At 49.0% G+C, this 143,001-nt stretch overlaps 1 protein-coding gene across 7 annotated transcripts; it reads left to right on the forward strand.

Annotated features, from left to right (window-relative positions):
- Window positions 1–56,828: 56,828 nt before the first annotated feature.
- On the forward strand, window positions 56,829–110,006 carry RXRG (retinoid X receptor gamma). 7 transcript variants are annotated; one of them, XM_072759593.1, is made up of 11 exons: window positions 56,829–57,253; window positions 74,755–75,002; window positions 83,991–84,135; window positions 86,543–86,722; window positions 92,810–92,970; window positions 93,114–93,243; window positions 94,281–94,413; window positions 95,636–95,727; window positions 97,199–97,304; window positions 101,378–101,570; window positions 109,390–110,006. In XM_072759593.1, the coding sequence occupies exons 1-10, from the start codon at window positions 57,205–57,207 to the stop codon at window positions 101,523–101,525; spliced, it is 1,392 nt and encodes a 463-aa protein (XP_072615694.1). In that variant the 5' UTR covers window positions 56,829–57,204; the 3' UTR covers window positions 101,526–101,570; window positions 109,390–110,006. The 7 variants fall into 7 exon arrangements, with proteins under 7 accessions (XP_072615694.1, XP_072615693.1, XP_072615697.1 ...); XM_072759592.1 differs by lacking the exon at window positions 109,390–110,006 and adding an exon at window positions 102,102–102,888; XM_072759598.1 differs by lacking the exons at window positions 56,829–57,253; window positions 74,755–75,002; window positions 109,390–110,006 and adding exons at window positions 78,067–78,183; window positions 102,102–102,888.
- Window positions 110,007–143,001: the final 32,995 nt, after the last annotated feature.

Here is a 143,001-nt window from a genome sequence, read left to right on the forward strand (position 1 = left end):
TTTGGATTATAAAGTTCTATGGACTTTAATACATGCACAGAGTCTTGCTACCACCACAAACAGAACATAGAATAATTCCAACACCTCAGTGAATTTCCTTATGCCACCTGGTAGAGTTTTTTTATGAGTAACTTTATTGAGTTATAATCACATGCCATACAATCCACTTATTTATTGTGCAATTTAATGGTTTTTACTATATTCACTGAAAATGTGCAACTACCGACAGTCAATTTTAGAACATTTTCATCAACACAAAGAGAAGCCCCTTACCCTTTAACCATCCATCTATCGTCTCATCTTTGCCCAGTCCTAAGTAACCACTAGTCTACTTTATTTGCTTTTTCAAATATTTTATTTATTTATTTTGGGAGGGGGTGAGGAGCAGAGGGAGAGGGACAAGTTGACTCTGTGTTGAACATGGAACCCTATACAGGGCTCAATTTCAGGAACCCAAAATCATGACCTAACCAAAATCGTGAATCAGATGCTGAATTGACTGAGCCACCCAGGCACCCCTCCACTAATCTACTTCCTTTTGCTATAGATTTGCCTGTTCTAGACATTTCATATAAATCAAATTATGTGATATGTGATCTTTTGTTACTGGCTTCTGTCTCTTAGCAAACCATTTTCAAGGCTTCTCCACGCTATGGAATATATCACAACTTCATTCCTTTTTATGGCCAAATAACATTCTATTGCATTGAAATACCACATGTTATCAATTCATTCATTAGCTAATGGATATTTTGGTTATTCCCACCTTTTGGCTATTGTGAACAGTGCTACTATGAAAACTTGTGTACAAGGTTTTGTTTGAACAACATGTTTTTGGTGTTTTTGGGTATGTAAGTAGGAGTGGATTTGTTGGGTCATGTACTTTTGTGTTTAATTTTTTGAGGAATCACCAAATTGATTTCCCACACTGGCTGAGCCATTTTATATGTGCACTGGGTTCTAATTTCTCTGCATCTTTACTAACCTTTGTTATTTTCTGTTTTTGCTTATAGCCATCATAGGGGATGTAAAGTTGCATGGTAGTTTTTTTTTTTTTTAATTATAATAGTCTTACAGTCCAGGTGAACATGTGGAGATTTTTGTCCTGTTTTTTGCCTTGATAGAAACCTAGCAAAATGTAGGCTTTCAGAATGAGAGCTATAAAGGAAGGTTGGCAGAGAAAAAAATGACTAAAAAGAAATTGTCTTATAAACACAATATGAGGAAGAGTAAAATGTTATATGAAAATCATGGGTCCATGGGGTGCCTGGGTGGCTCAGTTGGTTGAGCATTCAACTCTTGGCTCAGCTTGGGTCATGATCTCATGGGTTGTGGGGTGAAGCCCCTCAGGGAGGTCTGTGCTCAGCACAGAGTCTACTTGAAGATCCTCTCCCTCAGCTCCTCCCCCCACTCACATGCACACACACTTGTGCTCTCCTTTTAAAATAAATAAAATATTTTAAAAAATCATGGGTTCAATATGCATTTTAGTCAATACATATTATTTGCTCCTACTATGTGTCAGGCTCTGCTAGGCACTAGGGGCTTAAAACTAGTTAAACAGGAACAGAGCCTTTAAAATGTTTGTTGTATGGAGGGAGCGCTTAGAGGAGGGGAACTTCACAGTCTAGGTATCAGGATGGCTTTCTGGAGGTAGAAGAATGAAAAGTAAAGAAATTCTTATCAGAAAATAAAGCGCACTAGAAGTATTTGAGGGGGAAAAACCCATGCTGGGAGGTTTGGGAAATATCCTCTGGATGGCCTTCTTTTTTTTGTTTTGTTTTGTTTTTGGCCTTGAGGCTACAATCTTGATTAGAGTCTGATTTCTTTCATTTCCCAATCTGCAATGGGTGGGTATAATTCTTGAGGAAAATAAATCATAACTAAGACTTTTGTAAATATTGCTAGCTTTTGATTATTTGCACTAATTAAAGGGGAACATATAATTCAGGATGGCAACAATGTAAACAGGGCTTATATTGACTTTGGAATATGTTTTTTCGTTGATTCCCAGATGTTGCTGTGTCAGATGTTCTCAGAACACACATGACGCCCTAGGAAATGGAGTCTGAGGTCCTTTAGGATGATGCATTGGACTAAGCAGAAAAATTTTCTCTTGACAATGCTTGTGGTTCACACCTTTCCTGTGGTGAGAATTAATTGGGTTTTAGGTTTTCTGTCTCTTGATTTTTGCTAGAGAAGAATTGTGAAATCTTTTGCTCTATATTAGAGTGGGAAAAATCCTCAGAGGTCACCCATGCTCCCATTCTTTCTTGGTATCATAAAACCTTATTGCCAAATTCAGGGGTGACAAAGAAATTATTTTGATATGATAAAATTCTTTTTTTGAATGTTTAAAAAGATTTTATTTATTCATGAGAGACACACAGAGAGAGGCAGAGATACAGGCAGAGGGAGAAGCAGGCTCCATGCAGGAAGCCCGATGTGGGACTCGATCCTGAATCCTGGGACCATGCCCTGAGCCGAAGGCAGATGCTCAACCACTGAGCCACCCAGGTGCCATGACAAAATTCTTTTGATGAGACTTTGTGGCTTTTTAAATAAGCACAAATAACTTATTAAGTCATGTCCCAACTAGCACACTGGACATTGTCATAAAATATACACAAACCTACAACAGGCCAGATTTTAGATGACTTCTGAGGGGTCACCAATGGAGAATAGACTCTAATCCCAAATAAATAATATTACCAACTGGTCAAAGTAAGAAACAGATTCACATATGTACAATAAAACCTGAAAATCATTTGCACTGCATATGTATAGAGAATTAGCAACATCTTTATTAAATTTTATAAGAAAGTTTTGGAAAATAAAAATCCTTGAGTGTCTGGTTTGAATGAATGATAAAAAGTAATTTGTTATTAGCACATCAGTCATGTATTTGTTTTCTATTGCTACATAGCAAATTATCCCAAAACTTAATGGCTTAAAGTAATAACAATAAAAATTTATTATTTTATATAGTTTCTGGAAATGGATTAGCCAAGTGGTTCTGGCTCAGGGACTGTCACAAGACTGTAGTCAAGCTGTCAGCTGAGTCTACAGTCCTCTGAAGGCTTGCCTGGGGCTGGTGACCTGCTTCCAAGATCGCGCACCCACATGGCTGGAAAACTGGTGCCTTGGTCCCCTTTCTAGTGAAACTTACTATGAGACTGAGTATCCTCACCACATGACAACTAGCTTCTCCCAGAGGGCGAGGCAGAAACAGCAATGTCTTTCATGACCTGGCATAGTCCTACATCATCACTTATGCCATATTTTATTGACCACACCAAGAAATTCTGATGCAGTGTGGGAAAGACTGCACAAGGGTGTGCATAGCAGGAGATGGGGATCACTCGGTGCCATCTTGGAGACTGACCATCACAAGTTATTAGTACGTAAATTGGAAATGAGTCATTCAAAAAGAGAATTGGATTAAATACTTTTATATTCTGGCAATCAGCATCTGACTACTACTGTTATAAAAAAAAACTCCAGGGATCCCTGGGTGGCGCAGCGGTTTGGCGCCTGCCTTTGGCCCAGGGCGCGATCCTGGAGACCCAGGATCGAATCCCACATCGGGCTCCCGGTGCATGGAGCCTGCTTCTCCCTCTGCCTGTGTCTCTGCCTCTCTCTCTCTGTCTGTGACTATCATAAATAAAAATAAATAAATAAAATAAAATAAATAAATAAAACATATTTAAAAAAAAAAAAAACTCCAAATGAGTGAACCCAAATTATGAATTTGAGCTCTTTCAGGATGAGAGATTTATGATCAGCATCAAGATGGATCGGGGTTATGGAAGATCATGTATAATTAGCCAGATTCTGCTCTTTGCCATTCTAAGCATAGAGCCCTTGGGTACTGGTACTCTACCCAGAGTCTCTGAAATATATAATAGGTCTTCCACAGTGATTCCATGCCAGCTCTTGGTGTCATCTCCACGAGGCTACCCAGCTGGCTTGGTTCTAGTGGTGGTTCAACCATTTCTCCCTATACTGAAGGTGCTCTAATGTCGCATGGCACACTCTCATGGGCAACCCTCAGATTGCATGCATTTCCCAGACCACCAAGTGTTACCCCATTTTTTTCTTTTTAATTCAAGAAACACCATTAGTATACCAGTGAACAAGAGAGAGGGGTTATCCTAGGGGTAAACTCTCCACCCTGTTCTAATTTATACAAATAAGAGAAGCACATGTATAAATAAGGCATTTGCAAACATTAGTGCATTAACTATTCATAGTAACAAATCTCTTTCAATCTCTTCTTCACCCTGAGATTTGAGGGCCTGGGTAGGGACACTGTTCAAATCTGAAATGTGGGCCAGCCTGTTAGTACTTCCATATTTCTTGGTAGACTTGCAAGCATACATCACTGATTGTAAGGTAAGCTGAGTAAGAGTATTTGTGTGACTGGCTCCTGTCCATTTAAACGGACTTGGCTGCCCTCAGTATTGAAAGCAGAGTTGTGGACATGCGCTTGCCACTGCTTGAGTGTCTTCAGACTATCTCCTGTCTTCCCACGTCAACTCAATGGTTTTGTCTTTATGCTTCTAATTCTCCAACCCTGTTTTCTTTGTACCCTGGCTATGGTATCCACCGGGTCTCGGGGGGGTGGGGTGGGCAATGACTGGTGTAGACATGTTCGTTGAATTCACTCTCTGTATCTGAGCAACCTTGGCTGAGCTGTGCTGAAGCACTCTTCCCTTCTCACTAGCCCTTGGTATGAGACTGTCCCTGTTCCCATATGGCCCCAGTGGCCACAGGTGGGGAGCACACACAGAAATGTTATTCCACAGAAATGCATCAGTACTTCTGAGGGAGTATGAGTCAATGACTATTAGTTAGGATCATGATCATAATTATAATCAATCAAATGAATTTATTGTAATTCACTTCAAATTCCAACAAGTGTTCCTTAAGGCTTTTTTATTCCTTCCTTAATACATGAGAGTATTTAGATGGTGAGTTTTCTTTTCTCCCATTTAACACATGAGAAAACCAAAGTTGAGAGGAGGTGAGCCACACAGCTACTAAGTTACGGGGACAGGATTAGAATTTCAGCCTTCTGACATTTGGTCTAAGTGATTTTCATAATGTTATAAATGGTATTGAAAAATGTCAGAATAGAAAGTGTCATAGATTAAGATTAGTGGATTATTTGATGGGAGTGATTAATGAATCTTTTAAGAATGATATTTTAAGAAAAACTGGACTTCATTTTTTTAAAGAAAATGTGCAACAACTTTCACCATTATGATGTGAAAATTGTCTTCAAGCATTAGAAAATTAAATGTGACTTAATTAAGTTGGAGAGAAGGGCAGTGGCAAGGGGTGCCTGGCTGGCTCAGTCGGTACAGCATGAGACTCTCAACCTGAGGGTCATGAGTTCAAGCCCTATGTTGGGTTTGGAACCTACTTAAAACATATAAAACTAAAAGTTAGAAGGGCAGTGGCAAAAGTATCAGAATTATTGGGTATTTGGAAAGAAGTGCAGTTTAGTTCTTCATGTATATACTTCAGTATAGAAAGTGAAGAGCCAAACTGCTAAAAGTGTTCTTAATTTTCAAGTATTTATTGCAAACCTACTGGGGATGAGGCATTTACCTCAACACGGGAGAGTGTGAGGTCCATAGTTTGTGGAATATTATAACCCGAAATATCTTTTGAGGGTATTTCTAATACATTCTCTGTGAAACATTGTTCTATTTTGGGTGGGGCTGTTGTGGAGAACATGGTGTGCATGGTGGGCCACATGATGCTGTATTCCTTCCTAATGATGGAATGACCTTCTCAAAAACCATAAGACTCAGAACCTACTGGGTTTCTACAGGAGGAAGTTTTAACAAACAGGTGAGATTCATTTCAGTTTGGTAATACTCATGGCTTAGGAATAATGTGTCATCAACAAAGGAGTGTGTAGAGATAGAAGAGAGAAGCGGGTTCAGGCTCTCCGGTCATCTTCTGCACGTCCAGTCAGTGGCCCAGAGAAGCTCCACAGAGAAGGCTGTGGTTTTGCTTCTGGAAGCCCCCCAGGTATGACTTAGCATGATACAGTCTGAGAAATCATCAAGGCCACCCAAAACACTGGCTGGTCAATTGATCTCATGAAATTACTCAGTATAACTAATGCTTTCATTGAACTTTTCAACTTTTTTTTTTGTTGTTTTCTGGATTGGAGCAGTACGTGGGGAAGAAAACAGTTCTACCAAGAGTTTTCTCTAGGGGCTAAAAGCATAACCAGCGATTCTCAATGTGTGGTCCAGCATCATGACCATTCCTGGGGAATGTGCTGGAAATGAAGATTTCAGGCCTCACCCAGAGCCACTGAATCAGAAACTCTGGGTGTGTGGCCTAGAAATCTGTATTTTAGTAAGCCCTCCAGTTGATTCTTAGGTTTGAGAGCTGTTGGGAGATAGAAGTTAAGAGCATGAACTCTGGACTCTTGATTTCCTTTGCTGGAATCCTGGTACAACCACTTATTAGCTGTGTGACTCTGGGAAAATTGCTTGATCTCTTTGTGCTTTTCTAACTGTAAGTATCTGGAGAGAATTATAGTACCACCTTCAGAAAGTTGTTTTAAGGATTAAATTTGTGAATATACTTAGAGTAGTGCCTGGTACATAATAACTGCTCAATAATGTTAGCCAGGATTATCTGAAGACATTCTGTCCTAGAAGAATGGGAGAATTTCTCTCTCTAACCCCTCTTTCCATGAGAACCTGTGAAGTCCTCTCATGCAGCTTTCTCTGAGGAGTAGTTGGAGGCTGGAGTTCCTGGGATAGAGCAGAACACAGGACAGGTTCAAAGCCCTGTCTTCACAGTTTATGTACGTTGCCCTAGAGATAGCCCCGAATTATGAAAAAAAACCAAAAAAACCAAACAAACCCTTTCCCTTTCAGCATTGGTAAGATCAGTTTTTGACCTGTGGGACCGAGAATGGATTCCTTGATTGTTTTTTTGGGAGAAACCCTAAGTATCTGAGGGAACACACATGTATTGCAAAATTCACCCAAAAAATCAGAAAGTAAAATCACCTAAAATTAACTTTAAATAAATATTTTAAAAGAAATTCTAGCTTCACCAGATTTTCTAAAACCATGCACTGGGTGGTGGTGGAGAGGAGGGCATCCAGAAAGAGCCAAATGGCTATTTGATGTTATAAACTCTCTCTAAAGACTGAGGATCACTGTGTTGCCACATTTAAGTGGGTTATTTTCGAAAGTTGCTACAGACACACTCATCATCGTGGCCTCGAGACCCACTTTTCACGTTGCGATAGGTGGCATCGTGATTCCCCTTCTCCTGAGGTTTGAAACTTTGCCAAGATGAAGTGCAGCTTGACTGAATTAAGTTCTTGTCAATAAGATGAAAAACACCAGATCAATTGGGGTTTTTCTTTTGGCAGCCCCCACCGCCAAGCTGGCTCATCTGTATGGCAGATCCATTCAATCATGCAAAAGTAGTTGCTGACATGACCAGAAAAAGTGATTTGTTTGGGAAAAATGGTTGGGATTGGAAAGAGCTGAGATTAAACCCAGGAGCTCAGAGGTTTCGTGCTCTGCCATAGCAGCCTAAGGGCTCTGGTGGCCTCTTTGTCTAACGGCGGTGGGGTCACTAAATAGGACCCCACAGGTCAAGCTGGGTCAAGGTCTTTGGACGAATGCACACAGGTGGTCCACGATGTGCAAACGAGTGTCCTCGAGATCCTAGCATCTCTCTCTCTCATGGTCCAGACCCGATGGCCTGTTGAAGCCAAAGGGAGTGAATTCTAAACTTCTAGGTCTGAGAGCCAGAGTGAAGGAATAGCCCGGTATTCTGGTGATGTGTGCTACAAGGGCCGAGCGCTTTTCTTATCTCAGTCCATTTTTCTCCTAGCTTATCCCTCCTCTTCGAACTTCCCAGTGAATTAGGCTGTTGCTTTGACAACAGCTGGGAAGGGCGGTGGGGGATGGTGGAGTGGAAGTCTGGAAAGCACCACTCTGGCAGAAACGCTGATGAGACCCAGGAAAGAGCCAGAATGAGATGTTAGCTTGAGGATTGCAAACAGCAACTGGGATGATTTACCCTGGGCTGGGGAGAGGCTTCTCTTACTCCCTCACCTGCCCCCGGGAAGCCTCTAGGCCCCTGAAAAGAATGGTTTTCTCTCGTGGGACAGGGCTGGTGTCTTGCCAAGAGAAAAGCGTACTGATAGCAACAGGTCGAAGCCCTGAGTCGCAGCAGAATTTATGATGGGAGTTTATCAGCCCGGGGGGGTGGGGGGGAGACAGCGTGGGTAGGCCTGGGCCCCGCCTCTCCCCTCTGGAATGCTTTGCTTGATCCCTTTGCTACGTGAAAAATGAAGTGCGGTGGGCTGGTGGGGAGACCTCGTAAAGCTTGGATGATCACACAGGCTTAGGTACCGCGCCGGGCTCCAGAGCATAAGGAATGCCCAGGCAACACCAGTTAGAGGGTGCGGACATAAATAATGGGCAACTCCCATAAAAAGGTCAAACATCTGATTCCACATACATGTTTTTTCTTCCTGAGCCGAATCGCCTAGAGTTGAATGAGTGTCAGATTTGCATCCACATCTCCCTTCAGCTCAGCTCTTCACTTCCAGATTTTTATCCCCAGGGTGGATTAAAAACAGAGCTCCTTCACGGGAAGGCGATGGTTTCCATCCGGAACCCTGTCCTGGCTTGCCTTGTCTTTTCTCTGTCGTCCTGAAGGGAGAAACATCTTGCATAGCCTCAAGGTCAGTGGTGAGCGCCTTGGGTTTGGCAACGAAACGAGACCCTTGGAAAGCTTGTGTCCTCACGCATACTTTGCTGATATTAATAAGGCTCCGGCATTCTCAGCCGGGGGTCAGGGGTCAGGGGTCAGGCGGCCGTAAACCTGGCCCAGGGAATGTTGTGTTGGGCTGAATTACTTTCTCACTGACCTAATAAAAAGACTGAAGAAGTAAAAAAAAAAAAAAAAAAGGAGAACTATTTTCTCTTTTTCTCTTCTTCTTTTGCTATGGAAGGAAAGGATTTTAGAAAAAAAAAACTATTTGCTTTTGCGTTGGGTCTTGTTTTTGTGGCTTTTTAGGGCTAATCTTCTGCAAAAGCACCTGAGAATAAATAAATATGTCAACTGCAATAGCCTATTGGCCTAGTTTCCCCTCCACCCCTTTAGATTTCAGACTCAGCAGCTGGAAGCTACCCCCTTGCCCCCCAACTCCCCAGGGACACACCTAGAGCTTAACCCTGAGCTTTGAGTTTGATTTTATTACTGGTTGAGGCATGCTAAGGAGACCAAGGTTAGGAGCGGGCTGAGCTGGAATCAGTTTCCCTTGCTGCTCTCTGATCACGTTCTGGCCCAGTCTTCAGTCCCAAGCTGGGCCCTGGTCTTAATGATCTGTTCTAGCCTTCCTCCTGTGTGTCCTCTGTAACACTGGCCCTTCTAGCCATCACCTTCCCCATGGGGTCCACTGGTCCTTCCCTTGGTTTCCAGGCAACCATTTGTGAACTGGTTCTCTCCCCGACCTCTCTTGAGTCTTCACGACCTCCTTGGCAGGCTTTCCTCTGTTCCTCCCCATCCCTGAAATGTAGGCATTTCTTAGGGCTCTGTCATTTGTCATGTTCTCTTCTCCGGGTAATCTTATTTACACCTGTGGTGTTGATTACCAGGTCTAGGCCAGTAGCTCCCAACCCTCGAGACTAAGCTCCAGACATGGTTCCAGGACTTTCTGGCCACATCTACTTGCCATGCCCTCTAGTAGCTGAAACTTAACACATTCCAATCTGAACTCATTGTCTTCCTCCTCAAGCAGAACTTGTTCTGGTCTTGCTTTTGGTGGATGGGTTACTATCCATCTAGTCCCTCGAGTAAAAAAATCTCAGAGCCATCCTTGACTTTTCTCTCCACATTCCCCATGTTCAAACAATCCCATGTTCTGATGTTTTCTTCAGAAATGTTTCTTGAGTCTTGCCTCTCATTTCCATTGTCCCTGTTCACTGCTATTATTTTGGTCCTTCACCTGTAAAAATATAATATTACAGTTCTTGAACAAGCATCAGCTCAGCAGATATTAGTTGTAAGAGTGGACAACCCCTCTAGACCCAGACAGACTATTGTGAGTGTTATAGGAGATGTTTTATGGAGAGCATATTTAGAACAACGATTGGCTTATAGTAGGAGCTCAGTAAACATGAGTTGTTAAATATTATACATAGGAGCTGTTTGGAAGCAGGGACTTTGGGCCCAGGCTGCCTTGTTTACACTCTAGTTCCATCATATACATTTCTTGTGTACGTGATGTCTCTGTCTCCATTTTTTTCATCTACAAAATGCAGATGATTATAATACAGCTGTTGAGGATTAAATGATTTAATTTATGTAAAGCTTTCCAAACAGAGCCTAGCATATGATGAGTGCCCAGTATGTTCACTCTCACTGTTATGAGTTTCCTGTTTCCTCGGTTTCTTAGTCAACATGTTGGGCTTTGTTTGAGGAAATGTGCATTATCTGAGTTCTTTTGAATGGCACTCTAAAATTACATTGAGGAAAAATCATCACCTCATTTTCACCAAGTATCATCTCTGCTATGAACTTGATAAATACTGCATCACAGTCTTTTTGTAGCATTTTACAATAATTCTTTAGGGTGACCAGCTGTTCTGGCTTGCCTGGGGCTGAGGGGCTTTCCAACATGGGGGACTTTTTGTGCTAAAACTAAGATAGTCCTGGGCAAATCAGGGCAGTTAGTCATCCTGTCCTTTATATTGAGTATCTTGAGCTCTTCTTCTAAAGCTTGGCTTCTACACATAATTCCCCAGGCACGTTTCAGAGGCTGAAACAGAAAGCATAAGTCAAGGTGATAGGCTTTCATAGCACATTGGGAGCATGATCTGTGAGGCCTCACATGCCATCTTCTGTTCTTATCCCTCAAAATGCCCATGTTCTGGGAATTTCTGGCACAGATGAAGGCCTGTTTCTTACTAGGGAGAAGAATGGCTTCTGTTTTCTGGCTTTGTGCTTACGCACTGTAGCTCTCTTCAGCTGAGTTTCTGCACTGAAGAGCAAACTGAGGTCCCCTTCCTCATCCCCCAGGACTTCTCTCCAGATGGATGCAGGTGGCCACAGGGTCCTGGTGGCACCTGACAAGCTCTGCGCATAGCCATTGCATAGAAGGCTGTTTGCAGTGAAGTGGGTGGGGGTACTCCCCCCCATCAAATAACAAGCAGCCTTTCCCTGGTCCACTCCCGGGGCCTCTCCTCCCATGTTTCTAAGTTGTGGTCTCTATCTTCCCCTATTGGCACCAGGCTTATTTTCATAGAAATCAATTCACATCATTTCCTGGCCCAAATCTGTTGGTTCTGGAGGCCCACAGCACCAGTGTCAAACCCCTCTCCAGACCCTTCTCCTGATACTCCTTGGGTGACTTCTGCTTTCATAATCCAGAGGTCACCACCATTCCTCAAAGACCACCAGACCTTTTGGATTAGTCTGCTCAGGCTGCTGGAGCAAAATACCATAGACTGGGTGGTTTAAGCAACACTTATTTCTCATACTTCTGGAGGCCGGAAGTCTGAAATCAAGGTGCCAGCCTGCGTGGTTTCTGGCGAGGGTTCTCTTTCTGGCCCGTGACGGCTGCCTTCTCTAGCTGCATCTTCACGTGGTAGAGAGATGAACCCTGGTGTCTCTTCCTGTCTTAACAGGGCACTAAGCCCATCATGAGGGCTCCACCTGCATCCAGACCTCATCTGACCCTAATTGTCTCCCGAAGGTTCTGCCTCCAAATACTATCAAATGGAAGATAGGGCTTCACTTTTTAAAAAAATATTTATTTGGGAGAGAGAGAGAGAGAGAGAGACAGAGACAGACAGAGAGAGAGAGATAGAGAGAGAATGTGTGCACACACAAGGTGGGGGATACAGAGGGAGAGGGAATAGCAGACTCCCTGCTGAGCAAGGAGCCTACATGGGGCTCGATCCCAGGACCCCAGGATCATGACCTAAGCTGAAGACAGACAATGGAGCCACCCAGGTGTCCGGAAGATAGGACTTCAACATATGAATTTGGCGGGGGGAACACAATTCAGTCCATAACACCTGTTGATTAACTCAGGCTTCCATGCATGCCATTTGCTCTGTCTTGCGTACCCTTTCCCTTTGCCAGACCAATCCCTATTCATTTCTTAAAACCCAGCTTATGTCCTCTGTGAAGCCTTGCTTGGCTCTCCTCTGGGCTCCTTGTAGCATTTCGTCCAGCTCTCTGTTAGAGAAGTTGCCACTTTGTATGAGAACGCATTTACATGTCCATCTTTCCCTGGAGTCTTTGAGTATTTTGAGGGACTGGACTTGTGCAGTATTCTCCTCAAGGCCCTGTTTGGCACAGGCATTGAATGACAGGATGAAAGGGGCGACAAAGCTGCAGCCTGGACAGCAACAGTTAACCTTGACTGGGAGCACTTCCTGTGTGCCCAGGTGCCCTGCTGAGTGCATTACAGGCCCCATTTCAGTCCTTGAAGGAAGGCGGAGGTACTATCCCCATTTTTTTTTTTTTTTTTTTAGATTTTATTTTTTAAGATTTTATTTGAGAGAAAGAGTAAGAACGGCAGGGAAGGAGCAAAGGGAGAGGGAGAGAGAGAGAGGGAGAATTAGGCTCCCCACTGAGTGGGGAGCCCAAGCAGAGCCCTATCCTAGGCTCCCTGTGATCATGACCTGAGCCAAAGTCAGTCCTTAACCGACCGAGCCACCCAGGTGCCCCAGCCCTCATGTATTAAGAATTGATGTTCTCTCTCTCTCTCTCTCTCAAATAATAAATAAAATATTTAAAAAAAAAAGAAAAGAGAGGGGTTGCCTGAGTGGCTCAGTCTGTTAAGTGTTTGCCTTTGGCTCAGGTCATGATCTCAGGGTCCTGGGAGCCAACCTGGCAATGGGCTCTCTGCTCAGCGGGGAGTCTGCTTCTCCCTTTCCCTTTGCCCCCCTCCTTGTTTCTGCTCTCTCTCTCTCAAATGAATAAATAAAATCTTTAAAAATAATTTAAAAAAAGAATGGATGTGCTAACCAGAAGTTCAGTGTAACTCCTAAGGCAACCTCTGAAAAACAGTTATATGGCATTTCCTTAACCTGATGTCATCTTTAATTTGTATCTGGAAGTTATAAGACTGGTTTTCTTTTAAACGATCCTTACAGAGGATGCTTCGTAGAGCCACATTGGCCTTGCCCTTGCTGGTATGAATCAGGCTTATGTGCCATTTGAGGCTGTGCCTCTCATTTGTTTTCCAGGCAATTTCCATGTTAGCTTGAGCTGGTGCCCCTGGTCTGTGCCACACTCCCGTTTTGGTGTATAATTTGAAGAGCAAAAATCACTCAGTGAAAAAAAATTAAGTCAACACACAAGCTAAGGCTCCGAGAACATTTCAGTTAGGGGAACAGGCTTGGTTACTGTTTGATTGTTCTGGCCACCTATACAAGATAATAAAAATGACTGTAATTTCTTGACCACCTTTTGTGTTTCAACATCCACACTGCCTTAATCCCCATGATCATCCTATAAAGTAAGTGGACTTTCTTCATTTTACAGAGGAAGAAGTCGAATATCAGAAAGTCGCAGGACTTGCACAAGGTCTCCCTGGAGAGAACAGAGGGCTTGGGAACTGGACCAAGGTTAGTCTTACATCAAACCCCTACCGTCTTCACCAGTGCGTTACAGAGTTGGATGGTGCCGATAGCATAGTGTCTGCAGGCACACAACATCCCAATCTAGTGTGTGACATCTCCAGCCTGTGTTCCCGAGTGTGACCTCGTGCCCATTGCTGGCCTCAGAATCTCCAGCTGGCATTCTGCATCGCCAGTTACCTGGGCAGCCTATGCTGGAAGCAATGCTTGCTCATTGTTCTGTAGGGTTGGAGGTTCCTCTGGACATTTCCCCGGGCAGAGGGCAGGTGGGGCCAGGGTAAGGATATAGCGGGTGACAGCTGGCGTAGTAGCTTGATAGCAGGGACTTGGGCTGACTTGCTTAGTGAGATGTGTTTAAATCTGTCCCTGACCTTTTCCCAGGCATTCTGTCTCCATCTTGTCTCTGCTTCTGGTGTGAAGGTTCTGGACAAATTTAATGATGAATAATGACGAAAACTCAAGAAATGTCCCCATGAGGTAGGATTTTTTATCTCGAAAATAGGGAGTCCGTGGGCAAGTGGAAACTCCAGGCAGCTCCCAAATAAAGACCTGGGTGGCCGTCCTCATTCTTTCCCACACGGAGAAAATTTTGATGGAAACTGTAATTCTGCAGAGCTGGAACAACATGAAAATAGTTCTCCAGGCTATAGAGTCTACACCACGAAAACCAATCTGATCTCTTGAGCCAAAGATCAAACGTTTTGCCAAGATGTGGTTTTCCAATTGTCATTTCAGCTTCCAGGTGGGGAAGCAATTGTTTATAAGTTTTAATAAACAGAAGCTAAGTCTCTGTCACCACAAGGAGGGAGTTGGTCAAAGCAACTAACTGAACAATTTGGCCTACACACCTGGAGATTTACTGACCGGTGTCTAGACATCACTGCGTTTATCCCGGTTTCAATTTTGTGGTTTACCAGTGTCCAGAAGTTTGGTTTGATTCAGAACTTCTGCTTTTGGAATCTGGCCTTGAATGAGTGCTTCCTTGTATTTTATTGTATTTTTTTGGTTCTCCACAGCTGGAATCAGACACTAGATAGTGTGAAGTGAAGTGCTGAAGCCATCCACTGTGTGCTTCCAGGATGGCTCCCTGGCTGTGGGAGGACATGGGCCCCGTGAGGCTCACATGGACTCAGTTCTTTTGACATAACATGGGCTGGAGAGACTCCAGCTCTGGTATTTTATATTTTTCCATGCTAGTGGTTCAGCCAGCACATGGGAAATGGGATTTGGGTGGGGCCTCCAGGCAACAAATCCAAACTGAAGTGAGAATGAGTCCTCTAAGGCCAACTGTGAAAATGTACGTGGGCACGCAGCCCAAATGTCTGAAGGACAGTGGGAAGGGTTGAAGTGGGATCAAGAACACTTTTAGTGACACATTGAAAACACCACTTATCCAACCTGGCAGTTCTTTATGTGCACTGAGGTTGGGTTATGGGAAGGGCCGCTGAACATTGTCTCAGATCAGTAAAAAATGGTGGGGGCACAGCATGAGGAACCTATTTTGAAGATGTTTTAGATTTTTTTGCTTGATTGATAGATACATTCCTTAAAAGAGAAAAGAAAAAGAAAGAAAGAAAGAAAGAAAAGAAAGAAGAATAACCTTCTTATGAGGCAAAGTAGTTAGCTTTGAGTGGGCTCCTGGGATGTATCAATCATTGATTACTTTCCTCCTCTAATTGCTCCTGCACTCCCAGAAGGTAGGCCTCTCAAGCCCAAGGGGATACCAGGGACAGCGGCTGCTGGGCTTCTCAACTTGGTCCTAACACTGTACTCCCTTGGGGATATTATAGAAATACTGATGCCTGGGCAGCATTCCAGGCAAATTAAATCAGAATGCCTGCCCCCCTCACCACCCATCCACATGTTTTAACACCCTTCCTAGGCATTCTGCTGTGCAGTCAAGGTTGAGAAGCACCAAACTAGTTGAATCTGACATGAAGAAATTAGCTGTCCAGACCAGACTCTCATTTAGCCCCCTTGTGCCACATTAGATTTCTTCTTCTTTTTTTTTTTTTGTACTTTTGCCATAAATTAAAAGCACACTTCAAAATGTAGGTTTACCAAGTACCTTTAAGAAATGGATTTCCTTTTAAGGCAAACAGTGATTTAATCACCACTGCACCAACGCTTTTCTTCAGGAGCCTCTGACCGGTGTGAGTTTATTGTCTGGGGTCAGCTGAGCTGAACGTGGGCTCCTTTGTGGCTTCTCTGTTGCTGGCCTGACAGGCTGGCCGTCTTTTTCTCCTCCAGGAACCTTGCACACTCCTTTGATTCACCTTGTTTTGGGAAACACTTTCTGTGAACCTCTAGCTGGTGATACATATATCTCCCAGAGAAATATGTTTCACAGAACTCGCTTCATCTGGGGACCATGTGTCCAGGAGAGCTATGGTGTTTTGGCAGAAGGCGCATCCACACACCTGTGCCAGCATTAGCCTACAGACATCTGGTTACCAACTGAATGACAGCCAGCCATGTAAACTTACTGTTTTATGTTCAGCCCACTGTATTGGCCCCATTGCAACTAAAACTCTTAGCTAGACTTACCACTTAAGCACTTATAAACAAGATTTCAAGATGTTCTATGAAAAAAATTGGTATTTCTTCTTGTGTTAAAAGAATGGACAAATCGGGGCATCTCTGTGGCTCAGTCTGTTGAGTGTTTGACTCTTGATTTAGGCTCCGGTCATGATCTTAGGGTTGTGAGATGGAGCCCCATGTTGGACTCCACGCTCAGTGTCTCAGTGTGGAGTCTGCTCGAGATTCACTCTCTCCCTCCTCCTCTGCCCTTCCCCCTGCTTGCACCTTCTCTCTCTCTAAAGAAATAAAATCTTTTTTAAAAAAGGAAAAATCTATGATGTAATTTTTAAGATATTTAAAGAAATCACCTCATCTAGACTAATGGTCTTTAGGTTGGGCCACATTAGACTCTTCTGGGAGATTAAAAAAAAACAAACTCTCACCTGGGCCCCACCTAAGAGATTCTGCTACAGTTGGTCTGGGGTGGGACAAGAGTGCAAACACTTCTGAATCTCCTCACTCAAGTGTGAAGCCTGGGTTGACCCTAAAACAAGGCTTTGAGCTCTGGGTTTTTCACCGTGACCTCAGTGCTATAGCCATTTCATTCATTTTATTTATTCAATAAATTTATGTTTAAGAGGAAAAATATTTTTGAAATACTTCCCTTAGTATCTTTTCCTCCAATTGTCTGTAGTTTTTTCTTCACCTTTGCAACCTCATTATGGCTAGAGCAGAGATTTATCACCCGTGGGAAGGAGAAGGTGGGTCCTGCCAAGAAAGGTGATTTGCAACCCTAGATGCCCTTTAGAACCACTTGGGAAGCTTTAAAAAATTGCCAGTGTCTGGGATCCACTCCAGACTAATTAAATCAGGACTGGGGGGATGGGCCCAGGGCTTAGTATAAAAGTGTTCAAGCATGAGGCTTTTCTGTTATGTAGCCAAGGTGCGGAACGATGGTTCTAGTAAGAAATAGATAACTTAGCAACTTACAATGAGAGTCTCATTTATTAAAATCTTGCATAGCGTAACCCTAACGTTTGAGGTTAGGGGAAATCATCTAGGTACTTGTAACTGGAAAAGATGGAGGTTAGTTATATTATTGACATGATTTTATGATTTAATCTATATTTATTGAACAACTACTATATATAAGGAAAGACCTCCTGGGAACTTTCTGTTTGATTATTCTGGGTCAGAAAGGAGACCAGGGTGGATATATGGGTCTGGGTCCCATCAGGAAAGAGATGGCACCCCACACTGGATATCTGAGTAGGATTTAATAACTGGGGACTGTAGGGACACCTGAGTGGCTCAGAGGTTTAGCACCTACCTTCGGCCCAGGGCATGATCCTGGAGTCCTGGGATTGAGTCCTGCATCAGGCTCCCTGCATGGAGCCTGCTTCTCCCTCTGCCTGTGTCTCTGCCTCTCTCTCTCTGTGTCTCTCATGAATAAATAAATAAAATCTTAAAAAAAAATAACCAGGGACTATTTATCATGATACAGGTAGGATTTAGGGAACCTGACAAGAAAAGGTCCAGCTCGTAGGACTGGCTAGTAACAGGGGGAGCCATGGGCATCCCCAGGCTGGAGGGGCCAGGCAGGCTAGCGGTGTTGGGAGGGCATGTGACAGAAGCTGTGAACAACTTGAGAAGGACATGGCTTCACACGGGGACCCTTCCTGTGTAAGGAAATTCCAGCTGAGTTCTTGTCTCATGCAGCCAAGAGTACTAAGTCATTCACACCTGAGCCCGGGGTTGAGGAGGTACAGTGACAGGGTCTACGTTTTGAAACTGGGTACACAAAAGGGAGGTGGCGGTAGGCCCTATGTCCAGCGTGGAAAGCTGGTATTCCAGTAGTTCCAGAACCACTGGCTCGTCTCATGGGACACTAAGTCCCCAGCTCACCAGGGCTGGAGCTTCTAGCAGCAGCACAGAAAATGTCAGCACATCGTTCATTCATCTACACATTTACTCATTCCTTGGAAATGGAGAAATAGTTAATGGCTACCAACTGCTAGGTCCTGTTCTAGGATATTGGAGCGTGGCTTCTTGCAACAGGAGCTAGAGCAGCAATGGAGAAGCCCCAAAGGAGCTCATGTTTGACTCAGGTGGCCCCAAACAGTAGACCTTCACACCCGTCAGAGGGTCATGGATGTGATGGTGATTAGATCGCCACTTCCTCTAAAATAAAATCCATTTCTTAAAGATGCTTTGTAAACTTAGAGTTTGCTTTATGCTTTTAATTCATGGTAACATCACAACAAGGGAAAGCAACTTGGTGTGGAGTGGCAGTGCTGAAGAGGAAGTCGGCTTTGACATGGACTAGCCACGTAGCACTCCACTGTAGTTCTGGAAATTTCTGCTGTCGTTTTCCTAGGTGTCAGGATGTGACTTGGGCACTGGAGGTGGGGTGGACCGGTGAGAGATGCTGCTAGAGAAATTCAGGAAAGGAGGCCCTTTCTTGTGGCTAGAGATGGTTTCCAGAAGAAGGGAGTGATTTGAATTCATTCACAAACACATTTGTTGGAGGACTACAGGGCTAGGTGGCAGGGACCCCCGGATCACGACAGAACCCCTGCCCTCAAGGGGCCCGTGGCTTCATGGCGATTCAAGTGAGCACGACATTGTTTATCTGGAGTTTTGTGGGGTTGTCTGAGGAATCTCTTGAAAATGGCTCAGTCATCTTCAAAAGAAGGATTTGACCACTTGCCCCACACTAGCCTGCATATTTGTGACTTGCGTGCTGTGTGCACACATGTGCTCGCCTGCACACACAACCCTCATCTAAAAAGACTTCTCTACTGGGATGAGGTTAGGGGGGAAGGAGAGAGCACCAGTAGTTTTTTTTCTTAATGTCTTTCTGGTGCAAATGTAAGCAGGAACCCAACCCAGCACAGGCTGCAAAGGTAGGAAAATTCAGATCTACACGATCTGCTCTCTTTGGACTCAAAACAAGGTGACATTGGCAGGATATTGGGATTTCAGGACGAGTCCTAGAGTCCAGTCAAATGGCTTCACTTCATGATTCCTCAGAACAGGGACTTGTTTCCTGTGAGCCCCTCAACATCTTTGGTGGTGGTGGTGGTGGTGGTGTGTGTGTGTGTGATGGGAGTGTTGCACCTTCCAACAAATAGAGATAGCATCTAGGCTTTCTTGTTAGATTGGCCTTGCTTTGGGACTTTGGCTGAAATCTTTGAAAAGCAAAGCCAAAGCCAGAAGGAGGCACGTGTCTGAGAACACGTGGAAGCCTATGAGGTTATTGTACTTCCCGGGGGCCCTTGTCATAACGTACGTGCCTTCCATCCCGACTTTGAGCAAGTGACCGTTTGCTGAAATGTGAGGGTCTATCGCTCGTAAGGTTGATGGTTATGGAGATTCATCCAGAATAGACCAACGGTTATCATTTCAAGGAGCAGGCTGGTTGGCCAGTGCTAGTGTTTGCCAATGGGGAGCAGCACCGAGGGAGACAGGTGTACCAGTGGGGGGATCTCAGTGAGAACCCGAGACTGAACTGGGTCCCAGAAGGAGGAACATGGGAGAGGATGGATGTGTTGATGAGATCTATTTAGGGACATCACAGAGGTACCTTTTGAAGAGAGAGGAAAGAAAAAAGGAAGGACCCCCTTTATAACCTGGAAGTTTGGGGTCTTCTCAGTTCCCGAAGACACAAGGGTATCTCATCATTGTGGGTGGATGCCCCTTGAATGCCACAAATTTTCTTTCTGCATGTACCCAGGGTCCTTTGGGGTGTTGATGCGGTCCCACAGGAGTGGGAATCCCAGGGAGCGGGACTCCCAAGGAGCCAGGAACGGTGGCTGCCCATTTGCAAGGTCATCCTAGCATCTCCTACCCTGCTGTTGTCAAGCCTCTGACCTCATTTGCTTCTGATGTGTCTCCTGAACTTCAGGTGACCTATATTTAGATTATGTAAAAAAAGGATAGAAAGCAAATGGCCTTTTTGCGCTAAGGTCAGAGTTCAGCTGTGCTTGATAATGCCGCTTTGATCTTCGGGACCCTGCCTGTCAAGATCTATGGTGTCTGTCAACCAACTTCGCCGTGCACTTGACCTTTTGCTTGCCTGGACCTGTAGTTATTGCCAAGACTCTAATCCCTCAGCATGTCACTTCTGGCAAAAAAAAAAAAAAAAAAAAAAAAGAAAGAAAGAAAGAAATCCCAAAGCTTGAGATTCAGGCATTCCAGATTCTGCTCTGGCCCCTCACAAAGACGTTTAATATGAAGGCTTTTTGAAATTAAAAAAAAACAAAAACAACCCAAGAGGGCGAAGAAGTGGTCTTCAGAGGAAATTTCAAACAAATGATGGGATCAGTGATGCAGAACTCAGCAACAGCAGCTTGGCCAGAGGCTTCCAGAAGGCACTTGGAAACCTAAGTGGATTCTAACAGAGCTGGCTGGGATGGAGAGATTCTTTGCTGCAGCTCCCCATCTGGGGGCAGGTGACCCTTCAGTGATCAAAGACAGATGCTTCTCTCCTGTCCTTTCGAGAAGTTCTCAGCATGTTTTCCTTTGATTTGCTCATTTTGATATTTTATCACCCTGGCAGCTAAAAAGTGCTTCCTTATGTCCAGCTGGAATCTTTGCTACTTAATTTAAACATCGATTTTCCATCCCTCGTCAATTTGAGTTATTTATTTAACTTTTTTTTTTTTTATGGATCCTTTCCAGATGTGTGTGTGGTTTTCCCAGTGTGGTGCATCAGCTTGGACAGGATACTCTCGGAGGTTCTGATGGCTACCCAGGACGTCGGGGCCATTGGCCTCAGACTCGGAAACAGCCCGGTCCTCTGCCTGCCGAGGACCCATTGCTTGACCTTGGACAAGTCGCTTTCCCTGTCCGGGCATCACGTCCCTCCTCCCTGAGGTGAGGGAATCTATCGCACCACCTCTGAGATATCTCCCAATTTGGATAATTGTGTGATTTTGCTAAGAACACTGGATCTGAACAGGACATCTGTGCTTAGCATGCAACAGAGACCCGAGGAGGATTTGGCAAGCAGGATTCAGCCCCAGGGATGGCCACCGACGGTTTCTATCGGCACTGACTGAGCCTTTCAGCCGAAGCCCTCCGTCCCTCCCAGGAGCCATCTGTCTCTTGTAGGCCCCGGCACCAGTGGTGAAGCACCTTTCTTCACTAAGTGCAGCAGGTGTCTTGGAGCACTCGGGACCTGTTTCTATTCCCTTCTTTGCTGTCAAAGCCAATCTGTGAAAATGCCTCTGTGATTCCAGAAGGAAAACAAGTGCCCATGAGGAAGAGGTTATAAATACATCCAATTATAAATATATCCCATTAAAAATAGATATTGACGAGCAGCTCCAGACAGAGTTGCGCTTGGCAGGCTCGGCCGAGGAGAAAAAAGTAGCCTAGTGTCCAGAAAGTCATACAGCTGACTGTTGAACAACATGGGTTTGAACTGTGTACATCCACTAAATATGTGGATTTGTTTTGGGAAATATAGCCCAGTACTGTATTTTCCCTTAGGGTTTTCTTAATTATATTTTCTCTTTTCTGGCTTTATTGTCAGAATATGGTGTTGAATACATGTAACATCCAAAATATGTATTAATTGACTGTTGATGTGATTGGTAAGGCTTCCAGTCAATAGTGGGCTCTTAGTGGTTATGTTTCTGGGGAATCAGAACTTATATGTAGATTTTCAACTGTGTGGGCAGATCGGGGGTGGGGAGTCAGCTCCCCTAACCCCTATACTGCATAAGGGTCAGCTGGAATATTTTCTTGAACTGTTCCTTAGTAATATCTTTGGGGTTGTAGCTGGCTCTTAATTAGCTACTAAGTCGGGCAGGGTGGTCAGAGAAGGGTTTGGCTTAGAAAGTCCAGTATAAATAGAATTTATAGGACTCAATAAATACTTCCCTTCCCTATGTCACAGAACTTTGACCTTTCTTCAGTGAAGGGTTAGGGGTGACTGTGTTCTGGGACTTTGGAAAGAGAGCGTGGCACACAGTCCCTAACATCCCTGGTCTTTATAAACTTCAGGGGACCCCTTAGAAGGATGGTGGAAGGAACGATGACTCCAGAATCAGAGGGCCCGGGCTTCCACCTTGGGTCTAGCAGGTTCCAGTTGGGTGACCTCAGAAACCCATTCACTCCTTAAAGCCTTGGGTATATATTAATGATCATGTGAGGTGATAGATGAGAAGGCAACCTAGCAAAATATCTGGCGTGTGGGAAAGACTCAAACTTTAATTTCTTGCAGTGACTGGTCAGTCTGGGGTCAGGGCTGCTGGAGGGACCACAGCGCAGTGGCCCAGGGACGTGTGCTGCAGCTGAGATGCTCCTGGGACCTCCCTCAGGCCGGGTGATGAGCACTTATCCCCACTGTATGGGTTTGCTAGGGCTGCCGTGACATATCCTGGGTGGCTCCAACAACAGGAATCTATTTTCTCTCAGCTCTGGAGTCTGGAGTCTGAGAGTGAGGTGCTGACAGGGTTGGTTTCCTGGAGGACTCTCTGCTGGGCTTGCAGATGGCTGACCTCTTGCTCCCTCTTCACCTGGCCAACTCTCTCCTGTGGCCACCCCTCTCCTGTGGAGCCCTCTCCTGTGGCCACCCCTCTCCTGTGGCCATCCCTCTGTGCACATGCACCCAGGAGTCTCTCTGCATGTACTGCTCTCCTCTTCTTAATAAGGTTGAGGGTCAGATTGGATCATGGTCACTCTAACATTGTCATGTCAACGTCATCATCTCTTTATTTTTATTTTGTTCTAATGATTTGACTTATTTATTAGAGAGAGAGCACAAGTGAGGCGTGGTGGGGCAGAGGCAGAAGCAGACCTTGCTAGGCATGGAACTTGATGACTTGGGACTCGATCCCAGGACCCTAAGATCATGACCTGAGCCAAAGGCAGACGCTTCACCCACTGAGCCACCCAGGTGCCCCATCATCATCTCTTTAGAGGCTGAATTTCCACAGTCCCATCCTGAGATACTAGGGTTAGGATTTCAACACGGGTATTTGCAGGGAGGCAGAGCTCAGGCCACAAGGCCAAGCACTCACTGAGCCTGCCTGTGGAGCTGAGATCGCAGGGCCATGGAGGGCTTTGGAATCCTGCTCCTCATGAGAGTCTACACTCAAGGCCCATCCTCCCTGCTCCCTCGCTCTTCCTTCCTCTTCTGGGAGGAAGACTCCAGCTAACACTTCCATTTTGACAAGTGATCACCACTCCTTTTTAAGAGGAGATTCTTGATGTGTGGTTCTTCAGGTTTATAAGCAAGGACTCTGAAGTCCTTGGGTTCTGGGGTAAACCCCTGGGAATCAGGGGGGCCTCTTAGAACCACCTCATACAATGGCTTCTGAGCATTGAAGGCTGTGCTCTTGGCTGGCCTGTGTGAAGCCAGGAGACTGGATGCCAGAGCCACACCCCAAGGGGACTGTAGGGGGTTCCCATCTTCTGTGCCTCCCCCTTTGCTTCCCTCAGCCCCTTCCTACATGGTGCCTCATTCAAAACTCCGGACACTCGGCCAGCTGTTTGGAAGGTAAGAAATAACCACAGCCAGAGGCACCTTAGGCCCAAACTCACTATCCTTCCTCCCTCCCCCCATTCCCCTTCCCCTTCCTTCCTCTCTGTCCCCCTCCCTTTCCCCTTTCCCTTCCTTTTCTCTCCCTCTCCCTCCCCCTCCCTCCAGCCCCCCCAATCTACCTCCATTTTATTGCTCATTTTCCAAGTGCCTCTGTGTCCCCCCTTCCCATTCTTATCTCTCTCAAGGCTTAATTTGGTTTCCTGGAGACATTGGGTCTTTGCCAGTCAAGGTCTGATCCATGAAAACATAAGTATTTACCAACCTAACAATTATAGCCAAACCCTATGTTTCTTCCATAAGCATGATCCCTTCTCTTGTAATGCTCACCTAGAGTACTAGCTTCTCGTGAACAGGACGGGCCCTCAGTGCAATGCCTCCCACATACAAATACCCAAACACTGAGAAAGCAGTGCTGCTTTCAAGAATAAGGCTACCCTCTGAGAAGCTCAGGCCTGCAGTTAGATCTAAGGGAACACCCTCGGTGACCCAGACCTGGGGTTGCAGTGTGCTACTGACATGGGGCTTCCTTACTCCCGGTGATGCACTGAACTTAGCCATAGATAGAGCTACGGCACTTATTTAAAGAACAAGCCACAAATATGACTCCTGACAATAAAATATAAGACAGGGTCCCCTGGGAGGCTCAGTCGGTTGAGCATCTGCCTTCAGCTCAGGTCATGATCCTGGGGTCCTGGGATCGAGCCCCATGTTAGGCTCCCTGCTTCACGGGGAGCCTGCTTCTCCCTCTCCCTCTGCTGCTCCCCCTGCTTGTGCTCTCTTTCTGGCTCTCAAATAAAGAAAATCTTTAATATATATATATATAATCTTTATTATATATTAGTATGTATTAATATATATAAGATATATTTATCTATCTATCAAGCAGAAAATCATTTCGTTTACATAGACATAAATGTCTGGGTAAAATGCAACTTTGTCATGATCATCCATTTAAAAAAATATTTCCCCCTCTTTTGGCTTCCGAGTTAGAAATTCTGTCCTAGGGCAGCCCCGGTGGCTCAGCGGTTTAGCGCCGCCTTCAGCCCAGGGTGTGATCCTGGGGACCCAGGATCGAGTCCCACATCAGGCTCTCTGCATGGGGCCTGCTTCTCTCTCTGCCTGTGTCTCTGCCTCTCTCTCTCTGTGTGACTATCATAAAAAAAAAAAAAAATTCTGTCCTAGGTACTTATTCTAATAAGATGGGGGCGGTGGGCTCTGAACTTGGTCCTAATCTCATTTCTGCCCCTCACTGCCCCATCGGAGGAAGTAGAGGGCACTGAGAAAGCTGAACAGCTTTTGGTCTCCCATCCCTGACCTTCCCTACATTCCTCTCCATTTAGTAGAAATAAGAAACAAGGATTGGGCACAAGCGTGAGACGTGCCCTTGTCCTTGTTCATCCATCTACTCATCCAACAGTGACTTGTTCAGCACCTACTGAGCCAGATGTTTTGCCAGGACCAGGCGCTACAGAGACGAGAACATCACAATGCCTGCCTGCAAGAAGCTCACGGCCTGCCGGAGGAGCAGGAATGCAACCAAGTCATTCCTGTATGCTGAGATACGAGAAATAGGTACGAAACGCTGTGGGAGGACGGAAGAGGGGTCTCCCTCTTTGCATGAACGGAAGGAAGGTTAGAGACCTTGGAATGAGGCCTTGAAGGATGAGAACAGTTCTGCTAGATGGATTGGAGTGGTAAGGGCCACCTAGCGCTGTGGTGTCCCATATAGTAGCCATTAGCCACAGGAGCTGTTTGGATTTAAATTACTTAAAATTGGGGCGGCCCAGGTGGCTCAGCGGTTTAGCTCCGCCCTCAGCCCAGGGTCTGATCCTGGAGATCCGGGATGGAGTCCCACGTCAGGCTTCCTGCATGGAGCCTGCTTCTCCCTCTGCCTGTGTCTCTGCCTCTCTCTGTGTCTCTCATGAATAAATAAATAAAATCTTTTAAAAAATTACTTAAAATTGAACAAAATGACAAACTTAGTTTCTCAGTCGTTCTGGTCACGTTTCAGGTGCTCAAAAGCCACACCTGGCAAGTGGTTACCATGCTGGACCGGGAAGCTACAGAACGTGTCCTTCACTGCAGAAGGTTCTATTGGACAGAGCTGTTCTGGACAGAAGGACAGCATGCTGACTTCCCGTACACCATTAGCTTTGGTCTGAAGATGCTTTTTTTGTGCTGTGAGCCTTGGAGCCTTCAGAGCTGCCTCGTGGATAGAGAGTGGTCCACGGGGCAAGGCCTGGAAAGCTGGGTGCCCAGTGAGGACAGCGTGGGCCTGGTGGGTAAGCCCTCCTCAGGGGGCTGGGCTGTGGATGTCGACGCTGCTCCTGGGTCCAAGCAGTCATCAGCGAGGACACAGCAGCTGCCTCGAATCTCATGCTACCTTGACATCTCCATTGGACGTCCAGTGGGCATCCAACCCAGAACCCCTCTCCTCCCACACCCACCTGCTCCCCTGCAGTCCTGCCCCTCTTGGTTGATGGCACCACTCAGGCCCAGACCCCGTGAGTTGCCTCACCTCCTCTTCTTCTCACTGCCCTATCCCTCCACCCAACCTCTCAGCAAGTAGTGTTGGCTCTACCTTTCCCATATGGCAGGCGTTGACCACTTCTTACCATCTGCACTGCTGCCCCCCAGTTTTGAAACTCCATTATCTCTCACCTGGATTTCTGCAGCGGCCTCCTAGGTGGTGTCCCAGCTGTCCCTCTTGCGCCCTCCCATACCTTCCATCCCCAATGGAGCAGCTGGAGTGATACTGCTAAGAGTTAGGTCATTTCAGGCCTCTGCTTCAAAGCCTCCTAGTGCCCCCATTTTACTCAGAGTAAAAGTTAGATTCCTTACAATGTCCTGTCAAACCCTCTGTGACCATAGGACCTGGCCCCCTTCCCTCTCTGACTTCACCTCCTCCTCTTCTCCCCGTCATGTCCTCTGCTCCAGCTACGCTGGCCTCCTCCCTGTTCCCAAGGGCCTTTGCTCTGGCCGCCCCTCTGCTTGGAAAGCCTTTTCTCCAGATAGCCATATGCGGATGCCCCTATTCCTTCGACTCTTTGCTTGAATGTCATCTTCTCAACAAAGCTTATGCCAATCTTATTTAAAATAGTAACCTGCGTGCCTCCCTGTCTTTCCCCCAGCGTGCTCCATCCGCTTTACCCTGTGACACTTTTCCCTCACCTACCACACAGCACCTCCCCTGCTTCTTCATTTATTGATTGATTCTGCTCATTTTTGCTTCTCCGTCTCCCCTCACTAGAATATAGGTCAAAGGAAGGCAGGGGGCTTTGTCGGTTGTGTTTCTGGAGGTATCCTATGTGCCTAGAACACACCGTAGTTGGCGGGAAGTATTTGTGCTGTTGCTCTCATCCTTAGCAGCTCTCTGCTGCTGGGGGTGGGGTGGGGGGAAGGTCTCCTGTACCCAGGAGCCAATCTGCAGCCTGGGGTGGCAGTCCTAGCTTCTCCTTAGGATTGCCAGGTCAGGCTTCAGGAGTGGACTGGCCTACGGAAATTCTCGAGCTAAAGTTGAAGGCTCAAGCCTCAGGTGAGCTGACTCCAAATGAGTCTTCTGCTTTTCTGGGTGGAAGTGTAAGGAAGGGCCCCTGGGCAGGGTGGTGGGTTTGGGACACCCCCCACCCCCACTCCTCATTGCAGGATACAGTTTAGCGCCCTTACAGGATGTGTCCAAGGCAGCTGTCTCTTTTCAAAACTGCTCCATCATGCCCCCCGGTTGTAAGAGCCTCACGTGAGCATCTCTGATGATTCAGGAGCTGAATGGGAGGAGGAGGATTTCAGGCGTCAGAGCGGAGCTCGTCAATGGGTGGATGTGGACTCTTGAGTGCACGCACAAAGGGAGGGGAGGGCAGGCAGGGAGTAGAGAGCTCTGGCCCCCCCCCACCCCTAAGCGGTGGATTTTTCCTCTGTTCAGAGGGAACAGTAAAGCCTGCCTGTCTCCCTTTCAGCGTTGTGAGGATCAAGTGAAATAATGTATATGAAAATGTTCCAAAAAGAATAAAGAGCTTTGCCAGGATGAAAAATTGCTTTTATTCCAAATGATAAGTCAAGGGTGAGATTTCTAAGAAGTCATTTGTGTGGGCTGTTATCTCAAATCCTGTTTGTTTTTTTTTTTTTTTTAAAATCCAGGCCTGCCCTAGTCAAGAAAGAGGGGAAGTGTGCTATATGGCTTCTCAAATCTGTGGTCCAGCCACCCCCTCCGCCTGCCGCCAAGATGCACATGTACTGCCCATCTGAGGGGCCCCCCTGCTTGGCTGGGGCTGGGGCCTCAGCCTTGTGGAAAGCTGGGCCCATGTGGCTTGGTCCTGAGGGTGGACCCACCTGCCTGCAGAGCTTCACTGTTCCCCCCGAAGGGTAGAGGGCAGTTGGGTTACTAACTTTGTATGTTCAGGACCTGGGTGGGGAGCTCGTATCTGTGGGACATCCGTGCTGTGCCAGGGGCCATGGTTACTGTCCACCTCACGGCACATCTGTGTCTCTACACTGTGATGATTCTTATTGTAAAAAATGAGAAAACTGAGGCTCAGGGAGGTTGATCATCTGTCCCAGGCCGCACAGCTTACTGGTAATTGGCGGAACTGGCATCGAACTCAGGTCTGTCTGGTTTCACAAGCCAAGCCCTTCCCTTGGTACTGTGCCCCCCACCCCCGCCTACCCCGGGTCAGGGGATGGGGCTCCAGTTTCGGCTCTTTCCCTTAGATGTGTGACGGGTGGCAAGTCGTTTAAATGTCTCTCGTGCATTTCCTCAGCCGCAGAAAGCAGTGATCACTTTGTCCCTCACTGGGTGGTTGGGAGCATCGAATGAAATAATGTACACGGAACCATCTGAATATTGCAAAATGTCGCACGCAAGAGACGAATGACTATTACAATTTCAGATGCATTGCTGCTGTCCTATGAGGGCTTTGCTCAAGAACCTTCCATGAGTCACTCTTCCCTGGCCTGAGGGCTCCCGGCCTCCCGGGTTCTGGGCCTGCGCTCTCACTGTCCGTCCTCCACATGGCCTTCCTCTGGGCAACTGGCACGTCCATGACCATCTCCCTGCCAGCACGGCTCTCTCCCCCCTCCCTTTCAAACCAAAATGCCAGTAATGACCTTGTTGATAACAAAATTAGCAAATAGAACTGCTGATTCTAGTCAATTGGGATCAATGAAAAAATGTTTTTCTTTTTAAACGTATCATTTATTTTTAAGGTCAGGAATATGTGGCTATAAATAATAATAAACATGAATATTAAAAAGTAAAAATATATAATACACTAGATTTCAGAAAAAAACATACATTTCAAAAAAGCGGGGAAATACAAGGAATGGAACTTTACTTATTTTAGAGAATCTACAGAATCATAAGATCACAACAGATGGAAGGTTAAAAGTATTTGTTAGTGAAAACATAAGTAATTCATCAATTATGTATGTAATCCTCAAAAGGAAGACTTTACTTGTATTTTCTTTTCATTGTTGTGTCTATTCATATGCTATCCATGTCAGGGGAAAGTTCACTTTGTTTTGCCATCCTTTTCCTTATCTCTCTAGTTCCAACTTAAATGCAACTTTTCCCATTAAAAATTACCTTTGATCTTTCATTTTTTTACCTTTGATCTTTCAAGTAAATTTAGCTCATGTGTCCTAAAATATCTTATAATTTTCATCTATTCTTCATTCTACTAAATAAATGTTTATTCATGTAAAATAAACCAAGACAAACCTGACATCCGTCCGGTCGGCCTCCTCCCGGGAGCCCCCCCTCGCAGCCTTACCTGCCTGCGCCACGTGCCTTTCCATGTGCTGCCCGGTGGCTGGGTGCAAGTGCTCTCCAGGGGTTTCATGGACTTGAGTGCTTCCCTGCAGGGAGGTTTTTGGGTCCTGCGGGGTTGTGGTCATGGGTTTGTGCTCCGTGAATGTCCTCACGGTGCCTCATCCAGTACTCAGGACCCATGAGTTAAACACTCAGGAAATGTCAACTTAGGGACCGAGGCAGTCTTGGATCCGTGCTTCCACTTTCTCCTGTCGTGGCAGGTCATGGAGATCCTGGCATTTTGCCAGGCAGCCTCCTGCAACCGCTAGGTCTCCTCCGGGAGAGGCGACTTTGTGCCCGATCCCTCTCCTGTGTGCCTGGCCGGGCCTCTCCATCCTGGGCCCTGAGCTGAGCCCTGGCTTGTCTTCTAAGAACCTCAAGAGCAGAGAGCAGTCCCGACCTCCCTTGGGCAGGTAACAGGTGCTCAGCCCTTACACGTCACCAGGACCGGACCTCGATCCCGAAGAAGGATCACGGAGAAACTGCCTCGGATTCCAAGGCTTCCCAAGTGCCTTTTATGATTTGGAATGGAGGCACAAGTACCCCCCAGAGAGGGAACGAAACAGGGAAAGTGCGGCTCTGGGGTCAGTCAGTCACAGCGGTTTGCACCCTGCCACTGGGCATGTTACTCCATCTCTCGGGGCCTCAGTGTCCCCACGTGGAAACTGCGGATGATAGCAGCACAGCCAGTGCAGCGCCGTGGTGAGCATGGCTTCGAACTCCATCTCCAGGCCTGTCTGCCAGCCCCGGGTTCAGGTCTCGGCCTAGATGTCACCTTCCAAGAGACACATTCCCCCCACCCTAAGGGAGTCCCTGGCGTTGTCGTGACTGTAGCACCTTGTCCATCCTTCCCGGCCCTTCCTACAATCTGGAATTATTATATTGGTGTACATGAGTGTTGATTCCCAACGAGAATGTGAGCCTCACGAGGGCAGGGAACACGTTAGTCTTACTCACTGTTGTATGGCCAACTCCTAGAACAACACCTGGCCCTTAGGAGGGCGTCAGGATGTCTCAGTTCCCTTTTTCTTTTTCTTCCCCAGTAAAGGGCATGTGGTCAGTCTCAGTGTTGGGAAGCTCCTGCACACGTCAAAGAGGCTCCCAGTCACCACAAAAGCCTTTCCTTCAGGAAGAGATGGACCATTGGGGGCAGGGAAGGACAAGTACTGGTGGCCTTTTAATTTTTTAAATTTTATCTTACTTTATTTCATTTTAAATTTAATTTCAATTTGCCAACATATGGTATAGCACCCAGTGCTCATCACATCACATGCCCTCTTTATTGTCCATCCCCCAGTGACTCCATCCCCATCCCCGTCCCCTCCAATGACCTCCAGTTTGTTCCCAGAGGTAAGAGTCTCTCATGGTTTGTCTTCCTCTCCGATTTTTCCCCCATGAAACTAAATGGGACTGGTGACCTGCTGAGCTGCTTTGGGAGTGTCCTCTGCCTCTGCAGACGCCGCGCAGAATCCTCCAGGCCACAGGACAGGTCTAGCCTGATCCCCTCCCGACCACCCAGAGAGCTGCTGGGCCTCAGCATTTCTGGGGACAGCAGCCCGGCTTTGCCATTCTCCCAGTGCCCGCCCCTCCCTCCCAGGGACCGCCAGGCATTTCCCAGGTGGCTGGTGCACGGCCAGGGCCCGCCGAAGACGCTGTGGAGGCTGTGACTTTGTCACCTCACACGTGCACCAGGAAGATCGACATGAGTGTGTGCTTGGGGAGAGGGAGTGTTCACTCAAACTTTTTTTTTTTTTTTTTGAGAGAAGAGAAATGAAGAACAGAGAGAGGGAAAAGCAGAGGGGGAGCGGAGGGGGAGTATGAGGAGGGTGGAGAGAGAAATGTTGGAACAAAGCACTTCTTTTTTTCCCCTTAATCTCAGAAAGGTTTGAATGGGTGGGAAGGGACCATTGATAGGGACAGTTTGAGAAGGCAGGGATGCAGAGCAAGGAAGGGCTTATCACGGGGCAGAGTGTGGGGGGCCCACTTCCCCGGCTTGCTCAGGACTGGGGGGCTTCCCAGGAGGTGGGAAGAGGCACACAAGGGACTTCTGCACGGACACCCAGTGGGGCGCCCTGGCCCGACCCAGCCGGCCAGGTGTTGGCACAGGTGTGACATCCGTGGAGAGAGGGAGAACAGGTGACTGAGGGGACAGGGTTAGATGCCTTCCAAGGTCTTCCAGGGAGTGAAACTCACCTCAACTCCACAAAAATACATTCCCCGGGCAGCCAAGTGATGCTGCGAAGCCACCTAAGCTTACCAGGCCTCATATTCCTCAACAAAGGGGGTTGGATGATGTCTGAGGTGCTTCCAGCCCCTGTTGAGCTGTCGCGAGTCAATAGTTGAGGTTGCTTGTGATGGGTCTAAGGGCCCTGGCTGTTCTCAGGAGATAGGATCAGGGGTCTCCAGGGGGACATCTTCACACAGCAATGCTTCTGGCTTCCCTGGAAGCCTCTTGCCAATCCTGCTTTGGAGGACGTGGCTTTGGGACAGTGGGTGCCTACAGGTTTGTCCGCCCTCGGGAGGCTCTGCTGCCCGAGTAGGGTCTGGGTGAGCCAGGCACCTCTCAGTGACATCAGTCTGCAAGGGGAGACGTGACTTCAGCAGCAACAGCATCATGTGGAGTGGGTACAAGTGACAACAGCAGGGCATTGGGGGTGGGGAGGGGGGTGTTGGTGAGCTGATAGGATCTCTCAATTATTTCTTTACACTAACACTTTGGGCTGAGCCAGCACCTGAGGCTCGAGTTTTGCGGGGAGGAGGTCCCAGGAGAGAGGCCGCTGGTCATCCTTCAATCTGGGTGGTGAGTGCGGGGCAGCGGGGGCGGGGGGGGGGTTGTCGCTGAGTGATTAATGCGCATGTAAAATACAGGTATGGCTTTATTTTCCAAGCTGGTGGTGCAGGTCATGCCAATTACATTAGTGTTTGAAAAGCAGCAAAGCAAACCAAAAATCCTACATACGGGTCTGTAATAGTGTTCATGCGTGTAGTATGTTGGGGGAGGTGACTGCAATCCCAAATCAATAGGGTCGCTGAGTTATCTCTGTCGAGCGTTCAAGGCTATTACTTTAAGTGAACACAGGGCGGTTGGCTGTGTTGGGTGTAATCAGTTTTGGACTCAGTGGGCAGATTGATCTCTCCCCTGCTATTTGGTGTTCTGGAAACATCAGCACAGTCTCCCCCGCCCTCCCCTGCCCATCCTCCTCCTTCCTCCTCTTCTTCCCGAGGCTTCCGAGAAGCAAAAACACAATTCTCTCTGCTGGCTGGGCTGCAAGTTTTCCACTTCACATCATCATCATTTGTTCTAAAAGCAAAATGCAATTTTCTGCGACTCTTTACACTTCTGTGTGTGTGTGCGTGTGTGCCCGCGCGCACACATGCACACACACACACAGCCTCTGTGCTCAACAATGTGCTTTTTAATATAGAGAAGGAGCAAAGACAACAGGTCCACTATAGTCTTGCAATATCCCAGGGCAGGGAAGCCAGTCCCAGTCCAGCGAGAAACATTGTGCCCATTGAGGCCGCTCTCTAGCTCCAGGCAGCTCACAATCCCAACCTTTGTGACCACCAAAGAATCATGGCCTGTCCCCATCCCCTCGGACTCCACCCTGCTGGTCCCCAAAGGTCACGGACAGTGATGTCACGGAAAAACATGCGGTCACAGAGCCTGTCCTCAGAAGAAGTGCTGGAGACTGTCGGTGGAGTTACCCATTCCCTGCCCTCTGACCCCCAGCCCATCCTCAGAGACTCTCTCCAGCTCAGAGGTAGCGCATCAGTCAGTGGGAGAACTGCCCCCTGGCCTGAGTGGCCTGAGTGGGATTGTGCGCCAAGCAGGTACAGCAGTCTGCGGTACCCACCCTCCACCCAGGCACCCACCGCTACTGTCAGCGAGGACTGAGCAAGGGGACCCTGATCCCTCCCATTGGACCTCTGCTGCTCATCTGCTTTAACCCCATTCTTGCTGGGCTTGGCTCCACCTCTTGCATTCATTCATTTGTCTTGTTTTTGTTTTGTTTTTTGATTCCTCTCTCCCCCCTTTACCCTCTGCAGAACTGACACACACAGAAGTCCAGGTCTACACACACACACACACACACACACACACACACACACATACACACACGACGGTCCCCATTCATCCGCTCTGAGAGTGTCGGCCTCGTCTGACTCTGGCCAGAGAACCCAGGAAAGCCCTCACCGACAGGTAGATGTGCCATTAGCTAGAGCCTATACACACCTGCCTAATGTCTGGGGACACAGAACTCCCGGATGCTCTGAGGGGGAACATAGAGAGGATCACAGAGAAAACAGCAAAATGTATAGTAAAACTGCATTGCCTGAGCACTGTCCATGTGTCCTAAGTATTCCACATACATTATTTCCCATCCACTCCTGGGAGAAGGTGTGTCTGTTGCATTTTAGTGCAAAGGGTGAGTCTGTGTGGTGAGGGCCAACACTGGGTGATAGACTTGAAACCAGGCTTTGACTCCAAATCAGAGACCCTCTGTACAACAGGTCACTAGGATTATTTGCACTCCAGAAGGGAAGATGTGTGCTGATACATGTGTGTGTGGTGGGGGCTGGGATGGATGGTTTAAGGAATTTGGAGCCCTGGTGAGGGGTGAGATGGTGCTGTGGTGTGCTTTCCTTAACTCCATCTTCCCTGATACTTGTCTCCTCCTCTCTTCTTGGGATCGGGGCCTTTCAACCCAACTCTGCCCAAGGCCTCTGCCGTAATGCCCACCACGCAGCAACCCACTGCCGTCTAGAAAAAGTCCTGGCTCTCAATCTGGTAGCTTGTCTCTGCTTCCTTCCCCACTCAGGCCACTCTGCATCACCTGCTGTGCCTCAAATATCCATGCACCTGCTGATTCTCAGCCTCTGCGTTGGCGTTGTCCTTTGCCTGACTCTTCTCTTTCCCCTCACTCTTTTTGGTGACCTCCTACAATCTTCTGAGGCCCAGCTTGTGACACTGCACCTAATCCTGTCTTCCCATAACACTGCACATCTGATCTCGCGCTCCAAAGACAATCAGAGCTGTATTTTAGAAAGATCACTGTATCGGGTTGTGTAGACATTGGCTGGACAAGACAGCAGGGGCTGGGGAGGACATTTGGAGTCTATTTCAACTATTCTAGAAAGAAGGGCTCTTGGCTAGGGGTGGGGGTGGGTTCTGAGGTTGAGACTCCGAGATGCAGAACTGAGTTTGACATCCTGTGTCAGAGTAAAGGAGGCTAGCGCCTGTCCAAGGTGAGTTTTGGAAGGTTTGCCTCTTGGCAGGGGACTTTCCGTGAAGACCTTTGGAAGACCCTTTCAACCCTTTCACTGAGTCGGTTATAACTATGGCATTCTCCGGGTTGCTCAGAAGGCAGGAGCTCTAAAAATAGAAAGCCTTATTATTACCGATTAAATTTCTTTCCACCTACAGAATTTTCTGAAAGTAATAAGAAGAGGAAGCCTGAGTCTGTGCTGAAGTGTTCAGGGAGCAGAGATGTACCGGGAGGCGATGAGAGAGGTGGGGGGCATAGAGAACGTGAGGCCAGGGAGGTAAGAAGGAGTTAGGGGAAAAACCACTGATCAAACCCACTGATGGGTGAAGGGATCTTCCAGAGGGTGTGCACCCTAAGAGAGAGGTGCATGTGGAAACTATAGAATTCCCACTGAGACCGTTGCCTGAGCCACGAAGGGACAGCGGTCTTGGGGTACAATGACTTTGCCCCTGTCTCTGCCTCAGGGTAATGCACGAATGCCCCTGATCACTGTGACAGGTGTGGAGCTCACTACCCCCCACCCCACTCTCCTACTCTCCTGCCTCCCAATGCATTTCATGCTCATGAAGATCCACCTGCAAGACCTGCTACTGTCTTGCAGTTTCTGAGGATGGCATTCCCGGAGACTAAGGATCTATAAAGTCATATAGACAGATGAATCTAAAGAAAAGAAGAGAAGAAATGGAAAATACTCTGGTTGTACATTTTACATATTTTTAAAAAAATGATCACCTGAATTGAATCAGTGTCAAGGACTACAAACCTGGATTCACCCTATAGCTCCGCCTTAGAATAATTTAGAATGATTTTAGTGCCTCTTTCTTAGGACCTGAGAAAGTCCAAGTCACTTTCCATGTGTCTCCCATAGGTTCTCTTCTCCCACAGGACTTCACTCCTTGGTCCTGGGTGCCGACCTCAGGCATTCCTGCAGGAGTGGTCTCATCTCTGCGGGCTCCATCGGGACTTGGCGGTCAGCCTTGACACGTGGCTCTTCTATCTGGCTCGGGCTGTTTGATGGAACTATTCCAAATTGCCATTTGTTCATAGGTTAAAAATAATTGGATAACAGCCCTTTCACATGGTTTGACATGGTAACTCCTCTGAGCTTCCTTTTCTGCAAAATGGAGGTCATAAAGGGTTGTTTAATGGGTGTAGGGTTTCAGTTTCGCAAGATGATAGGAGTTCTGGAGACTGGTTGCTCAACAATGTGAACGTACAAGTGAAAATTTAACTGAGTAGATTTTAAAGATGTTCTTGGTATTTTAGGGACTGACAAATCCCTGTTGGGAAGGGGGGCTCGGAGGACCTGTACCAAATGAAAGACTTCTATAGTTGGAAGGAAGCAGGAACAAGGAAGTTATATTGGGTGACTAGAAGGTTACTTTCTCTTTAGGGGATGGCAGGGGTTTTATAAGGCAGATCACCTACCCAATGCTGGTCAGGAGATCCCTGATTGGTTGGTTTATAATTCCACCTCTGGTGGAGCAGAAACTGTAACTAGTTAACTGGGTTTGGGGACGTGGGGTTTAGCATTAGCAACTCCATTTTGAGCCTGCCATCTTGTTTTTAACAGTACTCAACACTACTGGACTCCGCACTTAAAAATGGTTAGGGTGCTAAGTTTTGTTGTGTTTTACCACTATGAAAAAACCAGAGATAATAAAGTCTGCCTCTCCTCACCGTGAAGATGGGCTAAGATGGTGTGTGTAACTGCACAGTTCTTGGTGCAGGGCAAACACTCAGCTCGATAAATGCTAACTTTTTTTTTTTTTTAAGTAGGCTCCTAGCACAGAGTCCCATGTGGCACTTGAACTCACAACCCTAAGATCAAGATCTGAGCTGAGACCAAGAGTTGGACATTTAACCGAACTGAGCACCCCAGATAAATGTTAACTTTTATTAGTAGCATTAGTTTTGATAGTTTCTCATTCCTCAAATTGGTATTCTCTTTCCCCAGGCTAAAATCAGGTTGTCTCTCTAGGGGAGAGAAAAACTATAGGAGATCGTCACCTGGCGAAATCTCCAAAACATTCATCATTGACATTAGGTTCTCCCTGAGGCTGGAATCTGCATGTTTTTATAATAATAACAGCTAATGCACATCTTAACACAAATGAGCTCACTTAAGCCCCACAAAACCCTAGGGAATGGTCTAATTATTTTCATCACTTGTCTGAAGTCACATAGCGAGTAAGTGACAGTCCAGAGAAGGCCGTTTCTTCCAAAGCCTACAGTGTCGACCACTACATCATGGTCTACACCCAGCCCACCACTGCTTTTGGAACTCTAGCTTACAGCCACTTTAAGCAGCGGGTGTCTCTTTAGCTGTGGCCTTATTCTCCTGTAATGTCAGCCATCAGCTCGGATTGGCAGGACAGCTGTATTTCAGATGTAAGAAAGGCACACCTGGGCAGTGTTCAGGTGGGGAGAGCTCTAGGATGGCTCCAGAGGTCACTGGTTACTCGTAAGACTGCTTGGTTTTAACATGCCTCCACCTCACAGCTCTGTGGTGACTCCATTTACCCAGAAGTTCTGTTTTAGCCTTGCATGTTCTTCAATCACTAATGAATTAAAGGAACCTAAGCACAGATAAGAACTACTTGAGCAATAAAGGACAACAGAAAATGAAAAGTAGAGATGTCCCTTCCCCTTGCCACACCTGGGCCTAGTCTCTAGTTCTTCTGATGGTTATTTGTAGACTCGAACTATCTAAATGCTTTGATGCCTTCCTCTTGGTTTTTCAATTTTAAATAGCGTTTATCAGTTTGTCACCAGGAGAGAGAAAGGATATAACACATTTTCAGTAACTGTAACCCTGCTTCTAATTTTGCTGTTTTGTTGCTCTTCACCTGTATCATTTAAAATAATATATTTAAGTTTATGCTTTCAAAAGATTATATTTCTTGATATTTCAACCTCAGATGGTACTTTCTGGTTTTGCACTGCAAAATAAAGAGTTCGCCTCCCTCTGTGTTTGGACGTCTGTATCAGCTCTTCTCCTACTTTTCCATTGCTTGTTTGAAATACTTATGCTCTGTCCCATCACTATCCTTAGGTCCTCTGTGTTTGGTGTATATGCTGATTTTATAGATTAAAAATCAATGAGTATTTATCTTATGATTATTTAATTATTATTCTCCCCAGAACCGAGCACTGTCATTAGACCCATAGAATGATGCAATTCTCTTATTGAAGGCATTAAACATGGGGGGCCTTTCAACTGAGGCTCTAATGTTTTGGTAGCCTACCTAAGCAAACCAAAATCTAAGCCAGAGTCAATTCCTATCAGCGCACTTGTATCCAAGAAAGCAAAATTTATTTATTTATTTATTTATTTGTTTATTTATTTATTTATTTATTTATTTATTTATTTATTTATTTATTTTATTTTTTTAGAAAGCAAAATTTAAGAGCAACCAATCACAACAGCCAACTGGGCTTTTCTAAATAAGACAACTGCTTCGCTTTGGACAATGAAATAACTTCCTCTCTTTGTTCATATTTCTGCTCTATAAAAGTCTCTCCTCTACTTCCTGCCCACCAGGTGCCCCTAACCACTTTTGGCTTGGCACTAGTAGATTCTAACTGGTATTTGCTCAAATAAACTCTTCAAAAATGTAGTGGGGCACCTGGCTGGCTCAGTTGGTTGGGCATCCAACTCTTGATTTTGGCTCAGGTCATGATCTTAGGGTCATGAGATAGAGCCCCGCGTTGGGCTTCACACTGGGTGTAGAATCTGATTGGGATTCTCTCCTTCTCCCCCTCTCCACCCCCACACTGTGCTCATGAATGATCTCTCTCTCTCTCTACTCCCTTCAAATTAATGTGCCTCATTTTATCTTTTTAACACTAGACTTTTCCATTCAAAGTTGTGAATGCTCCCGGAATCAATGTCAGGTGGATTCAGTTTTCATACATTCTGTCCATGCTCAGAATAGTGATACATTTTTTTTTTGTATATTGAGACTACAACTTTTTAAAAATAAAACTCTGCTAATTTTATTTTTCCTGGTACTCCTAACTACCTCTCCTCATTCACAAACAATGCTATTTTTTTTTTTTTTAGATCATCCAGCTTCTTATTCTAATTTCTTGTTATATGAAATGTCCTTGATTTAAAAAAAATTTTTTTTTCCAGCACTGGACCTGAGTTGAAACATCACTGAACACAAAAGTTAAGAACACCCCTAGCACAGGTGAGGACATCCAGGAAGCCAGCCAAGGTTGTTCCAGGTTTCCCAAATCATAGAATCATGAAATCCCACATGGCCTGCTGGAGAAGGAACTGGATCTGGTTTGCACATACCACCTAGTCTCTCTGCATCTCAGGACTGGCTTCCATAAGACAATGATGGTTATCATTTTATTGAGCATATATGAAGTGCTAAGCATAGCATTCTAAGTGCTGTATATACATTATCTTGGTCCATCTCCAAAATAACCCCATGTGCTAGGGCCAGTAATCGTTGCAATTCCAGACACAAGGGGCTGAGATTTAGTAAGACTAAGCAATTTCTCAAGGTGGTGAGTCGCCGAGGCAAGGCTTGAAGCCAGGTGGCCTGACTCCAAAATCCACACTCTCCTAGCTGTGTTCCGCTGTTTCTCTGAAAGAATTTCTTAGCTCCCTTTCCACAATCAATATGTGCCAATGATCCTGTGAGCATTTATTCTTTTAAGTATTGATAGCATCTACCCTCAGGGCCATAAATTTTAAGGGAGGGCCCTCGACTCTGGAAGATATTTTTCTCAAGGGGCTCTGTCCTCCTTTCCTAATGTACTTGCTTATTTTCTAGGTCCCCTAGAGAACTGTCACAATAGGATTTCAATTCATTTCACTTCTGGGTTACTTTTACTTTTTCTGAGCCCCATGCTTTCTTCTCTCTCAGATTTCTGTTTGTTTGGCTGAAGTATGCTTTCAAATGATCATTATGAAAAGGTTGCAGTAGACGTCAAATGTCTGACCTTTAGCATACAGTTTTAGTGATGACAGTCTGATACACATTGCTTTATAGATTACCAGCTTTATTTTTTCTATTATTTAGGTTTTTATGTATCTTTGGCATTTCTAAGCTCTTACTGGGATATATTTGGGTGATGAGCCTAGCCGGTATTTTTTGTAAGCTCCAGGCATTTGTCCTTCATTCTTTGTTTTATGATTTTCTCTGTTCTCATTTTCTGGAATGCTCTTTACATGGATGGTCTGCTTACCAGGTTGATCATCTAAGTCTCTTAACTTTTTGTCTGAAATTTTCCATCTCTGTCTTTATGATCTATACAATCCGGAGGTGTTTTTGGATTTGTCTTCCAGTTCCTTTATCGATGTTTTCTCTTTAGTCACTGTGTTTGTAATTTCTAATCTCCCTTTCTTGTTCTCTGAATGTTTTATTTTTATAGCAACTCTTTTTGTTTTATGTGTGTACTGTCTCCCTGAATCTTTCTGAGCATGGGAATTAGAATCATTTAAAAGGTCTCTTCTAGGAGTGCCAGGCTGGCTCAGTTGGTTTATTGTCTGCTTTTGGCTCAGGTCATGATCCTGGGGTCCTAGTACAGAGCCCCATGTCAGGCTTCATGCTCAGAGGAGAGTCTGCTACTCCCTCTCCCTCTGCCCCTCTCCGTGCTTGTGCTCTCTCTCTTAAATAAATAAAATCTTAAAAAAATAAAAACAAAAGGTTTCTTTTGTTTTCTCTGGGGTGTTTTATTTGTTCATCTAGATTCTTCTGTGATGCTGAATTTTCTCAAATACCTAGTAGTCTTTGGAATTCCACTCCTATTTTTTTGAATGAAGGAGAAAGTTTATTAATCTCTGAAGCCAGCATGAATTTCCTTTGCAGATGTAGAGTTCTGTTTGTTTACTGGGTCTCTTTCCTCAACGGAAGACAATTAAGGTCATAAAATGCCTGCGCTCATGCTAAAGTCTTAGAGATACAAACATATATAATGGGGTAAGTAAATGGAAAATTTTGATAAGATTTGGTGAGAAATAGCAGGGCCTTATGAAGGAGTATAGTGGGGAGATCTAATTTAGATTGAAATTTTAGGAAGGGCTTTTCTGAGGAGGGGACATTTTATACTGGGTGTTTGAATATGGGTTGGAGTTGCCTCATAGAGTAGGCATAAGAGCCTTGTAAGCATCAAGGATAGCATATTTAAAGTCCCTGGAGCAGGAAAGGGTGTGGCATGTCATAGGCACTGTTGTAGGACAGCTATGCATCTATGACACAGTGATGGAGGGCAAGAGCATATGAGTTTAGGTAAAGAAGTAGTCAGGGGCCAGGTCATGGGGACCTTAAAGATCAAGTTATGGTAAAGGAAGTTACTTTTCAGTTCAACTATAAATCATTAAAAGATTTTAAGCATAGGAGTAATATAATTAAATCCACATTTAAAAAATCTGACTATTGTGTGGCTAATGGAAGGGAGAAGGTAACAGTGGAAATAGGGGAAAAAGGAGGTTTTTGTAGTAGTCTAGACAGAAGAAGATGGGAAACCAAGCTGGGTATGTTAAAGATGAAGAGAAGAACTAACAGAATTGGGTGGTGGACAAGGTTAAAGGAACAAGGGGCAAGGTAATTTCACGGATGACTTATATCCATGAGCAACATGAGCAATATTGAGCAACATTGTGGATAGAGAGTCCATCTTGGGATGGAAGACCCTGGAAGAAAAGCAGATTTCCTTTTTCTGGAGGCAAGATCCTGAGTTGAGTTAGGTTATGGCAGGTGTGAGTTGGTTGTGAGGCATCCAAGTGTAGGTATCCAGAGGGCCTGTGAATACTTGGGTCTGGAGAAGATTGTGCCAAGGAAGCCAAAAAGGATCATGCTTCAAGAAGAGAAGAGAACAGTCAGTAGGGCTGAATGCTGTCCCATTGTCCAATAAACAGTAGCTAAGACATATTAATTCAAATCTGAAGTGAAGAGGTTTTTGACGACCTTGGAAAGAGTGGTTTTATTAGAGTTGTGGCCATGGAGGCCCGGCTATGTGGACTGAGAAGCAAGTGGAAGGTGAGCAAACTGATAGGTATGGGGTGGAGGTGGGGAAGGGTGCTGAGACAGCACCTTTGGGAAGGGGAAGAGACAGCAGTGGCTACAGTGATCTAGCATAATACAGATTTCCACATCAAAATTATTCACTAGATTATTCACTGCCCTCGAGAAGGGCCAGAGCCATTTCTTATACTTTCTGTCCCCTAGGCCAGCACAGTGGCTAGAATATGAGAGATGAGCAAACCACAGTTATTGAACCTCCTGGAATATATGAAGCCTTGGAAAGAGAACCATTCTAATGTTTCATGGTAGGTAGAGATTGCTCAACACCTGGCCTGCAGTACTGTTGCTGAGTTCAATCACAGGTCCAGATAATCGCAGGCTGTCTGTCAACAGTCGTGACTTGTGTAAATTATCATTGTCAGCCTGACCTCTTGGGGTTAAGCTGCTGAAGGTTCTACTTCAGAAAGAGCAAAAGGCTCTGGTGGGCCTGCTGGTAAACCTCAGACACTGGTTGTAGAATCCAACAGTCCTCTCAACATAAGAACAGAAATTTTTCTTATGTTTAGTGAGTACCTACTATGCGCTGTATTTTCATATGTTTTCTCATCTTTTCACAAATATCTCATATTCCCAACCATTGCTCACATTTCACAGATGAGAGCATGAAAGCACAGAGAAGGTAAGTGTATTTCCCAAGGTCAGTCATACATGCTAGAAATAGCAGAGTCAGGATCTGAACCCAGGTCTTCTGATTTCACATGACACACACATTACTCTATAAAGGCATATGGAAAATCAGCAGGATAGAAGAGGAGCAAGATGGGCTTTCATGGTCCAAGAATCTTGATAGCTCGTCTTTTCAGTGACTTTCGAGGGACATGAAAAGCAGATGGTAATTAAATGATCCTGGGTGGGAGGAAGGGGAGGGAAAGGGAGGGGAAGGGTAGCTGAAAAGATTGATTCATTAATGGGATAAGATTCAGGTGGATGGGCCCCTGAGCTGCTGCACCAAGGGGATGCTCATAAAACCTTCATTTTTTGGCTCTAATCTTATGGCTCTTTCAGGGAGGTGAGGATCCCAGGCTTTTTTGTTTGTTTTGTTGTTCCTCAACTATGTGCCTTATGAAATAAAATGTATAGAGGGAAGGGAACTGTGATCTCTGATGTACCAATGGTAAAAAAATGAACCAGTTCAGAAAACTACAGAATATTTTGTTTAAAATTTTAAAAATATTTAAATTATTTTTCTCATTGTAAATATAATTGGCAATAGGAAAAGGTAATAGGGAACTTATAAAATATTGAGGGTTTTGCAGGAGAAAATAAAAAAATCATCTCAAAATTCTATGACCTACAGTCAATCGTTGTTCAAATTTTGCCGCATTCCAGTCTAAAGAATATTTTTGAAAAAGTCCAAAGCCCCTTTGGATTCACATAAAATATTAAAAAGAATCATAGACAGTCCCTCCTTTCCCCTGCAGGCAATCATGTTGATCTTGCATGAACAGAGAAAGGAAAGAATCTAGTTGTCCTTAAAAATCCACAGAAAAGGAATATTCTTAGCCACTCGTGCTATGACATTCCTGTGGACCCCACATCCTGGTAGCAGGGAACTCTTTTGTTCTAAATATAAATAATCCTCTTTTTAAGACCTACCTTGTCTAGTCCTGGCAATGGTAGAAACATCTCTAGTCAATAAACACAAAGACAGCCACTCAATCTGCCCTTGAGGCAACTGCTATTTTACCAAAGGACCCAAGCCAAAAAGATGAGAGAAAACCCAGAAGAAAACAGTCTCCATCACGATGATTGTCTCAGGATCCCACTTGTAACTGATGACCTAGCAGGAGGTAAGAAAAAGGAAACAAAGGTTAAGGAGGAGACACTTGGGGAAGCTCTTTTAATAACAGCATCATAAAGACGTCTGTGAACAGATGTTCTTGTCTTAAAAAAAAAACAAAACCTAAAGATCTCACAGCTGGCCAGGGGAAGCTGGGCCCAGAACCCAAGATAGTAAGACCCCTCTGCAGAAGCTAATGTGGATAAAGTCCCCAATCTGGAGCACACAAGACTCATTAGGTGTGAATCCCCCACCTTATTCCATCTAATCTCCTTTCCCAGCGTCCTGGGCTGTGCGGCGTGTCCTCAGGTGGACAGACAATATTTTAATAGAGTGATGAAGTTTGATGGCATGGAAATCAGTATTGGCATTGTCCTGCTAGGCACGGTGTGCAGACTCTGGTTCTCCACGTTGGTAGGACTCATGGAGAATGTCATCAACCAAGAGGCCATGCTGAACCGAGTTACAAGCGTACTCCCCAAAGTCATTCGTCGGTGAGTACGAATAAAACCCATGTTTATAGTTTTTTTTGGGAAATTCACCACCTGCTTTTACCCACATTTTTGTGTAAGTTTATGTCTTTAAAAAACATTGGGGGCTACCAGGTTAAGTACCCGGGGAGCTCCTCAATTGCAGTAGCAGCAGAAAATCTGGAGATAGTCAAGATCCACGCCAGCTAGTAGGGTGCAGACAGGAGAGGCAGGCATCACTTACTGTCTGCTCATTCCTGTTGGTGCTTACTCTGTGTCTATTCATGTTTGCATTTCCTCCACCCCCATCCCGTGTGCATCCCCACCCCCCCTTCCCATCTGCAGGCTCCCTATTCTTATCAAAAGCTGCTCCTCTTCTCCAGATCATGTAATGCCCGTTACCATGGCACCCGGTACTTCACGTTATTAAGACAATCTCTTTATTAGTAAGCCCGCTCCTCCCAGGAAGCCAAGCGCCTCGGAGCCCATTTGACAAGATGATGAACCTGTGTCTTGGGAGGCTTAGGGACTGTCAGGGGGTCAGGACAGACGGCTCAGGGAGCTTGGCCCTCACACTCCACTCGTGGATTGTGCCTCATTGCTTAGAGGGTGACTGGGACTCACAGCCCTGTCTCCTTTCATTGCCTTTCTTTTCTTCACACACTTGTAATAATTATACACGTTATCACACTTCACATTTTTTACAAAAGGCTTTCAAATACATCCCTGCTTTCACTCCTCACAGTGTCCCTGTGAACTAAGAATTTTGTGCTCATTTTAAAGGCTGAAGAAACTGGAAGCTGACAGCCAGGGAATCTGACTGTTCAAGGTCATACACTCAGTACCAATGGCAAAGCTAGGATGCAAACCAGACCCTCTGCTGTCCCTACAGCCACCCCTCTTATCATAGACAGACAGGCACACAGATAGCCAGCCAAAAAATTCTATGCCTCTTTGGTGCTCAATAATTATTTGTTGATTTATTAGACTAAATGTATCTGCATTTGAATCAAATGTGATGTTACTGACTCACCATCATTGGCTTTGGACTACTTTCCCAGTAGAGGATGAGATTCAACAACTTCCTTTCTCTTTTTCTTTTTCTTTCTTTCTTTCTTTCTTTCTTTCTTTCTTTCTTTCTTTCTTTCTTTCTTTCTTTCTTCTTTTCTTCCTTCTTCTTTTTTGCACCTGCTGTGAATAACCCAGTTTTGGGGAGTACAAAGAGTGCCCTATATCACCTGTATTCTTAGACAGTGAAGGATGGGTAAAACACACACTATGTACACAAAGCTATAATCCAGCACAGAGTGTGATAAAAGCCAGTCATCCATTCACCAACTATTCATTGTCTACCCAGGATCCAATGATGAATGAAAGAGATGTGGCCTTGCATCTGTGGAGCTTTCTGTCTGTGGAGGGAGACAGGTGTTAAGCAAAGAGTTCTACAATTGTTTAATGATATGTGCTGATGAAGGTGAATGGATGTTTAACCAGAGAGTAGAGGCAAAGGTCCCCACTTTGCTGAGGTGCAGGGATGGGAGGTGTAGCATGGAAAGCTTCATGAGGAAAAGACTTTGATCCACGGAGGGGGGATGATGCGCTCCCCCCCCCCCCATGGAAACTGAGGTCCCTGCCTCATCACAATTAGGCCAAGCCCTCAGTGGACATTGAGAAAAGAGCATGAATTTCAAAGGGCAAGAAGGAGGGGTTTTTAGTAGCAGCCAAGTTCAATGATATTAGTCTGTAGAGATGCTTCACGTTGGGAAACCCAAAGGTCACATGGCTAAGCTAGTTGTGGCTCACAACAGGGAGGTACTCAAAGCCGGGAGGTGGGGGTGGGAGTTTCAAGAGCAGGGAGAGAGGAGGAGATACAGACAGCCACACAGAGAAGAGGGAGAGGGGTAGACGAGAGAGACAGAGACAGAGAAACTTACCTGGGCAGATCAGGAAGAAGTGACGTGTAGATGCCCAGCGAAGGACCAGCTAGGATTCAGCCAATGGGGATGAATAGTGGGGAGGATGGTGTTCCAGGAGGATTAAAGCAGCTCGAAGGAAAGCAGAGAACAGACAAGGAGCATGCCAGGTGTGTTTGGGGAAGAGTATGCTGTGCACTTTTCTGGAGACTGGAGTGCGCTTAGTCAAGAAAAGGGCTGAAGATTTGGAGACATGGAAGGGGACCCAGTGTAGACACCTCTGTGGGCAGAGGGGGAGCCATGAAGGGTATCTGGTCCTAGGAGGCACATCAGAGCTATGCATTAGGAGATTAATCTGTCGGGAGTGCGTGGTGGCTGGGGCGGGGGCTGCTGGCAGCGGCCCTTCCACCTCACTCCCGCTGTCCTCCTGGCCTACCATGGGTGAACCGATCAATAAGTAGAAGTCTTAACACAGTCCTCTGCCTACTTTCCAAAGGAAAAATGGTGATTAATTTTAGCCCTAATCGTGATTGCTTTTTAAAATTACCTGGCATGACTGATCCTTCCCTCAAGTCTAGAAGGGGTATATCCCTGCCCCTCAAATAGTTGGGGGAATAATGGATATTCAAGAACTATTTATAGGATGAATAGAATTTCCTACCCTCTTGCATTAGCTCTGGGTGGCCTGAAGTCCTTGGGAGCTGTTTTCATCTGCCAGCATGTCAAGGGGAAGTCCTTTCTGCTGCCCCATGCCTTCTCCACCTCTGATTTCAGAGTCCTTCCAGGTGTGGCTGGCTCGAAGCCTGTGAAGGATCTGGAAAGGGCATCTGTGCAGGGCCGTGGTGGGAGGGGCGGCATCGGCCTCAGATGTAGGCTTTGGTTGGCGGCACAATGGCTCCAGTCCTTAAATATCTGTACCCAGCCTGTTGATGTGTCTGAAATTACCCCTTAAAAGTCACTGATGTTTGGGCAATTCTAGAAATAACGCTTCACCCTAACAGCTGCCCATGGGTGACGTCACAGGCAGCCAGAAAAGCCTTCCTCTCCTTGGGGGTCATTTGGGGGGGGGGATCTGCTTCTAGATCTGCCCCTCCCCCGCCATCCTTTGGCTCCTGCAGCCTTGGCTCTAACTGGGCATCTCCTGGGGCTGCTTCTGCCAAACCGTTCCTCTTCAGCCAACCCTCTGTACCCTGAATGCTTTGAACTATTTCTTGTCTCTTGGGTCTACTTTCCCCCAACTAAGACTTTCTCAGACCTGTAGCTGCAGGCAAACACCCCCTCAGCCCCATCGGACCTCACCCATTTTCCAGAACCTTCATCTGACCAGGGCATTGGCCTCTTGTCTGCTGGGGACAGAAGTATGGACAGTTCAAGGGTTATATCTACAAGGTGAAGGGTGGGAGAGAGAACAAATATTTAGAGTCAAAAGAATTCCCTAAGCTTGACTCCACACTACTTAGAACAACCGTGACTTTAGGAACTCAGGCTGTGAAAAGACATTAATGTTGGCTCTGCAGGGTAACCAGGAGGCACCGATGAGTCATTTCGAACACTGCAACGTAGCGTGCACACCAAGTTATGACTGGACCTTCTCTATGTACCATTGCATAAAGCTGTGATTCTTAAATTTCAATGCTTATTGGAATCACCTGTGGAGCTTATTAAAGACCTTCCTGCCCAGGCCTTCTCTGGCCTGAAGATTCTGATTCTGAGGGTCCAGGCAGGGCTCAGAAATCCCTAGATTTAGCAAGCTTCCCAGATGAACTTCATGCAGATGGAGCCCGGACCCTTTGAGCAACCCTGCTTCAGTGGTAAATGTCTCAGATCGCCACTTTCTCCACTAATTCTCTTTGGTGTCCCATGGTTGATCCCAGGTAGATTGGGCCTTCTGTGTCTTCTGAGGCTACTCTAATACCCTAAGTACAGAGATTCCTCAAGGTCAGCCTGATATTGCTGAACATTGACCTAAAGGCCTTCCTCGTGCCACACCTCTGCCCCTAATCAACTATCTCTCTGCCTTTAGCTATTCCTCTTCATTTTTGCTGTTAGGCAGTTACCTGAATGCTGCTGGTTAATGCAGCTCCCACTCAGTGCCTTCTGGAACTAAATGCTTTCTGGCCTTTTGGGATTAGCTGCCTGGAAATAGAGTTAGTTATACAGTGTTTGGCTTTTGGCAGTAAGAGAACTATGTCTTGGCTGAACATTGACTCAAAAGGCCTTCCCTGTTACAGAGAAAATCATTACAGCAAGATAAATTCTTATGTCCTAATATCCAACATCCTTTCTGAGTGCAGCCCCCTTGGGTTTGCTTTTAATAATATTTCATACTTGCTTATAAATAAACTATAAAAGCATGTTGTAGACAATCAGGTGTTATGCACAGGGGAGATTTCAATACCATTGCTTATATAATTGCAAGCCCTTCCTACGATAGAATACCTGAGAACAGAACAAGGTCAGTTTCACCAAAGTCCTCCTTCGTGGCATCAACATGCTCAGTGGCTCTTCAGAGGGAACAGAAGAGTGGTTTTGTTGCCATACAGAGCCCACGGCCAGGCGCTTATACATGAAAACCCCGTCAAATATAACAGACACTTGCCCTTATGTAAATATAGCTCTACAAGTGGTGGGGCCTTGGCGCTGTGCTGAGGGTAATGGTGAAGTTCTTGACGTCCCTGTGTGCCCCACCCTGCTCAGCTGCCAGCAATGATAATCTGCCTCCTGCAGTCACTGGAGGGTATATTTAGAGCCTCTTCCCCAAGAGTGAGCAGGATCTGAAAATAGATCACTTGGTCTATGTGAGATTGGGTTGCAGCCTCTAAATCTACACCTGAATATATGTAGCCAGTAGCCAGCGCAATGCATGTCTGTTCAACAGAATGCAAGTGCCAGTGGCCTGGTCTTGGGGGCTGGGCTCTACTCCAGTATTTCTTCCTCCCTCACGGGACTTGAGCAGGCTTTCCTGAGGTCAGGTGCTGACATCCACCTCTTTGGCTGTGACTCCTTGGATCTGGACCCAGTCTGGATTAGAGTGTCCCATATTTGAACTGCTGGCCTCTGTCTAGAAGGGACCAGATGTTTCCCTCTGGTCTCAGCTCTGTGTGATCACAGTTGTTCTGTATCCTGAGAGCCCCCATGTGCTTTGCAGCTGTGGTCGAGTTGTTTATGAGAGAGAGGGTTTTATGACCATGATTTGACTGGGAACCAAGAGATGGAGGCATCTATGTTACTATTCTTTCTACCTTGAAAATGTTATGACAATGTTACTTAGTTTGGAGTGAAGGGCAGTTAAAAGTTACCCTTAAACTTGTAGCTTAGAACAGCGCAGAGCAGAGCCGACGGGACGGGCTTGAACTATTTCCTTCAATCTATCTATTGATAGATATTGAATTCTATCAAGGTTGATAGTTGTCATCTTAGCATCCATTCTATAAGCATTTATAAAGCAAAATGCTAGATTCTCTGATGTTAATAATGATGAATAAGAAGTTGTCCCTATATTCAAGAAGAAGGCTCTAGGTTAACAAGTAAATATGATGCAAAGGGAAATTAAACTGGTGCTGTAATAAGTATTTAAGCCAACTTTTTTTGGAGAACAACGGAGTACTAACTGCATGTAAGGAAGATTGACAGTGGAGATGGCCTTGAGGTAGTGCCTTTAATGAGTAAGATTCCGATGGCACAGGGGCTGGGGTTTGAGGAGGTCACACATAGTACCAGCAAACCTCAGGTTAGTAAGTGCTTGGTCTACACAGCCGATGGCCTCAGCCACCACATCTCCTGCTAAGCGAGAGCTTCATGAGTTCACAGGTTCCAATTGTGTGTACTAGCAAATGGGCAAGGTGGATCTTCCCGGTTCCTTGGAATTATCCTGGGAAGTGGCTTCTCATTCTTTGCTGATGGCTCCGTCGTAGCTTCCTGTTAAAAGAAGGTTCTCCTTAAGCCAGTTGTTCCTGAACTCGACTAGCTGCATGTTAGAATCACCTGGGGTTCTTTTAGCAGTTCCCAAGCCCAGACCACAACCCCAAGCCAATTAAATAATCTCTGGAGGTGGATAAAGCCTTCTCTAATTTTTTTTTAAGCTTCCTGGGTAATGGTAATGCCAAGTTTGGGAACGACTCCCTTAGGGCAAATTTTACTCTGCTTGTTTCACTAGTGACTGGAGCCGTCGGCTACGATACAAACATGACTGGTTGCTAAGTCATGGATGACACCTTGTAGATAAAGCATATGCCTTTGAATACATTTTAGGCCTTCTGGAAATGGCCCAGTTTTTGGTGACAGCTGAGACAGTCTTCATTTCAAGCTAATCAGTGCTCTTCCTGAATCGGACACCTCATTTCTGCCCTTGAAGCCTCTCAGTGACCAAGACAGATGTACTGTACTAAAGCCAGTATCAAGCCTGTCCATACATGAGTATATGATTCCAGGAGAAGGAGCCCATGGAAGTGAAATGTGGGTTGTAAAAACTGTTGGACCTAGGAACTCTCACCTCCTTGTGTCTGGTACCCTGGGGTTGACCTCAGGAGAGGTCCGTATAATCAACAGGTGTTCATTCATCAATCGTGCAGTTATTGAATTTCTATCAAGTGTTAGACTCTGTCATAAAGGCTGTTGGGGCTACAAAAATGACTCAGACCCAGTTATTTAGGGTTTCCTGTCTGGTCAAGAGGTCTTTTCAGGAGCATTCAAGATAATCATACAAGAAGGAATGTGATGAATGACATAAGAATGGTCCCACCTCCAGGCTGTGAGAATCCAGGAGAGAGCAGTTCAAACAGAGGGCCATATAAAAGTGCCCGTGAGAATGGCCTTGGGGAATGACGGTATTTGGACAGAGAACAGAACGAGGGAAGGCTATTCTGAGCGGAGGAGCAAAAGGAACACATACGCAATGATGGATTACTGGGGAGGCATGACTGGAAAGGCAGTTATCTGAATCTGACCAGCATGTGAAGGGGAGACAAAGCCAGGAAGGGAGGTTTCCAGCAGTACACAGTTGACATGGCATGTCATACGCAGAATCAGGGGCAAGACAATGCACCCCTTGAACTCTGGGAAGCCAGATCATATAAAGGGGAAACCTGAACATTATACTCCCCACTTCTGGAAGACACTGAGCTCATTCCCTCCTTGGGGCTATTAGATCTACTGTTCTCTCTGTCTTGTCCACTCTCCACCCCCTCTTCTTCTTTTTCCCTCCAACTGAATCTTATTCTTTCTTTAGATTTGAGTATAACAGTCATTTCCTCAAAGAAGTCTCCCTGACCTTTCAATTTAAACTAGATGTCCCTGCTATAGTCTCTCATCTCATCCAATTATTTTCCATCATAGCACTTATCATGGCTCATAATGATATATTTATGTCTGTGACTATTTGTTTGCTAACCAGCTCCTCCATCAGACTGCATAAGCTCCATGAGGTCAGGAACTTCATATATCTTGTCTTTTTGTGTATCCCCAGTGATTGACAGGCAAAAGGCTCTCAATAAGTGTTGGCTGAATGATAATTGAATGAATGAATGATAGCAAAGAGGAAAAAAACAATATGTAAGAACCTCCCACCCCTCAACACATATAATAGAAACCCATCATTCATAAGGGAAGGATCGAGGTCTGGTGAGTGACACATTGGCTGGGAGTCAGAATTGGGGGCCTGGTTTTTATGCCCATTTCCTTCGTTTCATAGTTGTGAGACCCCCCTCTCTGAGATCCGACTTATTAGAATGGCTATCTTTCCTTCTCTGACTTCACAGTCTTGGACTCATATTCCTTATTGATAAAATAGGATAATACTATATGCCCTGTTTAACTCTAATATTTGGGAAAACACATTCAAACTTGATATACTATTAGGCTGGTGAAGTACTATACAATTATAAAAATATTAATTGGTGTCATCAGTGTGGAGATATTTGCATCTAAATTTTATATCTAATAAATGACTTTGGTTTTTCATTCATGTTTACTGCAAAATATTGTTTTCTATTGCCATTGTTCGAAAGTGCACACGTGTGCGCACGCACACACATGCACACACACACAAAGGATACCAGTGGTATCCTTCTATTACCAGGGTGCACATAAGATAACAGTCTGTGTCAAACATACTACTGAAAACAGATGCCCTTTTCATTTACTCAAAGGCACTAATGGTTTTAATAAAAGCAGAACATATCACTTAAGAGGAATAGATAATTAGCCTTGACAAGAAGTGAGCTCAGAATTCTTATGAATGAATTAGCTAATTCCCACTATGGACATCAAGCATTTGGTTTTTCATTTGACATCCTAATGAGAATCCAGTAACAGCTAGAGGCAGCCGAGTGCCTGAAATCAGTGGGGTCATCTGGGAGGGGCTCAGGTCAGGCTACTGTTGTTATATCAATAATGGTTTTATTTTTTTTAATAAATTTATTTTTTATTGTTCAATTTACCAACATACAGAATAACACCCAGTGCTCATCTCGTCAAGTGCCCCCCTCAGTGCCCGTCACCCATTCACCCCCACCCCCGCCCTCCTCCCCTTCCACTACCCCTAGTTCGTCTCCCAGAGTTAGGAGTCTTTATGTTCTGTCTCCCTTCCTGATATTTCCCACACATTTCTTCTCCCTTCCCTTATATTCTCTTTCACTATTATTTATATTCCCCAAATGAATGAGAATATATAATGTTTGTCCTTCTCTGATTGACTTACTTCACTCAGCATAATACCCTCCAGTTCCATCCACTCAGCCATTAGAAACGACAAATACCCACCATTTGCCTCAATAATGGTCTTAGACAAGACACAGTGGTGCCAGCCAAAAGTGTGGATTAGAAGGAAAAGCCACATTCATATTTCTTGTACTTTAGTCAAAGTTTCTGGCTTGTGATGGGATGTTAAACCATACAGAAGGTATCCCAAGGAAAGCATGCTGGGATAGTTTGGTATAAGCACATCAAGCATTTTTTAATGCAAAAATATTTGTTGAACACCTACTGTGTTCTAGCAGTTATGTGAGAAAACAATTTATGTGGGGAAGCAGGTCAGGAGAAGGTAAATGGGCATGAACGGGCATGAACGATGAGCCACAAGTTAGGATGAGCATACTTTGCTCCCACAGTGAGCAAAAGAGCCAGATCGGAAGGGACCACTGGAGAAAGGAAAGAAAAAAACAGACAAACAAAAGATATTACTTCCTTGTATTTGCAGAGAACTTTGGAGTGTAAAAGAACTTTGTAGTGTAAAACAAACAAACAAACAAAACCCCCAACCTAAACCAAAACATGCACTCCTCTCATTGCTTTTGATCATGAAACAAAAACAAACCCAAGAAACCTTAGTGGGGTGGGTGGTGTGGGTGTCCTCTTCCACCCCTTCAGAGTAAATGAGCTCGCCCAAGGTCACACAGCAGGAGAGCAGTGGGACTGGAGGGCCTGGGCCTGTGATTTCCATCCCAGAGCACTTTCCTCCCCACAGAGCTTAAAAGGTAGGTTGAGACAATATGGTGGGGCCTTTCCATGCCACACTAAGGCTTTTGGTCTTTATTCTGTGAGGAAAAGTGGTCAGGTACACCTAACTTAGTGAAAAAGGGGAAGAAAGTAGAATCTATCGCAAACTGCTCACAGATCATCTTGACATCGACCTTGAATAAGGCTCTAGGGAGAGCTTCTTAAAGATGGTTTTCAAGTACTTGGAAGAACCCTTGCCAGCACCCGGTTCACTAAAAAGCCAGTTGTGCTGGAACAACTCATTTATTTCTGGGACGGGTGTACAAAATTGCAGTTCGTGCTTTCGTGAGACACTTGCTTCAGACACTTCTGTAGAGAAAATGGACAGGTATGGAATTGGGGGCTGAACTCATGCATTTCATTTTAAAGTCGAAGGGGGATTTTGGGACTCATCTAGCCCTGTTCCATCATTTTATGAATGAGTAAAAAGAAACAAGAAGAGGTAAAGTGACTTGCTTAAGTCACATCACCATCATCAAAATAGCTTGTACATATTGAGCATTATTTATGCATCTGGCATCTTCTAAGTGATTACTAACACATGTGGACTCAAGTGTCATCACAAACCGAGGTCCAGGGAGAGTGTAACTTGCCAGTATTGTGAGGCTGTAAACAATGGGCCTGGGATTTGTACTCAGCATGGTTGACTTCTGACTTGCTTTCTCTGTAGACACAGTCACTTCGGGCCACAGAACTAGTGCTGTCCTAATAAATGGACTTTCTGGTGGTATGCTGTAAGACGTCCTTGCTTTGTCCTTATCAACGTTTTTGTCCATAAGTTAGATAAAATATGGAGAGCAGCGCATCAGATCTTCAGAAGTCATGAAACGGGAGAAGGAATAATGAATACACTGGATGAAAGAAGCAGGACCCCAGAAGATCCGGGGTGATGAGTGAACCCAAATGTTTTCATTTCGGAGGAGTATAGGATTGCATGTGGCATGTTGGTCCCAAAGCCAATCGCCTGAGAATAGGCTGAAGAATGCGTATAAGAGAGAATACAGCTGGACGGGTGGGTCATTTGTCAAGTTAGTTCTATGGGAATTAACTTGTGGGGCTGCCCAGAAGCCCATGCAGGTAGGCAAACAGTCTTCCCGTATGCACTGCCCGCGTCTACGCCAGTTCTCAACCGAGGCTCTGAGGCCAGCACCTGGCCAAGGAAGCCCGGGGCACACCACGCCTTCCCAGTGACAGCGCATCTTTCTTCATCCTTCCTGACCAACTTTGGCTCTGATCCCCAGCTTGGCCCCCTCCTCCCTCGTCATCAGGACTCTATTCCTGTCTCTGGGCCTTTATTCTTAATTTTTGTTCTAGATTCTCTTAGCATTTGAATCTTGATTTGTTTTTTTTTTTTTTCTCCCTGTGAGCCTTGAGTTGAGTTGCCTCTCTGTGCACCACACTGCATCAAGGGCAAAGCTCTCATCCTGCCTCAGCCTCTCAGAGCTCAGCCCACGACCTGGTGGGTATGTTGACAGCACCCCCGTTGCCCTGCCAACACATACACTATGAGGAGACAAGCCAGGTTGTATCTGAAGTATTGTATTCAAGTCTGGCCAACCCCATTCCCCTCCATGAGGGTCTCTAGAAATTGAAATATATTCCTAGGAAAAGAATAGGTTGTGAATAGAGTCAAATACTTGCTGATGCATGGAACCATTGAAAGAGACAGGATTGCCTAGGGGAGTCGATGACGGGCATGGGAGATTTATCTGTGAATTTGCAAAAGGTTCCCATAGGCTCCTCTTGTGTGGCCGCAAGGAATACCCTAGAGCCTGTCGGCAGAAGCTACAGAGGCGAGGCAGACGTCAGCTCAATAAAAAAAAAAAAAAACTTTCTTTTTCTTTTTTTTTTAAAGATTTTATTTACTCATGAGAGACACAGAGAGAGACAGGTAGAGACACAGGCAGAGGGAGAAGCAAGCTCCATGCAGGGAGCCTGACATGTGACTCGATCCCGGGTCTCCAGGATCATGCCCTGGGCCGAAGGCAGGCGCTCAACTGCTGAGCTACCCAGGGATCCCCTAAAAAAAAACTTTCTTATGGTAAGAGCTACCCAGAAATGGAATGGGATAGTAGTGAGCTTCCCATTATTGGAGGTGTCCGACTATAGGTCCCGCAGTGGCTTGTCAGGAAAGCTGTATAACGATCCAAATATCAAAGGGCTACTTAGATCAATGGAAGAAAGACAATTATCATATGGTCTCACTCATATGTGAAATATAAGAAATAGTGCAAGGGACCATAAGTGAAAGGAGAGGAACTGAGTGGGGAAAAATCAGAGAGAAGGACAAACCATGAGAGACTCCTAACTCTGGGAAACACACAAAGGGTTGTGGAAGGGGAGGAGGGCAGGGGGTTGGGGGTTACTGGGTGACAGGCACTGATGAGGGTACACGATGGGATGAGCACTGGGTGTTGCACTGCATGTTGGCAAGTTGAATTTATTTATTTATTTATTTATTTATTTATTTTTGTTTTTTTTAAAGATTTATTTATTTACTTATGATAGACACAGAGAGAGAGAGAGAGAAGCAGAGACACAGGCAGAGGGAGAAGCAGGCTCCATGCCGGGAGCCTAACGTGGGACTCCATCCTGGGACTCCAGGATCGTGCCCTGGGCCAAAGGCAGGCGCCAAACCGCTGAGCCACCCAGGGATCCCGCCAAGTTGAATTTAAATAAGATATTTTTTTTAAAGAAAGGAGAAAAAAGGGGATCCTTAGACTCTCTTGATTTGTGGCTGGGTTTCACCCACGAGAGTCTCTGGTTCAGTGAGGACTGAGTGGTGCTTTCTGAGCAAGTGGCCAGATGGGGTGGCCCTGGTGTATAAGGTGTATAAGGTGGATGCATCCCTCCATCCAATGACCAGCACCACGGGGAGCCAACGCGGCCTCCCTCCTGGTCCAACGTCCCTGTGAATGGGCCATGGCTCCCAAGCGCACTTGTCAGGCTGCCACTGCTGGGAGGGCAGACATATGCGTATGTAGGCCCCCCCTCCCCGCCAGAGCAGGAGAGGCCCACCCCAAATCCAAGGGGGGCTCTGGCTTCTGCAGCTGGGGATGGAGGCTCTCACTTCTCTCTGGCCCTCCAAGATCAAATGCCAAGTGCGGTGCACCCTCCGGAGGAGGAGCCGGGAGGGGAAAAAAGAATGCATTCTCCGAACCACCACCCCCCCCACGACTGTGGGTGCACGTCGAGGAGGAGAAGGAGGAGGAGGAGGAGGAGGAGGAGGAGGAGGAGGAGGAGGCGGCCCCCGCCCCCAGCTCTGCCTCCCCGCCGCCATCGGGGGCCCGGGAGAGCAGCCCCGGGGCGGGGAGGGGGGCGGAGGCGCGGAGCCCGGGAGCGCACGCGGCGGCCCAGCCCCGAGTGCCGCCGAGCAGCAACAGGAGCCCGAGTGCCGCCGAGCAGCAACAGGAGCCCGTGCGCCGTGGGGCGCGGCGGCGGCGGCGCGGTGCGCGGTTACTGACAGGCACCAGCTGCCGCGCCGCCCGGACGCGCTATGTGGCCGCTCCGAGCGAGGGGCAGATTCCAGACTAATCCCGGAGGGCTGGCCCAGCCCGAGCTGCCCGGGCGGCGGGGGAGCGATGACCGCTCGCGTTAGCCCAAGTTGAAGGCCGCCCCGGCTGCGCGCTCGGGAGCCCGGGAGGCCGCGCTCCTCGGAACACTGGGGAGGGAGGAACATGAACTGAGAAGGAACCATGTACGGGAATTATTCGCACTTCATGAAGTTTCCCACGGGCTTTGGCGGTGAGTCCGGCGCGCGGGCTGCCCCGGGGGCGCAGGGTGGAGGTGGACCTGCCTGGAGGGGCCGCAGCAGGAGGGCACCGCGCCACGGGGCCGGGACGCTGCTGAACGCGGAGGAGGGCACGCACGTTTAGATGCATCCTAGTGTGTCTGCGCGTGCAGGGGAGAGGGAGGGCGAGGGGCCGGGTCGGGGGCGAGGACCGTGCGCACCGGGCCGGAGGGAGCGCAGAGACAGGGCGTGCAGACACTCGGGGGCGCCTTCAAACCCACCTGCCCCAGGAGAAGATACCCAGATATCCATTGTTAGAACCCGGCGTGTTTGTGTGGGTGTGCAAAGTGGAAGAGTCAAAGGGAATTACTCTGATGAACCTATTATCCAACTTGTAATGAGAAAAAAGAAAATGTGATGGAAAAGGGTTTTGCCTCTCTATGAAGACTCCCCGGGACACTCGGTAACAAGGGCATGCTTGTTTTATTTCAAAGCAGATCCCCTTCCTGTAATTGGATTTTTTTTTTTTTTTTAAGAGAAAACAGAGCGCTTGAATTTGCCACCGCATTTTCCTTCCTCTGTTGTCTTCCCTTTTGATTTGCTCCTGGCCTGGCACCCCCTCCCTCCTGCGGCCCCCAAGTCCACTGCCAGGGTCTCTGCCTGCATTTCCACTCTGAGGGGTGGCTCTGGGGCAGGGGTCTGCACTCAGCTGAAGGTCCAAGCCCCCCCCCCCCCCCCTTACACCCGCAAGCCAGGCAGGGCAGCTGGTCACACTTCGCAGGGGCTGCCTGACGGGCACCCTAAGGCTCCCACGATTCAGTGGCAGAAGCAGTTCAGTCGTCCAGCTTTGAATAAATGGAACCAACAGCTGACCAACTGGCCTCTCACTTGTCAGCTGGTGGCATGTAGCTTGTGTTCCTGGGAGCCAAAGAGGAGCTTTTGCGCTGTGGATGCTGGCAGACAGGACAAAGCAGAAATTCTTGTTGGGTCTTGAGAACGGAAAAGTCCCTGTTCTCCTGACCCCCTGTGTGGACAGATCGGCGATTCATCCGAGGGCTCGGGAGTAAAGCTCGCCTACTTTGCTGGGCAGAACCCTCTGTGAGGCGTGCAGGGACATTGCAAGGTGGACATTGCAGGTGGCCCTGGCCCGGAGGCATTGGGCCCGGGGGCTTGCTCATTCATTCAGGGTAGTTTCTGTGAGCCAAGCGTAGTATTAGGTTCTGGGAAGACAGATGTGAATGAGACACAGTCTCTGCCCCTTGGACAGTGCAGACTTATTGCGGTAACACATCGTCCTGGTTGGGGCTGTGTGCTCCCCAGGGGTGCGGGAGGAAGCTGTTGCTGGGACACAAGAAGGAGGGGGTCACGGATGGGTTCCTGGAAGAGGTAATGTTTAAGTTATTGGGGCCAGTCTCATGACATGACCCAGTGAGAGTGGTGGCCAAGGCTGTGACCGGGACATCTGATCTCCAGTTTATAGCTGGGTCCTGGGTGTGAAAGGCCTTCTCAGCTCCCGTCTTGGTCCCATTCACAACCCAGGCAGTTTTTCCTTTTCCCTCTGAATTCAGTTGTGTGAGGTCTGAGAAATGTGTTTTTCTTCAAGAGCCTCGGGACCACTCCGAGGTCTGTGAGGTCATTGCTTCATGAATGCCGTGGAGACCCTCTGAGACGGTGGGAGTGAAGAGCAGGGTTGAAAGAGCTAGAGAAAGACTGGATGAAGAAAGGTCTAGCCCCAAATTCAGGGAGGACTGCCTGTTGGAATCCCGGAATGTTAGCCTCCTAAGGGGCCTCGAGGAGCATCTTGGGCCTCTCGTTTTATGAGTAGAAATGGAGTCCTCAAGGGAGGCAGGGAGCACTCCAAGGCTATGTGGGGCTGAATGGGAGACCCCTCCCAGAAAAGCCCCTGACCCAAACTTCTAATAGTACTCCTTCAATCTGATCTAGTGAAAGAGCATGAGAGAGAGAGAGAGAGAGAGAGAGAGAGAGAGAACTGAGTGGTTCACATCCTAGCTGTGTGCCCTTAGGCAAGATACTGAACCTCTCTGAGCCCCAGCGCCTTCACCTCTAAAATGGAGTTGATAATCTCATCCTCAGAGTCTTGTCTTGAGAATTAAATGTGCTAACATTGAAGAAGCAGCTACTTTAGTGACCACATGTTTGGTACTTAATCAGTTAGTATTTCCATCCCCTCCATTTTGCTCAACCGTTAACACACAAATTGATTTAAAAATCAGACATTACTGGAGGGTAATTAATTAGGAATCGGGGGAAATCAAATGGAAGCCACAAAGACCCACACACTTTGCTGGCTTAGAGCCTCACAATTGGGGGAGCCCTGGTATTTGGTGTAATTAGGGTTCGGATAAGCGGAAACACAAGAGCGCGGCTGTGGGGAGACAGTAGGTTGATGTAACGTGGGGGAGCCGGAGGCAGAGGGGCCACCAGGTTGTTTGAGTGTCTCCCTCTGACGCGACTCTTCCTTGTTCCCGGGGGAGGAGAGTAATTATCTTGTTTAGGCCTGTGGATGTTTTCCATTTTGTTTGCGTGCACCAGTGAAGAGGCTGCTGAAACACTGAGCCAGAGGACACGGCTGGGTGAGAGGGAGGTCTGTCTGTGAACTGGGTGGTGAGGGAGGACCGTCCCCCCCGCCTCCTACAGGAACAGGCCAGACCCCAGGACCGGAGTGGCTGTGGGCGGCAGCCTCGGCACGGGGTGGGGGTGCCTGCCACCCCCAACTCTTGATATATCAGCAAATGGAACCCCAGGGGGCTCCTGAGAATCCCCCCAGGGATGTGCAAAGTCACCCTTGGGAACTAACCCCTGGGGGCTGCGTCTGGGGCCGTGCTTAGCACAGGTGAGATCACCGTCCCATCCGTGACCGAGGGACGGGTGAGATGGGCCAGGGGGTGGTGGCTGCCTGGGTGGCAGTGGTCTCACGGAGGTGCCCCGTCTCCCAGCTCCCGGCCCTGCCATATGATGAACGGAGAACCCTTCTCTCCTTCTCTGCCAAGTCCTGGCTTTGCCAGCTGCTCAGTAAGAGATTTGTTTGCCAGGATGAGACAGTTGCTGCCTCTAAGAAGATGGCAAAACAAAGCCTGTAATTCCCCCCATCCAATTGTGCGGTAATCCTCAGGGTGAGAACAGAGATCAGGAGGGGGGGGGTCTCGCATGTCGGTTAATGAGCCCGCTGCCACGCTTTCTCGGGGGCCAGCTACCCCTGGGAGCACTTTGCACCCTCGGCTAGTGACGCCCCTCTGAGAACTGAGCACTGGTGCCACGATTACCCTACTCCTTTTAGAGACGAAGCTGAGGCACTGCGCAGTGAAGTAACGGGTGACGTTCTGGTGACTAGAGTGGCCCCGGCCAGGATTTGAACCCAGGCAGTCCTGTCCCAGAATCCCGCTCCACTGGGCTGCCTCTTGGGACTCCTGTGGGCCATGCACTTGCTCCAGGGCAGCAAGCCGTGGGGAGCAGCGCACCCCTTGCTGGGGTGCAGGAGCCCTAATCCCCAGTGGCTGCAGACACGTGGCCTGGCCATTGAGGAATTAAAACACTGAGAGAGCTCAGCAGCCACTCGCTGGGGAGCAAGGGACTCTGGAGCATTAATTGGTGCTTCTCCTGGAGGCCTACTGCTCTGCAAGAGTCCTGTGCAGCTGACCCTGACATTTGTGTAGAAAGCTCTGCTTTTTTACCCAGGAATAGCTGGTGGGATGGGGGGGTTAGGGGGAGGGCTGAGCTCGAGGTACGAGTGCACACAAGCATGTGTGTACGGATGGGGGGCAAGAGGAGGCTGTGTGTGGATGTGGGAGCAGATCTGTGTGTGTGTGTGTGTGTGTGTGTGTGTGTACACGGATGCGTGCGCCAGAACATATTTTTCCCCTCCGCCAATGTGTGGGTGGCTAATTGGGACCTACCATGGACGTAAGTGGTTAGGGTTTATGTGGGAAGGAGTAACTGTTTATGAGATTTAGGAAGGAACATATTTAGTGTAAACTATTTTTCTGAAACATTTACAATCTTACCAGGAGACAGAGAGCTGGGTAGGAACTGGGGGAAGAAATTGTGCAAAGACTAAATCTAAATTCTCCACCTCTTCCTTCCCCTCATTATGTTGCTTCTGTATCTGCAGAGAACTTCGCCACCAGAGTTGGGTGGCCGGGATGCCAGCGGCTCCCAGAGGAAGTTGCGATTTTCTCTTATTTGAAAGGAGAAGACTCAGAGGCCCAGGGAATGTAAAAGTTTATTTTCTGGAATGCCTGGGTTTGGGCGGTTCTTGTGGGATCGATCTAGGTCCTGGCTCAGCGATCGTCACAAAGAGTGCAACTAGTAGCTAATGTGCCTGAGGCACCTACTGGGTGCCAAACCCTTTTCCACAGGCATTGCAAGAACCGTCCCATTAAATATTCTCAAGGGTCCCTGGAGGGAAGGTGCTACTCTTATTCCCATTTTACAGATGAGAATGTAGAGCCACGAGGAGGTTTAGTAACCTGCTTACCCAGCTGGTAAGGAGCAGACCCAGGATCCTAACCCAGGCAGGGGCCAGGGCTGCTGTGTGAAGCCCTGTGCTGTGCCAGCTGCTTGCAGGGGGGTAGGGGGGAGAGGGAGTGGGGTGCAGGGGGAACAGAGTCCCAGATCTGCCACAAATTGGTGAATTCTGTGTAAGAACTGCAACTAACATATTCAGTTCTTGCTCTGTGCTCCTCCACAACTTTCTTAGGGATCATAATGCATTTTTTGAATGTACGTAATTGCAAATGAATAAAATGACCCAGGGGGTGGGGGCAGGGCACCGGGGACTCAAAGGTCCTCAGGAAACAAAACCCAAAAACTTTGCCAGATGGGTCCCACTTTATTCTAATCCGTGGAACCCAGTTTTACATTCCAGGGTGGGAATTGGCAAGCTCTTTCTCTGCAGAACCAGATAGTAAACATCTGAGTCTTTGCTGGCTATAGGGTCTCCATTGCAACTGCTCGATAATCCTGTCATGGGGGGAGAGGAACCGTAACTAAAGCAGCAGAAAAGGAGGCACAGGGATGCCCTGCATCTGGGTGTTTGTGGACCGCTCGGGGGTCATTCTGGAGAAGGTTTATTACCATTTCTGAGTGGTTTCCAGTTGACAGTGGTTCCTGTCGTTGGCTCTGAACAGCCGGCTTCCCTGCCACAGAGCTGAGTCTTCAGAGCTAGACAGAGGGGCCTGCGGGCCATGGGGGTGACCCCTTAGTTACAGTTGAGGACACTTGGGGAAACAGGTGTGGCTTGCCCAGGATCTGCAGCTGCTTGTGATCTTCAGACTGGACTCTCCAGAACCCCCTGAGGGGCCAGCTGGAGTGGCAGGAGGAGGAGATGGTGGGGGGAGCCTCAGAGAGCCCTCAAATAACTCAATACTCTCCGCCACGCAGGGTCAGTGTTAGCCTTCTACGGTTAGGGATTTATTTATTTTTATTTCATTTTATTTTAAGATTTTATTTATTTATTCATGAGAAACACACACACACACACACACACACACACACACACACACAGGCAGAGACACAGGCAGAGGGAGAAGCAGGCTCCATGCAGGGAGCCCGACATGGGACTAGATCCCAGAATTCCAGGATCACGCCCTGGGCCCAAGGCAGATGCTCAACCACTGAGCCACCCAGGAGCACCCTGGTGTAGGGATTTAATAAAATAAAGCCTGGGCTGCTGTAAACACACGGTAAAAGATCCCCTTCCCCATTTCAGGAAATTTGGAGACTACAGTTCTAAATTCAGCTAGAATTTTGTATGTAGATGGTTCTTAGGGGAGGTGTGCCTGTTGTTAAAGCCTCAGATGGCGCACCCGCACCCGGAGATGCTGACAAAGCAAAGTGAGACGTGGATTCTGTGCCTGTTATAGGAAGTTCTGTTTCAACAAATCACTCTAGGGCAGGCACTCAGGAGATCTGGCAAAAAGAGAGCTGGGACCTGGGACCTGCAACCCCTCCAGGCTTCAGGAGACCCTGGCCCTGGGCCAGTGACTTTGATGAGTCACTGAACAACCTGGAGCCCCCTGCTGCCTTTATCAGATCCTGTGATTAAGAGAGAAAGAGGAAAGACCGGAAGTCTCTGGGTTCAAAATCAAGCTCAAATTCCTGATGGGATTTCAGAACTCAACATCTGAACTTAAAAGGTGGAAAAGCTTGTGATCTTTAATTCAGAAAGCATTTACAAGAAGTCAGAGGAGTGGCGGAGAAAGTGCCTAACGCCTATGTTGGGATGTCTCTTCTCGGCTGGCTTGCCTGGCTTTCCATTCTGTGACTCAGGGTCTCCTTCATCCCTCATTTGCTGGTCACTCGTGTCATGGGGAAGCAGTCTCTTGGAGAGTTTGGGGCTCCTGGTGTCTGTGCTTTCTCATCCCAGCGACGAGGGGAGCAGAGCAAAGATTAGAGGTCATGAGCTGGGAGAGAATATTCTAGACTGTCTGGGAGTGCCAATCAGTTGTTCGGCACACATTGACTAAGTATCTGGCTTGTGCAAGGGTTGTGCAGGACCCCGAGAATGAGGACCCATCCCTTGTCCTGAAGGGATGATAAACTAGTTACAAGCTCTGACGTCTGCATAACATTTGGAGATGAATTATTTCTAGAAATGTTTCTTGGGCCTGAGGATAGGTGAATGGAGCCCAGGAATTTAGGTGTTTAGAACCTGAGAACAAATGATCCTATGTGCATCACCTAATGATAACACCGCACTAGGGATGTTGTTCACTGCATTTTAAGATGATCTGCAGTCTTCAGAAGACTGTCCATATTTAGGGGCACCTGGGAGGCTCAGCGGATGAGCATCTGCCTTCTGGCTCAGGGCGTGACCCCGGGGTCCTGGGATCTAGGCATCGGGTTCCCTGCAGGGAGCCTGCTTCTCCCTCTGCCTGTGTCTCTGCCTCTTTCATGAATAAATAAAATAAAATCTTAAAAAAAAAAAAAGAAGAAGGCTGTCCATATTTAGAGGTCAGAGAGAGCATATCTGAACAAGAAGTCCAGAGAGACGGAAAAAGGGATTGAGGTCACGTGTTCAAGAGCTGGATGTGGACGAGATTGATGTTCAAGGACTTTAGGGACAAGAGGTGAGGTGGGGGCACCCTCAACTAATGCCTGAAACACTCGTTGGCATTGCCTTGGTGGATCCACGGGTACATGGTGTGCCCAGTATATGAACGTGGCTTGAAGGGGCAGACGGTGTTCCTTGTGAGTGTCACCCCTGCCTCAGGATCGTGGAGTACCTCTTAGGCCATAGACACAGCACAATATCCGCCCATACGGTCAAGGCAGATAATGTGGTCCTGGGTAGGAAAGGTGGGACGCAAGCAAAATGCCATTAATTACATGCAGGAAGGTTAAGAGAAAATAGTGCTAGGCTCGACTCAGATTCTAGGTCTGTAACAATTCACAAGGGGCGCTTAGAAAGGTCACTTTATCATTCTGAACCTGTTTTTTCTAAATCTCCCTAATGGGGATCATTTCTGCCCTGGAGATTACTGTGAGTCAGTTTGACGCTTACGTGAAACAGGCACCGGCCCCCCCCCAGGAGGGACCCCCCTCTCTCCAGAGCCCCTAGTCTGGGGTCTGGGACATAGTAGGCACTCAACGGATATATATATATTTATTTTTTTTTTTTGACTGGCTGAACCAATAGCTGATATGGGAATAAATAGCATTATAGTTGGGAAGCGTTTTGTGTGAGTGAGACGGTTCGTGGAATGTGGAATGTCCTGGAGCCTGGGAGCCAGAAGACCCAGTGTCTCTGTCCTGACCGTGTGTGGCCTTGAGCAAGTCGTGCAACCTCTGTGGGATTGTTTTCTCTTCTCTAAAATAAGGTAGTTCTTCAAATCCTAGAAGTCTGGTTTCTAACACCAAGCAATGTGGCCTTAATAATTTATGGCCTATCTCATTTGGAAAGGTTTGATTAAATTGGTCCTGCTATGATATGAACTAGTTTGTATTTGCTCATTCACAAAAAAAAAAAAAAAAAAAAAGGGTTTGTGGAGCAAATAGCATCTTAGAAGTGTTGCCCTATTTAAGTTACATCTGTTTTGAAGCAATTTAAAAAGCCTGGTAGGAGCATCATTAGCATATTAACGGGGTGTTAATTACAAAAGAGTCTTTTAAAGCAGATTTTATAAAATCTCCACTTAATAACCATTAGCTTGTGGTACTCGAAACACAAACTCTTCACGTGTGTTACTTAGGAGTAATAAAATTGTAATTTAAAAGTAATCTGCCAACTTGTCACGGATTTAGACTGATTTTTTTCCTCTCAATTGATCGAAATGAGTAAGGTTTTGCTATAATTATATATAATGCTGGTAATAATGAGGCTGATTATCAATCTTTGCCTGCTTTTCACTACCTCCATCACTGCAGATTTTAGGGGAGGGGGGTGTGGAAGGGGCTGGGGGTGGGGAGGGGGGAGGGGGGGAGGAGAGAGGGATGCCCCTGTGCTCTCCCCCTCGGCCTAGCAGGCCTAGCACCCCAAGAGGCAGCCCCATCCCTCCTGCGGAGCAGCCCCTGAGCCCTCCCCTCCTTCAGGGCAGGAAGCAGGAGAGCTGCCCTGGGCACCCCTGAAAGGCTGGCCAGCTGCAGGCAACCTGTGGGCTGCTCATCTATGGGTCCCCACATGTTGCTGAGGGGCCCCGGGTGCTGAGCCCCTTCTCCCACACACTCCCCATGCGTGTCACGTTCCTTTGGTTTTCCCCATCGGGAAAGCCAGAAAGTGCTTTGGTAGCAGAGTAGTCTTCTTATAAAAAAAAATGTGGCTTCCACCTCTGCTCCTCACTCCACCACCCCCCACCCCCGCCCCGCCACTGAGTTCAGCGTCTCCCCACTTGAGATTGGCACCTGTTAACATGCAGAACGCTGTACCCGTCCTTCCTGTCCCATGTCAGGGTGGCCGTGAAGCCCCGAGGTTTAAGTGTAGGTGCTTTTTTGTTAGTTTGTTTAAGATTTTATTTATTTATTCATGAGACACATAGGCAGAGGGAGAAGCAGGTGCCCCATGGGGAGCCCGATGCGGGACTCGATCCCAGGACCCCGGGATCATGCCTGGAGCCAAAGGCAGGTGCTCAATCGCTGAGCCACCCAGGTGCCCCGAGTGTAGGTGCTTTTGAACATGCAGGTCGTGACCCACGTGTAAGAAACGTGGACTAGCACCGGGCGTCCGAGTGCCCCTTCTACTGAAGGAGGTAGAGGAAGAGGTCGGGCTGAGCTGGGACCCCGACGAACTGTGGAACTGTGAAGGGCCAGAGTCAGGATGGGGTGTGTCCTCAGCAGACAGCGCTGGGGGTGGGAGAATCTGGCTGGCTCAGAGCCTAGAGCCTGCGACTCCTGATCTCGGGGTTGTGAGTTTGAGCACCACGCTGGGCATAGAGATTCTTAAAAAAAAAAAAAAAATTTAAAGAACAAAAGGAAGTGTGAGGGTCAAGGTCCAGAGGGAGGTCTCATGTTGAGTCTTTGGGTTGGGGGAGGCAGGGAGAGCTGTCCTGTGCTGCTGGGAGGAGTCGCAGAGCAGAGTCCTCCCCATGGTGGGGCTGGGGCGAAACCCACATCGGCTGCCTTGATCGCTCCGTTCAGAGGCCTCTGGTCCCATTCACGAGTGGTGTTCCCTTGGGCAGTGTCTCCAACATCCCTGGCCCCCAGCCCCTGCATCTGCACAGTGGAGAGCAGCGTGCCGGCCTTAACGGGGCTTGTGGATACGGGACGTGTCAATATATGTCAAGTGCTGAGAACCGGAGCTGGTCTTCACTCGGCAATCGCTCAGCCAATGTTGATCTGTTGTTGTTAGTCATGGGAGGAGGCGACGATTGAAGCATCAGTTAAAGTGCCTTCCTGCGGCGGGTCTCAGCCTGCCTGTGTGTTGGGAGCCAAGCTGGGAAAGGATGTGGGAGTAGGGGTCCCTTAGACTGGGAATGACCAGCCAGGGGTGCTCATCGGTTCAGCATCCGACTCTTGATTTTGGCTCAGTTCATGATCTCAGGGTCCTGGGATCCAGCTCCGAGCTCAGTAGGGAATCTGCTGGAGAGTCTCTTCCTCGGCCTCTACACCTCCCCCCATGCGCTCTCTCTGTAAATAATAAAAATATTTTTTTTTTTTTTAAGGAAGAACAAGCCAGGTGTCAGACTACTCTCTGATGCTGGGGCTCATGCACCAGGTGCCTCCAGTGGAGACAAGCAGACAGGCTTGGATGTGCGATGGTGTCTCCGGGGGGAGAGAGTTGAATGGGATAGAGCCCTGTGGTGCTCTCTAGACCTCACAAGAGTCCTGCCTTTCCGGAATAGCATGTCTCTTCTTCTGTCCCCTTCCCTGTGGGTGGGTATGACCCAGTATCAAGATTCATGACAAGTTTCCCCTCCGTGTAGGAGAGGCTTGTTAGCAGGCCAGCGAACTACCCTGGCACAGCAGCAAAGGGGTGGAAACACCGAGCCATTTGCTCCCTTGTCTGGCCAGTCAGAAAGACTCATGCTTGACATTTTCCTTTCATTGGCTGAGGATGAGGTTGCTAGGCAACCTCCTCACTTTGGTAAGAATTCTGTAGTTCTGAGTACCCGGGCTTCTCTTTCTCAACAAGTACCCCCTCAAGATGCACATGCAATTCGTTACTCAGAGATTTTCACTTTGGTAAACAGCGGGGCCGTAGACTTCTTATGCAAGTAATTTCTATTGATCAACTCCCTATCGTCATACACGTTAATCAACAAAAAATCATCCCATCGCTGATCCCGTCCTGTCGTCAGGTACTTTTTGAGCATCTGCCACGTTCCAGGCTCAGTGCTGGGTACCATGATGGTGACCGTTCACAGCAAGTGGAAATTAAAAGTATGTGACAACCAGGAGGACAGCAGATAGACGGGGGGGGGGGGGGGGGGGGGTGTCACGTGGAGGGACCTCTTTGTGCCAGGCTGGGCTATGGGGAGACCTGGGCGATCCTAGGAGGGTGGAGTAGCTGGGATGATGGAGGGGCACTCCGGGCTCAGAGCAGTGGCTGTACTAGCCAATTCAGACAACTCAATATTATAAACAACTGGTATGTCCGTACCAGTGTGTGGCGATGACTTTCCTCGATAGAGCATTTGCCATGGGCCTAGCTTGGTCTAAGCCCTCGACGTACATGATTTTCTCCAATGGCATTCAGGCCACACACAGTGCCTCGCACACAACAATTACAGGACAGTAAATTATTGCACCTGCCACCACGGGGCCTGTGCTCTCAGGTGCTCTCAGCAGGCCACTGAGGTAGGCACGTGTGTCCCCACTTTGGGTGGGGAACTGCGGTTCGAGGGGTCACATTCCTTGCTCAAGTCTCGTGACTGGAAGGAGGTGGAGCCTCAAATCCAACCTAGGACTTTGTGGCTTCAGTCTTATGTTCGGCTGGACCGCCGCAGCGCCACGATGCACACATAGATCATGCTGGTGTGGGCACCTGCAGATTCCCAGAAAGCGTTGACTGCTGGTGACACTCAGCGTCCCAAACAGAACGAAGGTCTAACATGGTCCAGCTGCCAAGGACCAGGGTCCCCTCGGAAGGGGGTCCAGACTCACACCCATGCCAGATTGCTGTGACCGGTGCTGCTTCTTTGAGACCTCAGTGGGCCGCGTCCTCATCCATGTTCATGGAGTGGCAGTGGGAGGGGTCTTGGAGACCCCTGAGCAGAATGAGGCCAGGAAATATGAAAGACTTTTCTTAAGTATGTTGCCAGGAGAGAAGAAAAGAGAGCCCACTAGCCATTTCCCATTAGATAAGTTACTTTTTGTTTAAACAAATCACTGCCTGAATAAAGAGAATCGACTCTGCGGAGTGGAGGGTTTGTGCATTTCCCAGGCATCTGGCAGCGGGTACAGCCTGGCTGTGGCTAAAGAGGATTAAGAGGATGTAGGGTCAGGGATAGAGCAAGGCTGCTGAGGTGCAGAGACCAGGGAGGATGGGGCTGTAGGAACAAGAGGGAAGCACTGGAGGATACCTTGACCTTGGATCTAGACTAGAAACCGGGTTTCTGGAAAAAAAACGTGTGGTACCTTTTGGTCCTAGCTATGGCTCCAACATGGCTTTGAGAAAAAGAGGAAAGAGGGGGGAATCCCTGGGTGGCTCAGTGGTTTAACACCTGCCTTCAGCCCAGGGCGTGATCCTGGAGACCTGGGTTTGAGTCCCATATCGGGCTCCCTGCATGGAGCCTGCTTCTCCCTCTGCCTATGTCTCTGCCTCTCTCTCTGTGTCTCATGAATAAATAAATAAAATCTTTTAAAAAATAATTAATTAATTAATTAAAAAAAAGAGAGAGGGAAGGTGATGAAAGGGCCGTCTGTGGGTCTGACGCTCTGGGGTCTCTTTGGAGGACAGGTTCACTTCCCATTGGGAAACACTTCCATCATTAGAGGCACTGATTCCCACCTTTTCTAAAAGTAAAGCTTTCATGTCTGAGAACCAGTGGGTCATGGGAGAGACACAGAACCAACATGTAATCGTGTCAGCTGTATCAGTCTTTCTGAATTTTATTTTATTCTTTGAAGTGTGGCTATAAAGTAGCCCACCTCTTCTGCATCACTGACTCAGCAGAAGCAAACCGCATGGTAGGGCCATTGCAAAGCAAGCTTTAAGTCTGTTTCATCCTGTCTCAGCCATGCTATGCTCCTCACTGAGCAGCCGAGGCATATTTTGACTGTCCTCATTATTATTATCAATAAAAACAGTGCACTTTTAATTTCAGTCACCCTCACATCATCTTCTTTTATTCTTGGGACAACTTGTGAGTTCCCCGAAGTCCGTGTTTCTATGTTTTTGTGCAGGTCAGTGTTCCTCTTATACATCATCCCTTTATACGTCCCTATTCCCAAGTGTCCTACGTATTGAGGTCCTTGTACTTACTTTGTCCTAGGTCAATTTACTTTTTTTTTTCAAACATTTGTTTATTTATTTATTTTTTGGGATTTTATTTATGTATTTGAGAGAGAGCACAAGCAGGGTGAGCAGCAGAGGGAGAGGGAGAAGCAGGCTCCCCACTGAGCAGGGAGTCCAATGCGAGGCTTGATTCTAGGATCCCGGGATCATGACCTGAGCCGAAGGCAGATGCTTAACTGACTGAACCACCCAAGTGCCCGTTTATTTATTTTGGAGAGAGAGAGAGAGAGAGAGAGAGAGCGAGCAGGAGGAGAGACAGAGGGAGAGAGAGAGAGAATCTCAAGCAGACTCCCCTGAGTGGGGAGCCCGATGCAGGGCTGGATCTTACGATCCTGAGATCATGACCTGAGCCGAAATCAAGAGTCAGATGCTCAACTGACTGAGCCACCTAGGTGCCCTTACTCTCATTTTGAAAACTTAAATAGCTATTTTTAGAAAGGTAATCTCAATGCAAAAATAGAAGCCCAGTCACTTGCTATAAATAGAAGGAAACAGTAAAAATAATTATAGAACTATTAAAAAAAAGAACTATTAATATGTTTTTCAAGAGTTTGTCACTTCACATATGGCCTAAAATGTCCCTTACCACCGTGTCGCAGGTTCCACACCCCAGGAACTCTTGGGTTCATGAATGTGTGACGCGGAGTCTGGTCCCTGTGTGTCCCCCCAGCTCCGGGCCTGCTGTCGGGGTACAGAAGGGCAGGGCGCAGGCTCTCTGCGATCCACGTGAAGCAGAGTGAGACGGAGAATAGCAGGGTCCTTTGATCTGTGTCTGGAAAGCTGGAGCAGAAGGGAACATCGATTCCCTTCGGGTGGCCGGGCTGTGGGGGCTGGGTGGCCGGTGTCCCAGCGGAGAGCGCAGCTCCCTGCTCACCTGTCACACGTTATCTTAGGAACAGGCTCAAGATATACATTGGCCTCTTTAAATGTCACAGCCTTCCAGGGCCTCAGAAGAGTCTAAAATTGTCCTTTCCCATCAGTGGCCATCTGGGAGGATTTTTGGTGTTTCTGGCTCCGGTTCTTGGAAGCTGCCCTTTCTCCTTCAGATAAACTTTCAGCTTGAGATCCCTCCATAATTGAGTCATCGTATACGCTGTGATGTGATGGCTCTCCAAATCATCCTTGCTGTCCTTGACAGCACACGCAGGGGAGAGCGTGGGCTTCAGATTGACAGTTGGAATCTAAGCTCTGTCACTTAAACAGCCAGGCAAGCGCCAGGTACCACGCTGGGGACGGGGAAGCAAGAATGGACACCTTCCTCCCTTCTCCCAGGTCAATGGAAAAGATGGGAAATCAATCAATATGGTGACACAGTATAATAAGTGCGAAGATATGAGCAGGCCCAGACTGTTGTTAGAAAACGGAAAGGGCATCAACACCAGGGAAGGCTTCCTGGAGGAGGTGACACTTGTGTTAGACCTGGGAGGGAGGATGAATTAGAACTTGCTAGAGATGGAAGGGAGGGCAAATCATTTTGAACAGGGAGCAGCATGGGGGTGAGGCTGAGCATGAGTTTTCTCATCTTTTTAAAAAGCTAAAATGATCCTCACAGGCTTAACTGTCAGGATGAAGTGAGTTAGTGCATGGAATTTGCCTAATGCTACTCAGGACACGTGGTAAGTGGCTGACCCGTTCATGTGAACCCCTTTGGCACTGCTCTGCGGACCCACAGAACGTGGTTCATCTTCAGTCATGCTACTTAGAACAGGTGATTAGGGATTTATCTGTTTATAAGACAATTGTCCCTGATAGATGGAAACTCCTGGGTAGGATGATGGAGGGTCAGAGCTTCCTTGACCGTGGCGGTGACAGTTCTCTTCACGGGGAATCCTTAACCACGTTAGCAGCAGCTCAAGAGAAACTCTAGGTTGACATTCTCCCAGTGGAATATTTATGTCTAAAAGTAGCAGCACAGAGAGGAGCACCTGGGTGGCTCAGTGCATTAAGTGTCTGACTCTTGATTTTGGTTCAGGCCATGATCTCAGGTTCGTGAGATTGAGCCCAGCACAGGGCTCTACACTCAGGGGACTCAGCTTGAGATTCTCTCTCTCCCTTTGCCCCTCCCCTCACTGAGAGAGAGAGAGAGAGAGAGAGAGAGAGAGAGAAACAGTAAGCAATAGAGAGATAATGAGAGAGGGAGGATGAGCAGGGGGAGAAGCAGAGGCAGAGGGAGAAGCAGACTCCCCACTGAGCAGAGCAGGGAGCCAGACGCAGGGCTCAATCCCAGGACCTCCGGATCATGACCTGAGTTGAAGGCAGAAGCTTAACGGACTGAGCCACACGGAAGCCCCATAAATAAATCTTAAAAAAAAAAAAAAAAAGAGTAGTTGCATAGAGAAAACACACATCCCCTCCCCCCCCACACACAAAAAAGCCAAAAATGCACCTCCACGTTCATTGCAGCATTATTTGCAATAGCCGAGCTGTGCAAGCAACCTAACTGTCCATTGTTGAATGGATAATGGATATATATGAGATGGGACACTATTTTGCCATAAGAAAGAATGAAGTCTTTTCATTTGTGACCACACGGATGGACCTTAGGGGGCTGTGCTAAGTGAACTAAGTCAGACAGGGAAAGACAAATACTGTGTGATCTCACTTCTGTGAAGTCTGATAATAATATTAATAATAATCATACCTCGAGCTCATAGATCCAGAGAACAGATTGGTGGTTGCCAGAGGCAGGGATGGGGGTGGGAGAAATGGGGAAAGGGAATCAAAAGGTACAAACTTTGGGTCATAAATACGTCCCGGGGACGTAATGACAGCATGGTGACTGTAGTCGATAACACGGTCTTGTACGTTTGAAAGTTGCTGAGAGTAGATCTTAAAAGTTGTCATCACAAGGAAAGAAATCTCTCACTGTGTGTGCTGATGGGTGTTAACGAGTCTTATCTGTGGTGATCATTTTTGCGACATATACAAATATCGAATCATTATGTGGCACACCTAAAATACAGTGTTGTGTGTCTACTATTATCTATGATCTCAATAATTAAGCAAGAATACCTCCCATTTGCTTCAACGTGGATGGAACTGGAGGGTATGATGCTGAGTGAAATAAGTCAATCGGAGAAGGACAAACATTATATGGTCTCATTCATTTGGGGAATATAAATAATAGTGAAAGGGAATAGAAGGGAAGGGAGAAGAAATGGGTAGGAAATATCAGAAAGGGAGACAGAACATGAAGACTCCTAACTCTGGGAAACGAACTAAGGGTGGTGGAAGGGGAGGAGGGCGGGGGGTGGGGGTGACTGGGTGACGGGCACTGAGGGGGGCACTTGACGGGATGAACACTGGGTGTTATTCTGTATGTTGGCAAATTGAACACCAATAAAAAATAAATTTATTATTAAAAAAAACCCAACAAGAATAGCTCCACAGTTCTACTTCCGAGGCGCTGTGCTCCTCCCCAGCACGTCCTCCCCCGATTCTGCTCCCAACACCACCCTTAATGACCCCTGTTGTCTCCTGAGGGTTAGGACAGCATCGTGCATGTAGCAGGTACTCCCCGAATGAACAGGGAACCACGCAGGGGAGCAGCCCTGCCCTGTCGAGCTTCCAGTCTCTGCTTTGCTGCTACACATGCTGAGGTTCATAGCTTCTCTCTTCTGGAGAGAATGCTTATGCCGGGCCCCTGCGAGGATGGTGGGGCACCTTCCTTCTCTGTCATCTTGAGCTGCAGCTGACCATAAGGGACCTTGGAGTTAACTTACGTGGGAGAAATGGTACCAGACAACCATGTGCCCTGGGTCTGTTCCTTGGACACCTGCGACCACGGCTCCCTGTGTCTGGAGGCGGGAACAGTCTGGACAGGCCTTTCTGAACCGGCTTTCCTGGGCCTCTGCGGCCCTTAAGCTGTGGCCAGGCCTCCTGAGTCTTCTTCCCTGAGTGCTGATAAAGCCCCATGATGTGAAGACAGGCAGGGAAAGAACGTGAATGGGCCCAGAGCTACAAAAGATCCGGGCAGTCAAGGGTATGACAACAGCCTCTCCCCGCACCTGCACCCCACCCCACCTGCCTGCCTTACCATGTTGGAAGGTGACACCTGATGGCAAGAACTGTGTCCTCTTGGGCTCCAGGATCCCCGGCACCTGGAATCGTACCTGCATCTTAGTAAATGTTCATTGCATGTGAGTGAACGAATTTCTCCCGACTTGCAGGCTCAGCCCTGCCCCAACTCTCCAAGCGGTATAGGTGCGAAACCTGGAATTCTGGAGCAGCCCTGCACCTGCTCCCTCCACCGGCACATGCGAGTTTGGACTTGAGTCCCCTTCACTGTCTGGCTGGGCCAGGCCACGTCGCCGATGCCCCGGGGCTCATGGGCTGTGCCCCCTGCGGCCCTGGCTGTCCATGTGACCCAGGCCAAGGTAGATTCCAAGGCAGGCAGCCAAGAACCTAAACACCATGGATGCCTGTGGCCCTAAGAGGCTCTCTCCCCATCTGTCCCTCACTTGCCGTTATCCTGCCAGCTCAGCGTGGGGTGTGAGCACCTTGGGTTCACAGGTACGGGGTGTGGCAGAAGGAGGGGAGGCCTCTGTCCTCACAGGGGCCATCCCGGGGCCCAGGCTCCCCTCACCTATGCTCTTCTCCTTACAGGCTCCCCCGGCCACTCTGGCTCCACGTCCATGAGCCCGTCGGCAGCCTTGTCCACTGGGAAGCCCATGGACAGCCACCCCAGCTACACGGACACGCCAGTGAGTGCCCCGCGGACTCTGAGTGCAGTGGGGCCCCCCCTCAATGCCCTGGGCTCTCCATATCGAGTCATCACGTCTGCCATGGGCCCGCCCTCGGGAGCGCTGGCAGCACCTCCAGGAATCAACCTGGTCGCCCCACCCAGCTCCCAGGTAGGTGTCCTTGCTCTAGCTGGACTTCCCTCTGCCCCGCCCACCTCCCAGGTAGGTGCCCTTGCTCTCAGGGACTTCCCTCTGCCCCACCCAGCTCCCAGGTAGGAGCCCTTGCTCTCAGGGACTTCCCTCTGTCCCACCCAGCTCCCCAGGTAGGTGCCCTTGCTCTCAGGAACTTCCCTCTGCCCCACCCAGCTCCCCAGGTAGGTGCCCTTGCTCTCGAGGGACTTCCCAGCATCCCTACACAGTGTCTCCCAGGCTGCTCCTGGAGCCAAGGCCGCGCTTGGCAGGTGTTTAACATGTACTCGCCAAATTCACTGAGTGTGTCCCCAGGCCGAGCAGCCCAGAGCACCGACAACGCCCCAGGGCCAGGAGCCTGCGGCCCAGAGGCCTCCCCTGTGGTTTAATGGTTCAGCCCTGGCAGTGAGCTCGCTGATTCTGAGGGCTGTTTGTCATCCTGGGGACAGGCCCCCTCTGTTCTTTGCAATTCAACAATGAGTGTTTATGGAGTCCATGAAGTGCCTGGTGCTCTACTCCAGGCTCAGAGGATCTGGAAATGATGGGAATGGTGGGCTTTGCCCTCCAGGAGCTTATAGCTGAGAGAGGGGAAATAGGCAGGTGTGGCACATGGATGAATCTAGAACCCAGTGGCAGTCTGTGTTACCTGTAGGTGGTCTCCAAGAAAAGACTGGGAACTCTGGAAGGAAACCTCACCTAACCCCTAGTGCTTCTGTTCCAACAGAGGGCAGGTGGTGTGTGCATGGGGGACCTTGCACTGCTGCTCCGAGGACCCTGTAGGGTCCAGTTGCCTTTTACTTCCTCCCGGCAATGTTGCAGTGAGATCATCAACTTTCCTTTCTTGTGCTGGTCAGCTGTTGCTGTAATGATGCTGTGGAACCGTCCTCAAATTGTCATGGTCTGCACAAAAACACATTTTTCCCCCCTCGCTCACAAATTTACGTCAGCTAGGATGGCTCTACTTCAGCAGGTGGTGGGGGAGCTGGATGAGGCTGCAGGCTGGGGGGCCGGTCTGCTCCTCGTGTCCCAGACTGAAGAAGCAACAGCTAGTCGGGTCACGCTTTTCTCGTGGTGTGTCACAGGAGTGCAAAATCAAAGCCACATCAGTAGGCTACAGTGAATTCTGTTCACATCGTGCCCACTAAGAAAACGGTATGGCTGACCCCAGCATTGGCAGGGCAGGGAACTAGGCCAGGCCTGTTTTAGCTGGAGATTCCACAGAGTTAGGAACAATAATCCCATCTACTGTGTTCTCCTCCCTCACGTATGGGAATCTCAGTTTTGGGCCGGCACCATCCCGCCCCAACCACCAGCACACCCAAAGGCAGAATTAATAGGTCCTGTAGCTTCCTTGGAACTTATAGTTTGGGAGAAGAGGCAAGAATCCCTTTGTGCCAGGGTTTCTTTCTACGACAGGGAGAACTTCAGAGACCATCCCTAGACTGTCCCTTTCAAGAGGCTTCATGCACACAGGGTTTGAAAGCAAAGTCACCTGCAGTTGCAGAACTTTAGAGCGAGCAAGGGCTTCAGAGATCTACCGATCCAGGGATTTGAAAATCTGGAAAAGACCTTGGGGGTCATCGAGTGTGGGACTGCAGGAACTGGAGCAGGCAGGCAGCAGAGGTGGGCAAGTGAGGCCCACATAAATCGGCAGGGCTGGTGGGGCCCTGCAGGGAGCTGTCTGTCCCCTTCCCTTGAAGCCATTCAGATGGGAAGCTTTGAAAGCATTGCATAGGCCCAGCAAATGGGTCACCTTTGGCTGGCCCTTTTAACCCCAATTTGTAATCTGATGGTTTCACCTGTAGGACCTTCTTTAGGGTGCACATTTCTCCCCCACCCCATATTTTGGTCCTTGTGGAGCCAGTAAAAGCCTAGCTGAGAACCACTAAATCTGTCTATGTCATCCTATTCCCACAAATGAAGTAGCAGGGGCTCAGTGAGCTCAAGTGACATGTCCAGCCGCACACAGCCAGTGGACAGCAGAGCTGGGGTTCACGCCCAAGTGTCCTGCCCGCCCCCCCATGCTGTGTTCATGACGCTGCATTCACCTGCTGCTGTGGCGTGTGCTGACTCAATTGGTGGCCCCAGGATCCTCCACTGGCTGCCAAGGATTAGAAGTTGACTCATCAGTGCTCCTGAAGAGTCTCAAGGGGGGGGGACGGCGTGGCACTTCCTGCAGGTAAATTTTGTGGCAGTGGCACATGGGCTATGGTAGGTATGAAGGCCGAGCCAAAGGGAACAGGAAAAAGGGACCTCTCAACTTCCCAGACGTGTGTTTCTTGAGAGTGTGTGACCACCCAGAGGAGTGGGGACCAGGTGGCCCTGGGGATGGACATGTATTTGTGCCACTGTCACCTACTGTCATTGGCAGAGCCAGTGACACATACACTTCAGAATGTGAGGCCCCGAAGAGGTTTGTTGATCCATGTTCTTTCATGGGAATGGACCCCCAGAAAGGCAGGTCGGAGCCAACAGGCCAGAGACAGAAGGAAACATGGACTTTCTGGGCTGAAAGTAGACTCCTGCGCGGGTGCTCACGTTCACTCATCTAATTATTTAGGAAGGCCCTACTATGCATCTGGCAGTACTTGCCACCATCCTAGGTTCTGGAGATAAGTGCGGAGTAAGGTGGCTAAAGTCTTCACTGTCGTGGCAGTGACACCGTAGCAGGCAAGACAGACAGACACCAAACGAACGAACAAGGTGGTTTCTAACAGCAGTCATTCTATCCATGAAGCAATAAGACAGGGTGAGGTGATAGACAGTGACAGGGCTTGTGGGTGGGGAGTGGGCAAGGCACCATTTTTCAAGGCTGCTTTTAGCAACCATGCTCGGGTCTGATTGAGCCAAACCTAGCCAATAAACTCAGCTTCCTAGCCGTGCGAGTGGCAGGGCCGCTATTCCTGGACCATATGTCTGTACAGAGGGATTGGGGTTGAAAGGTCAGCTGAAAGCTTTGGTCCTGGCCAACTGGGCTGTGTGCAGAGGCCGAGGCCAAGTTTCACTCTGGGAGCTATATTAAGCTTGCCAAGCTCTGGGGAAGCTCAGCAGCCCTGGACACCGCACAGTGTCGTGGGCTCGGGCTCTGGAGCCACACGGCAGAAACATTTTGCCCGATTAACCAGATGACACAGGACGTCTAGTACCCTAGGTGTTAGCTGAGGTGAGTTGGACTCTGAACCATCTGGACAGACGGTCTCTCTGCATCCTGTCTTCCTCACCCAGGATGGGTCCGAGGGGGTCTCAGGAGGGAAACATGCTCCTCCTGTGACCTGGGTCCAGGGTAAGTACAGTTTCGGGGCGAGGGGAGGGGGCTGTGGTGGTGAGGCAGCTGCAGGCAGTGAGTGTCTCCCGTTCCCTGCTCTGCCCTTCTGGTGTTTGAGCTTCTCTCTTTTGCTCTTGTTGGATTTTCATTCTTGAGGAGTAAAGAGAGCTGAACCGATACCGTGGAGGCGGGGACTGTGTAACCTTTCTGCAAACCACTTGGGCATCCAGGTATCTCAGTTCCCCTTTCTGTATTTCGGGGGAACGTACTTTTCCCGGGTTACCCTGCAGGGATAGGTAGGAATATTAAAGGAACTAGGGATTTGAAAAATTACTTCTCAAGGGCTCTATGGCACTAAGGTGGTGATAGGATTGTTATTATCCCCAGGTGATATGAGGCACCTCAGTGATTGAGACTCTACCCCCGTGTGACCGTTGATTCTGGTGCACTCTTGCTGAGAGGTTCGAGAGAAGTTCATTTCAATAAGCGTTCATTGAACCAAGCCCTGGATATTTAAAAAAAAAAAATTGTAAGAATCAGGCTCTGCTCGGGGAGTATCTGAGTGGAGGGAGTAATTTCCAGAAACACCAAATATATAATTGGGAAGATATTTATGTGACTTTCAGACAAAATGATCTAGGCCACATTTTCCTAACTTTGTGTGTGTGTGTGCGTGTGTGTGTGTGTGTGTGTGATGTCAGTTGCCTGGACTCAGAAGCAAGCCCTGCAAGGCCCTAGAATGCCCCCCACCTCCTGAACCCAGCTGCCTGACCTGGGTTCTGTCCCTGAAAGTTCCTGCCCAGGTAGTGATTGATAACCGACTTACTATTCTTGCAGATTATTGTAGAGAATACATAAGTAATAAAAAATTACAAATGTCAGAGCTGGAACAGACCTTAAAGATAATCTTGTTTAATGATTTAAAAAGTTAAGCCATTAAAGTCTTTTCTCCAAGAGAGAAAGCACGTTTGGAAGGCTGATACGTGTGTCAGCGACAAACAGGTTTGGTTGAACTCAGGGCAGATCTATTTTTTTTTTTTTTTAAGATTTTTATTTATTTATCCATGAGAGAGGCAGAGGGAGAAGCAGGCTCCATGCAGGGAGCCCGATGTGACTCGATCCCAGGACCCCAGGATCACGCCCTGAGCCGAAGGTAGACGCTCAACCGCTGAGCTACCCGGGGATCCCGAACTCAGGGCAGATCTGAAGCCTTCCTGTTGGCCCTCCCCTGCCACCCGCACACTCCCAGTTGGAAGAGCCACTGATCTAGTCTGTCGACCAGTAAACGTTGTCTCTAATGCAGCAACCTGGCCAAGCTCATGGGGGGAGGAAGCAGCAGGTGTCCACCAGAACCCAGGGCTCCTCTCTGCCCAGTGGGGTGGGGGTGGGGGGGTCCTGGCTCCTTACTCCTCATGGCCCAGACCCTGAAAGGACTAAAGGAACGCCGCTCTCCAGAGTCCACTCCCTGGAAAAGGAGCGCCTGCCTGCGCCCTGGCAGGCCGGCCACGTATCTGCATCCAGTGGAATAATTTTGGCTAAAAGCAGCTCAGAAATGTGGGACCTGATATTCCGTGATGGCTCCAGGGCATTCAGGGAGCATTTGGCCCCTGGCTGGGAGTCTGCAGATGGAAGCCAGGCCAGTCAAGTGTGTCTCCCCCTGTTCTCAGGGAGCGGCCAGCTGCCTGGTGCATCCCCCGTTCTGAAAGTGCTCGCTTCTGCTGAGCTGCTTCTAATGGAACAAGACAGCCGGGCTCGGGGGCTCGGGGCCAGGCAGCTAATGGGTTCGCACTTGGGTGGCTGCCTCTTGTCGCCTCTACCTGTGTTGGGAGCCCGTGGCCCCCCACCTGCAGAGAGGCCGGTGGAGAGGGGAGCAGCAGCCCCTCCATCCTGCTGCCTGTCCCATGGGGAGAAGGGGTGGAGAGGGGCTGCTGGCTCCCCCCTGGGAGAGCGAGGGCCCCTCACTGCGGGGGGTGGCCAGGAAGCTGCTAAGCCAGGGTGGCTAAGCGTCCCCTGCACGCCAGACAGACCTTCCCATGAAGGAGGAATGACCTGGGAGCCCAGTGTCCTCGCTCCAGCCTGTGAGCCAGGGAAGATCCCCAGCCAGCCTCCGGGTCTCCTCTGGGCTCCCCTCCTGCCGCCCGCCTCACTTACCTCCCTGGGGCAGAGTTCCAAGAGCTGTATTCCTCAGCCTGAAACTTCCAGTGGCTGCTCTGACTTGCTCCTCAAGATTAAATCCACTCTCTGTAGCCAGACAGTCAGGCCTTGGGCTGTAACATGGCCCCCCTGCCCCGCCCCCAGCCTCGTCTCCTACCCATCGACACTCTCCATGAACCCCTGGGCTTCCCAGGGATTGGGCGGGGGTGTCCTTAGCTCTCAGAGCCTTTAGCCCATCAGCAGCCCATCCAAGTCTTACCCACTTTGGAAGGCTGTCCAGTCCAAGCTCAAATGCCACCTCCTTCAGGAAGTCTTCCCTAATTTCAGTTGTTTGGGGTCTTTCCTTCCTAAACAATCCCAGCTGACTTAGTCTCATCAGTGACCAGTCCCTCGAGGCAGTACCTGCCATCCTCCTTTCTGTATCCCCTTAGTATTTCTGAATGAACACACATGAATAAACCACTCTAAGGCCTGGTAAGCTCATCTGAAGAGTAGATGACTTCATAGGGTTGTTGTGAGCGCCAAGCAAGCCTTCTATAGGGGGCAGTGCTGTCCTGTGACCTCTGCAGGCTGCAGGTGGCAAGGCTGGTCCCATGGGACACGGCAGTGGGAGGGGAAGGTGAGTGAGGGGCTCTTGAGGCTCAGGGGGTGGTGGCCTCCTCCTCATTCCCATACCCTTTCTTGTCCATCTGAGGATTTGGGGACAGAGCCTCAGGCAGCCAGAGCGTTCTTTCTCTGGGGTCACCAGAACTACAATGCTTCCATCTCAAGGGTGGATTTAAGTGGTGACATCTCTTCCACTGAAGCACTTGAAAAGAGTTGTCACCTAGAAGTTACACCAACAGAAACCCCCTCAACCTATTTCTTAAGAACCAGTACATATCTACATATGTCCCACATCTGAAGTAATGATAACCTAGTAGTATGACAGCATTAGTTTTCCGACCCCGACCCCGCCAAGAAATGGAGTCATTTAACGCCTTTGGTGAATGTGGGCTCATTTCCTGCAGAATTCCTAGCATAGGGATGCCTGGGTGGCTCAGCGGCCGAGCATCTGCCTTCGGCTCAGGCCATGATCCTGGGATCCCGGGATCGAGTCCGCATCGGGCTCCCCACAGGGAGCCTGCTTCTCCCTCTGCCTGTGTCTCTGCCTCTCTCTGTCTCTCATGAATAAAAAAAATAAAAATCTTAAAAAAAAAAAAAAGATTTCCTAACACAGAGTAGAATGTGGGCTTATAAGAAAGACTCAAAAAATTCTTGTCTTGATTAACCAGATTTTATTGCAATGATAAGAGCCAGCAGCTATAGAGTCCCTACTATGTATCGGGCACTGCGATAGGGATTTTTCGGCATTACGTGATCTAATCCCGCCAGTGACTCTGTAACCTAGGCCTTACTAGGCGCATTTTACAGATAAGGAAACAGGGTGGAGGAAACTAAGTAACTTCTCTGAAGCCATGTAGCCCGTCAGGGCAGACTGGGAGTCAATCCCAGCTCTGTGGGACTCCAAAGTGCAGTTTTTCCTGCCAAACTGGCGAATCTTAGCCCTTCGCTGCACATTAGCATTGCCTGGTAACCCTAGAGAAATAGCAGTACTGATGGCCCTCAGACCCTCAAAATTCCTAGGTGTGGAGCGGTGGCATCGGTGTTTTCCCGAAGTTCCCAGGTAGACATCTGGAGCTGAGAACCATGGTATGACACTAAAATGAAGCAAAACACTGGGGGCAAGTTCTAGATGTCTTGTCTTAGCCTTGTATAAGAAGAGGGAGGGGAGAGAGAGAGAGAGAATTCTCCCCATCTCATATGTGTTTTCATGCTACAAATCAATTTTTTAAAATTCTTGGTGGCCCTGACTTCAAAGCCCGGAGCTGCAGGCAGTCTTGTCTTTCTGCATCCCTTCCTGCACTTGACCTGAGCCTCTTGCCCACCTCCTGTGCTCAATACATATTTGCTTAGTGGATTGGAAAGCTGGTAAATTTAGAAGGAACCTAACTCAGGCTGTGTTGTGGGTTATGTTTTATTGATCATCCCCTCTGTCCCAAAGGCCTTGAATAGAGAAATCCTACCTTTCTTTGGCTTAGTTTGAGACTTGCGGTCGCCCGGGGGAGACGGTATGATGCAAAATCCACATAGACCACACAGAAGTCAGTGGGACCCCTCTTAAGCTCCCAGATATTTGCTGGGGGCTCCTGCTGGACGCTTAAACACGGGCTCAGGTGCTCCGCACCACCTTTGCGATTACTCGTAAGTGTTCTTAATTCCGGTGCCTGTCCCAGCTCTTCAGCGAGCGTGTGCGTTCTGGAGGAAGGAGAGAGCTTCTGGGTTTTCCATCTTCCTCACAGTGCCTGCCTAGCATGCTGGTCTGTGCCCGTGGGCGCTCACCGTGCCTGCTAACGGGACGACTCCGTCTTAGGCGTTGACAGTGTCTTCGATGAATATAGGCCATTCAGCAGTGGCTTCTGGGTAATGTCCCCGAGTACTGGGAGACTGGAGGCGGTGGTGCTGAGGAGCCGATGTGACCTTGTGGCAGGGCGGAGGATGGGGACACACATCCATTTCTCCAGCCACACGTGCTGGGACCATGTGGGACGCGGGGAAGAAGGGCAGACAGTCCCTGGCTGTGGGGATCTCCCAGTTTCACAGGAGGATGGTCTGTTCCTTACAGTCGAGTTCAAAACCATGACCTGGGACTTTCTACCCAACACTTTGGTGCTTCTGCAATGATTTGGGCATTTGGTTTAGCACTTTTATTTTTTTTTAGGATTTTATTTACTCATTAGAGAGACACAGAGAGGCAGAGACACAAACAGAGGGAGAAGCAGGCTCCCTGCAGGGACCCCAATGCGGGACACGATCCTGGGACCCCAGGATCATGACCTGAGCTGAACGCAGGTGCTCAACCACTGAGCCACCCAGGCGTCCCTGGTTTAGCACCTTGTGTAGGCTCGTTGAGATGACCCCTACATATGCCTTCTCTTCCACTTTACTGTGAACTCATAAAAGTGTGCATTTTTACACCTCACCTCTGACCCCCAGAGCCTGGCACAGCACCTTCAGGGTGAGCACTCAGTGAGTGTCTGTTGATGGACTAAACGGGTGGATTTGCATTCTTTTTTGCTCAGCTCTCTTGAAATCAGTCTTTTGCCTGAGAGCCCTAGCTCCTCTTGGAGCACGGCGGAATAGACGGTACTTACTACAAAATCTAAAAACACACAACTGACCCGTCCTAGGTGTGTCTTGAGCATGCCAAGGGTGGATTTCTAGCACCAATGACACACATGAGTACAAGCAGAGCACTCTGATGATGGCTGGTGATATTCAATTTAGGGTTTGGTGTCCAGAAATGATTTAGTCCCCTTGCGCCACTTGTTTTTTCCTCCCTTACGTTCCTGTTCCCCCACAGGCGGTTTTGCGTACTCTGTACTTAGAAACTACTTCTTGAAATAGAACTTTATTTTTTTTTTCTTGTGAGGATACCCTTGTCGTCTTCTATCTTGGGCGTCGGGTCTCCCCTGGCTCCATGTTTTATTGGATTTTTTTTTCTCCTGCAGCTAAATGTGGTCAACAGTGTCAGCATTTCAGAGGACATCAAGCCCTTGCCAGGGCTTCCTGGGATTGGAAACATGAACTACCCATCAGCCAGCCCTGGCTCTCTGGTTAAACACATCTGTGCCATCTGTGGGGATAGGTCCTCAGGTACGTGTGGAAGCAGATGCCATTAGGTGTCCCGTGCAGCAGGGTGAGCCCAGAGATGGTGCCTGTTTGCCCACCCGACTACCTTGTACCCCATGGAAGGAAAAGGGCCTTTTAGGATGGTCCAGCGTGGCACCCAGGCAGTAAATTGCTGTCACTGGGTTCATAGGCTGCAATCTAGATGAATTTAAAGTATGATTTCATTTTTAAGGATTGGGTTTATCAGAAATACTTCAGAAACACCTCTTTGGAGTTACTGCACTGCATACTGTGTGTGTGTGTGTGTGTGGAATGAGGACGCTCTTGTAATTAGACAGGATCTCTTTAAAATCTTTTAAAAAATTATTTATTTTTGTAATTCTAAAAATGATGTTCCTGTGTAGGATATGTCCCAGTGTAGAAAGAACTAGAAAAGCATGAAAGAAAACTTAAAACATTGTATATAATGCCCCAAACAAAGATAAACCCTTTAGTATTTTAGCATATTTTTTTTCTACAGCATTCTAGGTTTTTTTTACATGTTTTTATGGGTAGAAATAAATGTGTTTTCACAGATTTCATGTTCTCTGATCCTCTTCCATTTTTGCCCAAATTATTTTTTTTCTTGATTTCTTCTCCTTCCTCTCCCTCACTCTCAAACCCACCACTTAAAAAAAAAAAGAGATTATGTTTATTTATCCAGAGAGACAGAGAGAGAGAGAGAGAGAGAGAGAGGCAGAGACACAGGCAGAGGGAGAAGCAGGCTCCATGCAGGGAGCCCGACGTGAGACTCGATCCCGGGACCCCAGGATCATGCCCTGAGCCAAAGGCAGATGCTCAACCACTGAGCCACCCAGGCACCCCCCAATTCCACCACTTTTGAGGGCATGTGAATCTCTGTTTTGATGAATGAGAAGATGAGGAAGGTTCTTTTCTGTGACTGTCCATGGTGACAGACCGAAGATTCCTCATCTTCCTGTTGTCACCAAAGGCCCTGCAAAATTCACTCCGTCGAGAGTTCCTGGAGCCCGGAACTTACTTCGCTATGTGGCTGATGATGCTTGCTTGCTCTCAAAAAGTGGTTGCCAAATCACGCAGACTTGGCCATTGCCATAGCAACAGAAGACCAGTCACACCCCGGCAGAGTTTCCTCTGCTGTGACTTATTTGAAAGTCTGAGAGATTCACTCAAATATGGGAGAGTCATGGGAATGTCATGGAGGCACCACGTTTCTCAAAGACAGGTACTTCAGAGCTGAGAGTGTTGGGATTTTCTCATATAGGATAAGATCCCGTATTTATTCTTGCTGGGCATTCAGTGGATTAGTGTGGTCGACTCAGTAGGCACAGACTGGCTTCATGAGGCTGGCTATCTCGAGCGCTCATTCTATCTTAGGGCAGTTTCCTCTGACATGTCAGCTCCAGGGATGCAAATTTGTACATTGGCTAGTTCTCGAGGACTTCTTCAAATTCACTTTTCTATCAGCCTGAGTATAACTGAAGTAGAAAGTAATGTCGGGTCTACAGCTAAACGACATCACGTGTTACACCGAAGAATCAGAGGTAAATACATTTCAAATGATCCGCGTCCTTCTATTTTTCAAGTCCTACGTTCAGATCAATTAGGCACAGTTGCCTGGGGTGTAGACTTGAGAGGTCCTGCCTAGGAGGAGTGTCGGGTGAGTGTGGTGGCTCTCCTGACTCAAATGAGCCATCCTTGGCTGGGGTCATTGACAACTGTGTGGAATACATAATAGAGGCAATGAAACATCTAACAGATTATTCTGGATAAGGCAAAACCACCCCTCATCAGATCTGTATGTCGTAAGACTGCAAATCCTATTAGGCTATAAAGACTGTATACCAACTTATTTTTCCAGCAGGCAAGAGCATCTAGAAAATCCATAACTTAGGCTCCTGTTCATAGTCTATGGTGAAAGAGAATGCTTTTCCGTGGGGCTCCCATGTCCTTGGGCCTCAGTTATGGGGAAATATTAGGGAAGCTGAGGTTTTTTTTTCCCTGCTAGATCATACATAACAAGCATAAATATTTTTATTTATTATGTACACTAATGTCTTGAATGGAGACAGACCCTTTTGCTTAACTAAACACAGGAGTTGCCTTAATAAAATAAATGTAAACAAAATCTTGGGTCAAGACTTTTCTAATAATGCGCTCTGGAACTGGTGATTCCAGAGAATGCCTTCTGGAGGGAAGACACGAGGAAGGGCATATTTCCTCTGCCTTAGTTTGGTTCCCGTGACCAAGCCTGCCTCCTCCGCTGGTTTCTCTTAGCTGCCTGTCCTGGTGCCTGGGTGCTGTGCCAGTGTCCTTGGGGGGAGGGGAGCCAAGGGGCTCTTGTGAATGAAAGATCCGAATAAACTTGAAGACACTCTCTGCAGTGTTCATTTTTTTTTCTTCTTGTGAGCAGGAAAGCACTACGGTGTGTACAGTTGTGAAGGCTGCAAAGGGTTCTTCAAGAGAACCATAAGGAAAGACCTCATGTACACGTGTCGCGATAATAAAGACTGCCTCATTGACAAGCGCCAGAGGAACCGCTGCCAGTACTGCCGCTACCAGAAGTGCCTGGTGATGGGCATGAAGAGGGAAGGTGAGGCCTCGGCCCCTTGGGGGAGACTGGTTTGCCTGTAAATCACGGTAGAAATCCTCGTGACCTCTCGAGGAGTGCGGTTGAGTGCCCCTGCCCTAAGCGGTGGGTACCCCGGAGCGGAGAACAGGTGCACTTCCCTCCTCTGTGCTCACCTGTCCTCTCCTGGAGCTCAGGTGATGGTCAGCATGCTGGACCCTCTCCCTGGCTCTCCCAAGAGCCAGGCAACAAGTGTCAGAGCCGGTTTCAGGGTCCTGGTGGGCCACCCCATAAATGGATCATTCGATTGGCTTTCTGGGCAGAGCTGACGTCTCGCCTCTCATCCTTACTGGGGGAGCCTGCTGGTTTGAGTCATCTCTCTGGACTTTTATAACCTGGGGCTGCTATGGATCTCCTGATATTGGTGTATCTGTGGTCTTTGGGGGGGATTATCGGCTTTCCCAGTAATCAGACTTAGCCTTCTCATTTGGAGAGACCATCATCGTATGTTTTAAAGATATGTCTTTCCATCTACAGTGTGGCTTAGCTGGGTTGTAGAGCAGGAAAAAAAAAAAAACTCTGAAAGTGCATTCTGTTCATTTAGAGAATCGAAAAGCGTTTCCATTAAATAACACAAATAAGTCGAACTGGGCAGTTAATTAGCTCGTGAACTCACGCAAGGGCATAGTGTAAATGGTGCATTGTACTAGACTTCGGAGTGAGCAAGTGACACTTCTCTCCAGAAAATAGGAGCAGGGCATTTAGTTGATCCCAGGTGACTCTTTCTTCTCCAAGAACTTTTCTCTGAGGAGAGGGGAGGCTGACTGAAAGGATCAATGCAGAAAAGGTTCTTGGAGCCCCTCCTAGGAGAGAATGCTCCCAGGAAGGAAAAAAAAAAAAGAACATTCTTAGCATGGCTGAGATAGATGGAGGTGGCCCTTCAGAATAATGTAATAGTGCTCACTGTTGTACAGTGGAGGAAACTGGAGGAACCGGTGAGGTTCTCCGAGGTCCCACAGGGAGCTGATGAGCCCAGAGTAGGTCTTCTTCCCAGATCAGAGCCTATTTGGAGCCTCCCCTCTTGCCGGGGTGCAGGGGTGCTCTGGGATGAGGATGGCCCCCCCTCTGTTACCTGACAGGAATCTCAGGTGGCAGACCCAAACCTGGGCTCCCGATCATCTGCCCTCCCAGCCTGTTTATCACACAGCATTCCCCATTTTAGGAAAGAGCCATTTTTTTTTTCAGTTGCCCTTGGGCTCCTCTTTCTTTCCTCTGCTATATTCAGTGTGTGAGGAAATCCTGTCTCTCCCTCAAATTATGTCCAGAATCTTTCCATGTCTCCTGACTTTCATGCTCCCAGCATAAGCCACTGCTACCTTCTGTATTGATTCACGTAGGCTCCTAAAACCCTCCCTACACTCTCCAGAGCAACCAGAGAGGCTTTGAACAAGTGGGTCAGGTCAAGCCCTACCTGCATCAGAATGCTCCAGTGCTTTCCTTTCTTACCCAGAAAAAAGGCAAAACCCTGGTTATGACTTCATGGTTGTGCACAGCCTGACTGTCCCATGTCACTCTGGTCCAGCCTTGCTGGTCTCTGCTGGGCCACCAGGGGTGCTCCCTCCCCAGGAGCTTTGCACTTACTGTCTCTCTGCCTGGAATGCCCTCTTGCCAGGTGCCTGCATAGCTCCCTTCTTCTCTTCCTTCAGACATTTATTCAATAGTCAACCTCTAGGTAAAGGCTTGTCTACACCATCTAGAATTCATCTGCCACCCTGGACACTGCCTGGTGTCTTTCTCAGAGCGTGTATCACTCTCTAACATACTTAGTTTACTACCTGTCTCCACTAAGGCAAGGATTTTTTCTGCTTTTTCCCCCTACTGCTGTATTGCCCGTGACTAGCATACAGTAGGCATGATATGTAATTCCTGAGTGAATGGGTGAGTGCTTTAAACCGATTATTAGAATCAAAAGTTTTACTCATGCGGGAGCTCCTAAAAGGACTAATTCACTCAGTCACCAAGTATTAACCAAGTGCGTGCTTCATGCTCATGTCATTCTTGGTGTCAAGGAGTCAATGATCTTATTGATCCGAACATGTGATGTGAAAAATCAGCTGGTGGAGACTATCTTCTATTCACCAAGATAGAACTGGTATTCCTTATAGCTTCTGCCACCATGATGGTCAAACATAAAATTAATGACCCCAAAGAATGTCTCCCATCAGCAAGAGCATGATTGCTATAGGGGGTCACTTTCTAAAAAGATTTTATTTATTTATTGAGGGAGAGGCACACAGAGACAAAGCATGAGCTGGGGGGAGAAGGCAGAGGGGGAGGGAGAAGCAGACTCCCCGCTGAGCAAGGAGCCCAATGTGGGGCTCCATCCCAGGACCCCGGGATCATGACCTGAGCCGAAGGGAGATGCTTAACCGACTGAACCAGCCAGGTGCCCCAAAATCTGAGTGTGGGTGTCATCTTTGCCTCTCAGGACAGATGAGATAAGTTTCAAGATGACTTGGAACAGTAATTGTCTTCCTTATACAGATTAGATTGAATTGAAGGCAAGGAGAGGCTTCCATCAGGGAAGTGACCTCGTCTACTGCTCACGCTCTGTCTCTCCACCCAACAGCCCTCAGCTCCATTACAGTCAGAGTGGTTGGTGCACAGCCAAAGGGTGGGAAGTGTGGCTCTTCCACACTTGAAAGAAAAAGTCCATGAAAGACTTTTTTTCTTTCTTTCCATGAAAGAAAAAGTCAGACAGGGACATGTGAATTCTAAGGACCAGGGCAGACCCTCCTTTAAACCCAGCATTGTTCTGATTGTCTGATGCAGGGCCTAGTTTGGGCTTCTGCCTCTCTGAAAAGGATGTGGAGAAATGGGGGTGATGAAAGGCTGTGTAGTAAAAATTAAGAGGGGAAAGAGGCCCTTTTAAAATTTTTCCTTAATTTTTGGAAAAATTTCCAAAGGAATTGGTGCTATTTACCCTGATGAAGAGAAGGCAAAGGAGCGAATCCGTTCCTGGTCTCAATATAGGAAAGACCCCTTTCAGAAAGCTGCTCAGCAGCCTTTCCTTCACCGCGATCATTACTGCCCACGATTTACAGAATCAGGGGCTCAGAGCGGACACCGCCTTGAGGACAAGAATAACAAAATTCTGGCACAGTTAACTGAGAGAAACTATTGAATTGACACTTCTGTCTGGAGAGTTGAACAGAGAGGAAAGGATGTCGTGGGGATGGGCTCAGAAATGTATCTACCAAGAAAGAGCCAGGGGCCAGGACCCCTTGCCTTTTCAGGACACATAACGGTGAAACTGGAACGGACATTTGCTCCTCTCTGATTCAACACAATCATTTCCTAAAAGAAGAAACAAAAGTTCTGAGAGCCTCAGGACCTGCCTAAGCTTACCTAGTGAGCTAATGGCAGAGCTGATACAGGACCATGACCCTCTGACTTCCAGGCTACCAAATAACCCTCAGGGGTCTTGGGGAAATACATTGCCATGATTTCTTGTCATATACTAGAGTTTGGAGGGTTAGATAATGGACTATATTTAAGGCAGTTCCTGGATAACATATAATATCCTTCTTGAGCCCCATGTGGCCTTGATCGGTACAACCAGCTCAGAGCCTGGGAGACAGTACAGAGGGCTGAGGGGTGGGCTTAGAAGGCTGTCAGCCCAGGTCTACATGTTGGCTCCATGTTTTCTTAGCTCTGTGACCTCTGGTAGGTTACATACCTACTCTGTGGTTCATAGTACTTGAGAGATAAGGTTATTGTGGGGATTTGATGAAACATAATCTATGTAAAGTGTTGAGCATAATTCCTGACCCAGAGGGAAAAAAACTCCAAAAAAATTGTGGCTATTATAGTGCACATACGATAAATGTATGTTGGACTAATGGATAAAATTCTGTTGGAAGGCGGGAGTTTGGTGTTATTTTAGATCACCCGGCATCCCCTGGATATATCCCGAATGTATGTAGTAGTGGTAGCTCAGAATGTCTGCCACATGGAAGATTTCCCCCAGCAACAGATATATATATATATATATATATATATATATATATATATATATATATATGACTCCTGTTCTATGACACTAAGATTTATGACACGGAGAGGGGATAGCAAAGGATCACTCGATTAACGGCAAGATTGGAATTAGAATCTAATTCTCAGAAGCCAAGGTTATTTTCTTTGAAGCTTGAAGGTTATCTCCCTTCAATGGCACAAATCGGCAGAAGAATTCAACTGAGGACCATAGAGAAGACTTAAGTTCGTTTGCTTTTCCCCATCTTTTAAAATCAAGACAAAACAGAAGCCTCTTCACCTACCTTAAAACAGTTAATACAAGGAGCACTCGACTTTAACCAGTCACGCCGGCTGCTGATGAAAATACCCATGGCGGTATCTGTAATGCTGTCAGTCAATGAAGGCCAACAGAGTGGACAGAGGAAGGACGAGGGAGGAAAAGGCCCCAGGGGAGCTGGGGAGAGGACCTGAGAGAAGACCAAGAGCACAAAGAGAAGAGAAGAGGGCCAAAGAGAAGGGGAACTTCCTATATTTGGGGGAGCTTTTTTATAATTATTTCATTTAATGTTCCCAAAACAACCTCACTCGAGTATGATGCTCCCTAGTATACAGTAGGGAGATGGAGGCTGGGTGGGCTGAGTCCTACGTCCCATGTTCTTTGGCTGGGACCTGGTACAGCCCATTCTGAAAAAGACTTCTTGGAGTCCCAAGTACATGACTTTTGCTGTCCTCTTTCCTAATTTCATGCTCTCTCCCTTCTGTCTTCCTTCTGTCACTGCCCTGCTTTATTCTCTTTTCCATGTCTCCCTCCTTCCTTCCTACCCTTGCTGCTCCCTCCCTCCCTTCATCCTGATCATTGAATATCATTTGCATCTCAAGGCGTCTTGGCACTTCTCTACTGGAGACTTTGGGGTATGCATTGTGTTTTTGCTGTCATACCCTCCTCTGACCTACCCTGACAGGTCACTGACGTCACTTGCATGACAAACTGGATGCCCAGCGTCTGGTTCCAGCTCATTCTGCAGCCTTGGTGCCTCGTGATGCCCTCAGAGAGTAGGAGGTGACTTTGGGGGTAGGCCCCAGGGGAGGAAAGGAGAGAAGCTGAGAGGTCGAGGTTGCTGGCCGAGGAGCTGTCACTGAGTTCCAGATTAGCCACCTGCTTAGGGGATAATTTTCTTGAATCTTGGGATTTAAAACAAAAAAAGTATACCAACATTGAATTTTGCTCCTTCATGCTGGGAATAGGAAGATGGAAACCACAGCTTTGTGGATTATGGAGACTGACCCAACAGAGAACATGTGTCAACGAAGAGGACAGAATTGGGAAGAGGATCTCCCTGACATGCTTGTGTGCAGCCCCTTAGGGTTCTGTGGGTTAGAGTGAACTTTGGTGAAACACCCTGAGTATGGGGAGGCAGAGATCATTCTAGCCCACACCTTTGCCCGTGTACCCTTCCCCACCCCCCAAATCAGCGGGTGTCATGTCACCCCCCATGTCATCTAGGTGACTTTCCATTTCCACCTCTTCACTTACTAAATACCCTCCTGGCTCCCCGAAGATCTTCCCTGACAAGTCGGATCAGGTGATGCTGTGTTCAGGCTGGTGCATTAGGGGCAGACCTAATGGGACGTGAATGCCAAGCGTGATGCATAGGATCTGACAGAGTTTTTGAAGCGATGCGCTCGCTACTTAACCATTGCTTGCCCACAGTTTATTAGAGGGAGCAGCTGGGGGTAAAACGCAGGAGACTGTCCTCAGGGGACTGGGGAGGAAGTGGCTCATCCAGAGAGAGGGGAGCATCAGGGTTATTAAAATCTGAAATGCAAACTTCTTAGACCGGTCACCATCATGAACTAGAAAGGATATGGGCTATAGAACCCACAGTCGTGCACACGCATAAGCAAATCACCTTGCTTGCTCCGTGTCATCTGTCACCATCACAACATCTCTTGACCCGGGACCACAAGGATGCCCATTTTGCAGATGAGGCTACGGAAGCCCCAGTAGGTAACTCGCTTTCCCGCCATTGTCCTGGGCATGTGGTAACGTCTGTGTGTTTTTTCCCCATGAGCCAGCTGTGCAAGAAGAAAGGCAGAGGAGCCGGGAGCGGGCCGAGAGTGAGGCAGACTGTGCCAACAGCGGCCATGAAGATATGCCTGTGGAGAGGATTCTAGAAGCGGAGCTTGCTGTTGAGCCAAAGACAGAATCCTATGGTGATATGAACTTGGAGAACTCGGTATGTGGTCTTAGGCGTCCATCCACCTCCCACATCTTGGGGGCACTGGAGACAGGAAAGGGGTGTATTCAAGTCCCGGAATCCTGGAATCCACCCCTCACAGTACTTTGGGTTTTTTCTTTTCTTTTCTTTTTTTTTTTTAGACAAATGACCCTGTCACCAACATATGCCATGCTGCTGATAAGCAGCTCTTCACTCTTGTTGAATGGGCCAAGCGCATTCCCCACTTCTCTGACCTCACCTTGGAGGACCAGGTCATCCTGCTCCGGGCAGGTAAAGGACATCGGGGTTTGTTTTTTTCTTAGGACAACCACTTGGGCTGCCATTTTGGAACTACCCTTGGGATCCTAAAACAAGTCACCTGTAAAAGCTCTAACCCACCTAAGCTGTGTGCCGTTTTGACGGATAACCCCATCCAGAGTTATTCTTTTCAGATGAATTATGGGCTCTTAAACTTGGGTGGCCCTCCTCCAAAACTTTGATTCCCAAATGAAATGTTGTTAATGGAGAGTGAGACTCGCTTCCTGTGCAAATTTTACCATGGTTTTATAATTTGCGTTTAATTTTCAGAGACAGTTTCATTGAGGACAGTCCGAGGCAGTGCCTCGTTATTATTATACTGTTGGAAAATAGAGGTATTCCCATTTCACCGGTGAGATAAGACAAGCCAAAGATTCTTTTGCTCAAATTTGTTTATTCAGGGACCCTTCCTACGTTAAAGTCTCTGTGCTGTCTTCTCTCTGGGCTTCTGTTTCTGGTACACCGTGCAGTTTGCATGCACATCCTCTTTGTCACCGGGCCAGCAGGGAAATTTCCTTGAAGATTGGCTGAGCATTGGGAGCCAGGTCCTCGTCTCATCCCTGTTAGATGATGAGCAGTCCCTCATGTGCTGTCCTTGGTGCTGGGAGGCAACACCAAAGAAATAAAGCTGGGTTGTCATGTCCTGGGGGCGGAGGTACAGGGTATTCTCGCTTCGTCCACCATGGCACCCAACATATTGACTATTACCCATTAAATGTTCAGTCCATATTTGTTGATTGGGGGGAAACAAGAGTCCTCATCCCCAAGCTGCCATTCTGAGCTGCACTGGGGAGACAGTGGGGGACATGCAGAGCTGTGAGTCAAGGGACCCCGATTCTTCACTAATTGGCTGTGTTGTCTGGAGCTGGTTTTCCCAGCTCCCTGGATTTCTGGTTCTGCTTTTGTTACATGGGGGCTGGGAGGAGGGTCAGGATATATGCTGCAGATGATCATCGGTAAAGCAAAAACGTGGTCGGTTGTCCCTCAAGGCCTCCTTCTTATCCCTGCAGGGTGGAATGAATTGCTAATTGCCTCCTTCTCCCACCGCTCGGTCTCTGTCCAGGATGGCATTCTTCTGGCCACGGGTTTACACGTCCACCGGAGCAGTGCCCACAGCGCTGGGGTTGGCTCCATCTTTGACAGGTGGCTCTCCTCTGCTTCCGGTGCTCGTGTGTGTGTGTGTGTGTGTGTGTGTGTCTACATGTGCTCATGTGGGTGTGGGGATCTGGGGGTGGTGGGGGGATGCAGAATGGACCACCCCAACAGCTGCATGGGGCAAGAAGCAGAGACCATGTAACACATGAGAACAGAAACCTGGAGAATGACAGGTGGATTACGAGAAGGTTTGAAATGATGAGATGGAGGCCGTCAGGGGCCAGCATAGCTGCTGGGGAGGAGGGAGAACCTGCTATTTCTGTGGGTCTCCAAAGGAGAGACTGGATCATTGACGTTACCTGGGAGGTTTGGGGTGGGGAGCTGGAGCTGCTTAGGGGCCGGGATGAGGACAAGCAGCCAGGATCTGACTTTAGGAGTGGGGAACGATGAGCTGAGGTTTTTGCTGGACTCTGTAGCAGGATATCTGGGGAAGGGCTGCAGGAGGAGCAGCCCTCCCCACCCCCCCGCCCCTGGGCCAGGCAGCAGCAGGAGCCAACATCTGGGCCTCTCTGCCTTAAGTGATGTGAAAGGAGAATGAAGGCATATGCCTTAAAGAGATGAATGAAATGAGTAGAGGTGAGTGGCTTGGGACATAGGGATGGAGAACTGGTGAAGAGGTGGCCAGGGTTGAAAATAGCCTGTCTGTCCTGTGCCAGGGCCCTGTGGCCCCCTTCCACATCCATGGAAAATGGTCTTCCAGGCCACGTGCACGTCCACCCGAGATGCCTCTACTCTTTCCTGCCCTTTGCCACAACACGTTCCACACAGAGCCCAGCATGATCTTTGGTTGATTCAACCCTATTCACGGTCCCTGGTGATTTCTCCCTCATGTCTGGATGCTGCCGTCTGCTGTCTTCCTCCAGACATGCCACACCCTCACCCTGCGTTGCCTCTTGCATGTCCAGATCCTCTAGGCTGCCTTTCCAGCCCTCCCTGCCAGAGCATCCAGCCCCCCCCTGCTTCCTCCCGGGTGTTCCCTTGGACTTTGTTCCTGGCAGTTACTGGCTTTGTGTTGCCACCTGTCTGTTTCCATGTCTGTTTCTTCAATTAAGCTGTGAGTTCCTTGAGATCAGGACTGCATCCTATTCATCTCTCTGCCCCTAGTCCCTGATGCATGGTCTGGAAAATGGGGTAGGTTGCCTTCATTTTATCAGCCCTTGGCCTGGTACTCGTGGTTTTCTAATCACCTCTCATTGTTTCCTGTGAACAGAGTCCTGACTGAGCTGGTCTCCAAAATGAAAGACATGCAGATGGACAAGTCGGAGCTGGGGTGCCTGCGAGCCATTGTGCTGTTTAACCCAGGTGACTATGCAGTGGTTTGCCCTCCTCTGGGCTCGGCCTCCAAGCTCTGACATCCTCTGGTCCTCTAGCTCAGCTGAGACAGACAAGGCAGGGCTGAGGAACCCATCCTTGGTGAGGGTGGGGAGTCGATTCTTCATGGTTTCTATTCCTAGAGCCATCCTGAAAGCATCTTGAATGGAGCGTGCATATTTGGGGGCAAGTGGGAGGTGAGAGAGGATAGTGGCCTAGGATCAGGCTCTGCATATAGTTTTTAGCAAAGCCAATGGGGTTTGCTGACAGATTAGAGATTGTGAAAGAGAGGTATTAAATGTAATTCTCAGGGGTTTTGTTTCATTTTCCAAAGTGATTGGGAAAATGGAGTTTAGTTTGCTGAGATGGGGGTCCTAAGGGTGGGTGGGTAGGAATCAGGACTTTGTCTTGTGCTTTCAAATCTCAGGTGGATGGTAGACATCCAAGAGTAGCCTGTCGGGAAGGTCTTGTTTATATGTCTGGGGTTCAGAGGGCAAGTCAGGACCAGAGATGTGTGTGTGAGAGCCGTCAGCCTCTACCTGGCACATGAGGCTCAGAGACAGGTGTGAACTCACATGGGGAGTCAGTAAAGCTTGGGCAGAGAAGGGGGCTCAGGACCAGGCACTGGGTGCACCCTCGCATAGGGGTTGGGGAGAAAAGGAAGAGCCAGCGGAGGAGCCTGAGGCAGGGCAATGAGGGGACAGGGAGAGAAGCAGAAGAGTGATGTCCTTGAGGCCCAGGGAAGAAACACATTTCAGGAAAGAGGAAGTGATCATGTTCATCAAATGCTGCTGTGGGTCAAGAAAGATGACCATTCAGAATTATGTGGTAATTCATGCCCAGTTTCATCTCATGAATCAGGTGGTTAGTTAGTTGAGGCAGCACGTGAGGGGATCTGGTTTTTGAACCGCATCTCATCGTTCAGTCCGTGCTTAGCACATAGTAGGCCTCAGTAAATGTGTCACTGTGATATTTCTGGAATGATCGGATAAAATAAAACTCTCCTCCTTGGAGTCAGTAGTGGGTGTGTTTGGGTATTAACAGGGGCTTTTTAAAAAAAACTTTTAAAGGATTTTATTTATTCATGAGAGACACACACACACACAGAGGCAGAGACACAGGCAAAGGGAGAAGTGGGCTCCCTGTAGGTAATGGGACTCGATCCCAGGACCCCAGGATCAGGCTCTGAGCTGAAGGCAGATGCTCAACTCCTAAGCCACCCAGGTGCTCCTATTAACAGGGTTTTAAGCCTTTGTTCCAAGAGTCTGTTGGGTAGACTGGGCATAAAGCAGAGAGCCGGGGGGCACAGAGGACCCCCTACTTTGTTTCTTTCACTGTGGTTCCCCATCCAGCGTGTCCCTCGTAACTCTTGGGGTGAGGCCTGAGTGGATGGGGACAGCCCCTATGGAAGGGTGTCCACCTGACGTGTGCCACCCGAGGCTAACTCAGTCATCTTTTCCAGATGCCAAGGGGCTGTCCAACCCCTCAGAGGTGGAGACCCTGCGAGAGAAGGTTTACGCCACCCTTGAGGCCTACACTAAGCAGAAGTATCCAGAACAACCTGGCAGGTGAGGGAGTGCTAGAAGAATCTAATGGCAGCAGTGATTGCTGCTCACCCTGAATACCTGGCAGTGTGCAGCAGGCACTGTCTAGATGTTTTATGGGTTGTTTAGTCTTTACAGCAAGCTGAGAGCTGTGAACCCATTAGCTCCTTGAAACCCAAGGTCTTATCTTGCTCACCGCTCCACACTCTGGTGTCAGAGCCTAGAGCGGTGCCTGGCACGTAGCACACAGCTTGAGACGTTGAACGGACAAACAAGTGAACGGATGAACGTGGGTCTCGTTACCTTCAGTTTCTAATGAGGTGCTGATGTTCGGAAAGGGTAAGGCGCTTGCTCGAGGTCTCGGACCTGGTGTGCAGCGGGGCTGAGATGTGAGCTCAGGTCTGGCTGGTTTCAAAGAGCTTTTGCTTTCCTGGCTGGCAGCCAGGCTTTCTGCGCTGCCCCCACCGAAGCCCCTGCGCTACGAGGCACAGACCGCGGTGGCCAGGAGACGTGACCGCTGTCCCCTGGGGCCATCTGTGTGGCATCTGGCAAGGTGCTGGCTCTGGCTCTGGGCTCCTTGTCTAAAGAGGAGGACAGTGGTCCGAAGGTCTCCGAGGCCATCAACCAGTTTAAGTATTCCTGGGTCGCTGAAAAACAAACAAACAAAAAAAAAAAGAAAGAAAGAAAGAAAGAAGAGAAAAAGCCAACCAAAAAACTTGTCTCAAATGCTTCCCCCAAAGCACAGCTAAACAAAAGTTCTCCTCCTCTGCTGACTCTAGTTAAATAGAGAGAATGCGATCCTCAAATCTCCTAGAAATCCAAAAATGAAACTGACAAAACTGCCTTAAAGGCATTAGTTTTGTTTTTTAGGGTTAATATTATATGCTCTGAATTCTCACTGATGGCTTTCATTCCTCTGTGAGGTCTAATTTCCCTTTAAGCTGTTTTTTTTTTTTTTTTTTTCTGGATCCTAAGCCAGCATGTATCAATTGGCCTGAAGAGGCTGAGCTCCGTTATTTGTTGGAGTTTTTAATTTAACGCCAAGTGGGTGGGTTTCCGGCCTTCAGTACGAAGCACACGCAGGCCTTGAGTGGTCGGGAGCCCAAGCTGGGGTAGCAGACCTCCCCGGAGTCAGTAGTTGATCACGACGGAAATGTGTTTCTTGCCTACATGTCAGGCTTGGGTGAGCAGCCCGTTGAGAGGGCTGGCTGGCTTCCGCGTCATGCCTCGGGGATCCGCTCCTTCCGTCTGGGGGCCCCACCGTATCCCAGAGCCACATCTTGTTTTGCATCTTGATGGGAGGGGAAAGAGGCGCAGGGGCACAGAGGTGAGGCTCCCGGGGCAGACCTGGGCCTGGAAAGGATCCCCTGTCCCCTCACTCACTGCCGTTGGCCGAACCTTAGTCAACGTGGCCCCATGAGCCACAGAAGATTCTGGAGAATGGGGGCAGCTGTCTGCCAAGGAAGAAGGGGAGAGTGGATTTTGGTGGACCCCTGGCAGTCGCCCCGATCCTTGCAATAGGACCCCTGGCCGGCGGGAGCTGACTGAAAGCCCTGGATTGGGTGATTTCTATGGAGTCTCCCAGCATGAGGCAGCATCAGGCGTGGTGTCTTGGGCACATATTGCGCGCAGGGCCTTAGGAATAAGAAGGCTCATACTCACCCTTTTCTTTGAAATTGGCTCTAGGTCCTATTATTTAATCTCTTAGAAGAAAACCTAAACCAGTTTTCTTCCTTATTATAAAAGCAGAGTATGCCTCTGTGGGAGATAAGGCAAGCATTTAAGAAATAAAGCAGGTAATAAATTAATCAGAAATTTGGGGGATATATATTTTTCCCCCACGATCCTTGTGTATCGATGCACGTGTACGTAGAAGTGCGTATTTACGGGTAGGGAATCATACAGTTTGGAGTGTTATTTTCCCTTCTTAGCCATTTTAGGCACTTTTCAGATACTGAAAAGTACAAAATTCTCATTTTCCATGATTTTGTGGTATTTCACAGGCTGGATGTAACCTCATGTATTTAGCCATGATCCTGTGGAATATTTAGGTCGTTTCCAGCAAGTATTACTTTCCGAACTTTGGAACGTGCCCCCTTTCCTAGGAACGTGACTGCCAGGGGCCTGGGCTACCCACCTGCTGGCTGGTCTAGGGCGGAATCGGGGAGTGCAGGGAGGGGGTGTCGAGGCTGGGCCCTCTGCATGTCCCTTGGGTGCATCCAGCGCAGCCTGGACGGAGGGCGACCACCCTGAGGCTGAGCAGGTGCATCAGGGACGTCAGTTGGCCCAACCAGGTAGGTGAGTGTGCCGACTGCTGGCCACCTCCACTTCGCAGAACCCGGTGGACGGATCCTGGCCCCGCGGGGTCAGGGCCGTGCTCTGAGTGGCGGCATGCTGCCACTCCATGGAGACTCTTCAGAAGTACACTTTGCAGGGGCCCAGTCCTACTTTCTCCAGCTTGAAAGCAGAGATGAAAATCCAGGAGGACGGGAGCCTGTGTGCACATTGTCTCTGGGGCGGGCAGGTGCTCCGTGACCCTGGCTGCAAGCAGGTGCTCAGTGACCCTGGCTGCCACCCGTGCCTGAGGACGGGTGCGGCGCCCTCCCCAGGCCCGTGGCTCTCCACGGGCGTGTTTGCTTCCACCGTCCTCATCTCCGTGCCTAAATCAAGGGCAGTCAGCAAGGACAGCGGTGTCCTCGTGGAGTCTGCACTGTATGTGTTGCCAGACTTTGGCATTTTTAGAGCCAAAAATGTTCAGAGCTACAGCTCAGCCCAGCTTTGTACTTTACAGAGAAGCCGTTCCCTTCACCTAATTCCCTAAAATGCAGTCAGGCCCAGGAGCTCAGCGTTCACATCTCACCGCCTCTCCCGCTGGGTGACATCCCTCAGATGTGCTCAGAGGCCTCACAATCAGCGCTGAGGGGCTCTGTGGGCCTTGGGGCAGACCCTTGATTTTTCCATGGAAAGCAGTAATGCCTACCTTCTTGGGTGCTGCTGTGAGTCTTTCTTATGTTGCCCCAGGTCCTTAAGCCTTCATGTGGTACGATTATAGAAACATACACAATTTCAAGGAGTATTAAAATTCCAACTGGAAACTCACTCATGTAATAATGTTGTGGCCCTCCGTGAAGACCTGGCCTCACCAGAGGCTCTGATTAAGGCCGGAGTGGCTAGTATGGTCTCGGTCGTTGTCCTTTAACTGGAAATTCTGACCTACTGATTTGCAGTTACTGTTAATAGCATTCAAACTGGGCTTTGTTGACAAAAAGGATTTTGAGAGGTGAAGAAGGACCCCTGAAGCAGGATGGAAAACTTGGCAGATTGAGGGGCCTGGGAAGGGTGTGCAGATGTGAGACTAGTTCTTCACACCCTGGCCTCTCTCCCTGTGGTGAACCTCACAGCCAGCGTCCTTAATTATACAAGAGTGTGTAGGAGTGCAGGCGTGCACATGTGTGAGTGTGTGCCTGTGTGAGGGTGTGCGAGAGTGTAGGAGGATGTGTGAGTGTATATAGGTGTACGTGTATGTGCACAAGTTCATGTTTGTGAGGGTGTGCAAGAGTGTCAGCGTGTGTGGGTACATGTGTGCATGTACACACACACCTGAGGTACGTGTGAGTGTCTATATGAGTATGTATATTAACATGTGTGACACGTGTGAGGCAGGTGTGTATGGATGTGTATAAGGGTGCACATGTCTGAATATGTGCATGTGTGACAGTGGTGGGGTACATGTGCATGTGTAAACACCCATGTGAGAACGTGTGGGTGTGCATGTGTGTGCATGTGTGTCAGGCCACGTGTGTATGGGTGTGTGTGCATGTGACAGTGGTGAGGTGTGGCAGCCGCGCACAGGAGAGAATGTGTGGGTGCGCATGCACACGTGTGGGGGCACAACGCACACACGCGTGGCCCAAGACCCTGCTGCCCAGGCGGCCTGCGGCCCGGGGGTGAGGACAGCCAGGGCCTGCCTGGGAGCTATGAGCCGCGGCCTCCCAGGACCCCAGCACGCCGGCTGCCTCAGTCTCCCCTTGCAGGGCGGGGACCCATGGCAGGTGCCGGGCGGCAGGGGCCGCTAACACCCGTCGGGCCTCCCGCAGGTTCGCCAAGCTGCTGCTGCGCCTCCCGGCCCTGCGCTCCATCGGCCTCAAGTGCCTGGAGCACCTTTTCTTCTTCAAGCTCATCGGAGACACGCCCATCGACACCTTCCTCATGGAGATGTTGGAGACCCCGCTGCAGATCACCTGACCGCCCCCGGCCGCAGCCGCCCCACCCGGGACCACCCCTGGGCAGGTGTGTGTGACCCCCACCCCGCACACGTTCCTCCCCCCACCCCTTCCTGTTCCGCACACGTGATGCTTACAATAAAGAAACCTTTCTACACGCGCGACTTTTATAGGTGGAGTTTTGTATAGATGTGAAAGGAAACCCTTCTTGGCCATCTGAGGGGCTGGGGATCTTTCTGGAAGTTCTTGGAAACGCTAACCAAGCCTCTGTACATATAATTGGTTTAAATTATTTTTTCACTTGCCATGGAAAGCAAACGAGCGAATAATAAAATAATATATATGATGTTGGCACTGCTTGGAGCCCGGGGTGTGTTATTGTGCTTTGGGGAGGCTTTGTCAGCCGGGGGAGGAAAGCTGTCGGGTGGGGAATGGGGCTGCGGCCCTGAAATAGTCAACCCCACTGTTGGGCACCCCGAGTCTAAACTGGGCACAGCCAGCTTTGCCCCGGGGCAGCCGCTGGTGGCGGCGAGATTAGGAAGAAACGTTGTCTTTCAGAGTCAGCTTGGTTTCTTGTTTCTGTTTTCTCCCTCCTAAGAATCACGAGCACTAACAACCTTGTCCTGGTGGGGAGCCACTGAGCATCAGGCCAAGAGAAGATGCTCTCTGGGCGGAAGAAGATTCTTGGATCCTGGGAGTGGATGGGAGGTGGTGACAAAAGGAAGGAATGTCCTGTTGTTCACCAGCCACGTGAACAAAAAAGACCAGAGGGCACCTGATTTGTTTTCCATCATTATCTGACCCTACGTAGCCTGTTCCTGGAAGAGAAAGAGAAAACCTCTCGCAGCATCTAGCCTGTGGTTTCCCCGTGGTCCCCGAGCCCCACTGTCTGCTGGACAGCGAGCGCCTTGAGGGCAGAGACTACGTGTGATGCGACAGTTACACTGCACATGCATGGCTGGCCCATCCTCTTCGAGTCACTGTCCTGCCCTCTGCAGGACTAGGACTTAATGGATACACGAATCTGTACTATGATTTACATGACACCCCCTAGCGTTGTCCGTGTACGACATGAACAACTGCCCATGGCCGATAGTCCTGTGTTAGGGGGCAGGTTGCTCGACCTCTGTGGCTCCTTTTCTTCCCTTATTTGTAAATGTCCGTGATTATACACACCTGATAGGGGCACCTGGGCGGCTCCGTCGGTTAAGCACCTGCCTTCGGTTCAGGTCATGATCCCGGAGTCCCAGGATCGAGCCCCGCATCGGGCTCTGGCTCTGTCCTCAGCAGTGAGTCTGCTTCTCGCTCTCTGTCTGTGATCTCTCTTGCTTCTCACTCTTTCTCTCAAATAAATAAATAAACAAAATCCTCAAAAAAAAAAAAAACAATACACACCTGATAAGGATAAAAAGATAAAAAGACACATAAAGCCCTGTGTGAGAGCTTGAGATGTGGTGGTTTGGGGCCCGACTGTGCCAATTCGTGACAGACTTAAATCTCATCAAGCCTCAACTGGCTCAGCTATGAAATGGGACAATTATACTACTTGCCCTGGGATTCTCGCGAGGATTTTATACGGAAGCTAACCCGTGGAAGCTTCTATCACATTACCTGGTGGGAGAGGTGTGCAAAGCTTTCGATTGACTTTCTTCTGAAGGGTGAGAGTGTAGGTCCAACTCCGTCTCGGGTGTTTGAGGGGACCACTCGCACATCCTATTCCACAGCCCGGTCAGGATTGCCCCACCTGCTCCTACATAAGGAATCACAAAGCTCTGGTTCCTGGTTTTGGTTAACACCTTCCTTCCAGTCGGTGTCTTCCTTAGTACAATGGGAATAAGGCCCATGGCCCCCCAGCCCCCCAGTCCCCCACGGTGCTGACGGTGCAGAGCCGTGAGGACCACTGCGACCCCAGGAAGCTGCCAGGCCCCCCGCCGGCCACCCCCAGGTTTCCATCTGTGCTCTCTCTGAGACATGGGCTTAACCTCCCAGCCCCTCGTGGTTGAGTCCGCACACTGGGGCTGACCGTGATGCTGGTCACAGGGCTTGTCGAAGAAACCAAACGGGGTGACCTGAGACAGACACAGCGCGTGGTGGGCTCTCAATGAACTCCAGTCACACCATTCTCCATCCAAATCTTTCTCCAAGATTCCTCTTCTGAAAGGGAAGTCCTAGTCTCCAGGGATAAGCTCCCACCTGACGCCTGGCCCCTTCACGCCTTCGCTCCTCAGCTCCCCACGCGGCAGCCCCCTCCCTCCTTACACGCTTACTCCACCTCGGTGGCATCGTCCCCTACCTTCCCGGGATGGTCTGTGTAGACATCCGTGAGACTGCCTCTTTGTTCACCACCAGGGATGACCAAAAAGATGTCATTGGTGCAGTTGACATTTCTTGGCCTTGACCACACCCGTTCATACCATCCGGTGGACCCAACCAACCAAATGGCATTTAATTATAATTTTACGTCCCTTCGTTGCTCAAAAACTTTCAATGACTTCCTCTTGTCTGTTAGGCAGTGATGGTCACCAGCGGGCGATTTTGCTCTGCCCCCCGGGGAAGGTTTTGTGATGTCTGAAGAGACTGTCACAACTGGGGAGATCCAGCCAGGAGAGGCCAGAGATGCTGCTAAACGTCTCCAGGGCACCGGCCAGCCCCCTACAACAAAGAAGTGTCTGGCCCAAATGTCAGCAGTGCGGAGACTGAGAAACTCTGCTATCAGGTGTCACTAATGGAACAGAAAATCAAATGGGATTTCCCGTTATTTTAGCATTTTGGCTAAAGCCCCAAGGCGAGGCCAGGAGGCTCCTCGAGTTCTAGAGGAACTACTAGACGTGCCCACATGAACTTATTAAGGTAGAAGTATTGATTCAGTAACGTTTACCTTATATTTCTTCTTGAGCTAGTATTCCTAGAAGATTCTGGAATCTTCCTAGGAAGGAAGTTCCTAAGAATAAGGGGTACTTGGGGGGGCAGGCCTGTGAGATCCACTCACTGACACTGGACCCACAGGAAAGGGGGTGAGCCCAGTTAATACTCTTGAAGGTGCTTAGAATATCCTGCAGGCACCAAGCTCAAGGACACTGGCCTGCCAAGGCAAGGGGGCCCCCGCAGGAACAGGGGGGTAGACACTGTTGTGGGCAGTGTCTAAGGGTCAAACAGGAGGGTGTTGTCTTGCACATGAGTCAATGGAGCAAGCGGTACCCACACCTGTTGACTGTGAAGCTGTGAGGTTCCCTACGGGGCCTCCCAAGAACTCACCGGGAGCCCCCAGAGAGAGGCGTCCAGCGGGTACTCGCCACATGGGAGGCATCGACAGGCCTTAAGGACTTTCCCTTCTCCCTATCTTCCCCCGAGGCCCCAAGTCCCTGGTGGGGAGAGGAGAGGAAGACCCAAAAGAAGGGGAAAGAAGGTGGAGGAGGAGTGAAAGCACCGTCCCGGGGTCAGCAAGCAGCCCCAGACTTGAGGGGGCTTGGAATTCAATGTGAGGTCGATGTTTGGATTGGGGACTGGGGCTCTTAGCCTCCAAAATGAGATGTTCTGAGCTTTGCATGAGGTGCCGTCTGCCAACGGGCAAGCTCTGGAGATCCCATAGAGGAGAGAACGCCTTTCCCTGTGTGCGTCCCGCTGACTTTCAGCACTTCCCAGTACCAGCTGTGCGAGTCCAAACTGGGGCCCTGGGCAGGCACCACCTTGGCTTTGCCATCTCGGGGTACCCAGCCCTCAACCCCAGGCCGCCCCCTCGGAGTGAGCGCAGGTGGCCCATCTGTGTGCCTGGGTCCCTGCACAGCAGCTACAGGGACTTCATTTCACCTCGGAGACGAGCCCAGGGCACACGTGGCTCTCCGTGGCCAGGGCCCCCAAGGGAAACTTGCCAGCTTCCTCTTCCTCCCACATCCACGGCACACCCGCCTCCAGCACCTGCCGTCCATCCCGGCTCCGGCCTGCCACCACCGCTGCACGTGCACTACGCACCCAAGTCCGACTGGACTCGCACGGCCGGCGCAGGTGCCACGTCCCTGTGGCGCTTTTTGGGACCTCTCCATCCTTGTAACGTCAGCATGATTTTGTGCCTGTGCCTCTCACACAACTATCCTGTGCTTTCCACCATGAAGTAGCAGTATGTACAATCAACCTCACGTGCAAATGTCTCAGGAACAGACATCATGTCCGATTCAGCTGTGGATCCACCGCAGCTCCGAACAGAGTGCCCAGCCCGAAGTTGGCATTCAGTGAATATTTAGCGGGACTGGTCCCCTTGGTTTCGTCCCCCCAGAGATGGCAGCCTGTCGCAAGCGGTGCAGTCCCCTCAGCCAGCCTAGGAGCCTCCCTGTTGGAGCCACGAGCCAGAAAACCAGCCTCGGGTAGACTGCTAACAGAAGGTGTAAGGTCTCCACTGCCTGTCAAGTTGCTCTTCACAGGCACAGTGGGCAGTGACCAGAGACATTGAGGCATGTTCTTTGCCTTCAGGGAACTCCTAGCTGGAAAAAAATACAAGGCCCGAGGATCAAGGGAGGCTCAGCAACGATATGTCTTGCAGCAATTCAGAGTTTACAGAGCACATGCAGATCTGTGACTGTAACGTGGCCTGCGAGAGGCCGGCCAGGGAACTGTTGTCATCTTCATTTTAAAGATGAAGAGAGGAAGATGCTGGAAACTCAGCGCCTTGTGCCAGGACACACATGGTGGGCAGTGGGTGGAGCTCAGCCACCATCACTGCCAATACACAGCAAGTGCCCGCCTCCGGCCCCAAGACCTTTGCGCCTGTATCCTCAACTAACTGTATTTTCTGTGCCCGAGAAATATCTGTCTGTTGGGGGATCGGCATGAAAAATGAGCAAATATGCAATAATACGGAGGGTGTTTTTTTTTTTTTTTAAATAAATGTGGAGCTTGGGCAAACAAATCACATGTAGCCTTGAAACATTCTTTAAGACATTTGCTGCAACGATATTTTCTTTGGAAAGTTCTCTTTTCTGTGTGTCTTCAGAGCTGCTTTGGAGGCCACCTAAGAAAAAATGATCTCATGGTTCTGTATTAAAAAACTTGCCGAATAACAACAAGGACGATAACCACCACATGACCCAGATTCACATGCCACTCCCGGCTCCCCGGTTCCCCGGCTCCTACCCTACACCAGGCCCTGGGCTCGGTTCTTTCATACCAACTTTATTTCCTCCGCTTAAAAGATTCAGCTCTGGATGATCTGGGGCTGCTTCCAAAAAAGTCAAATCTACCCTCTGCTGATAATTTGCCATCACTGATGTAATCCTAGAGACTGGGGCTCGGGCCCTGAAAGATCCTTCCCGGGAATGGTCTCAAGGCTTCAGGCCATAAACCCAGAACATCTTTCCCCACCCCAGGGAGGAAGATTGGGGCCCCTGATGTGGGATGGATTTAGGGCATTCCTGGGGCACATGACTGAGTGGGAATGGGAGGGGAAAGGTTGCCCCCTCCCCTCTTGCCTCCAGGCAGGAAGGGATGGGGGATTTGGGAAGGGAGCCTCTGCCAGCGGGAGGCCAAGCCCCGGGCCAAACTCCTTTGCAGGCAAGGAGGAGCAGCCTTCATCCGTTCCATGGAAAACTCCACGGAGCTGTCCCGTGACAGTGTTGGAGCACACGGGTGGCTCCGACCACACTGAACTGGCCGGGGTCCGGGCCCCCAGGGGCAGCTCCTCCTCGCCGCCCGCCAGCTGCAGGGACGCTGGGGACCCGCCCAGCCCCAGCGGGACACTCGGTGCCAGGATCATTAGGCACGGGCACCCTCTGCTGCCATCTCAGGGTATCACACCCACCGTCCCAGGAAAGAGGCTTCCAGAAGGTCTGGGAGGGATGGGATTTTCAAAATGGAAAACAGGAAGTTTGAAAAAAAAACGAGCCTCGAAGGGACTCAGAAGATCCCGGGTGGCCCTGGCCAGAGGCTCCCTCTGTGGAGTTTTAGTTTCTGGGGAAATGGGCTCCAAAGAGGAATTTCGAAGAGGGAAGAATGGAGAGGCTCATGGGGAATGCTTGGAAGCTGGGAAGGACCACCTCCTTCTAAGCTGCCAGCCCCCCCCCCCCCCAATGCTAGCTGATGCACACCTGCCACCTGTGACCTGCTGCGTCACCAACATCACACGTGAAGTCGAAGGGTAATGATGCCACAGCAGGGGTGGTCCAAAGCCGCTTACTGCTAGGTGGATGGCGGCAATGGGTGCTCCCAGGACAACACGGCCTGCCCATTAGACTTCTTTAAAAAATTTTTTTTTAAAATTTACTTAATTTCTTTATTTGAGAGAGAGACAGACAGAGAGATTGAGCATAAGCAGGGGAGGGGCCGGAGGGAGAAGCAGACTCCCCGCTGAGCTGGGACCCTGACGCAGGACTCGATCCCAGGACCCTGAGATCATGACCTGAGCTGAAGGCAGATGCTTCACCGACTGAGCCCCCCAGGCGCCCCTTAGACGTCGTTCTCAGAGACAGAATGGTGTCTTGGGAGAGTACCTGCGTGTGCACTTTCCATGGGACCGGGTTTTAGGGAAATGTTCTGTTGTTCTTTGCTTGGAAAGGCTGTGAGCCGGGGGTACCGCAGAGTGGACAAGTGCTGCCTCAGCCTCTCCCAGGTTTGCAGAACCAGACACACGCTGGCTGTGAGTGAGGTCACCTGCATCTCAGGTTACCTAGTGGAAGGAGAAGAGAACGAGGAGTCACGGGCCTGGGGTCCTCTGCGGGGTGAGCAGGACCCCTCGGCTGACTCTGGCAAGGTCGCTGGACCCCCTCAGGGCTTCAAGTCCCTCCTCAGCCAAGGTCTTGGCAAGATGGTCTCTGAGTTCCCTTCCACCCCACGGAACCAGTCATGTCTTTTAGAACTTGATCGATATTCTATTGCACAACCTTCCATGGAAGCCTGGGAATGCCCTGAGCTCTCAGTACTGGGTCCAGAGAAAACCCCGAAAGATCCTCTTCCTCGGAAAGCTCAGAATCTGAAGGGGGAAAAAAAAAAACAGGTTAGAAACCGTTGAATTATTAATTGAGCACTTGCTATGGGTTTAGTGCTCTGTCAAATTGATAGAGGTAGGAAGGGGGTTTCTAGCACCAGGGAAACAGAATTAGTTCATCCTCCCCGGCTGATGGCGAAGCCGGACTCCCAAAGCACCTCTTTTGCTCATTTTCCCCTCCTTTATCATCTCCCTCAGATCGAAATCCTCCCAAAAGTAACCACGTCTCACACATTTGTGGTAGGTCCTTGAAAATCCACCTTGCGTTTGTTATTTCTCCAGATGACGTCCGCGGGAATGGCGCGGTACTATTTTATGTGTCTGAAAAATGTGCATGAGTAATGTTTTTGCTATCAGTCTCCCCTTGACTCATTCTGTTTTACTCTGCACTACGCTTTGAGATCTTTCAGCGACGCTCTAGGTTAAGTCCAGCTAATCCCCCCCTGACGTCTGCACCGTATTCCCGTAAACAGCTCAGTGGCCTCCAGTTCTTTGCCAGGATAGGCATGCTTGCTCGGGTCTCCTTGCTCGCGTGTGTAGGAGTTTCTGGAAGGCATATCCCAGGAATAGGACTTACCTAGATCACAGTCACCTGCCCACGGCACCAACACGTCCACACGGCTCTCCAGGAGGTTGCAACAACATATCCCACCAGTGCATGAGGGTCCCATGTCTACGTGTCCTTCCTAGCATTGTTGGGGTTCAAGTGATTACTTTTGTGAGCTGCACGTCAAGTGAGACTTTTCTGGAATTGCCTTTCTCTGATGAGTGGAAAGATTGGGCTCCTCGCTTTATTCGCCTTTTGAGTTTCCTGTGAGTTACCTACTGATAGCGTTCTAAGGGACTCGACCAATTTTAGTGACCCAAAGGCCCCCAACGTTTCCCCAATTTATTGATATTTTGCTTTTTTTTATAGGAAACCAATGGGCTCGGCACATGGTTCCTGTTCTCTCTTCGCTCAAATAAATCACAACAGGATTTATAGGCAACTTCCTCAGAAAGATACATTTCACATCTTGGCAACAGCTAGAATGCGTAATGCGTGCATACATCCTCTGAGAAATTTTGGGTCAAAACTCGATCGGGCTTGCTGTTTAGCACAGCTGCTAGAGAACAGACGGGAGCCCGCTTGTTTGATGAGGCTGAAACAACCAGCGGGATTTTGACGGACTGTCATCACCGCTGGTCACGTCTACTCTAACAGGAGGGTGCGAATAACCACCTCTCACATCCTGAAGCAGACACGTGGGCACAGGCCAAGCCCCCTAAAAACCGTTTTGGGGAAGGGTTCAGTTTTGTTCAGTTATAGGAAAACAGAAGTCTCGGGAAGAGCGCTGACCCGCTTATGGCAAATCTGAATGTTGTATGAGAGCACATGGGACAGAGAAGAAACAGGTGGCTGAATGACAATTTGGAAGGATCCCGAAGCTTCCCTTTTGTTGCTCATCTTAATTAAAAATTAGGCTTGGCCTAAATGGGGTTGCCCATTTTTTTTTTTTTGGCAAATGCCTAATACATCATCACTTCTTTGTCCTTCTTTCTATTGTATTTCTTGACTTCTAGTTACTGATTAGCAGTTTTTTTTTAAGATTTTTTTTTTGAGAGAGAGAGAGAGAAAGAGCAAGAGAGAGTGTGAGTGGGGTGGGGAAGGGGCCGAGGGAGAGGGAGAAGCAGGCTCCCCACTGAGCAGGGACCCCCCCCCCCATGTGGGGCTTGATCCCAGGACCCTGGGATCATGACCTGAGCTGAAGGCAGACGCTTAACTGGCTGAGCCACCCAGACTCCCCAGGCAGGAGTTTTAAAAATATTCTCTACATCACACCTTTGAAAGCTACAGATGTTACAAGTAGCTTCTCCCAAACTAATACTATTTATTAACTTGAACAGAATTTTACTTTTGATGTAGTAATGAAATCCATTCTCCTACTTTGAGGTTTGCAATTCCAGAGTCCTGTAGGAGAAAGCACCTTCACCTCCAGGGTTTGAGAAACACTTTCTCCTTCTGAAGCATGTACAGAATTAACCTAACGAGAGACTCAAGGAGCCAAGTGCTTGCTCTGTGAGTCATAGGTTTGGACTGGAGACACCACAGGCCCTTCTCTTCCCAAGACTGAGAGGTCCAGATCCACAGAGCAGGTAGGGAAGGTGGAGAATGGACACGGCTGGTGGAGAGAGCGGCCATGCATGGATCGGGGTCCGGCCCGTGGGCCCCAGGAGCACGTGGTTCACTGCACTTGAGCACGCCCAGGTCCCCGCAGCCACTCAGGCCTTCACCGATCTACCTTTCAGATCTGCCCCCATCGAGGGGGAAATGTGGCTGCATGTCTGCTCTTCCCATTCTCACCAATCAGACCCGCCACCTTCCTTTCCACGAGGAGGAGCCGGTGACAGGGCGGAAAGGGGACACTGAATGGTCTCTTCCAGTATTTCTATTTCCAGTGAAGTAGTCATCTTCAGGTTGAGATGGAAATGTGAGCTGGGGCAGAGAGTGAACCAATGCCTTTCACTAGGCAACCTGAACATCTTCATGGCATAGTCGAAGAGCATGTGGCTCAGAGAGGTTGAGTAACCTGCCCATGGTCACACAGCAAGAGGTGGATCCAGAATTCAGAACCAGTCCCTAGAGTCCACCTGACTGTAGAGACAAGCCCTTAATTTCTCTTCTGTTACCTTAGATTGAAGGATGGACTCTGCCCCCCTCCTTGCTCCAGCTCTCTCAAATCACGGATGCCTAGGGTATTAGAACTTCAGTGTCCGCCTCCCACAGTGGCCTGGTTGTGTTGCTAAGAACTTCACTGCTGAGAACCCAGTGAGCACAAAGGCTTGTCCGGAGCCACCGGTGAATTGGGGCAGAGAGTGGGCATCTAGGACCCAACGAAGAGTTCTGCATTCCTGCTGGATGCTTTTAGCCTTGAGCTCCTGTTCCCAAGAGGACCGATGTAAATAGCAGAAGACCCAACCCAAGCCGACTTAGACAAAAAGGGGAATGGCCTGTCTCACAAAAGAGAGAGGTCTGAAGGCAGGGCCAGCCCCAGGCCTGGAAGGGCCCAGGCCCCCGGACCACGCCTTCTGGACTCCTCATGCCATCTCTAGAGCCTTCCTTTCTCCTTGCGACAGCCGTTCTTGGCAAGCTCGGCCGAGGATGACTACCGGGAGCTGTATATGGGCATCCCAGCCGGCCAGTGCTCACAGCTGAAAGAGAAGAGTTTCTCTCCCCATCACCTTCCCGGGGGGATCCTGGTGCTCACAGCCTCTTGTCTGTGAACCCAGTTCTGGATACACCTGTGGGGATGACCCCACAGCAGCAGCAGCAGCAGCATCTGTTCACGTGGCTGAGACGGTGAGGCAGTGGCTTCCTAAAATGAAATGAAAAATGAGGCCTGGTCCCCCAAAGGGATAGAGATGCACACAAAGAGGCCAAAAACCGAGGTGTCACTGCAGTGGACAAATACAACATGCAGTCACTCATGTGTATATCTCCATTGCTACCCCCGCTGTGCTCCCAGGGGACCTATCCAGCGTGCACACGGGGTGCCCGACATGGGGCCAAGTGTCCCGTGTGCATCACCTCATCTCATGTGCTTCCGTGACATAGGGACCACCATGATCCCTGTTTTAATGACGAGGCTATCCAATGTCAGGGAAATCCCGTAACCAATTCAAGGTCACACCAATAGTGAGGGACAGGACCCAAACCCAAACGCAGGAACGCCTTGATCTTGTTCACATACCACTCACCACTGCATCTATTGCACAAAAGGCAGCTAATCCCAGGGAAAGAGGGCTTCCCGCATCCTGCAGACATCATAAATCTCCCCTCGCCCTGGCCCCCACCAAACTGTAGCACAGAAAGCACAAATCCATACTTGTACTGCCCATGATTTCAGAAATTCTGTATTTCCGCTCCCCTCGCAGCTCACAGACGCTTCCTCCCTTGGCAAAGGCTGACCACCCACACGAGAGGGCTGGTGTTGTGAGGGGACAGCTGTTTTGGGGTTGTCCACAGCCAGAGAGACATTTTATTTGTTTTCAGCCAAAGAAGGATATTCTCCACACCACCCCCCACCCCTACCCCAAGTCGCCCGGTTCCAAACTGGCTAAACCACTTTTGTTCAGACTTCCCGAGCAATTTCATCCCTGGGGTGGAAACAGAGCATGGAATGATTTGGAGCAAAAGGACAATTTTTGGACAATTATGAGTGAGTGAAAACAGGAGGTTATAATGGATGTTGTCTCTCAACCCTTAACTCCAGCATTTGTAACCAAGAACTCTGTCCCTCAGGTTTTGGTGGTAGGAACGTAATGCTGAGCAGTTGTCTGGAACTACTTCTAGATGTTCAGTAATTGGAAACAGTGATGCTGACTCAGGAGCCCATCAGTTGGGTTGCAGAGCGCCAATTCACGTAAGAAAAAGAGGGGGAAATGTTGGAAACATGTAAAGATAAAAAAATCCAACAAAAATTAACAAATATTTCATATACATTTTGAGAGTGACTTGTATTTCTCCCTTTAAAATTGCAATGTCGAATGCCTAATTTAAATAAGTCCTGTAAGAGGAGTGAGCTGGAACCAATGATGAAAATTTTTCGGTAATGACGAGAAAGCAAAATCTCTTATTGGGGGGCATGCAGTCAATGGAAGGAGACAGTGTGGTTTAGAAGTGAGTCAGGTGACACAGCTAGGAAGTTAATTTGTCTGCAAAAATGCATTTTGAAATTTGGTCCAGGATGGGATCAGACATGTTCCAATTTCCTTGAATGGCTTTAAAAGCTGGAAAACACCCAGCTATTGTCCATGATTTAGACACAGGGGCTTCCTGGAGGCAGAGAAATGCTTTTCGGAGTGTTCCTTCCAACTCCGTGATTTCTCAGGGACTTTGCATTTTACAACGGGTGCATCTGAGCACATTAAGAGTCTGCGTGTGTGTGCGCGTGTCTGCATGAACACACACACACACACACACACACAAAATGGGTGCATCTGAGCACATTGAGAGTCTGCACGTATGTGCGCGTCTGCATGAACACAGAGACACACAGACACACACACACACATTGTTTGGACAGTGAGCCTGTGTGGGATGCATGAGAAGAGAGAACAGAAGAGGGAGGTGGAAATACGAAAATCTTGCACAGCGTGGAGCAGGGCTGGTTGTGGTCGCTGTGTAGACGAGTCCCCACTCATTGGCAAGTGCATCATTCACAGCAGCCGCAGCGGGCACAGCCAGCTTTCTGTCCTGGCTCTGGGGCAGATGAGGCTGCTCCTGGCCCCTCCTATGCCACTGTGCTCCTTTCCCGGGAGCATCCTGTGAGCAGCTACGGTTGGGGCCAGGCACTGTCTAGCCCTTAAACTACTCTGTAAATGCCTGTTGCAGTGATAAGTGGCACCCCTCAGGCCAGGTGAGGGGCTCTGGCCTGGGGCTGTCCCAAATTTTCAATACAGGGGCCTCCTGCCTCTCCAGGGAGTATCGGTTGATGGAGGCTGGAGCTGGGGGCAGGAAGACTGTCTATGCACTGACCCCCCCACCAGGTGGCTGACAAAGGGCACCTTGTTCATGCCGCTTCTTTGTACGGGGTTGGGGGGCTCCCCAAAGCACGTGCTCGTTAACAGGGGGACCGAAGGACCAGGTCCTAACCTCGGACCTGGCTCTGATGTCAGCATTAGGCAGGCCTTTCAAGAAGTTTGCTCATCAAGCATGTACTGCATTTAGAACAGACATTTGCTCTATGTGAAATTCTATGCCAATAACAATATACATAACGTACTTTTCTATTTATGCAAAAAAAACTGTATGTGGGTTTATGTGGCGTATCTGAATGCATAGAAGACAGGAAGGACTCACTGGGGTACAGGTGGGTACTTCTGGGAGCAGAGTGGGATGGGAGGCAGAACTAAGTGTGCTTTTACTTCTCTATTTCTTTTTTTAAAGATTTTATTTATTTATTTGAGAGAGAGAATGAGCATGGGTGGAGAGAGGCAGAGGGAGAGGGAGAAGCAGGCTTCCCACTTGGTGCAGAGTGAGGCTTGGGGCTCAATCCCGGGACCCCAGGATCACGACCTGAACTGAAGATTAACCAAATGAGCCACCGGAGGGCCCCACTTGTGTATTTATTTTTCACAACAAGTTTTCATAGGCATTCCTACATCACTTCTGAAATTCCGCAAAATATTCATCATTTCTTTCATTAAATAAATATAAATGCATAGGAATTCGTTTATTTTCTGTCTCTGATGAAGACAGGGACCATTGGAAAGATGTCATGGACGAGGTGCATCTTTTTTTTTTTTGCTATCGTTTCCCCCAAACAGTATCTGGCACAGGGTAAGTGTTCAGTATGTATTTATGGATTCAGTGAAAAGACTGTTTACAAAATAAAAAAAAACTGCAAACATGTACATGTTCCAAATGCAAGGCTTTAGTCTATGGAACAGTGTCTGGCTTGTGCTAAGTACTTAATATGTGGATTAATTAAATATTTTGGTATGTAAAGCTTGGTGCCCGCTCTTAGAGATTTTGAAATCCAGACGCCCACCCTTCTAGCCGTGTTACAAAACGGATTATGCAAAGTCTCCTGAAGATGAATAAGCAAAGAGTGAGGGGGGTCAGTAAAGGGAGCTAGAGTTTCTTTCAGAGGTAATCAGAGCAGGCTTCATGGAGAAGGTGAGGTCCAAGGAGGATTTTGAAGGGTGACCTAATAGTTTCCTGGGGCTGCTGTAACACACCACTACGGCCTTGGCGTTAGAAGGCCCAGGCAAGATGCTGGCAGGGCTGTGCATCCTCCAGAGGCTCCAGAGGAGAACCTGTCCCTTGCCTCTTCCAGCTTCTCATAACTGCCTGCCAATCCCCCGAGCTCTTGGCTTGTCGCTCCATCACTCCGACGCTTGCCCCTGTTTCACATCACCTTCTCTTGAGTGTGTTGGGCTCATCCACCTTGGCCTCTTTCTCATAAGGAGACCTGAAACTGCATTCAGGGCCCGCCCAGACATTCCAAGATAAGACGCTTTTTTTAAGACTCTCAATCACTGCCTTTCACCACGGAAGGTAATACTTACAGGGTTTGGGGCTTGGGAAATGAAGATATCCTGAGGAGGCGTGTTTCCTGCCCAGCAGAGAGGGAGAGAACTCGAAGACGCGGAGGAGAGAAGAAGGGTGCTCCTCGCTTCCTTACAGGTCTGCTTCTCAAAAGCACTCTCCAGTCAACTTCTGCTTGCGGTTCGCCCAGGTACATCTGCTCCCAGAACAACTGGGAGTTTTGTCGTTTTTAAAGATTTTATTTATTTATTTTAGAGATAGGGTGTGAGCCGGGGGAGGAGCAGAGGGAGAGGGGACAAGCAGACTCGGAGCCCAACTTGGGGCTCAATCCCAAAATCCTGAGATGATGACCTGAGTTGAAACCAAGAGTCGGCCGCTTAACTGATGGAGCCCCCCAGGTGCCCTGAAGGGGTGGCAAGTGCAAGGTGTGACATGGGGCTGTCTCAGCAGAACCATGTCTGATTCATTGGAGGGGAGAACAGAGACAGGAAAACCATTTGGGGGCCCATCCCAGAAAGCAAGGACCTGAAGTAGGACGCTGGCAAGAAAAAGGAGAGAATGGGCAAGAGAATCAGAGGTGGATTCGCCATCGAGGCATTTAACCGGGTAGAGGCTGTGAGGTGGTGTTTGAGGTTCTGGGTCAGGGCCACTGGCAGTGGTGGTCTTGACAGACAGGGGCACGCGGGTCAGGGCAAGGATGGGGAAGAGGGGACCGTGAGTTGGGGATGCTGGTGGGGTCTCCAGGTACACGGGCAGGTACATGGGCACAAGAAGAGAGGCCACCACGGTGGGAGGGCTCCCCAGGATGAGAGAAAAGTAACGAGTGAAGGAGGTGAAGAAAGAGCACGTCCAGCCAGAGAAGCCCAAGGGGGAAGAGCCAGGTTGCAGGAGATGCTGCCGTGGGGACCCGGGAGACCATGGGTGTGTTTCTGTATTGCTGGTCTGTTAGCAACTCTTCTCAAGTAGAACCCAGTTGGCATGACCCCGTTTGGAGTAGAACCTGGGTCCTGAGCTCTGACCCCTCAGCCACTCTCTCCCATATTCCAGCAGCCCACACCCCCAGATCCCCGGGTTGAAGGGGGGTTGTAATTGGAAACCCAGATTACCATCAGACCCCAGAGGAGCCATTCCAGACCATTCCACAGAAGCCAGAAATATATATCCATGGTGATAAAACATCCAGCCTGATCACTACAAATTATAATCCTAGAATGTATTACTCTAGTTCCCCATAGAAGTATCACCACAAGATGATAATTGATTTTTCTTTCCAGACAGGGCCGTTTTGGTGAAATGACTCGTGGAGATACTATTTTCTTGTTCACTGGTATTTATGCAAAGATCTTGAAAATAAAACTGTTCTTATCCTTTCCAAGCTGAAAAATATTTGCCTTTCCACGCCATCTGATGTATTTTCTCTTGCAGACATCTAAGGGCTTTGTGATACAATCTAGTTGCTGTTTTTATGTCGTCCGTCAGGAAGCTCAGGCCAAGTGTTGCAGCAGATTGCAGGGGCACCTTATGTTGGGTTTTCTGGCACAATCCAGTCTTTCTTTTGCTCACCTTCATTCACCCTAGCCTTCCTCCATGCTGGCACCTAATAGTTTGATGGGCAACACTGTCATTCATCATGCGTCTTTTCAACTTCTTTTCAGTGGTTGGTGAGACGTAGAGATCTGATAAGTGGGATGATGGAAGTAGACGTTGGTGCCATGACGAGCCGATGGTTGAGTTGTCTGGGGCCCTGGGCCTCCTCCACCCTAATCATGTCACGCCACAGAGGCAAGGCCAAGTCACAGGTGTGGCTTGTGGCATCAGGACTGTGCACCAAGCTGAGCCTCCCTGGCATTGTGTAGCATGGAGCAGGTGAAGGTGGCCTGAGGCCGCTGTGGCAACAAGAGGACCAGGGCAAGCCAATGCCTAGTGTAAGTCCCTTCAGGCAAGAGAGTCCACGCTACTGCTACCTCCCTGGATGTTCCTTACATGGCACAGGATCTGCAGAGAGGGATGTGGGAGACAGGTGAGGCTTTCTCTCTATTCTACTAAGCAGCCTCCCCTGTGCTGATGACGAGGCGGGAGTTAGCCTGTGGTTGCCTTAATTGGATGGCTAATTTGCAGCACGATTCCACGAGACTCCTGGGCACTGGAATGTGCTCAGCCACCCAAGCAGCCACGTGCCTTGCCCTTTGCCATGGAGCCTGGCACTAAGGCCGGGCAAATACCCAGCAGCCTGGCCGCAGCACACCAGCCAAGAGGCCACCCACCCCAAGTCCTGCCAAGACCTGCGGGGAGGCTGGAGGTCTTCTCTGCTGGCTCTCTGGCATTGCTCTAGTTTCTCCTGCAACCTGGCCATGGGAATGCCACTGGTGTCATAAGGACAAAGGCAAAGGGGACGGAGGATCTGGAGCAGTAACCAGTGAGCAGGGCTGGAGCAGGGCTCTCCCAAGAGCCAGACCTGAGGAAGCTTTGAAGGTCAGCTACCTCGTTCTGTGTGGCCGGGAGAGCGCCGTCTGGTGTGTGGGGTTCAGACCGAGGGCAATGCCCAAGGCCAAGCCCCGGGACCCTCTTCATGGCAAGGCCTCTTAGGCCTGGGAGCCCCACCCTTCGGGCCAGGCATCTCTAGGAAGGCTTCTGCTTTCTGACCTTCCCAGCCCCACCAGCTCTTTGCACCCAGAAGGGAAGCCATCCTTCAATAAGTGGGTTCGGAACCCATAGGAATCGCCCTGGCCCTCCGGAGCCTCTGACATGCAGCGGCTACCAGAACTCTGGCAGAGGCCTCAGACACGTTTCCTCCAGAGATCCGAGGAGAACTGGGGCCATGGCTAAAACACCCATGACAAAAAGGACACAGCAGTGCTCGTTTGGTGGCCACCAAAATAGCAGAAAGGCATCCTGGGCTGAGCTAGACCAGCGACACCCAAACCTGTCTGTGCATCAAAGTCCTCATTAAAGCCTTTAAAAATACATGGAGGCCTGAGCACTTGGCCCGGATATGTGGAATCGCAGTCCCTGAGGGCAGCTGGATATGTCTTTTTAGAGCTCCCCAGGTGACGCTCATGTGCAGGCAGGGTCAGATCCAAGATGCTTGCTCCACATCTGGGCGGCGGGCCCAGAGAGTGACTCACCGGGGCCGGCTGAGCCGGGCCTGGGGGACCCACATCTTCTAGCACCCGGTCCCAGTCTTACATCACCCCGGGACTGTCATGCCGTTCTGGCTGAGGCCTGCACACCCAACCCCGTGGCGCCCTCAGGGCCTTCCTGACCTCGCTCAGCCCCACAGCGCTGTTTGTCCACATGTGCACACTGCGCCTGCATGTTAATCTGCTTATTAGGGGGAAAAAAAAGACACAACATATTTACTTGTCTCAACAGATCGAACTCTAAGTCATGGTCCAGAACAAGGACTTCGGGCCCCACAAGGCTTGGAGAGACATCAAAGTCGGGTCTCTTCCAGAGTAGGAGACATCAGAGTCTAGTGGAGACGGAATCAGGCAAATCAGCTTTGGAATCGGTGTTTGAATCTGAGCTCTGAATCTCAGTTTTCTGACATGTAAAATGAGGCTCAAAGGAGGATGTGTGATCACGTGAGTGAATGCACCTGCCTTATTAGGGTGGGCTGGGTCCGCTGGTGTGACACAGCTCTCCATCTCCGCACGTGAAGCAAGGCTGCATTTCTCCCACATGCCACAGGCTCGGGATTGGGAGGGGATGGTGGACGGTGGGACTGTGCGGGTGGCAGAGCGATCCAGGCTGTCTCCACTACCCTCTCGACATCAGGCTTCGGGATCCACATGGAGGATCACATGCCAGCTCCCCAGAGTTCTCTGGAAGTAAGCGTGTCGACATTCCATTGGCCCAAGCAGGTTGCAAGAACACATCTAACCTTGGGGGACCCGTGCTCAGAAAGGGAAGAGAATTGCCTTGAAGAGCGCAAGTGGTGTCCAGCACCACGTGTAGGGTCTGGTGGCAGCGAGAGCCATCACCCCACTAAGACAAGGGCGCAGGTTCCTGGGCTCCCCTGTGAGGCTGAGTCACCTCCCCGGCATCACGCGGCTGCCAAAGGACCGTTTTCTGCTGCATGGACTCTCCTCCCGTCTGACTCATGCGTCCCTCCTCTGGTTGAAGACTGGAAAGGAACATTTCCAATGGTCACAAAAGTATGGGAGCAAACAGTACGTGATTCCACCGCCAAGCCTTCCAGCTCAGGGATGGCTCCTTCCTCCAGGCCACATAATTCCCATCGTATTTCTAAGTGGCTTATGCTTGTCAGCAGTCATACTTCCTCGGTAAACAATGGAATTTGAGGTATGGCTTACAAGAGATACATCATTCTTCAACACATGCTTTTGACCTGGGGGGAGGGGGCGTAAGTTGACAGCATGGATCCCAGAGCAGTCATTTGCCAGGACATCTGTCCTCCTTCGGCCAACCTCCTCCCGAAGAATCCTTACCATTCTCACTGGTGGAGCCCCGGATCTGGGGCCTGCCCCAGCTCTGCAGAAGCTGCTCGGGCTGCAGGTCCCCTGAAACACCGATCTGGCCACATAAAGTCAGAACACTCAGGGGGTAGGAGAGAGAGAGTCAGCCTCCAGCCTCTCCAGCTTCCATAAAGTTCTTCCCTAGAAGCACACCTGGAAGTTTCTTTCTTTTTTTTTGTTTGTTTGGTTTTTTTTGGAAGTTTCTTTTAGGGATCCATTATATGTGCATGTTATATTCAGCTCCTGCCCTCCCCACTCCCCCACCTCCATCCCTGTCCCGCTGTCAATCAGCTTTTGTTCTGTATTTCAGGACTCAGCAGTGAGTCAAACCGTCTCCTGCTCCCCTGGAGTTGATGTTCTGGGGAAGGAATAGAAAAACAAACAAGGAAGCCCAGAGGTAAGGAATTCTATTTGAGGCAGAGCCCGCAAGTAAGAAAAGCATGCAAGGCACGGAGGAGGGGACTGCCCGTGCTGGGGAGGAGACTGCTATTTTAGAGAGGCCCCGGAAGACTTGCGAAGAGGAGACAACTAATCAGAGAGGTGAATGAAGAGAAAGTGCCAGTAATGTTATGATGCAGCTGAGTGTCCCACTGAGAGGACGTGTGTGTGTGTGTGTGTGTGTGTGTGTGTGTGTGTGAGAGAGAGTGTGTGTGTACTCATGCACGCAAGTAGCAACGTCCACAGGCAGGGCAGAGTATAGGCCATCATGTTTTGTGTATATGTGGGGCGTGAAGTTCTGTGTGCAGGACACATGGGGGTAAGAGCAAGTGTCAAGGCCCTGAGGCAGGTAGTAGATTGGCCTGCTTGAAGAGCAGCAGGAAGGTAACTGTGACCAGTCACCTGGTTGAGCAAGGGGAGGAGAGGGAAGGGATGATGGGTCCCATTGAGACAGGTCTTGTCTGCAGGAAGGGTCAAGTTCTGGTGCCTCCAAAATGTAGCCCCGTTCAAGGTCCACACTGCCTTTCACCGTGTGCAGTGCGGCTCCGCTGCAGAAAGGGGAGTGGTGCCATGACTGCTGTACCTGGGGAGATGCTGGCTGTCACAGGCTCCGGGGTCTAGGCTCTGAGATGGCCCTCAGTGTGTCCCGGGGGAGTCTAACATCGTGGGAGGCAGGTAAAGCCTCCTTCTCACCCCGCTCGCTTCTACCCACACCTCTCCACCACTCATCCTTACAATGCCCAGGGTTGTGAACCCGTTTTACTCCTGAGAATCTTCGAGGGCTCTTGTGGAGCCCTGCCAAGAGCCTGAGGGGTCTGCGGGGAAGACAGGAGCCCCTCCCTCTTTGGGATGGATTGTGCGACCCCGGGGCCTCTGAGAGCGGGGTGCTCTGGGAACTTCCAACACGAGGTCCTGCTGGTCAGCCCTGAGGTGGATGAGGGGTTCAGAAAGCCAACCCCTCCTCGCCCAGCTCATCCATGGGCACCATCTGCTCACCGCGCTCCATTGCCCTGCTAATTGTTTTTCTTGGCATTCCAGGGTAGTAGGTCACGTTAGATTCTTTTCTTTCAAATAGTCTCCTGACATCAAAGTGGAAGGGATGTAAGGTAAAGAGAAATAAATCGGGGAGGATTCCGCATGTTTCACAACCGCTTTCATGTCTGGGATGTGCAGGAATGCCGGGCTGGGCACAGATTCTGTTATCTCCCCCGGTTCAAGGAAGGGCGGTGGGTGGGAGTGTGGTATCCAAATGCAGAAACGATCTGGACAGACAGCAGGGCAGCGGGCTGCATGAAAGCAAGAGTCAAGGGCAAGATTTTTCAAATTGAGATAGCTGGGTGGATAAGGGGGGGCTGAGGCCGAGCCATAAAACATGCGAACTGGTGGGGGTGTGGCCCAGCGGTGGGAGGTACGCAGTGACCAGGAATGTCAACGGAGAGAGCTGAGAGCTCATTGCTTATGTGTGAGCTGCGGGGAGGGGGCACCACCTCGGCTGGGGCCCCCACTTTCTCACCTGTACGGAACAGCATGGCATTCCTTGTCGCAGGTCTTCCTGAACACTTCTGACCTAGGGCAGGATTTATTCTCTTCCGAAACAGCAAGTGGTCAACTGAAGAACTACAAGTGATTTCAGTATTAAAGAGGGGTTCAGGGTGGCGGGGGAGCCCTGGAAGGCGTGAAGGGTCAGGTGGCAGCAAGAGCCATCACCGCGCTCAGAGTATGAAAACTAAGGGTGACAGACAGGTGGATTGTAACATCTGGAGGGTTGGGAGGGTTGGGTTCACATCTGTTGCCCAATGAGCCCATGAGAGTGAGGGCACACAGGGTGCAACACAACCGTGATTTTTAAAATTTTCTCCCTGTCTCTGCCTTTATTTTATTTATTTATTTATTTATTTACTTATCTTTCTTTTGTTTAAAGATTTCATTTATTTATTCATGAGAGATACAGAGAGAAAGGCAGGGACCCAGGCAGAGGGAGAAGCAGGCTTCACGCAGGGAGGCCGATGTGGGACTTGACCCCGGGGACTCTGGGATCACGCCCTGGGCCAAAGGCCGGTGCTCAACCACTGAGCCACCCAGGCGTCCCTCTGCCTCCTTTTTTTTTTTTTTTTTTAAATATTTCATTTATCCATTCATGAGAGACACACAGAGAGATATATAGAGGCAGAGACACAGGCAGAGGGAAAAGCAGGCTTCATGCAGGGAGCCCGACGAGGGACTAGATCCCAGGTCTACAGGATCAAGCCCTGGGCTGAAGGTGGCGCTAAACCACTGAGCCACGAGGGCTGCCCTCTGCCTCCTTTTAAATGCAGTTCACATACCTCTTCCTTATGGTGCAACTTGGCAGTGTGCCTCAAAAAAAACTTCAAAACCAGGGGCGCCTGGGTGACTCAGTGGGTAAGCCTCCAACTCTTGGTTTCGGCTCAGGTCAAGATCTTGCGGCGGTTGTGGGATCGAGCCCTGCGTCTGGCTCTGGCCACAGTGTGGAGTCTGTTTCGGATACTCTCTCCCTCCCTCTCTCACTCCCTCTCTCAAATAAATAAATAACATCTTAAAAAAGAAACAAACCCACAAAACTTCAAAATGGTCAAACCCCTTCCCCCAGAGGTTGTACTTCTAAGATTGTATTCCAAAGAAATGATCGGGGGCTAGCTACCATTAATTGAGTTCTATGTGCCAGACCAAACCATTTCAATATATCATTTTATTTTGGCCCAAACCATTTCAATGTATCATTTTATTTTGTTCTCCACAATCACCTATACAGAAGATATTACTATCACCATGCAGCATGTGAGAAGAATGAGACGTAGGAAAATTTAGTAGATTCATACATTTAGTAAATTTAGTAAAGTTACCGTGAGCAAGAGGTAAAGCCAGGATTTGAATCCACGTCTGAGTGATTCCAAAGCCTATTTCCAACTTCGACAATCTTCTGCTTCTTTAGGAACAAATACAGTGATTTATGTTTAGGGACTGATTAAACTAACTATAGCTCATATGTCATGTATGTATGAGGAAGACATGAAAAGTGAAAAAGTGAAAAAGACATGAAAAGTACAACACTTTCATGGAAATCTATTTACATTATATTAAGTTAAAAAAATAGGTTATGAAACATTGTGTACAATGTGAACCTGATTAGATGAAAAAAAATGAGAGCAGCTAGGTGCTAGTGAAGTAAAATGTTCACATTTGTAATACGTTAATATGCAATTGTGGGTGATTTTTCTTTTCTTTTTATTTAGTTTTTTTTTAATTTTTATTTTCTTATTAATGCTTTCTGTTGTCTCAATAATTTTCTTAAAAGTAAGGGCCTGGCTTCTTTTAACCAGAAAAAGGTAAGAAATCTCCCCCCAAACAGCTTGCTTTTTATTATAAAATTAATACCTGATCGGTATTGAATTTTTGGAAACTATCTGAAAGTAGGAGGAAGGAAATACTTATTCTAATCTCCCTACTTAGCCGTCCAGGGACAACTATTTGGGTGTATTTCCTTTCTGTGCATGGTCTGTTTATTGGTTTCTTTTACATAGTCATTCTCAGGTTTAAATAGGAGCTACGCCGTTTCAGTGGCAATTGGGAGCAAGAAAATTTTATTTCTTGTTTTAACTGTCTTTCTCCCTTGACTGTACAGACTGTGAGGGCAGAGATGTTTATTTTCGTGTTCTTTCTTGTATTTGCAGCCTATAGCTCAGTGCATAGCACTTTATAGATGCTCAGTAAATACTTGGTGAATGACTAAGTGGTGGGGGCAGGGTGGGGGGGCTGGCTCCTGAGTTTTGCATAATCCCAGCAGAAGTCCTGCTTTGCAAGAGTTAGGAGAGAAGGTCCCTGAGGCGGGGCAGGCAAGATGGGGGGCCATGGGGGAGGATCTTAATGCTTATGGTTGGAAATTGAGATTTGACATATAAGACCACTGGGACTCACTCCGGCCTTCCACGTGGGGATGTTATATGATCAAAACCAGTGAACGGAAACGTGATTCTGGCAGCTTTGAGGGTGGATGGGGGCAGCAGAGGGAAGGGGTTGGAGGCAGGGAGGCCGGAGGCTGCCCTCGAGAAACTTCCTAGTTCTTGAGCCCCAGTATGTGCCTGGGGAGGGGTTTGGACGGTGCTGTGAGCGCGCACACGGAGAGGAAAGGGTCCCCGGGGCTCTGCTTCCAGGGCCCGGGGAAAGGAATGAGTGGAGGCAGAGACAATGCAGGAGGGTGGGGCCCAGGGCTGGGAGGCCCCCGTACCAACAGCCCAGTGAAAGTGCCATTAAAGCAGCACCCCGATCCCCCCCTCCTCTTTTGGCTTCTTGGTTGCCTGGGTGTACAGAGGAACAAATTTGTGGTGTGGACAAATTCCAGGCCAGTCATCCATCATCCACAATGAATACTCACTAAGCACTCATCACACACTCGGCAGCCTCGCCCTTTCCAAGAGAGAGTTCTGGAAGCAGTCCAGGGGTCTGCCCAAGGTGACTTGCCAGATTCTCCCTTGAACTTTGCTCCCTCCCTTGCTCCGTTCCCCTGTTTTCTTTTAATTCAGAAAAAGCAACAACAAACAGTTCCCAGCGCCCCCCCCCCCTCCCTGGGCCTCATCCCTCCCTGCGGTTTGGCAGCTGAAGCGCCTTGGCCGGTGGGGAGATTACCTAACACGGCCTGCGAAGGGCCCAGCGCCCAGCGGTCTGGGTGGGGCTGTGCACCCCTGGGGAGCTGAGTCCCCCGCCCCGCCCCGGGGCCCCATAGCTCCAGCCACCCGCCCCGGGTGCCCTCCCTAGGCTGAGACACCCTCCCTGGATGCCCACCCCCTAGGCCAAGACACCAGCCCTGGCCCCCACAGCCCGAGACACCTGCCCCAGGAGCCCCCCAGCCCGAGCCACCCACCCTGGGCCACCCTCCCCCAGGCCGAGACACCCGCCCTGGATGCCCACCCCCCAGGCCAAGACACCAGCCCTGGGCTACCCCCAGGCCAAGACACCAGCCGTGGGCCCCCACTAGCCGGAGACACTGGCCCCGGATGCCCACCACCCAGGCCAAGACACCAGCCCCAGCCCCCCAGCCCGAGACACCCACCCCAGGTCCCTGCCCGCTTGGGGCTGGGGGGGAGGCAGAACGCAGATGGCCGGGGTTCGGCCCCCCACAGGCACAGCCACCCAGTGTCCAAGCCTCAGTTTCCTGCTCTGTAAAAGGGGAGTGAGGGCGCCTGGACCCCTCACTGTTTTGCTGTCAAATTCCAATGCGGGAAGTACCAGGAGGGGTCCTTGCAACGTGTACTATAGGAGTCCTAGCATTTAATGTTGTTGATTATTAGGGTTCGGAGTATCAGCACATTAAGGATCACGTGAGGGCCGCGAGGTCCTTCTCAGCCGTTCCTGGGCCCCTGTGCCGCTTGTCCTGATGCTGGGCTTGCATCTTCCCAGCCTCAGGCCGTTTGGTGATCCTGTTTCCCACTATTTGCGCCGCATTATGGACCAAGAAAAAAATAAAAAATATTTCATGTTTTCAAAAGCAGCAACATACAAAAGCACAGTAAACCCCACAAAAGTAGAAATGCTTGCCTTTTAAATTAAATAAAATTTAAGTCGACGGACAGGACAGTGGAAGCATGGGGATGCATGACCAAGGAAGGGGGGTCTGGTGCGCAGCGCTGGAAGGCAAACAAAGCCATGTTTCAAGATTCCCTGACCATTTTCTTCCATGCCACTTAGGTGTGACCCCAAAGCACAGCTGGCTGGGTGCTATTCACAGCCCCCCCCTCTGGGGCTCCCACCACACCTGTGCCTATCTCCAAGCACCCCAGGCACTGTCCTGCAACCTCTGCTTTCCTTGGTGGGCTCCCCCAGCAGTCTGTGCGCTGCTTGAGGTCAGGGGCTGTGAGAAGCAACCTTGCAGCCCCGTGGGGCAGCCCCCCTGGGAGCCCCAGACCTCGCCTGTGGTTAGGGAATGGGTGGGTGGGCGTGGCCTGGTGGGCCAGGTCAGGGTGCCCTGTGGAGGTGGTGGGACGAGAGGCTCTTGGACCTCTATGGTCCCCTGTCCCCTCCTCTCCTCTCTCCTTTCTGCACCCAGGAGGGCTGCTGCGTCCCAGCAGCTTCAGGTAAGCACAGCAAAGGTGAGATTCTTGCTAGTGTGATGGGCTTAAAAGGAAACAAGATCTAACTGTTGTCAGGCTTATCTTGTGATCAGTTTGGGGGACTTCCTTCTGGAAATAACTGGTGAGAACCCATGAAATATGTTTCCAATCCCTCTCCTGTCGGGCTGATGGTCACTCCTGATGACTCTAAAGGGAGTCTGAGAAATCTATGGGATGACTGTACCCAGAGGATGAGCCTTAAAAGAACCCCCGCTGTCAGAACTTTAGGTAGCTGGAAAATCCAGGGGGCTGTCCCTCCAGCAGCTGTGGTCACTCACCTGCAAGAACCAAACTACTGGGTCTGGCCTTTGTGCATCTCTCGGGGTGAGGGAAAATATGAACTTCTGAGATTTCCCACTGGAGGCCTTACTGAGGAAACATGCCAAGCCTGAGGCCTGGTGCTCTGTCCTGCTGGTGACCAGCGGGCTGTCAGGAAGGGGAGGCTGTGCGGCCTTCCCCTCCAGGGGACGGAGGGGAGCGAGTTTGATGACAGCACATGGAGCTGGATCATGGATCTTTCCAGAAAATTTGTTCCGGGTCAGTTTATTAAATATATGTATCACTCTTAAATAACACAGACTTGGAATAAACCATTAAACATTTTTTAAACTTTAAAATACAGGAAGTCGGTTCGTATCAAATCTAAGCTCGGGACGCCTGGGTGGCTCAGTGGTTGAGCATCTGCCTTCTGCTTGGGGTGTGATCCTGGGGTCCTGGGGTCAAATCCCTCATTGGGGTCCCCACAGGGAGTCTGCTTTTCCCTCTGCCTGTGTCTCTGCCTCTCTCTGTCTCTCATGGATAGGTAAATAAAAATCTTTTAAAAAAATGAAGTTTTTTTTTTTTTAAAAAAAAAAAAATCTAAGCTCTATGTCTTTTGATTAAGGAAGGACGTTTTTCTTTCTTTTTTTTAAAGATTTATTTATTTATTTATTTATTTATTTATTTATTTATTTATTTCTTTATGAGAGACACAGAGAGAGAGAGAGAGAGGCAGAGACACAGGCAGAGGGAGAAGCAGGCTCCACGCAGGGAGCCCGACATGGGACTCGATCCCAGGACTCCAGGATCACGCCCTGGGCTGAAGGCAGTGCCAAACCACTGAGCCACCCAGGGATCCCAGAAGTTTTTCTTTCTGAAGGTCATACATCTATGTGAAAAATCAGCGTGTGCAGGGAAGCAAATGGAAGGGGAAACAATCCATCGTCGACGGAGCTACGTGAATGTTAAGCGTCGTTAACCTCAGGTGACCCACATCACGTGCCAAGTTGTGCAAATGATGCAAAACCTCACCGACCTGGAGCCTGAACACAGGACTTTATTTGCTTTTGTCCTTTGGAGGCTGCAATAATTTGGGGGCCCACAGTGGAGTAGCTCTGGAAAGCGCCCCAGGCACCCTGGCCTCTGGCAGGCCACCCTAAGAGGACACACAGATTGCAGGGCAGAGGCCATCTGCCGGTGGAAGAGGCGGTGATGTCCCAAGTACCTTAAGAGGGATAGGGTTTGCCAAAGAAACACAACCCCCTGGAGAGCATCAGTGCATGTGGGCGCCATCAGGCAACCAAGACCTAGAGTATACTTAGCTGCACTGGGGGACCTGGTGGGGGGGCAAATCCAGAGTCTGAGCTGGTGCCCTCACGAAACAGATGAGGCCTCGCTGTGCCCCTGCAGCTACCAGGGACCCCGTCTTAATGCAGACCCGTCTGCTCTTACCGGGTCCTCCAAGAGCCGGCGGAAATGTTTTGGGTTGGAGTCCGCTCTGAGGTTGAAGTACTTGCGGCCTGTGGGAGTGAGAGCCTTGGCTTATGTGGGGAACTTTGGGGTCACACTATAAATTGGAGGGACAACTGAGACCAGTTTGTGAATGGAAATAATTACGGACAGCCGCCTTAGAAGTTACTCAATGAAACCTGGAGGAAAAAAAAAAAATCAGTCCTGGGCAAGAATGTTCAGCATACCACGGACCAGACAGAAGGGGGTTTTTTTTTTTTTGGACTTATAGGAGAGATTTATTTGAAAAAAATATTACAGCATATAAAAATTACATAAAGTCTTGATTTCCACTCATCCAGTGGTAGGTTTGATATAACGCACAAGACAAGAGGGCTTCTTTAAGGGGTTGTTGAAGACATTGGCCAGGAACTGTAGCCTGTGGATCCCATTGGCTCCGAACACACAACTTGGAAAGAACCATGGCAACCTAGAAAGTTTCACTTGTCCCACTTATGATTCCAGGCTGAGCGCTGACAGATTTTATGTGTGAGTGGAGAAGGTCGTAAACCCCGAGTTACCACCCGCCCCTGCCCTGGCTCTCTCTCCAGAGCTGTGGGGATGGTCTCTCCAGACTGGTGTGTATGGTTCCTGCTTGCAGACCGGTTTGTCAGCTAGTGGAGGACTGTGGATGGCCCAGCACTGTGGAGGGCTTAGCACTGTGGAGGGCCCAGGACCGTGGAGGGCCCAGGATGGTGGAGGGAGCACATCCATGGAGGGAGCAGGACTGTGGAGAGACCAGGACCATGGAGGGCCCAGGACTGTGGAGGGACCACATCCATGGGGGGACCAGGTCCATGGAGGGAGCAGGACCCAAGACCATGGATGGACCAGCACTGTGGATGGCCCAGGACCATGGAGGGCCCAGGACCATGGATGGATGTACCACCACTGTGGATGGCCCAGGGCCATGGAAGGACCAGGACTGTGGAGGGCCCAGGACCATGGATGGACCACCACTGTGGATGGCCCAGGACCATGGAAGGACCAGAACTGTGGAGGGCCCAGGATCATGGATGGATCACCACTGTAGATGGCCCAGGGCTATGGACAGCCCAGGACCATGGAGGGCCCAGGACCATGGACAGCCTAGGACAGTGGAGGGACAAGGTTCATGGAGGGACCAGGACAGTGGAGGCACCAGGACCATGGAGGGACCACCACTGTGGATGGCCCAGGACCATGGAGGGCCCAGGACCATGGATGGATGGACCACCACTGTGGATGGCCCAGGACCATGGAAGGACCAGAACTGTGGAGGGCCCAGGACCATGGATGGACCACCACTGTGGATGGCCCAGGGCCATGGACAGTCCAGGACCATGGAGGGCCCAGGATCATGGATGGACCACCACTATGGATGGCCCAGGACCATGGAGGGCCCAGGACCATGGACAGCCCAGGACAGTGGAGGGACAAGGTTCATGGAGGGACCAGGACAGTGGAGGCACCAGGACCATGGAGGGACCACCACTGTGGATGGCCCAGGACCATGGAGGGCCCAGGACCATGGATGGATGGACCACCACTGTGGATGGCCCAGGACCATGGAAGGACCAGGCCCATGGACAGCCCAGGACAGTGGAGGCACCAGGACCATGGAGGGACCAGGACTGTGGGCGGCCCGGGTTGGCAGGAGAAACACACACATGCACAGGGTCTCCTGATTCAGATTCTGGGACCGAGCAGAAGTATTCCACTGTGAAACCCATTCACACCAAAAAAAGAAAAGGAAATGCAGATTGGGGGGCGAGAACAAAATTGTGGGAATTGCTTGAACTACACTTTGAGAACAAGTAAGGTTCCAGGCCTTTTAAAGATATTCACATAAAATGAGCATGTTGGTTACACCGATTCAAAAACATTTTTTTAAAGATTGTATTTATTAGAGAGAGAGAGAGAGAGAGAGGGAGCAGGGAAGGGGCAGAGGGAAAGAGAATCTGAAGCCGACTCTGCCCTGAGCGTGGAGCCCCACGCGGGGCTCGATCTCACAACCTCGAGATCATCACTTGAAATGAAAGCAAGAGTGGGCCGCTCACCGGACCAGGCCACCCACGCACCATCCCCCGCATTCAACAACATAAAGTAGCTCCTGCAATAACTTGAGGTGCCAACCCACCTCGATGAGGGATTCTAGACCAGCAATTTTCTGGATCATCGCTTTATGAAAATTCAAGCAAATCGAGTGCCCTCCCTCCCGGGGAATCACTCTGGAGGTTTCTGGGGAGCAGGCTGCCCTATAGACTCAGTGACCTGTCCCACAGGACAGGGGTGCTGCTCCAGGGCGATGGGGCTTCCCTCTCAGCCGCCTCCGGTCTCCGCCGTCCCAACTGCCTACAATTCTCTGCTTTTCCCCTCATTATTGTATTGTCTGTGCCTCAGTGTCCTCATCTGTGAAACGAGGAAATGACAGTCGCTCCCTGATTTGGTTATTAAGTGGGTTTACGTAAGTAATACTTGGAAAGCAGTTGGAATAGGGCCTGTCGTGTAGGAAGTGCTCAACCTCGTTGAGGTTGTTTGACACTATTACTGTTATATCTGTTTCCTCCCCTTCTTCCTGACGTGGATGCTGATAGAGTTTCACTTTCATGGGCATTGATACCCAATGGGAAGTCCCATTTTCTTTTGGCTAGCAAAATAACTGAATCTCAGCAGATTTCCTGCTTTGGGCTATTTTTGGATATTTTCATTGCTGCGGATGCCTGAAGGACTCTTTGATTACTTCTGGGTTTGTGGCTTTTTTTGGGGGGGGGAGACCCGTTGACTTGAATTAAATTAAATTATTAAGCGTCCAAATGCAGAATAAGGAAAGTGCCCCTGGATTTGAAAATAATAAAAGTGTATTTCGTTAACAGTTTGAATAGCCTGGGCTCTCCGGTTATTTGCTTTTGTCTTATTTCCAAGGAGTCTGAGTTAGCGAGGCATTTTATACGTGCCGGGGGCATATTCTCTGTGTGTTTGCATGTCCTGTCCAACTTGGAGTTTATATTGTAAAGGGGATAGGGAGGCTTATATTTACAGCCAAATTACTAAATACTGTGAATTTCGTGTGGGGAAGACCTACTTGGAGGTGGTCTGCCTTTGGCATGTTGTCTTTATTGCCAGCCTCCCCGTGCAGAGGGCAGGGGGTGCCCTTGCAGAAGGTTTTTGTCACAAAATTCTTTGCTCATTCATGGACTTGCTTGTTCATTCGTGAAGCATGTATTTTTTGATGCCTCACTCTGGGCACGGGGGGAACAGCAACAAGCAAGGCAGCGCCTAACGTGTGGCCCTTACCTTCTGGTAGCGGAAACAAACAAACAAAAAAATCAGCCCATAAATAGCTGAGGGATCAACCCGATGGTGACAAATGCTATGCAGACCAGGTGAGCCTGTGCAGGGCGGAGATGGGAGCAGAGGGTGCTTGTTAGCTAGAGACACCTTCTCTGATAAAGCAGTAATTGAACAGAAACCTAGAGAATTGAAGGCACGAGGCATGTAGGAAAGGAAATAAGCGGGGCCGGGAGAAGGGAAGCAAGTGCAAAGGCCCTGAGGGGGGAGATCATGATCAAGAACATACTGAAAAAACAAGAAACTCCAATTTTAAAAAAAGGAGAGGTGGGCAGCCCGGGTGGCTCAGCGGTTTAGCACCGCCTTGAGCCCAGGGCCTGATCCTGGAGTCCTGGGATCGAGTCCCACGTCAGGCTCCCTGCATGGAGCCTGCTTCTCCCTCTGCCTGTGTCTCTGCCTCTCTCTCTGTGTCTCTCATGAATAAATAAATAAAATATTAATAAAAAAGGCAGAGGGATTTGAGATATGTACAGGGTTGTGGTTCAGCAGGTGTGAAGCTCCGATTTGGGATAACGAATGTTCCGAATGACAAGAAATCACCTACTTATGTTTATATTTATGTTTTAAGATATGCCAGGATCAGAAGGTTTTATCTCATTTGCCAAATCCAGTTGACTTGAAGGGGCCTTTTGGAGGTCGTTGTGGAGCAGGAATTGGAATGGCATCTCCGCTCACTGCTGTGATCGTTAGTTGTGTCATCCATGGGAGTGACTGGATGTGTGTGGGGTTGGGTGGGTGGCATGGAGGTCTCCAGTTTGCTGTCCTGGAAGTAGGGTGGCTTCAGGAGAACGTACATCCGGGTTTCCAGGAGATCTCCCTCTTAGGAGATGCTGGAAGACTGGGAGAGACAAGCACCCGCAGTCACTACTGCCCTTTCAGCCCTGACCATTCCCACCCCACCCTGGTCCCACCTCCTCACATACCTTCCCCCTGAGTGTGGACAGGTAGAGTGAAGAGGGCAGAGGAGGGTTCAGAGAGGCTCCCCAAAACTATTTGCACCCCCCCAAAGTTTCTTGGGAAGGAGACTAAAGCAGGGAAGTCAAATTTTTATTGTCCGTTAGGAAATGAAGTGAATTCTTGAAACAGGAATCCATGCCCACGTCTGCTAGGGATGGACTGTGTGGGCTCACACACGCACCTCTGCAGAGCCATGGTCCCCAGTCCCCAGAACAGGTGGGAGGGGTTGGCCAGTCAGCTTCTCTGGTCCTGGGGCCTGGCTGCCTGCGGTCTGTCGGCGGGAGGAGTGGCTCCCAATGGTCAGCTCAGCGTCCCTCCTCTGCCCTGTCCCTGGCGCTGGTTGTCTTGCCCGGAGCCTCCACACCCAGGTGGGCTGAGAATGGGAAGAGGCTCCCCTTCGCATCCCACCTCCCCTGCATCCCCCCTCCCCTCCAATGAGTGCAGTCACCTCCACCAAGAGCAGCGTCTGGTGGTTTGAACACCCAAGGCTTGACTGGGTTAAGCAGGCGGCCTTCAGCCTAAAAGGGCCTGACGTGGGTGAAGCAGGGCAGTGGGCAAACAGAGCAAGCGCTGGACATAAAAATCCGAGAGAAGGGACCCCTGGGTGGCTCAGTGGTTGAGCGTCTGCCTTCAGTCCAGGGTGTGACCCTGGAGACCCAGGATCAAATCCCATGCCCGGCTCCCTGCATGGAGCCTGTTTCTCCCTCTGCCTGTATCTCTGCTTCTCTCTGTGTGTGTCTCTCATGAATAAATAAATAAAATCTTTTGAAAAAATCCGAGAGAAGAAAAAAAAGTCTGAGAGAAGAGGTGAGACCAGGATGCTGGCGTTTGCATAACCCCATGGGGGTGGAGAAAGAGAACACAAAGGTTTAGGTAAAGTAGCTTTCTTTGCTTTGTGTGTTTTCAGATCTTTTCTTTTTATGTTTTCGGATAAATAGATTTCATTAGACATTTATCGTGTGCCCAGGACAGTGCGCACAGGCAGGTACCTCTCAGGGTGGACAAGGCCTTGGGCGCGGGGCCTGGAGGCCAGACGGCACCCTCGGGCCTGGCGGGCACGGGCCACCAGGGGGCGCCCGAGCTCACGGCAAACGGCCGGTCCTGCCCAGCGGGTCCGCGGGATTCTTTTTTTTTTTTAATTTTTATTATTTTTTAAGATTTTATTTATCTATTCATGAGACACACACACACACAGAGAGAGAGGCAGGGACACAGGCAGAGGGAGAAGCAGGCTCCACGCAGGGAGCCTGACATGGGACTCGATCCCAGGTCCCGGGGTCACGCCCTGGGCCCAAGGCAGGTGCCTAACTAACCCCTGAGCCACCGAGGGATGCCCTGGTGCGTGGGATTCTGGGAAAGATGGGCCGTGCATCCCAGGGATGTGGCTGCTCTGGGGTGGGGGTTGCTGGCTCCCCCGCTCCAAGGCCCCCCGCCCGCCCACACCTCTCCCGGCCCTTCCCCTGCACCTGCTGCCCCGCATTTTGCATTTGCAATTTCAATTTTTTTCCCCTTCTGGAAAATAATCTTTAGCGAGATCCCACGAGCCAGCCACACAATCCGTTCCTGATCTGAAGGTGTCCTCTTTCTTTGCCATTTGGTCTTTTTTTTTTTTGGCGTGGCACCCTCCAGACCGGGCCTGTTTCCTCGGATCTGAGCAGCTCGGGCGTCCTGTGCCTCCTTCTCTTTGTGCCCAACGTGGCTTCTTTCTCTTTTTCCGGGGCCGGTGCTGCCTGGGAAGGATTTGTGTCTGAGAATTGTTCTCTGCCGGACCAGAAACAATTATGAAGATGCGTGAGCATCTGACTCCCTCTTGCCAGGCCCTTGTGGGGCAGTGGGTATTTTTATTTTTCTGGGGTTCCTTTGTCTGGGAGATGGGGTTGAGGGGCTGGGTGAGAGTCCTCATGCCCTGTCCCCCAGCAGGCACAGGTGTGGGGCTGCTGGGCTGGAGAGAGACAGAGCGCCAGGGCCCCAGGCTGAGCGCAGCGTCCCCAGGGGGATGAGGCCCAAGGCCCGAGCCCATTGTTTGGTGCCCCTTTCTCAGCTTCCACCCAGTGGTATTTCTTTGTTTTTGTTTCTGGTTTTTTTTTTTTTTTTTTACATGTAAGTGCACGTAAGGCATTTATAGACTTAAAATTTCCAGGCAGGGGGATCCCTGGGTGGCTCAATGGTTTGGCGCCTGCCTTTGGCCCAGGGCGTGATCCTGGAGTCCCGGGATCGAGTCCCGCGTCGGGCTCCTGGCATGGAGCCTGCTTCTCCCTCTGCCTGTGTCTCTGCCTCTCTCTCTTTCTGTGTCTATCATAAATAAAAACAAGTAAATAAATCTTAAAAAAAAATTCCAGGCAGGCCCTGGGGGGGGGGGGGTGTCTGGGATCCAAAAACCCCTTGCGAGTTTTAGACCTGAGAGAAGTTGCTTATTGGTTAGAGTCCCGTTGTGGAACAGAAGCCACCCCGGTTACTTAAACAGTGAGAATTTAATATAAACAGTAGTTAAGTAGGCATAATTAATAGGTCACTAAAGAGGTGGGAAGAGAACACTAGGTTGTCCTAAACGTAGGAGGCCCTGTCACCTGTAGGAATTATAGAATTTAGGACCTTGGCGGGGGCAGCCAAGTGTCCAACTCTTGGTTGCGGCTCGGGCATGATCTTGTGGTGGTGGTGGAATCAAGCCCCACGTTGGGTTCCGAGCTCAGCGTGGAGTCTGCTTGAAATTCTCTCTCCCTCTGCCTCCCCTCTCCACTCACTCTCTTTCTGTCAAATAAATTAAAATAAAACTTAAAAAAAAATTAGGACCTGGTGGACCTGGGACCCACACCTCTGAGGATGGGGCATGGCCAACGGGTGTGTCTCTGAGCCGTGGACACTGGGGATGTAGATGGGCTTCAGCTGCCATCAGGGGATGGCATTGCTACTCTGGGGTGAGGAAATATTGCGGGGGCAGCCCTCAGAGCCACAGACCGAAGCAAGGAAGCCCAAAGAGGCAGACTTCCAGGAGGAGATGAATCCTTTCTTCCACCATCTTCACCTACTGAAGCCTAATGTGGAATCATCCGGAAAAACAGAAATATGGTGTGCAGAAGTGTGATTTTAGAGCTGAGAGGCCATGGCCTAGAATCTGGCATGGTGTGCTCGACTGCAATAGCAGAGGGGGTCAGGTGTGGGCAAGGGCAAGGGAGGCACACTCAACCAGTATTTTTATTCCTTTCCTTTTCCTTTTTATTTTTATTTTTTTAATCACTGATACTTCAAGACTAATAGGTCTGACGATGAACCACTGGGATGTCAGGCTGGCTGCGTGGGACAGGAGCTTATGTGGCTCCTGCACAGGAAGAGGGCGCCATCCTTGTCTATCATTCCAGAGAAAGTTCTGTGGAGGCTTGCAAGTGCCTCCGAGGCGGCTCCTCTGAGCTGGGAGGCCCATCAGGCACCCCGCGAACCGGAGAGCTGCCTCCCTCTTGTGGACACCTGCTGTGCCGCAGCGGGGCAACAGGACCCGCCTCCTTGAACACCAGGAATGAGGTGGGACCTGGCTGGGAAAAGTCAGTGGATCCTCTGATGTCGGTGAAGGAGCTGGGGACGATGCCTTTCTTCAAAAGGGATGACAGTCTCATCCCTTGAGATCTAGATTCACTGCTTGAAGAACCCAATGGCCTATTTGGTCAGGTACAGAGGCCCAAAGCTAAAAGACAAGCCTATCCCTCTCTTTTTTTTTTTTAATTTAAATTTAATTGATTAACAAAATGTAGCATTAGTTTCAGAGGTAGAGGTTAGTCTTAATATAACACCCAGAGCTCATTCCATCATGTGTCCTCCTTAATGCCCATCCCCCTACCACCTCCCCTTGGGGACCCTCAGTCTGTTTCCTATGTTTAAGAGTCTCTTATGGTTTGTCACCCTCTCTGATTTTGTCTTGTTTTATTTTTTCCTCCCTTCCCCTATGATCCTCTGTTTTGTTTCTTATGTTCCGCATACGAGTGAGATCATATGGTAATTGCCTTTCTCTGAGCTAGGTAAGTAAGAAAACTTCTTACAAAGTAAGAAACTTACTTTGCTTAGCATAATACCCTCTAGTTCCATCCACGTCATTGCAAATGGCAAGATCTCATATTTTTTGATGACTGAGTAGTATTCCATTGTGCATATACACATCTCTATCCATTCAGCTGTGAATGGACATCTGGGCTCTTTCCAAAGTGTGGCAATTGTGGACATTGCTGCTATGGACACTGGGGTACAGGTGCCCCTTCGGGTCACTACATTTGTATCTTTGGGGTCAGTTCCTAGCAGTGCAATTGCTGGGTCGTAGGGTAGCACTATTTCCAACTTTTTGAGGAACCTCCCTACCGTTTTCCAGAGCGGCTGCACCAGCTTGCATTCCCCCAGCAGTGTAAGAGGGTTCCCCTTTCTCCACATCCTTGCCAACATCTGTTATTTCCTGATTTGTTCATTTTAGCCATTCTGATGGGTGTGAGGTGGTATCTCATTGTGGTTTTGATTTGTACTTACCTGATGTCAAGTGGTATTGAGCATTTTTTCATGTAAGACAAGCCTATCTCATCTAGACATCTGCCCTGGGTCTTGGAGTATCCTTTAAAGGGGGGGCTGGGGGGACGACTTTCTCTGTAAAGGGCCCAGATGGTAAAAACTTGAGGCTGGAGACCTTACCGTGTCTGTCTCAATCACGCATTCTGCCAAGGTAGTGGGGCAGCAGCCATGGACGGTAACCAAACAGAAGGGTAGGTTGTGTTCAGATACAGCTTTATCAGTGACACTGAAATTTAAATTTCATATAATTTTCACCTGCCATAAATATTACTCTCCTTTTGATTTTATGAAATTGTTTTAAAATGTTAAAAAAAAATCATTCTTAGCTTGCAAGCCTGACAAAAACAGGCAGTGGGTTGGATTGGGCCCAAGGCTAGAGTTGACGAATCCTTGATTTACAGTCTTCAGCCTTTCAGGTCCTTAGGTGGTACCACTCAGTGTCAGCTAAAATCCTTGAAGTGGCTCCTGCACTACCTTAAAATTCCCGGAAAGTTAGCCGTGTACCCACAGGACCCAGCTCCTGGGATCGCATGGGCCGTGGCACCAGCCTGAGCTTTCTGTTCCCTGTTTTACAGGTTTGAGGGGGCTTCCAGGGGAGAAACTCTGACTCTCAATTCCACCTTTTTTTCTAACAAGACAGAGTCTTGATCTCATTTAAATACCTGGTGCTGAGTTCTGACGAATGGAGGTCTCCATCTGAACCTAATACGTAGCATGAAGAGTTGCATAGAGACCATTCATCATTGAAGGGAAGAATGTCTCCAGATATCTTTAAACAACATACCCCCTCAATGCACTGAAAATATATGACAGGTTTAGTGACAATGTGATTTTTACGTGGTTTCCCCAAATCCCAATCTTTTTCAAAAGCAAGCTGCACTGTGCTACAACTTCTATCCAACGTATGGTTTCATTTCATGGATATTCAATTTGGATATTCCAGTGGAGACAGGATAAATATGAGGCACCCTGAAGGATCTGAAAGGGCTTTTGTGGAAAAAAGCTTAGAGCGGCCTTACCTTTTGGGTCGCAAAGCAGGGAGTGGGTGTTTGTGTTTTCTTTCAGGTGTGCAGAGAAGTTCTGGAAGGATAGCTAGCAAGAACTGAATACCTGGTGGATGTGGGGGAGACGCTTCACTGCATCTGCTTCCAGGCCCTGGTTGTGAGCCCTCTCTGCACCTGCCTTTTCCCTTCTCCCTCCTCACCTGTCAGCAGGACCTGACTCTGCCAGGTTGCGAGGACACAAGGCTCCCTAAGACACAGATGCGTGTGTTGCCAGTGAAGGAGTCAGGCGTCTAAAGAAAAACTGGTAATATCATGTGATAAATGCTAAACAGCCCGTGAAGGGACCCAGAGGAAGTGCTAATTACCTGTCTAGGAGCAGAAGAGGTAGGTGTTCAACGGGTGCAGAGGAGGAGGGGAAGGGGACTCCTGTCTGAGGATGCAGCCTGCACCCGAGCCCAGGGCTGTGCGCACAAGAGTCCGGGCGATGTCTGCAGGGCTGCTTGGGGTGCTAGAGGGGTCGGGGGTGGTGTCCGATGTTGAGTCCATGGAGGGCAGAGAAGAGAAGGGGAGCAGGGGTTGGAAGGGGAGGTGATGAGGCCTGCAAAATTGGTCGGGGACAGTGTGTGAGAAATTTGTGCTTTTCTGGGGCTGGGAGGGGGTCGGGGTGTCCCTCAGAGGACTCAGAGCAGTGAGGGCACTGGGCAGACAGACAGGAGGCCCCCAATCTGTGAAGTGGGGGGCTGGACTAGCCAAGCCCGGGGGTCCCTTGCAGGGCTGACATTTCGCAAGGAGAACAGTGTTTGTTCTCTTTGCGAAATTGCTGGGCCGACTGCTGAGGCTCAGCCAGGTGCAGGGGGAGGCCTCGCACCCGGGCCCCACCTCGGGGCGGTGAGCAGTCCTCGGGCCTGTTGCTCAGGGGAGAAGAGGCAGCAGGCTGGGGAGAAGTCACCGCCTGGGCCTGGGACTGAGTCAGTGGCCCAGCCAAAGCCCGCTACCCAGTGGGAAGAAAGATGAGTCGCTGAAGAAACTGATGGATGAGCTCCTCCCTCCCCACCCTGCCCAGATGTTCTGGGAGACTCTGGCTGAACTCTGGGGCACACCCATCCATGTTCCTGGCAAGCATGGCAGGCTGGAGTGTTTCACTACCTGGCTTTTAGCTGCTGCTGGCGCAGACCCAGGACAGGAGGGCTTAGGCCTAGCGAGGACTCTGTGACGCCCGGAATGGGCAAGACCCCTCAGGTGGGTGCCCTGCTGTCTCCGGAAGGACCTGAGGGCAAAGGTTTAGTCATGGACACTTGGCAGCTCCAGACAGGGGCAGAGTTTTTTTCAGGCTGATGTTCAGGGTGGATCTCTCTCTACTTGCATATGAAATCAATGAGATAATGGATGTGAAAACATTTTGAAAAGTCACCAAACTTATTGCACCCCGTCCTTCTGCTCTGCCTCCTGCATTTCCCATTCCTGCCCCTGTGCCACCATTCCCCCAACGCTCCTTTGATTCCTTTTTCTCCTTCTGTTCTCCCCTCACAGCTGAACAGACTCTGAGCTTTGTTGACTCGATTTCTGAACTTTCTCATCCATCCCCCTTGATTTCATTTCTGCAGTCCTTGCCCTGGCCCGGGCCCCGGATTTCTTACTTATACCAGAGTAATAAAGTTTATCTGTTCTAGTCCCCCTTTTCTTCTTTTGAGTTATCAGCCACACTGCTACCAGATGCTGTCATCTTCAGCCGTATTCCTGATTATTTTACTCCTCTGGTCCAAAGCGCTCAAAGGCTATCTGTTGTCTGCAGAGTGATAAACTCTGAGGTCCAGTATTCAAGCCTCCTAGGCTGGCCCACTTCCCTGTGTTCACAGAGATCCTCTAGCTCACCTTGGCTTTCTGCCTTTTGTGCTTTCACTCAAGCCCTGCAATCTTCCTGGAATGCCTTCGCTTTCAGAAACCTCCTCACAAGTTTTTTTCTCCGTTCTCCAAGGTCCAGATGAATTATGTATGGGATAAGAAAGGCGGGAATGATTATAGTTTAGACGCATCAAAGCATCTTTTTTAAAAAAAAGAAAAAAACTGATCTCATTAATGTATCCACGCGGTGTAGACTCATTTTGTGCAGGACACTGTGCTGTGGATTGGGATGCAAAGGCTCACCGGGTACATTACATGCACTCGGGCACGGGGATCTAGAGCTCCGGGGATTAAGCGATTAAGCTTTTCTTTCTTTCTTTCTTTCTTTCTTTCTTTCTTTCTTTCTTTCTTTCTTTCTCTTTCTTTCTTTCTTTCTTTCTTTCTTTCTTTCTTTCTTTCTTTCTTTCTTTCTTTCTTTCTTTCTTTTTCTTTCTTTCTTTCCTTCCTTACCCAAATCCACAATTGCATCTCCAACACTAGTGCCAAAATATCTGTGGAGTAGCTGTATCTCTTTTTGCCCTTGCTACAAGGAAGCTCAAAGGCAAATTTGACCCTCAAACACAGTATTCTTTAGTGTGTTCAAACATCCACACATAACAGATGCCAAGTGTGGACTCAGAGCTTTGTTAGATCAAACTATGATGTGCAAGACATACGCATGGTTTCTGCCCCAAAGAGCCAACTGTTAATTATTACATAGTTAGCATATCTTCATTTCTGTTTTCTCTATTCCTGATCTTGTAGTTTGTTGCATCTATCTTTAGGAGCTTTTTTGTTTCAAGTTTTAATTTACATTCTAGGTAGTTAACATATAGCTTAATATTAGTTTCGGGAGTAGAACTGAGTGATTCATCACTTGCATCCAACATTCAGTGCTCGAATAGACCTTTAGTTTCATGTTATAAAGTGATTTTCAGAAGTACAGTCCATATATAAAAGTAAAAATATCCCAACACTGCTAATAAGGTCCCCGATTTGATCACTATTGCCATGAATTATATATTTTTTATTACTTTATCATGGGGTCTCTCCTAAAGCCAGGTAGACATATAAATATAACTGATACAAAGTTTGATGTGATCGTCGCAATCTTGTAAGGCCTTATTTTTCTCTGTTCCACCTTGTAGACTCAGAGTGACATGTAACATTCTGTCACAATAAAAATATTAGCCCCAAGTTATTATTTTGGGGGAAGATTTGCTTTTCTGTGGCTCGTATATAATTTTGATTTAAAAAAATCGATTACAGTATTTTTTTAAAATTTTATTTATTTATTCATGAGAGAGAGAGAGAGAGAGAAAGGCAGGGACACAGGCAGAGGGAGAAGCAGGCTCCCTGCAGGGAGCCCAACGTGGGACTTGATCCCGGGTCTCCAGGATCAGGCCCTGGGCTGAAGGCAGGTGCTCAACCACTGAGTCACCCAGAGATCCCCTCGATTACAGTATTGATAATATTTGTATGTCACCTCAAATCCTTTTTAGAAACTCGGCAGGGTGTGGGATGTAAATCAGTTAGCATTTGGATAAACATGGCTTATCCATCGGAAAAAGTGAGAGTGGGGAGATGCAGGGGTTAGGGGTCCCCTCAGTGTTCTCTCAGCGGCCACTCGAGTTTAATGTACTTGCAGGGTGGAGATGCAGGTGGGGACCCCTCCTTCCTGAAGATACCTGTACGTGGCTAGGGTCTTGCTACTGGGTTGGTGGAGGTGGTCTCTGCACCTGCTCAGCACAGAGCTGCCTCTGCGCTGGGCGGTGCCTGCCCGTGGGCCACATTCGGAGAGGCTGTACCCCAGCCCTGGAGACCCCAGTGCTGCAGAAGGCTTTAATCAGGCCTCCAACTGTTCCACCAGGCGTGGTGTTCAGGGACGTTTGCCTAATCCACCGACACATTCACTTCATAGCAACTGAGGTATGCTGGGCACGTGAATCGGGGAACCAGGCCCAGGATTTTAACAGACCTCATGTCTTCACAGATCTCTCTCTGTTTTGGTGCCTGGGGAGCTCACTGCTTGTGTGCCTCCCCCCTTCTCATCATTTCCAGGTTCTTGATATTTAGTGTGAAGTATCACATGTAGATGTCAAAGATGGAGCTTGTGAGAGCCCACAAGTGAGAGAAGCTTGTGCAGGAAGCCTGCAATCTGGGGACCTGTTATGGAGCATGTGGGATTTTTCCAAAAGAAATCCCTGCTCAGGTTGGGGGTGGGGTGGCATCAAGAGCCAGATTCCACCCGAACCTCACTTGATGCCAAAAACGGTCTTCAGTCTGTTTAATTTATGGTGCGTTCTCAGGACATCTGTACTCAGATGCTAGGTACTAGGGCCACACGTATAAGTAAAATGGTCCTAGAGGTACTTACTGTCTCATGATGATGATAATGATGATGACAATGGTGACAGCAGGTAAAATTCACTCAACTCTTACTAACGTGCCTATTTCCGTGCTAGGTATTTTGTATTATTTCACGGAACGCACACAAATTCACCCCCAATTATTCCCTCGATTTAATAAAAGGGAAAACTGAGGCTTGGAGGGATTAAGGAACTTGCCCAAGACAGTCCTACGGGGTAGAGTCGATGATCAGTCCCAGGTCTGTGTGACCCCAGGCCCCATCCTCTCACTGCCCTACTATGCCACCCTCCCAGTCAGAGGGCGCAGCCTCTCTGGGGCACAGAGGCACCTCAGCTATGGAAGGTGGGGCAAGACAGGTGCTATGGCTAAACACATGGACTCTGTCTGAATGATGGTGTGGCTCCTGTTTGTTCATGAGAACGTGGCAAAGCCCAGGTGATTTTTCCTTCAGAAGTTATGTCTGCTTGTTTCCCAGGAGGCTACATGAGGACATAAAGGTGACGGGCACTGAGGGGGGCACTTGACGGGATGAGCACTGTTTGATATGCTATATGTTGGCAAATTGAACTCCAATAAAAAAAAATAAAGGATATTTGAATGTTAAAT

Source organism: Vulpes vulpes, chromosome 5 (assembly GCF_048418805.1).
Source record: "Vulpes vulpes isolate BD-2025 chromosome 5, VulVul3, whole genome shotgun sequence".
NCBI lineage: Eukaryota > Metazoa > Chordata > Mammalia > Carnivora > Canidae > Vulpes > Vulpes vulpes.

What these genes read in the sequence shown, in the direction of transcription:
- RXRG (XM_072759593.1), top strand. Translation starts at nt 57,205, where the DNA reads ATGTACGGGAATTATTCGCACTTCATGAAGTTTCCCACGGGCTTTGGC. An exon ending in GGTCATCCTGCTCCGGGCAG is followed by an intron (nt 93,244 to 94,280) that starts GTAAAGGACATC and finishes TTATCCCTGCAG; the next exon opens with GGTGGAATGAATTGCTAATT. An exon ending in TATCCAGAACAACCTGGCAG is followed by an intron (nt 97,305 to 101,377) that starts GTGAGGGAGTGC and finishes GGCCTCCCGCAG; the next exon opens with GTTCGCCAAGCTGCTGCTGC.